Source organism: Lampris incognitus, chromosome 10 (assembly GCF_029633865.1).
Source record: "Lampris incognitus isolate fLamInc1 chromosome 10, fLamInc1.hap2, whole genome shotgun sequence".
Taxonomy (NCBI): Eukaryota; Metazoa; Chordata; class Actinopteri; order Lampriformes; family Lampridae; genus Lampris; species Lampris incognitus.
The window spans coordinates 3,405,690-3,543,189 of record NC_079220.1 but is presented as its reverse complement, the minus strand read 5'-3'; the positions used below and the strand labels follow the sequence as shown (position 1 = coordinate 3,543,189).

General features: G+C 47.4%; 6 protein-coding genes across 6 annotated transcripts in view; all 6 read right to left on the bottom strand.

Annotated features, from left to right (window-relative positions):
- Positions 1 to 13,778, bottom strand: part of pde4a (phosphodiesterase 4A, cAMP-specific) — a 90,323-nt gene extending 76,545 nt beyond the window's left edge. Inside the window, exon 1 of the mRNA XM_056287376.1 lies at positions 13,282 to 13,778. Within this exon, the coding sequence (XP_056143351.1) occupies positions 13,282 to 13,580 (299 nt within the window). The 5' untranslated portion in view covers positions 13,581 to 13,778. The remainder of the gene's footprint in view (positions 1 to 13,281) is intronic.
- Positions 13,779 to 48,058: 34,280 nt separating this feature from the next.
- On the bottom strand, positions 48,059 to 72,897 carry raver1 (ribonucleoprotein, PTB-binding 1). The gene is made up of 15 exons (XM_056288142.1): positions 72,556 to 72,897; positions 70,894 to 70,960; positions 63,924 to 64,393; positions 61,637 to 61,828; positions 57,760 to 57,880; positions 55,330 to 55,430; positions 54,252 to 54,323; positions 53,824 to 53,902; positions 53,428 to 53,630; positions 52,310 to 52,391; positions 52,061 to 52,203; positions 51,786 to 51,857; positions 50,800 to 50,934; positions 48,677 to 48,736; positions 48,059 to 48,547 (listed from the first exon to the last, which is right to left on the bottom strand). Exons 1-15 carry the CDS (start codon positions 72,895 to 72,897, stop codon positions 48,401 to 48,403), a joined length of 2,286 nt encoding a protein of 761 aa, XP_056144117.1. The 3' UTR covers positions 48,059 to 48,400.
- Positions 72,898 to 73,637: 740 nt separating this feature from the next.
- tyk2 (tyrosine kinase 2) lies at positions 73,638 to 98,238 on the bottom strand. The gene is made up of 24 exons (XM_056288716.1): positions 98,020 to 98,238; positions 95,388 to 95,590; positions 95,159 to 95,282; positions 94,937 to 95,069; positions 94,676 to 94,839; positions 94,078 to 94,456; positions 93,799 to 93,984; positions 93,396 to 93,553; positions 92,517 to 92,634; positions 91,772 to 91,955; positions 90,291 to 90,409; positions 90,013 to 90,174; positions 89,724 to 89,811; positions 89,027 to 89,154; positions 86,856 to 86,991; positions 84,885 to 85,036; positions 84,629 to 84,779; positions 84,443 to 84,534; positions 84,150 to 84,345; positions 78,141 to 78,259; positions 76,770 to 76,942; positions 76,559 to 76,676; positions 76,342 to 76,452; positions 73,638 to 76,240 (listed from the first exon to the last, which is right to left on the bottom strand). Exons 2-24 carry the CDS (start codon positions 95,569 to 95,571, stop codon positions 76,094 to 76,096), a joined length of 3,522 nt encoding a protein of 1,173 aa, XP_056144691.1. The 5' UTR covers positions 95,572 to 95,590; positions 98,020 to 98,238; the 3' UTR covers positions 73,638 to 76,093.
- Positions 98,239 to 107,589: 9,351 nt separating this feature from the next.
- LOC130119512 (hsp90 co-chaperone Cdc37) lies at positions 107,590 to 115,129 on the bottom strand. Its single transcript, XM_056288029.1, has 8 exons — positions 114,818 to 115,129; positions 113,308 to 113,589; positions 112,413 to 112,518; positions 112,163 to 112,278; positions 111,824 to 111,946; positions 111,384 to 111,566; positions 108,192 to 108,263; positions 107,590 to 107,986 (listed from the first exon to the last, which is right to left on the bottom strand). Exons 1-8 carry the CDS (start codon positions 114,923 to 114,925, stop codon positions 107,840 to 107,842), a joined length of 1,137 nt encoding a protein of 378 aa, XP_056144004.1. The 5' UTR covers positions 114,926 to 115,129; the 3' UTR covers positions 107,590 to 107,839.
- A 4,357-nt stretch (positions 115,130 to 119,486) lies between these two features.
- cmc4 (C-x(9)-C motif containing 4 homolog (S. cerevisiae)) lies at positions 119,487 to 122,474 on the bottom strand. The gene is made up of 3 exons (XM_056288519.1): positions 122,418 to 122,474; positions 122,183 to 122,268; positions 119,487 to 122,077 (listed from the first exon to the last, which is right to left on the bottom strand). Exons 2-3 carry the CDS (start codon positions 122,238 to 122,240, stop codon positions 121,935 to 121,937), a joined length of 201 nt encoding a protein of 66 aa, XP_056144494.1. The 5' UTR covers positions 122,241 to 122,268; positions 122,418 to 122,474; the 3' UTR covers positions 119,487 to 121,934.
- A 1,844-nt stretch (positions 122,475 to 124,318) lies between these two features.
- Positions 124,319 to 137,500, bottom strand: part of si:ch211-66e2.5 (hemicentin-1) — a 48,308-nt gene continuing 35,126 nt past the window's right edge. The window contains exons 12-19 of the mRNA XM_056287587.1: positions 136,088 to 136,339; positions 134,823 to 134,917; positions 133,554 to 133,690; positions 129,704 to 129,975; positions 129,144 to 129,410; positions 127,427 to 127,759; positions 125,735 to 125,989; positions 124,319 to 125,029 (exon numbers count right to left, since the gene is read on the bottom strand). Coding sequence (XP_056143562.1) covers positions 125,022 to 125,029; positions 125,735 to 125,989; positions 127,427 to 127,759; positions 129,144 to 129,410; positions 129,704 to 129,975; positions 133,554 to 133,690; positions 134,823 to 134,917; positions 136,088 to 136,339 — 1,619 coding nt within the window. The 3' untranslated portion in view covers positions 124,319 to 125,021. The remainder of the gene's footprint in view (positions 125,030 to 125,734; positions 125,990 to 127,426; positions 127,760 to 129,143; positions 129,411 to 129,703; positions 129,976 to 133,553; positions 133,691 to 134,822; positions 134,918 to 136,087; positions 136,340 to 137,500) is intronic.

The window sequence follows — 137,500 nt, the reverse complement described above, 5'->3', positions numbered from 1 at the left end:
TTTGACTACATTGTCTTTGTTACATCCGGTATGATGAAATGTTTTGGCTGTGGGTCAGAGGGGCCTTTAATAAGGTCTTGCCCTGAAAGGAGTGAGGGTAGGTCTGAGCCTCAAGGGCCGCCATCGTCCCCCGATGCCGCCACCAGCGGCGCATCTCTGGCTGGAGACGGCGCTGCCGAGTCAGCACAGGACAGACAGGAGACCGGGGAGCGAGGAGCAGGAGAAATAGACCAGGTTGTGGAACAGAAAGAGACTGAGGCTGGAGAACACAAGGAAAACGGACAGACTGAGGGGGCAGGAGAGGGAGGTGTGCAGGTTGAGCAGGTTAAAAAAGGTGATCACGATGAGAAGGTGACAGAACTTGAACAGGTGGAAGCTGATGGCCAGGATGAGCAGGAAGGGGAGGTTGAATAAAATAAAACAGAAAATGAAAACAATGAGAACAGGGATCATAGCAAATTGGCTGGGCAACACATGAATTGTGGTCGGAAGAAGCAAATACAGCAGACTGCTATTAGAGTGGCAGAGCCTGTAATTGAGGAAGAGGAAGGGATGCTGTTGGATGATGAAATAATTGTTTTTAAAGCCTTTTAAAAAGAAGCCCACAGAGGGTAGACAGGAGAATTTAAAAGCAAAGAGGGTTTCAAAAGGTAAAAAGCGATCCTCCTCTTCCTCTGAGGAGAACACAGAAGAACGTGACTGTGAGTTAGGTTCCACTCCTCGCACACAGGTGGACACAGAAGGGAGCAATGCTTTGCTGAAAATCAGGAAGTTTTTGCAGGTTACCAAAGGTTTGAGGGCAGTCAAGGTGCAAAATTACTTTCCAGACTTGCATCTTTTTTTTTGACTCAGTTAAATGCTTTATGAAAAACACGGGAGATTTGGAGGTAAACACATTCACTTAAGAGGAAATCTTTAGACTGAGAAAACTTGTACGGAAAGTAAAATTGCAACTCCTTGATGATGTTTAAGATAAGTTTGGTTATTTTTATCTTTTTGGTCAGTGTAATCCTGTTTCTGGTACAGTTCAGCTCTATTCTCCTCATGTGTAATATAAAATTTGGCACTTTAAATCTGAACGGAGCGAGAGATGACGTTAAAAGAGCTGCTACGTTTAAATTGGTTGAGCTGAAGAATATAGATGTTTTGCTCATGCAAGAAACACATAGCACAAAAGATAATGAAATTGAATGGAAAAGGGATTGGACTAGAAAACTGATTCTCAGTCATAAATCAAATATTGGTGGTGGGGACGGGATTCTTTTCTCAAAAGATTTGTTTGCCATACTCCCTTGAGGTGGAGGAAGTAGTCAAAGGCCGGCTACTGAAAGTAAGAGCACATTATGAAAACATAAAAATAGTTTTTAGAAATGTTTATGGTCCAACCCTTGGCCCCGAAAGATTAGGTTTTTTTTTTGGATGTGTTATTTGATGTTATTAGTAAATGTGACAGTCAGCAGTATTTATTTCTGTTTCTTTGACCACTCTCTTGTACAGTGTTCGGTTTTTATAAGGAGCGATAGAACAAATAGTGCTTTCTGGCATTTTAACACAGGCCTTCTAAATGATAACAACTTTAGAGATGCTTTTAAGTTTTTCTGGGGCCAATACAGAAACTGAAGGTCTGAATTTATTCTCTACAGCAATGGTGGGACATTGGCAAGTGCCAGATAAAGCAGTTTTTGCCAACACTTGCAATGTCACTAGAGACATAGCCATATCTCTGAGAGATCTACAGAATGAAATGGTGGAATTTGGCAGATTCCAAAGGAGATAGAGGCCATATAGAGGCTCTCAAATCCAAAAAGTCTACTTTGGCTAGCCTGCTGGGTATTACAGCACAGGGGGCACTGGTCCACTCACGCTTTCTGAACGTCACACATATAAATGCTCCTTCTCACTTTTTTTTTTAGCCTAGAGCACAAGAATGGACAGAGAAAAACCATTCACTCTCTGCATACTAACACTGGTGTGCAGCTATCAGATTTTTCTGAGATTCTGAAATATCCAGCAGGGTTTTACAGTGATCGACCCCGTCACGGCTCTTTTCTGTCCTGACCCCACAGTGGTGGCATGAACTCCCCACTGATGTCAGGGCAGCGGAGTCGCTTCCCATCTTTCGGCGCAGGTTGAAAACTCACCTCTTCAAGAACTACTACCCTGTTACTTGCTCTTAGCACTTATTGTATTCACTCATTTTAAAAAAAATCTCTTTCTTGCGCTTTTACTTTAGCACTGGTTTTGCTCTTACATGCTTGTTTAGAGAGAAGATGCACTTATGACCTCTGATGACTAGTAGTTCTCCTGATTTCCTATGTTAATTGCACTTATTGTAAGTCGCTTTGGCTAAAAGTGTCGGCTAAATGACCGTAATGTAATGTAATGTCTATAAGAGTGAATTCAAACAGGATGTGCTGGGGAATGACTCATTCTATGATGGGCTAAAAAAGGTTGAGGATGCACTCTATACAGATCTTGAGGCACAACTGTCCCCTGAAGAACTTCATGATGCCCTGCAAAGTCTGGAAAGTGGCAAGGCACCTGATATAGATGGTTTACCTGTTGACTTCTATAAGTCTTTTTGGCCTGTGCTCAGAAGGGATTTGTTGACTGTCCTGAGGAACAGTGCAACTGAGGGGTGATTGCTTCAGAGTTGCAGAAGGGCCGTCATTACTGTCTTGCCAAAGAAAGGGGATTTGCAAGACATTAAGAACTGGCTGCCAGTGTCCCTGCTCTGCACTGATTACAAAATCTTTTCCAAAGTGTTAGCAAACAGACTGAGAAAAGTGATGAAGGAGGTTATCCATGTTGACCAGACTTACTGTGTGCCCGGTAGGCTGATCACCGACAACATTACATTAATTAGGGATGTTTTGGACATCTCTAGTTCATTGGGTGTTGAAACTGGTCTTATTTCCATAGATCAGGAAAAGGCTTTTGACTGGGTTGAACACCAGCACCTGTGGCAAACCATGAAAGCTTTTGGTTTCAGCCCAGGTTTTATAGCTAAGATCAACGTTTTGTACAATGACATTGACAGTTTACTTAAAATTAACAGTGGTTTGAGTGCTCCTTCTAAGGTTCAAAGGGGAATTAAGAAAAGATGTTCTTTGTCTGGAATGTTGTACTCTCTGGCCATTGAGCCCCTGTTGCATAAATTGAGGTGCGAGTTGTCTGGAGTTGCTTTTGCTGGTTGCAGTGCAACTTTTAAGCTCTCTGCCTATGCGAATGATGTAGCTGTGTTTATAAAGGACCAAACAGACGTTGATGTCTTAGAGAAAAATGTTAACAAGTTTGGTCAGATATCATCAGCTAGGGTAAACTGGGGGAAAAGTGAGACACTGATGGTAGGAGAGGGATTGAATGGTAAGCTCATGTTATCTGGGGGGTTGACATGGAAAAGGGGAGGGATGAAATATCTGAGTGTGTTTGTGGGGAATGAAACGTTTTCAAATAAGAATTGGGAGAATGTTTTGGAAAAAGCAGAAGGGTGCCTTAGGAAGTGGAAATGGATTCTACCAAAATTGTCATATAGGGGTTGCATGTTAGTAATCAACAACCTGGTGTCATCAACTCTATGGTATCAATTAACATGCGTTGATCCTCCAACCAACCTCCTGGCCAAGATCCAGGCTGTGCTGGTGAACTTTTTCTGGGACAACATGCGCTGGATTCCTCTGAGTGAGCTGTATCTTCCTAAAGATGAAGGGGGTCAAGGGCTGATCCATCTGGCCAGCAGGGGTACAGCCTTCTGCCTCCAGTTCATTCAGAGATTGATCACTGAGCCTAGAGACTTAGTATGGAGACCAGCAGCCTGTGTAATACTTCAAAATTGTTGTGGACTCGGAATAAACTTGCCTTTGTTATTAATGGATCTTAACAACTCAAACCTCAATGGATTACCTGGTTTTTATCGTGGGCTCATAAGAGTGTGGAATATGTTTAAGAAGGAGGGAATGGGCTGTTCTAAAAGAGCCAGTGGTGTATGGTGGGCGTATGGACATGTTTTGCGACATCAGACCCACGGTATCAAAACTGTTCTGCCAGACAAAGGTCGTCACGTTGGGTCAGGTGGTGGAGCTGGCTGGGCCCAATCCTGACAATGCTGCTGCACTAGAATCTCACCTGGGAGTGAAATCTACACGCCTCATTAGTCGGGTGCTATGGAAGTGGAATGGTCAGTTCACAGAAAAAGAACGGGAACTTCTGACATCATACTGTAGTGGTTTCATTCATCCCAATTTTGAAGATCCATTTCCTGGTTTAAAAATTATTCCTGATCTGAAAAACTGCAAGGGGCCGTTTTTAGATTTGGGATGTGTTCTTAATGTGAGTCTGAATGTACTTAAAGGTACGACCATGTATAGTATGATGGTAAAAATCCTGAATAAGGAAAAACTGAGTGGTGGGACTGATACACCCTGGACAGCCCAGCTGGGCTTGCGAGAGAACGTGAAGCCAGTCTGGAGGGGTTTATACAAACCACCGTTAATTAAAAAAGCTGGTGGTCTGCAGCGGAGGGTCTTGCATGGCATATGCTTTTGACCATGAATATGTCTTGCATGGTCAATGCTTTTGTTTTTGTGTTAAACCCTAATGTGAATGACAACTGCCCACATTGTGCCCTGAGAGAAACAGTTTTTCATTGTTTTGTAGAATGTGTGAGGCTCCCACCACTGTTTCTGCTGCTAGAACATTTATTCAGATCATCTGGGGAAAGTTTTTGCAAACGGTATTTTTGGTTTCAAATCCAGCCAACGTGTAAAATTTAAATGCCAACTCTTGGAAATTCATGGCAAGGCAGGCAAAAATGGCCATTTATGTGAGCCAGAAAAAAAGAAGTGAAGAGTGAAGAGAGATTGTGATGTTGAACTGTTGTTTAGCAGGATGGTCCAGGCCAGGATAAGGTAGATTTTAATTATTACAGCGCAATGAAGGATCTGGACACATTCACACCATGTGGTGTTATAAAGATCTGGGCACATTCACAACTTTGAGGTGTTATATGGGGGTGCTGTGTTCCACCACAGCGGATGAGCTGGTTTCTGCTGCAGAGCTCGCATAAAAGGGGTCTTACGTGTTTTTTTATGTTTTGAGTTGTTGTTGAATAATTGTTTTTGGGATTGTTAAAAGATGCATGTTGAGTGTTGGTAAATATTGTTTATATGTTTAAAAAGATTTCAAGTCTGTTTGTTGATCCTTTATTTGTTAAATAAAGAGTTGTTTTAAAAATTCTAATTCTCTGTCTCTCTCTCTCTCCTCTGTGTCTCACTCCTATGCATCTCTCTCCTCTGTCTCTCGCTCCTGTCTGTCTCTCGCTCTTTGTCTCCCTCTCTCTCTCTCTCTCCCCTCTGTCTCTCTCTCTGTGTATGCGTGCCGCCCACAGCAGCAGAGGAGCAGGCCTAGTCAGGCCCGGTGCAGTAAAGCCTGTAAGCAAATCTGCAGAATGAAAGGCAGATCAGCCTCCTTCCTCTCTGGTCAGCCGGAGCTGGCCCGGCTCCCCGGAGCCTGCTGCGAAGACCGTCTGTGGCATGGCAGGAAAAAATAAAAAAGAGCCAGCAATGCCCCGCCCCCCCCCCACATCCCTCCTCCATACCCCCCAATCACCACCTCAGGGGCCACAGATCTTCCAGGGCTGTGATGTTGGTGTAGTGATGATAGTGTAGTGATGTTGGTGTAGTGATGTTAGTGTAGTGATGTTGGTGTAGTGATGTTGGTGTAGTGATGTTGGTGTAGTGATGTTAGTGTAGTGATGTTGGTGTAGTGATGTTGGTGTAGTGATGTTGGTGTAGTGATGTTAGTGTAGTGATGTTGGCGTAGTGATCTTAGCGTAGTGATGTTGGTGTAGTGATGTTGGTGTAGTGATCTTAGTGTAGTGATGTTGGTGTAGTGATGTTGGTGTAGTGATGATAATGTAGTAATGTTAGTGTAGTGATGTTGGTGTAGTGATGATAATGTAGTAATGTTAGTGTAGTGATGTTGGTGTAGTGATGTTGGTGTAGTGATGTTAGTGTAGTGATGTTGGTGTAGTGATGTTGGTGTAGTGATGTTGGTGTAGTGATGTTAGTGTAGTGATGTTAGTGTAGTGATGTTGGTGTAGTGATGTTGGTGTAGTGATGATAATGTAGTAATGTTGGTGTAGTGATGTTGGTGTAGTGATGTTGGTGTAGTGGTGTTGGTGTATTGATGTTGGTGTAGTGATGTTGATGTAGTGATGTTAGTGTAGTGATGTTAATGTAGTGATGTTGGTGTATTGATGTTGGTGTAGTGATGTTGATGTAGTGATGTTAGTGTAGTGATGTTAGTGTAGTGATGTTAATGTAGTGATGTTGGTGTATTGATGTTAGTGTAGTGATGTTAGTGTAGTGATGATGGTGTAGTGATGATGGTGTAGTGATGTTGGTGTAGTGATGTTAGTGTACTGATGATGGTGTAGTGATGTTGATGTAGTGATGTTAGTGTAGTGATGTTAGTGTAGTGATGTTGGTGTAGTGATGTTGGTGTATTGATGTTAGTGTAGTGATGTTAGTGTAGTGATGTTAGTGTAGTGATGTTGGTGTAGTGATGATGGTGTAGTGATGATGGTGTAGTGATGTTGGTGTAGTGATGTTAGTGTAGTGATGTTGGTGTAGTGATGATGGTGTAGTGATGTTAATGTAGTGATGTTGGTGTAGTGATGATAATGTAGTAATGTTAGTGTAGTGATGTTGGTGTAGTGATGTTAGTGTAGTGATGTTGGTGTAGTGATGTTGGTGTAGTGATGTTGGTGTAGTGATCTTAGTGTAGTGATGTTGGTGTAGTGATGTTGGTGTAGTGATGTTGGTGTAGTGATGATAATGTAGTAATGTTAGTGTAGTGATGTTGGTGTAGTGATGATAATGTAGTAATGTTAGTGTAGTGATGTTGGTGTAGTGATGTTAGTGTAGTGATGTTGGTGTAGTGATGTTGGTGTAGTGATGTTGGTGTAGTGATGATAATGTAGTAATGTTAGGGTAGTGATGTTGGTGTAGTGATGTTGGTGTAGTGGTGTTGGTGTATTGATGTTGGTGTAGTGATGTTGATGTAGTGATGTTAGTGTAGTGATGTTAATGTAGTGATGTTGGTGTATTGATGTTGGTGTAGTGATGTTGATGTAGTGATGTTAGTGTAGTGATGTTAATGTAGTGATGTTGGTGTATTGATGTTAGTGTAGTGATGTTAGTGTAGTGATGTTGGTGTAGTGATGTTGGTGTAGTGATGATGGTGTAGTGATGATGGTGTAGTGATGATGGTGTAGTGATGTTAATGTAGTGATGTTGGTGTAGTGATGATAATGTAGTAATGTTAGTGTAGTGATGTTGGTGTAGTGATGTTGGTGTAGTGATGTTGGTGTAGTGATGTTAGTGTAGTGATGTTGGTGTAGTGATGTTAGTGTAGTGATGTTGGTGTAGTGATGTTAATGTAGTAATGTTAATGTAGTGATGTTAGTGTAGTGATGTTGGTGTAGTGATGTTGGTGTAGTGATGTTGGTGTAGTGATGTTGGTGTAGTGATGTTAATGTAGTGATGTTAGTGTAGTGATGTTAGTGTAGTGATGTTGGTGTAGTGATGATGGTGTAGTGATGATGGTGTAGTGATGTTGGTGTAGTGATGATGGTGTAGTGATGTTGGTGTAGTGATGTTGGTGTAGTGATGTTGGTGTAGTGATGTTGGTGTAGTGATGTTAATGTAGTGATGTTAGTGTAGTGATGTTAGTGTAGTGATGTTGGTGTAGTGATGATGGTGTAGTGATGATGGTGTAGTGATGTTAGTGTAGTGATGTTGGTGTAGTGATGATGGTGTAGTGATGTTAATGTAGTGATGTTGGTGTAGTGATGTTGGTGTAGCAATGTTAGTGTAGTGATGTTGGTGTATTGATGTTAGTGTAGTGATGTTAGTGTAGTGATGTTGGTGTAGTGATGTTGGTGTAGTGATGTTAGTGTAGTGATGTTAGTGTAGTGATGTTGGTGTAGTGATGATGGCGTAGTGATGATGGTGTAGTGATGTTGGTGTAGTGATGTTAGTGTAGTGATGTTGGTGTAGTGATGATGGTGTAGTGATGTTAATGTAGTGATGTTGGTGTATTGATGTTAGTGTAGTGATGTTAATGTAGTGATGTTGGTGTAGTGATGTTAGTGTAGTGATGTTGGTGTAGTGATGTTGGTGTAGTGATGTTGGTGTAGTGATGTTGGTGTAGTGATGTTGATGTAGTGATGTTGGTGTAGTGATGTTGGTGTAGTGATGTTAGTGTAGTGATGTTGGTGTAGTGATGTTGGTGTAGTGATGTTGGTGTAGTGATGTTGGTGTAGTGATGTTAGTTTAGTGATGTTAGTGTAGTGATGTTGGTGTAGTGATGTTGGTGTAGTGATGTTGGTGTAGTGATGATGGTGTAGTGATCTTAGTGTAGTGATGTTGGTGTAGTGATGTTGGTGTAGTGATGTTGGTGTAGTGATCTTAGCGTAGTGATGTTGGTGTAGTGATGTTGGTGTAGTGATGATGGTGTAGTGATCTTAGTGTAGTGATGTTGGTGTAGTGATGTTGGTGTAGTGATCTTAGTGTAGTGATGTTGGTGTAGTGATGTTGGTGTAGTGATGTCACTTGCCCTTCCTCATTGACGGAGGGAGGGCAAGTGGTAGAACGGAGAGACAGAGACAGAGAGAGAGAGGGAGAGAGAGAGAGACATATAGACCCAAATAATGCAGACATTAATCTTCTTTACCGTGAAATATTAAAACAATAAAAACATGCTCAGAACCAAAAAAGACAGTACCTCCACCTCCAAGCAAATGGCACTAATAGAGGAGTCAACTGACACTAATAGAGGAGTAAACTGACACTAATAGAGGAGTCAACTGACACTAATAGAAGAGTCAACTGACACTAATAGAGGAGTCAATCAATACAAATCAGTTCTGGAATAATTGAAACAAACTGAAAAAAAAATCAAACAAGAAGAATTGGCAGTACAAGATGGAGATTATATGGACCATTTCCAAATGCTCTTTAAACAAGTTGAACCAGGTACAAACCCTGACCAGGACCACGTAAACACAAGACTTGAAGAATTAGAACTGGCTATTAAAGGTAACCAGAACCCACTGGACTTCCCTAGTACTGAGCAGGAACTTAAGGAGAAAACCGAAAAAGTAAAAACTAAGAAAGCAGCTGGACCTGACAGCATCCTAAATGAGATGCTGAAATTTCCATTGGCCATCTCAAAATTGTTTAATTTGGTTCTGAGCGTAGGTTATTTCCATGACATCTGGACTCTAGCATTAATAACTCCAATCTTTGAAAATGGAGACAAATTTGACCCTCATAACTTCCGAGGTATTTGTGTGAACAGTAATCTGGGGAAGATTTTTTGTAATATTATAAATCCTAGACTGCCAGACTTCCTTACGAAGCACGATGTCTTGAGTAGAAGCCAAAGTATCGTACATCTGATCATATGTACACCCTGCACACCCTAACCGAGAAACACGTAGTGCAAAATAACGTGTTTGCAGGGGGGGGGGGGAGAGAGAGAGAGAGAGATGCTGGCTCTACTTCACAGGGACGAGTAGAGAGAAGATGCTGCATGAGCGACTGCTGCTGTTTCCACATGAAGAGACATATGTATTGTTCCATGACTCATATTCCCTCACATGGCAGTTTTTTCTCACTAGGATCACTCCTGCAGGGATGATCTGCCTTATTATCCCACAACGTGCTGTATTGACTTAATAGCTACTGCAATTATTGCCGGCTAAAATCCAAAACGCTAAAGTCCAGCAAAATTGCAACCCCTAATACAAAAAAAGGCTATTATGCTAGATTTCATGTATTTATGATGGGATAGACGCCGTAGAGCAGTTGCACTCAACATATCTGACATGGACGACCATGCGTATGCAGGATTTCCTTCCAACCCAGCACAGAAACCCAGCTGGTTCCACTGGTTAACATACATTCGACCACACAGAGGACAGATCGTGTCGGGTTGGAATTGAAACCCACGCGGTGTCCTGCAGCACCATGTCCGGTACCATGAGGCAGGCTGCGTCCTGACTAGCATGCTGTCAAAACCAGCTATACTCAACCACGTGCCATGAAGAACCATGTGCGTGCAAGTTATCGGTGGCACGGTGGCGCAGTGGTCAGCGCCGTCGCCTCACAGCAAGAAGTAGGGGCGTAAGAAAATATCGATACACTCGAGTATCGTGATATTATCTTTTGTGATACTGTATCAATTCTCAAAACCACTGTATCGATTTTTAATTGTTTACATGTAAAGGTTTGTGCTGTGTGTAACCCCACGACCGCTAGATGGCAGTGTTGCAATCTATCTTCAGCCATTTGACTCTTCCACTCTAACGCAACAACGTAAACTGAGACAGGAAGTAGCATAAGCACAAAGAACACAGGCCTATGAAACCGCGATATATCACCTTTCTTACAGTATCGCGATATATCGCCATATATTGAATCGTAACCGCTGTATCTTTTCACCAGATTCTCACCAATACACAGCCCTAGCAAGAAGGTCCTGGGTTCGAACCCCAGGGTTGTCCAACCTTGGGGGGGGGGGGTCATCCCAGGTCATCCTCTGAGTGGAGTTTGCATGTTCTCCCCATGTCTGCGGTGGGTTTTCTCTGGGTGCTCCAGTTTCCCCCACCATCAAAAGGACATGCACCTTAGGGTTAATAGTCCTGTCTGTGCCCCTGAGCAAGACAACGGCAAGACAAACTGGAGTTGGTCCCCGGGTGCTGCACGGCGGCAGCCCACCCCAGATAGCAAAGGATCTTTGCCAAAATATGGCCCACATCTGCAGTTATCTTACGGCCCACCTTTGGCCTTGAATGACGGCATTGACTCAGAGTGAGAGTGGCTGCCTCAACTCAGCCACACTTGGGCCACATTTAGGCCACCTCTGGCCCACATAGTATGTGCTGCAACCCAAGTCAGGCCCGGCTTATGACATTTGGGCCACGTCTGGCCCACACAACAGTTGCCAGTGCCGTAACTGAGCCACAAGTACCAAAAGTGCCCCAGATTAGGCCCAAATCTGCTACCTAGGCTGTGTGGAGTTTGCATGTTCTCCCCGTGTCTGTGGTGGGTTTCCTCCGGGTGCTTCGGTTTTCCCCGCCATCAAAAAGACATGAATGTTAGGGTTAGTACTCCTGTCTGTGCCCCTGAGCAAGGTAACGGAAAGAAGAACTGGAGTTGGTCCCCGGGCGCTGCACGGCGGCAGCCCACTGCTCCTAGTTATACACCTAGGATGGGTTAAGTGCAGAAGGTATCCCCTACGGGGATAAATAAAGTATCTCAACCCCCCCCCCCCCAAAAAAAATCATTACCACCCAACGCTACACCATTGGTTTCCCATGAGTTTTTCAGGTATAAACCAACAAGTCCTCCAACCCATACAACCGCATGGGTCGTTTGTCCTCTAATACGACCCACAAGAGTGTTTCCTAAATTAGCGCCCCCTACCGGCGGCAGGGGATATGTCACATATACTTTTCGCCTCTGTGCATTGTGGGTTTTTAAAACAACATGAGGACAATAGAATATGTAGTCAGTGCGTTTTTGTGTTGTTTCTCCGTCTAGTATAGTAACTAAGATTGCTATTGGCAGTATGTTTACTATGAATGACGTCATAAGAGCTAACTTAACATTAGCCAAAAGTGAGAAAGTCAGCTAGCGTGGACATTATAACCGCTACGTGACATTAAACTTCGCTTTTATTAATATTCCTTCTCGGAAGGAGATGCTTATTGTTACAGGGAAAGTAACATATTATAATTACGGAGGACAGCGAGGGAGCAGCTTAAAACGTCACTATAGGTCGTAATAAGCTGCTTGTGCAAACCACTTATGGGGTCGGGGTTATAAAAACCTGCATGCTGTCGTACCCCCGTGGCACATACTAGTTCAGCATCACTGGTCTAAAGTAGTGGAGGTCAACCATGTGCCACAGTTGTCATCATAAGTCACATTTCACTGACTGGGTGCTCTGCCGTTCAGATGAAGGCGTGTTAATGAGTGGACTCAATGGTTCGTGGGAAGGAACACCTGCACACGCACCACTCCCCACACTCTCGAGTGACTGGACACCACTGCCAGATGCAAACCTGCCGACCAGTGGTGGCTGGCCAGTAGAGGGCGCTGGGGCGCCGCCCCCTTCAAATATCAAGAGATGAAAATCTACTTAAACATGTTAAATATAATTTAGTTTTGTGATGCAAATAATGATGAAATAAAAGTGTTGTCAGTCTGTGAGCGCCTGGCAGCAGCATTACATATTGGTTCAAATGGTGTTTGGTTGGTTCCTGTCTGAATACATATACTTCCTGTCTGAATACATATACTTCCTGGGTGAGTAGCGCCCGGCCAAACCATACCTTATGTAAGCCCTCAAACTTGTGGCGAGCACGTGACCTGAGGCTGCTGTCTGATTGGTTTCTTCGGATTTTCCAGGGGGCGCAGTTCTGTGCTGCCCCAGACACGCCCACTTTTATGGGCAGCAAATTGGTATTGTTTCAATGGTTATTGATCTAATGTGATTAGATCATTCTCGTGGCTGTCAATCATGTTCACACCCACCACGACGCCTCGTCTCGACTGTCAATCATCAACCGTCTTCGAGCCCTGATAACATCTATAGGCTACATTGTCCTTCTGAAGAACTTTGTGACTGTGTGGACATTAAAGCAGCTGTCAGGTGTGGTGCGCCAGGGTAAATTGCGCCCCCCCCCCCAATTTTTTTTTATCACCAGCCGCCACTGTGACCATCATACTGTGGTGAGTTCGTGGCTTGCATCGGTTTCGCTTATCTGCTAAAGTGTGTCTCTGAACAACCAAGCAGCCACCCGGCTGATAAGGACCTCCGAGAACGCGCGCACGCCTGAACGCACCCACTAGACCTTTGGCGCCATTAAAACCAGCCTGACGTCTCTCGCCGTGTACTGATTTATCTGCTGCTCGGGTTTTTATTGGGTTTTTTTTTTTTTTTTGAGTGGGCGGACTGGTTTTGCACATCCAGCCCCATCCAAACGCAGAGCGCATCCGCACCGGGAGCCCACGCGTCCCGCCTCCCGATACAAAACCACTTCAGATCGGTTAACCCTTCAGGCGCACTGCCTCATTACGCAGCCATCAATAGGATCCCGGTTTGCGCATCTGCCTCGTGGGCTCGCGGGTTTTTATAATTATTATCTTGATTGTTATTGCTGCTATATGTCATGTTAATACTGGAATGGTAAACCAGCCATCCACCTACCGTCTACTTCCCACACAGTTGCCGATGGACGAGGTGTTGGTGGTGCCGTGGAAGGAGGACGGCCACGACATCCGAGACTTCCTGAGCCCGGGTCTGTCGCTCGTGTCCACGGCGTCGGAGCGCTCCATGTGCCGGTGGTGGTGCCGGTCGGTGTCGGAGTAGCCCCGGTGCTTGATCCGGATCGGGGTCCGGGGCTGCCTCCACAGATGCTGCGGGGGCTTCAGGGTCGCCTGCCCCTCCCGTGGGACCGGGAGAGAGAGGGACAGACTCTTCTTGGAGCATGGCGGCGCTTCCATCATAGTGCAAAAAGAAATAAAAAAATAATAAAACTAAGAATCCCCTTTTTGTATGTCAGATAATATGGCTATCTTCGCTTATGACAAATCACAAACATAACAATAAGAAAGGTTTCACTGGATCTCTGCTGGTTGTGCAAAGTGACCAAGTCCGGAACAGTCCAGATCCAAATCCTCTTTACTCAAGAACATCAAAACCAACACCGGCCAGTTTACTGTCACAGTGGTTCGAGAGAAACTAAGTGGCGGTAATCCCCAAGTCACCCATCTCACACCAGTTTGGACTCGGACCGATCTGGTTTTCCTTCTTCTTCTGCCGTTGCGGGTTAGCGAGCAGTCATGGGTTTCCCCGGGCGCTGTGAGGAGGTGTCTCTATGGGCGGTCATGGGTTTCCCCTGGCGGCGTGGTGACGATGAGGCGTCCTGCTGAAGTTTGAGACCTCGTCCGTCATGTCGCCCGGGGACAATGTATTGCTTCTTATCGGCCACTCGTTGCGGGTCCGGACCCGGAGCTCCGGCGCTGCTGTGCGACTGCGGAGGACTCCCACCGGAGCCATGGACTCCTCTGTCACGGCGCGGCGGCGCGCGCGCCCCGCTCGCAAGTCCGCCGCGGCTCCTGCGCGAGAGAAAGACGGGAAAAGTAGATTGACGCGCGGATGAAAACGGGAGTCCGGCAGGTTTCAGCAGCGCGACGGGGAGGCGGATCCGGCGCAAACGGCATGTCCTCCTCCGGCCGAGCCGCGGCGGCACATCACCGGCACGCGCACGCGCCTCTGCTCGTGGCTGTCCGTCTTCTGCTCCGCGGCTCGTGCGAGATGGCGCATCGCAACTAACCTACAACACCATCGCCCTGTTCTGCAAGCTGGTCCCTACCACACTGCCGAGTCTGAACAGAACGCTCCATCCCCCCTCCCTCCCCCTCCTCCTCCTCCTCCCCCGCTCTCTCTTTCTCCCTCCTCTCTCTTAATCACTCTCCTCCTGCCTCTCTAGCTCGCTGAACTCCATCCTCTCTCCCTCCTTTCTGTCACTCCCTCCTCTCTCTTCTTCTTTCCGTCTCTTCCCCCTCTCTCTTAATCACTCTTTCTGCCTCTCTAGCTCGCTGAACTCCCTCCTCTCCCCCCCCTCCCCTTTCTCTCTCTTCTTCTTTCTCTCTTTCCCTCTCGCTCTTTATTTCTCTCTCTCCCTCCTTTCTGTCACTCCCTCCTCTCTCTTCTTCTTTCCGTCTCTTCCCCCTCTCTCTTAATCACTCTCCTCCTGCCTCTCTAGCTCGCTTAACTCCCTCCTCTCCCCTTTCTCTCTCTTCTTCTTTCTCTCTTTCCCTCTCGCTCTTTATTTCTCTCTCCCTCCTTTCTGTCACTCCCTCCTCTCTCTTAATCACTCTCCCCCTGCCTCTCTAGCTCGCTGAACTCCATCCTCTCTCCCTCCTTTCTGTCACCCCCCTCTCTCTTCTTCTTTCCGTCTCTTCCCCCTCTCTCTTAATCACCCTTCCTGCCTCTCTAGCTCGCTTAACTCCCTTCTCTCTCCCTCCTTTCTGTCACTCCCCTCTCTCTCTCTTCTTCTTTCCATCTCTTCCCCCTCTCTTAATCACTCTTTCTGCCTCTCTAGCTCGCTTAACTCCCTCCTCTCTCCCTCTCCTTTCTCTCTCTTCTTCTTTCTCTCTTTCCCTCTCGCTCTTTATTTCTCTCTCTCCCTCCTTTCTGTCACTCACCTCTCTCTCTTCTTCTCTCCGTCTCTTCCCCCTCCTCTTAATCACTCTGTCTGCCTCTCTAGCTCACTTAACTCCATCCTCTCTCCCTCCTTTCTGTCACTCCCCTCTCTCTCTTCTTCTTTCCGTGTCTTCCCCCTCTCTCTTAATCACTCTTTCTGCCTCTAGCTCGCTTAACTCCCTCCTCTCCCCCTCTCTCCTTTCCCTCTCGCTCTTTATTTCTCTCTCTCCCTCCTTTCTGTCACCCCCCTCTCTCTCTTCTTCTTTCCGTCTCTTCCCCCTCTCTCTTAATCACTCTTCCTGCCTCTCTAGCTCGCTTAACTCCCTCCTCTCTCTCTCCTTTCTGTCACTCCCCTCTCTCTCTTCTTCTTTCCGTCTCTTCCCCCTCTCTCTTAATCACTCTCTTCCTGCCTCTCTAGCTCGCTTAACTCCCTCCTCTCCCCCTCTCTCCTTTCCCTCTCGCTCTTTATTTCTCTCTCTCCCTCCTTTCTGTCACCCCCCTCTCTCTCTTCTTCTTTCCGTCTCTTCCCCCTCTCTCTTAATCACTCTTCCTGCCTCTCTAGCTCGCTTAACTCCCTCCTCTCTCTCTCCTTTCTGTCACTCCCCTCTCTCTCTTCTTCTTTCCGTCTCTTCCCCCTCTCTCTTAATCACTCTCTTCCTGCCTCTCTAGCTCGCTGAACTCCATCCTCTCTCCCTCCTTTCTGTCACTCCCCTCTCTCTCTTCTTCTTTCCGTCTCTTCCCCCTCTCTCTTAATCACTCCTACTGCCTCTCTAGCTCGCTTAACTCCCTCCTCTCTCCTTTCTGTCTCTCTCTTCTGCTTTCTCTCCCTCCTCTCTTTCTCACCTTCTTTGTCTCTACCTCGCCCTCTCTTCTTCTGCATTTCCCCTCTACTTTGTCTCCCCCTCTCTTCTTCTTTCTGTTCCTCCCCTTTCTCTCTATTCTTCTTTCTGTCTCTCCTCCTCTCTCTTCTTCTTTCTGTCTCTCTCCTTCCCCTTTTCTTTCGCTTCCTCCTCTCTCAATCACTCTCTCCTGCCTCTCTAGTTCGCTTAACTCCGTCCTCTCTCACTATGTCTCTCTCTTTCTTTGTTCCTCCCCCTCTCCTTTCTGTTCCTCTCCCTCTTCTTCTTTCTGCCTCTCCGTCTTCTTCTTTCTGTCTCTCCTCCTCTCTCTTCTTCTTTCTGTCTCTCTCCTTCCCCTTTTCTTTCGCTTCCTCCTCTCTCAATCACTCTCTCCTGCCTCTCTAGTTCGCTTAACTCCGTCCTCTCTCACTATGTCTCTCTCTTTCTTTGTTCCTCCCCCTCTCCTTGCTGTTCCTCCCCCTCTCCTTTCTGTTCCTCTCCGTCTTCTTCTTTCTGTCTCTCGCCCTCTCACTACTTTCTGTCTCTCTCTTCTTCTTTGTCTCTCCCTCTTTCCCTCACTCCTTTGTCTCTCCCTCTCGCTCTCTCTCCTTTGTCGCTTTCCCTGCCTCTCCCTCTCGCTCTTTTGTCTCCCTTCCTCCTCTCTCAGTCCTTTCTATCTCCTTCTTTCTGTCTCGCCCTCCCGCTCTTTTCTGTCTCCCTCCCTCCCTCCCTCTCTCTTTTCTGTCTCTTTCCCTCCTCTCTTCTTCGTCTTCTTTCTGTCTCTCCCTCCCTTTCTCTCTCCTTTCTGTCTTCCCTCCTCTCTCTTCTTCTTTCTGTTTCTCCCTCCCCCTATCTTTTATGTCTCTCTCTCTCACTCCTCTCTGTCCTTTCTGTCTCTCTCTTCTACTTTGTCTCTCCCTCTCACTCTTTCTCCCATTTGTCTCTCCCTTCTCTCTCTCTTCTTCTTCTTTCTTTCTCTCTCTCTCTCTCCCTCCCTCCCTCTATCTTATATGTCTCTCTCTCTTCCTCCTCTCTCTCACTCCTCTCTGTCCTTTCTGTCTCTCTCTTCTGCTTTGTCTCTCCCTCTCCCTCTTTCTCTCCCTTCTCTCTCTCTTCTTCTTCTTCTTCTTCTTTCTGTCTCTCTCTCCCTCCCTCCCTCTATCTTTTATGTCTCTCACTCTCCCTCCTCTCTCTCTCCCTCCTCTCTGTCCTTTCTGTCTCTCTCTTCTACTTTGTCTCTCCCTCTCCCTCTTTCTCTCCTTTGTCTCTCCCTTCTCTCTCTCTTCTTCTTCTTTCTGTCTCTCCCTCCCTCCCTCTCTCTTTTCTGTCTCTTTCCCTCCTCTCTCTCCCTCTTTTCTTCCTCCATCTTTCTCTGGTCCCTGGTGGTTTTGCCGTCAGAGATGGAGGGATTCGGGTCCTTCCACCGCGGCTCACCGTGTCCATTCACGGCGCACCACAGAGGAAGAAGGCCTGACACAAAGTAAACACAACGACCTGTTCAAATGACGTCATGTGGACTCGGGTTGTTTGCCAGCATGCCAGTACGTTTGTCGTTTCACCTTTCTGTCACCCAATAGTTCCCGGTCGTGGTGGGACCGCAAAACGTCACCTTTCAATCTCTGAAATCCTTCCTCGAGCATTAAAATATCCAGCCGTGTCAGAAATTCACATCTTCATATCAGACATTTTATTTTTTATTTCTCCCCCTTTTTCTCCCCAACTGTACTTGGCCAACTACCCCACTCTTCCGAGCCGTCCCGGTCGCTGCTCCACCCCCTCTGCCGATCCGGGGAGGGCTGCAGACTACCACATGACTCCTCCCATACATGTGGAGTCGCCAGCCGCTTCTTTTCACCTGACAGCGAGGAGTTTCACCAGGGGGACGTAGCGCGTGGGAGGATCACGCTATTCCCCCCAGTTCCCCCTCCCCCCTGAACAGACACCCCGACCGACCAGAGGAGGCGCTAGTGCAGCGACCAGGACACATACCCACATCCGGCTTCCCACCCGCAGACACGGCCAATTGTGTCTGTAGGGACGCCCGACCAAGCAGGAGGTAACACGGGGATTCGAACCGGCGATCCCCGTGTTGGTAGCAATGGAATAGCCTGCTACGCCACCCGGACGCCCAGAAATTAATGTTTAACCAGGGAGCGTCACAACTTTTTTTTTCCTGCATTCAATCATTCAACAGGAGTTGGAACTTCAGCCAGTTAAAATGCCAAATTCATTTGTCGATATCAGAAATTCGGTTTCTGAAATCGACAAATGAATTGTCCCCTGACTGAGATTAAAAACTACTAAACAAATGTCTAATACCAAAATGGATATTGCAATGAATGAAAATTAAGTTAATAATATGAGAAAACCAGGAAAATGGCTCGTGATAAGGCTGAATTCCCTGTCCGGGCGGGAACTGCTTTGTGAAGCATTTCAACCTTTTAAAGGACTTAATGACAGCAGCAAGGCACTTCTTGCAGGAAAACTCAAACCAAATTCATTTGTCCGGCCCCAAATCACCCCCAGTTCCATTTAGCTCCAGAGGGCTTTACAATCACATTTCCTTCTGTTCAGCACTCCCTATCCCTACCTTTGATTCGGATGAGGAGAAACTCATCCGGAAAGGAAAAAAAAAAACAGGAGAACCTTCAAGAACATCATCCGAGGAGGGACCCGTCTTCCGGGGTAGATACACGTGAATTAAACAGACAAGCAGTAACAGATTTACAGTAAACACAACGAGGGAACACCAGAATCGTCTTTACTGGCCAAGGACGTTTGCACATCCGGGGAATTTGACTCCGGTTTAGAGGCTCCCAGAAGAACAAGACGGTATTCCTCGGGAATACACACAAGGAATGCCAGTATGCTTCCCAGTGACTGCTGGGGTAGGCTCCAGCATCCCCGCGACCCGGAGAGCAGGATAAGCGGCTTGGATAATGGATGGATGGAATGACTGTACACAGGTGAAAGCGGTTCTGCGAGCTGGAAACTGGACGCAACAGTGCAAAGAAGAGAAGAGTGCAAAGAGTGCTGAGATAAATACTAACCAGCTAAGAAAATAGCTTATGTACAGTACACAGCCTCTTCAGATATACAGTAGTGAGTGAAATATATTGCACATATTCTAGACTAAAATAAATATATTTATTTTAAATGTATTTTTTTTAAAAAGAAAGAAGCACCATAAAGAGTCCGAGGTCAAGTCGAGGAGAAGGCGAAGCAAAAGCCTCGGTGTAGCAACTGTCGATGGAGACGGTAGCTCGTCTGAGAGGAACAGGAAGCGCCACAAGAAAAAGAAGAAACATAAGAAGAAAAGCAAGCGACAAAAGAGTAAGGACCCCACTGGGCGATGCTGCCCTGCTGTCATTACCACTGAGGGTGACAGCGACCACTCCCCTGTCAACAGTGCCATCCGGGCCCGAGCCACTGACAAGAGCAATCCCATCAGCAGTGCACCAGATAGCCCTCCAGACTCAACACATCTGGATACGATGCCACAAGAAAATCCGGTTCCTACTGTGGGCTGCGACACAGGTCTCCAAGACAGTCCTGGTTGCTGATGCCTCAAGAAGTATTAGAGAACAAAATTATATTGCAAGTGTTACTGGCTAATGTTCCTTGAACGTTTTGGGGGCTGGGGCCTTTTATCACTTTCTGAATGCCAACTCAACTACTTAGTATTTACCACAGCTAATATAGCATTAGCCCATTTATTATATTTAAGGTGATTATTTTATCATTGTCCCCTTTCATCCCCCTTTTGTTTATCACTCCCTGTGATGGACTGGCAGCCTGTCCAGGGTGTCTCCCCGCCTGCCGCACAATGACTGCTGGGAATGGCTTCAGCATCCCTCGACCCCAACTGGGATAAGTGGCTTGGATAATAGATGGATGGATGTCCCTTTTTACACTGTCGTGGCCTTGTCGCTTGACCGTGATAAAACCATGCTAGGACTCTTACTCCTTGGGTAAAACGGTGCTATTTTAAGTGCCATCCTGCTGGGTGAAGCCAATTATAATGTTGGGAGTCAGTCACGTTTAGGGGTTAGAAATAACTGGACAGGCAACAAATATATATATGGATGTGTGATGGCCTGGCGGCCTGTCCAGGGTGTCTTCCCGCCTGCTGCCCAATGACTGCTGGGATAGGCTCCAGCATCCCTAAGACCCTGAGAGGATAAGCGGCCTGGATAATGGATGGATGAATAAATATATATGATTTGTAGGTACAGGGGGTATTTTAGTGCTCCAGGGTTATTGCACAGTGCTACAGCGTCATGGCTAGTGGCTCCATGCCACCCAGTCTCCCCCATGTCTCCCTGTACTCCTGCTCGGCATCCCCCCCCCGCCCCCATTCATCCACACCTGTCTTCCATCGAGCTTGTCGACCCCTGCAGTGCATCACAGCTCTTCACCCACTCGTCGCCAGATCATTGCCTCGGCTACAGTAGGTAGCGAAACGCTTCAGGCCTCTCTAAGTATTTCGAGATTATTCCTCGTGCTTTGAGTAAGTGTTTTTCTCGTGCTAATCGCCGTCTCCTCTCCTGTGCCCAGGATCATCTCTCACCTGCTTTCCTTCCTGGCTGCCTGCCTTCGCCAGCCGTCTCTTTTTTTACTTTGTCACCCTTCCCTGCTTCCCTGTGTTAGTAAATCCATCTCATTCATTTACCTTCAAGTCTGTGTCTGCGCTTGAGTCCACTCTGCACATCACGACACAGTGAGTTAGTTACATGTTCATAAGTGAGGGGCGTCCGGGTGGTGTAACGGTCTATTCCGTTGAGTACAAACATGAGGATCGCCGGTTCGAATCCCCGTGTTACCTCCGGCTTGGTCGGGCGTCCCTACAGACACAATTGGTCGTGTCTGCGGGTGGGAAGCCGGATGTGGGTATGTGTCCTGGTCGCTGCACTAGCGCCTCCTCTGATCGTTCGGGGCGTCTGTTCCGTGGGAAGGGGGAACTGGGGGGAATAGCATGATCCTCCCATGTGCTACGTACACCTGGCGAAACTCCTCAGTGTCAGGTGAAAAGAAGAGGCTGGTGACTCCACATGTATGGGAGGAGGCATGTGGTGGTCTGCAGCCCTCCCCGGATCAGCAGAGGGGGTGGAGCAGCGACCGGGACGGCTTGGAAGAGGGGGGCAATTGACTGGATAGAATTGGGGCGAGGCCAAACAGAGGCCATAAGTGTGACAGCGAGGGGGAAGAACATTTTCCCGTGTCTGGTTGTTTTGGTGTATAGTGTTCTGTAGCGCCTACCAGAGGGGAGAAGTCGGAACAGGTTGTGTCCAGGGGTGCGAAGGATCTGCAGTGATTTTTCCCTGCCTGTTTCCTGACTCTGGAGGTTTACAGGTCCTGGGTGGTTGGCAGGTCAGCACATAAATGTTTCTGCATTCCTGACTGTCCATCATAGTCTCTCCCTGTCCTGTTTGGTGGCCGATCCGAACCAGACAGTGATGGATGTGCAGAGAACAGACTCGATGACTGCAGCGTAAAACTGGATCAGCAGCTGCTGAGGCAGGTTGGATTTCCTGAGCTGGTGCAGGAAATAAATCCTCTGTTGGGCCTTTTATATAATAATAATAATAATAATGATAATAATAATAATAATAATACATTTTATTTACTGACGCCATTCATGACACTCAAGGTCACCTCACATCATATACAATGAACAACAAAGCAGTAAGAAACATCAGTACAATCAACAATAAAACAAGCAATAAGCAACAGAGCATAGGTCAAGGCCTTGAATCCAGATGAAGATGTGCTGTCAGAGCACAGATGTGCTGTCAGAGTGCCGTCGATGCGGTTTAAGCGAGTATGCTAGCTTAAAAAGGTGGATTTTCAGAGCAGTTTTGAATTCTGTAATGGAGTCCAGTATGCAGATGTGACAGGAATAGAGTTCCAGAGTTCGGGTGCAGCATAGCACAAAGCCCTGGCACCCATTGTACTGGGGCTGGTCTTGCCAATAGACCCGCTGGTGAAGACTGCAGGGAGCGAGATGGGGTGTAAGTCTGAAGGAGCTCCTGTGAGATAAGCAGGGGATAGATTATGAACGTTGATAAAATTGTAAAGTTAATCCGCTGTGACACAGGAAGGCGGTGTAATTGAATCAGCAGGGGAGAGGCATGGCTGGTGGACTTTGAACGCGTGATAATCCATGCTGCAGAATTCTGGATGAGCTGAAGTCGATGAATAAGTTCGTTGGGGACGCCTGCCAGGATCCCATTGTAGTAGTCAATGAGTGATGTGACCAAACGGTGACTAACATTTTTTTTAATGACTGTGTTGATGTTAGACTCCCACTTAAGGGCCTGGGAGACTGTAAAACCTAGAAACTGCAAGGAATCCACAGCTGACAGGGTGCTGTTGAGCATAAGGGGGGGGGGGCTCCTCGTGAAGCCCACTGTCATCTCTACAGTCTTGAACATGTACAGCTCCAGGTTGCTGTGACCGCACCACAGGGCCAGCTGTAAAACCTCCCGTCTGGATAGTCTCATCTCCGTCTCAGATGAGTCCGATGACTGTAGCGTCGTCTGTAAATTTCAGCAGTTGAACAGATGGGTCTCCTGAGGTGCAGTCACAGGTGTAGAGGGATGCTGGTGTAGATATAATGACGATAAAAGCATGCCGCATGCTGTGGGCTCCTTCTGAGAGGAAACTATCCACTAGTTCAAAAAAGGTGAATCAGTTCATCTGGACACAACGTTCATTGACAGAAACGTTGCATCACTCAACTAAGTGGCCTCTTCAGTCTAAGGGCCCAGACACACCAAACTGACTAGCGGCGACGAAGGCCGACTGTTGTGTCGCCTCATGTCGCCTGCCGCCTGGGCCAAAAAGTAACATTTGAACACACCGCAAAGACTACAGCCGACGGCCAACTAGCATGTACGTTCTGCAATGATGCACTAAGCTGAACAGCCAATCAGAGTGATCTCTCTTTCCGACGGGCTCCGCCCATTCAACATGCTGAATCAGCCGAAAAGCTGCCGACAGGGGTCCAACTAGTGCCCACAGTGCGGGACACACCGCAAAAACTAGATCCACAGACGCTCACCGATGGCCCGACATCGGCCGATGGCCAACCGTCGGCCTGATGTGTCAGGGCCCTAAACTGACTGCAGGTGTCCCCACCCTTATAAACAATACATTGACTGCAGGTGTCTCCACCCTTATAAACAATACAGTGACTGCAGGTACCCCACCCTTATAAACAATACAGCTACATAACGACCAATATAAGGGTGGAGACACCTGCAGTCACTGTATTGTTTATAAGGGTGGGGACACCTGCAGTCAGGTGAGACTGAAGAGGTCACTTAGATGATGATGAAATGTTTCTCTCAGTAAACGTTGTGTCCAGATAAACCGATTCAACTTTCTCTTTGGTTTTCTACCCTGGATTATTGAGCATGCATCAAGACATGTCCACTAGTTGTCCAACAGTCTGTGGTATAGTTGAACCATTATGTACATGGTATTTCTTATGTGATGTACAAGTATTTATTGGGCTCTGATGGTTTTGAGATGATGCAAAAATTGCTTGAACAATTTTGGGTCTCGAAATCTTTTCGCAAAAAGCAAAAAATCTCACTCCACAGCTCTTTTTTAAAACTGTAGATATAGTTAAAAAACAAATAAAGTCCACACAATGTTATTCACTCCCATTAATGATTCATAATCTTACCAAAATGGAGATTATAATCAAAATGTATAATTCATTAACTAAAATTAATGATTTCTAATCTCACCAAAAATGAGATTTTAAATCATTAATGGGAGAAAATAACAGTGTGCAAACTCGTTTCAATGCCGCACCTGTGACTGTTTTCTATTTATTTATTTATTTTATGTGCATCAGCTCAGATGCGCTTACAGCTCTGGATATACCCACACTCCAGCACAGGCTCACTACACACAGCAGAGGCTGCATGCAGGACAATAACCTTGTACAATTTCTTTAAATGTATAAATCCTCCATTGAAAGCTGAGTCCCATGAGAACAACTCGTATTTCAAATTACATAAATACAAGGGCAGTGATGGAGGTGTCCATGTATGAAGGATATAAAGGGGTGTAGATGTAGAGAACAGTGATGGAGGTGTCCATGTACAAAGGATATAAAAGGGTGTAGATGTAGAGGGCAGTGATGGAGGTGTCCATGTATAAAGGATATAAAAGGGTGTAGATGTAGAGGGCAGTGATGGAGGTGTCCATGTATAAAGGATATAAAGGGGTGTAGATGTAGAGGGCAGTGATGGAGGTGTCCATGTACAAAGGATATAAAAGGGTGTAGATGTAGAGGGCAGTGATGGAGGTGTCCATGTATAAAGGATACAAAGGGGTGTAGATGTAGAGGGCAGTGATGGAGGTGTCCATGTATAAAGGATATAAAAGGGTGTAGATGTAGAGGGCAGTGATGGAGGTGTCCATGTATAAAGGATATAAAGGGGTGTAGATGTAGAGGGCAGTGATGGAGGTGTCCATGTATAAAGGACACAAAGGGGTGTAGATGTAGAGGACAGTGATGGAGGTGTCCATGTACAAAGGATATAAAGGGGTATAAATGTAGAGGGCAGTGATGGAGGTGTCCATGTATAAAGGATATAAAGGGGTGTATAGATGTAGAGGGCAGTGATGGAGGTGTCCATGTATAAAGGACACAAAGGGGTGTAGATGTAGAGGACAGTGATGGAGGTGTCCATGTATAAAGGATATAAAGGGGTGTAGATGTAGAGGACAGTGATGGAGGTGTCCATGTATAAAGGACACAAAGGGGTGTAGATGTAGAGGACAGTGATGGAGGTGTCCATGTATAAACGATATAAAGGGGTGTAGATGTAGAGGACAGTGATGGAGGTGTCCATGTATAAAGGATATAAAAGGGTGTAGATGTAGAGGGCAGTGATTGAGGTGTCCATGTATAAAGGATACAAAGGGGTGTAGATGTAGAGGGCAGTGATGGAGGTGTCCATGTATAAAGGATATAAAAGGGTGTAGATGTAGAGGGCAGTGATGGAGGTGTCCATGTATAAAGAATATAAAGGGGTGTAGATGTAGAGGGCAGTGATGGAGGTGTCCATGTATAAAGGATATAAAGGGGTGTAGATGTAGAGGGCAGTGATGGAGGTGTCCATGTATAAAGAATATAAAGGGGTGTAGACATAAAGGGCAGTACTGCCAGTGTCTGCATCTTCCTCTGTCACACCAGCCACCTGCATGTCCTCCCTCACCACATCCATAAACCTCCTCTTTGGCCTTCCTCTTCTCCTCTTCCCTGGCAGCTCCATATTCAGCATCCTTCTCCCAGTATACCCAGCATCTCTCCTCCACACATGTCCACACCATCTCCATCTTGTCTCTCTTGCTTTGTCTCCAAACCGTCCAACCTGAGCGGTCCCTCTAATATACTCGTTCCTAATCCTGTCCTTCTTCTTCACTCCCAATGAAAATCTTATCATCTTCACCTCTGCCACCTCCAGCTCCACCTCCTGTCTTCTCGTCGGAGTCACCGTCTCCAAGCCATACAACATCGCCGGTCTCACTTCATCTTTCGGCTTGTTCCCTGTTTTTCAGGGGTTGCCACAGCAGATTTTATAGTTTCCGTCAATACCCTGTGAGGACACAGAGCCAATGGCCTTGACCATTCCAGTATAGTCTTGTAAATCCGAATACTGGTTTGACAAAATTTTACATCGGCTGCCCTTCCCGACACAACCACTATGGATGGGGGCACAGGTAAAGTGCTGGATGCCATCCCGGTATTCAGGAACTTGCGCCCATGCCTGTTGTCATTGCTGGCCTCACTGCCATCTCGTAAACCTTCCCTTTAACTCTTGCTGGTACCCTTCTGTCGCAAATCACTCCTGACACTCGTCTCCACCCACTCCACCCTGCCTGCAATCTCTTCTCCACCTCTCTCCTGCACTCCCTGTTAGTTTGGACAGTTGACCCCAAGTATTTATACTCATACACCTTCATCACCTCTACTCCTTGCATCCTCACCACTCCACTGTCCTCCCTCTCATTCAGGCATAGTTATTCCGTCTTGCTCCTACTGACTTTCATTCCTCCTCTCTCCAGTGCATACCTCCACCTCTCCAGGCTCTCCTCCACCTGCACCCTACTCTCACTACAGATCACAGTGTCATCCGCAAACATCATCGTCCACCGAGACTCCTGCCTGATCTTGTCCGTCAACCTGTCCATCACCATTACAAACAAGAAAGGGCTCAGAGCCGATCCTTGATGTAATCCCACCTCCACCTTGACCCCATCTGTCACTCCAACCACACACCTCACCACTGCTACACCTCCCTCATACATATCCTGCACCACTCCTACATACTTCCCTGCAACCTCCGACTTCCTCATACAATACCACACCTCCTCTCTCGCCACCCTGTCGTATGCTTTCTCTAAATCCACAAAGACACAATGTACCTCCTTCTGGTCTCCTCTATACTCCTCCATCAACATTCTCAAAGCAAACATCACATCTGTGGTGCTCTTTCCTGGCATGAAACCATACTGCTGCTGCTGCTGATCATCACCTCTCCTCTTAACCTAGCTTCTATTACTCTTTCCCATATCTTCATGCTGTCTAACATCATTTCTAAGTTCTGCCTCCTTAAACACTGCTGATAACCCAATAAAAGACAGCAAGAGAGAGTGGGGCGTAGACCAAATGGAACAACAACAACAAAAAAACCAGTCATAAACTACAGTACTGACTGTTGTGTTCCACTGCGGGATGGAAAGCCATGTCCCTCTCGCTTGACTCAGCTGCACAGTTCATTTAATAAATGGCTGATTTATTATGTCCAACCTGACAAGCGGCTTCCCTCTCTGTACATTTATATTGTAAGGAGTAATTGAAACGCCAACCAACTCCCAGTTTGTCGATATGTTCCGGAGTTCGTGGCATGGAAAAATATATGCCACCATCTCATCTATGGCCTCCTCAATGGGGATGTGTGTGTGCACAGAGGACGGAGGAGACGCACACGTGGAGGCGGCGGGGGGTTCGTTGGGGTCCTCACCTGGTTAAATTTGTCTTTGGAAAAACACAATTCACCACGCACTCCCACTCCCACTTCATGTTGTTCTTCTTTGTGTGTGTGTGTGTGTGTGTGTGTGTGGACCCCCCTCCCCTTTCTTCCCAATTGTACTTTGCCAACTACCCCACTCTTTCAAGCCGTCCCGGTCTCTGCTCCACCCCCTCTGCCGATCCGGGGAGGGCTGCAGACTACCACACGCCTCCTCCCGTACATGTGGAGTCCCCAGCCGATCCCGTTCACCTGACAGTGAGGAGTTTACACGATGTTGGAAAAAAACTGGCAAACTAAAACTGGACTTTTAAAATACATGTAAACGTGTTAGTCCGACTGAAATCGTACTAAAATGAGTTTCTGGAAGTGGGACCAACACACCTGGAGGATGTGGCTGGGGATGGATTTACTCTGGCATGGACACGCTTCAATCGGCCCCCAACTGGCGTAGGCGTTCTGCGCATGATCCACGGTTCCCGCGGCGGTCTTTCATCCAATAGCAACCAGCCGAAAGGGGGCATATCGCCCCCTACCGTACCGGGGTCGAACATACTTCCGTCAGTAAATCGATTCTCCCCCGGTTCTTGTGTACTGGCACAACGACAGTAGTCCAGTTACACGGCCTGATGGAGCTGAAACCGTAGCTCCACTTACCTGTGCATGTAAACACACTGAATGAGGAGTTTCACCAGGGGGAGGTAGCGTGTAGCAGGATCACGCTATCCCCCCCCCCCCGAACAGGAGCCTCAACCGACCAGAGGAGGCGCTACTGAAGCGACCAGGATACATACCCGCACCCGGCTTTCCACCTGCAGACACGGCCAGTTGTGACTGTAGGGACGCCCGACCAAGCCGGAGGCAACACGGGGATTCGAACCGGCGATCCCCGTGTTGGTAGGCAACAGAATAGACTGACACACCACCGAGACGCCCCATGTTGCTCTTCTAATACTTAAATCAACGGCGTGGCAGAGAACATCTCTACAAAAGCATTATTTCCCTGATTTTTGCTAGAAGTGAAGGACGTCTCATGGTGGACTTCTTTATCTCTGGGTTCCCAGCTTTCAACCCACTAACAAGCAAAAACAAAGAAAGAAAAAGAAAAAATATGAAGGACACTTCCTTGGTTTGTTGCTGTGCTGACAGTTAATAGATTTGCTGTTGCTCTGGCTGTTATCCAGTTGTATTTCCATTCCCAGCAAGAAAGCATGACAGGGTCAGGGGAAAGATAAAGGCCTTGAACCTGCTGAATGAGCGCCACGGACCTTTTAAGAAAAGTTGATTTTTACAGAAAACAGGCAGATTTCCTTCCCATGTTGGCGAGACTCTGAAATCTGAAGTGCAGCTGAATGCATTCAAATCATACCTGCACTTTAGTTAAAGGGTGTTCAACTGGAGACTGAATAAAGTCAACGACATTACTGAGAACAAGCTGTTTATATATATATATGAAAATATTAACATTTTTATATTTCAAGGAAAATTTCACGTGAGCCCACATAGTATCATGACAGCGTACAGACAGCCAATCAAACATTAGTGACAGACACTTGAGAACAACAGACAGCGAACAGCGATCTTGGCATTTTGGGAACCGACTACCGCAAACAAGCAATATTGTTAATAAATAAAATTATGAGACTGGCACAGCCACGAAGTAACGGGGAGTGCAGGAGAGAGGTGAAGAAGAGAGTGCCGGCAGGGTGGAGTGGGTGGAGAAGAGTGTCAGGAGTGATGTGTGACAGAAGGGTACCAGCAAGAGTTAAAGGGAAGGTTTACAAGATGGTAGTGAGACCAGCTATGTTGTATGGTTTGGAGACAGTGGCGCTGATGAAAAGACAGGAGGTGGAGCTGGAGGTGGCAGAGATGAAGATGATAAGATTTTCATTGGGAGTGATGAAGAAGGACAGGATTAGGAAGGAGTATATTAGAGGGACCGCTCAGGTTGGACGGTTTGGAGACAAAGCAAGAGAGGCAAGATTGAGATGGTGTGGACATGTGTGGAGGAGAGATGCTGGGTATACTGGGAGAAGGATGCTGAATGTGGAGCTGCCAGGGACGAGGAGAAGAGGAAGGCCAAAGAGGAGGTTTATGGATGTGGGGAGGGAGGACATGCAGGTGGCTGGTGTGACAGAGGAAGAGGACAGGAAGAGATGGAAACGGATGATCCGCTGTGGCGCCCCCTAACGGGGGCAGCCAAAAGTAGTAGTAGTAGTAGTAGATTAGATTGGCACAGTGGCCTGTTAAATATATAGGTTACAGTAAATGTGCATAATGACTGCTGAGTTGGTAATTTTACAGACTGTAGTGTTCACCACTATAAAAAAAAACACACTTCGAAATGTACAACTGAGCGTTGCTTCATTTACGGCTGTTGTCGGCCACGGCCCCGCCGTACACACCGCCATTAAGCCTGACTCACAGGTTGTCACTCTCTCCCTAGTCCTGACGCACTAAACCTTTACCCAGCAACAGTGTACCACCCCCGGTGCAAAACATGCAAACTGCAAAACGTCCCCCCCCCCCCAACTCCCATCTCCCTGGTGAACCTGAACACGCTACACCACTCCCCTTAAAAAGTCCTCGACCCCAGGATAAAAGTCTCTAAACTTTGGAGGAATTCTTGGCCACCTCCTCAGTCGCCCCATAGGCGTTCTGTCCCCTGGTCGGTCCTCCCCTGGCTCTGGTCGGGGTTGCCCCCCCCCCAAGGAGGTGAACTGGGCACTGGGACAGCAGATTGTGTCACAATTATTGCCTCATCACTGCTGGTTGTTACAACCCCCCTTTGCCCAGATGTCACGGCAGGCAACACAGGTGTTTTCCCCTCCCCTCCAGTCATCTGAGGCATTGCAGAGCCCCTGTATGGCGCCAGCCGGTCACGGTGAAGCACCACTTTGTGGCCCCGTAGAGGTAATTGTACTCGATAGACAACCTCTCTTAGCTGCTCCAAGACTAAGCAAGGCCCCACCCAGTGGCCGTCCAGTTTAAGGCACCTGCCCTTCTTCCGAGTCAGGGTATAGACCCAAACTAGCTCCCCGGCTGCCAAGTGTTGCCCCCTGGCACGGAGGTCATAATTCCTTTTCTGCTGCACCCCCACACTCTGCAGTTGCCTCTGGGCATATGCATGTGCGGTGGTCCAGAAGCTGCCTGGCATAGCTCGGACCTGCAGGGGCAGATGGTACATCTGGAGGCTGTCCAAAGGCCAGCGCTGCAGGAGTCTCCATTTCCCTGCACACCATCAGGGGGGCCGGTGTGCATGAACTGGAGTCCTGGACCGCAGAGCGGCATGCTATGAGGACCAGGGGTAAATGCATATCCCAGGCGAGCTAATGGATGTTAAGATACATAACTGTTCAGCTAGGGTGCAGTTAAACCGCTCCACTAACCCATCACTCCGGGGGTTGAGGGGTGTTGCGCAAGTCTTGGTGATTCCCAGCCGCTCACACATGGAGAAAAGCCTGGATTCAAAACTTCAACCCTGGTCATTATGAATTAACTCCAGGACCCTCAGCCTGCTAAACAGTCCTTCAACCAGGGCATTAAGAACGGTCTCAGGCTCCTGGTGCACAGGCCTCCGGCCATTTAGTGAAGTAGTCCACAGCAGTGAGTATGAAGAGGTTCCCCCGTGCTGTGCATAGGAATGGCCCAACAATGTCAACACCCACCCACTGCATGGGCTCTCCCACTGGAAGCTGCTGTAGCTCAGCCTTTGACTGGCCCTGTGGCCCTTTGCGAGCAGTGCAGAGGTCGCAAAGATTTGAGTCATGGAAACCAAACAACACATAGTCCCATTGAAGGGAAACATTACTACAGACGTTGGAAATAATAAAGACATTTAGTTCCCGTCAAAGTTTTCTGGAAAAAGTGTAGTCCCAAAATAAAGGTGTGATTGTCTCAATTTGAGTTTCGCACAAAGAACAACGCTCCCTCCCCAGTCCCAACCCACTCACCCTTGACCCGGCAACAGTGCACCACCCCCCGGAAATGCAAAACACCCCCCCCCCCCAATTATACCCCCCTGGTGAACCCGAACACGCTACCACATCTATGGCACAGTAAATGTGCATAATGGCCGCTGGGTTGGTAAACGTGTAGCCCGGCTGGTGATCCTGCATGAAGACCGTTACCCCAAATAAACCTTCACCCGGGTTCACAAAACAGCGGCGGCGGGCAGAATAAAGTCAGTTGGCGCGGCAGCCTATTAGATGTTAAATAACTTACCAAATTAAGCTCTGGAGCAGGTCTCCCTTCGCCGATTAACACTGACTTTTCATTAAAAGTCAATCTTGAGAGTCCGCGGTGGTGTAGCGGTCTAAGCATCGGCTATGTGTCGACGCAGTTGCCCACTGGGGACCGGGGGTTCGCGCCCCGGTCTCGTCAGATCCGCCTATGGCCGGACTCGATGAAGCAGCAATATTGGCAACGCTGACGTCAGGAGGGGGCGGAGTCGGCTTGTGTTCGTCACACGAATGGGGGGGAGCAGTGGTTCGGCCTGGAGTCGCCTTGTCCCGGAAGTGGCGAGGCGTCTCCTTGGAGACTGCCGGCCGGAGAGACGCAGTTGGCGAACGCACGCAGTACGAGGGTGGGTGTTTGAATTAAAATAGGGATCGATTGGCCACTAAATTGGGAGAAAAACGGAAAATCAGAAATAAATGTAAAAAAAAGAAGTCAATCTTGAAAAAGGCATGGATGATAAATTTGCAACGATGTCCTCACTAGCGGCAAAGTTGTGTAAACTACTAATAAGACCCGTTAGCCCCTAGCTAGCTAACGGGTCTGACCCTTTAGCCGAGCGGTTAGCGACGTCGCCTTGTGGTGCGGTACACCCCATATCGAATCCCGCACCGGGCAAGAAAATAACCGGTTACAGTTGCTTAGGAGTTCCGTCGTGAAGCAACGGCCACTTTCTTCGCTAGCTCGTCTCCCCCCGCGGCGGGAGTCTCGTCCCACGCTTAGCGACAGCGAAGCTACGGAGCCATATTAGGGATGGTGGGGGTGGGGGGAGGGGATGGTTGAGGCTAGAGCCAACGGAGACGTGATTGGTTGTTGCGTCGGCCAAGACAGCGCGGAACCTCGAAGCGCACTGGTTCCAGACCGACAGACGGAGCAATAGTTGGGGCGAATTAAGTTAACGTTAGTTAGCTAGCTGTTCTATTCTATGGTAGAATCACCACACGAAGTATAGCTTAATGAACTTTACCAGAAGAACTGAAAGGCAGACCGTTAGCTTCCAACATGCTCCGACAGGTTCTCACCAGCAACTCTCAACAACATTCAAAGAGTCAACCTAACCTACTGCTACTAGTGGCCTAAGAAAACAGCGCCCTCTATCGGTTGGCAGTACAGAACTCAATGTAATATAGGGTAACTAGATTACTGAACACAACATCCCCCCTTTACTTAAAATAATTGCTCGTCTTTGCATAACACTGTATCAATAACAATAATATCTACTTGTATTATTTCTTTACGCTATCACAATGTATAAGCTTTAACAACAAAAATTATTGTTAGTTTTTTTCACAGTAACCAGGGGTTTCCAGATGACAATCACAATTATCTAATAGTGCTCACATTTAACCAACTAATCTCAGTATTTTTCATTACAACACACAACACTGGCGATAGCAATAGCGGTAGGGTTAGGGTTAGGGTTACAGTACGATCTGGCAATGTTAAGGTCAGTTGTAAGCTAGCTAGCTAAATGTTTCAGTGCGCATCGTTTGTTTCAAGTCAGTGCGCTTCGAGGTTCCGCGCTGTCTATTGGCCGACGCAACAGCCAATCACGGCTGCAACAGCCAATCACGGCTACTTCCGTGCCTACACCCCCCCCCCCCATTGGATCTAGCATCAACCAAAAAAAAAATAGGGGGCAGTTTTGGGTTCCCTCGCAATGGACTAATCCGGCGAAGTACCGGAAGTTAACAAGTCGCCATTACTGCGATGGCGCTTCCCTACAATACGCGCGCGTTTGAATGCAAGCTGTGCTAAGAAGTGTACAATTTTCTACTTTTATCTTTTTAACATTATTCAACGTTACATTTGACAACAACGTCTAGGAAGTCGGGAGGAAGCTGTGCAGTTTTTGGCTGTTCCAACAGTAGTGGCAAACTTCAAGTTTGGAAAAAGACTGAATGCGAAATACACAAGCCTTTACTTCATGAAGACTGCCCCTGTCTGAGACCACACAGTTTACATAGATTCCCTGGCCATGCAGAGGACCAAGATATTCGCCAGAAGTGGATTAAGAATACCAACAGAAAGGACTTTGTTCCCAATAAAAACAGCACAGTAGGTTTTGGTTAACAGTCGACAATCTATATTCATCTCACAGTGACTAACGTTAGCATGCAGTTGCCTAGCCTAACATGGTGAAACCCGTCTTTAAGCCAACACTGCTTAGTTTATGATGGCTGTTAATGGACTGTGAGTATCGGACAGGTCCTTTTAGAATGACGTGTTCATTATCTTGCAGAGTGAGCAATATTTGGCCAACCCATCTGGAGCTCAGGTAATTTTGACCCTCTATTAGAGACCTGTAGTTGGCATTTTGTTGCTCACCACAAGCCAGGTGATTAATGAAATAATCTTGAATACCTACAAAAAACAAAACAAAAACACATTCGTATTTTTAAAATGTTTTACTAATATAACTGGTCTGTGATTAAATGCAACCCTTGCTATCTAGTACAGTCACGTTAGCATATTAGCTGGCTACACAAACGTTAGTTACTTCATCACTTGAAACGCGGCGGATGGTTAAGTGGTCATTTTTTCTCTCTCTATCTGGCTATTGACATAACCGATGTCTAACTAATATGTACAATTTGAATAACGTTAAGCTCGCCATCCATAAGGTACCTTCATCAGTAACTGGGGGCCACTGTCTAACGTCATAAATCCAACTACCCATGCTGCTGTGACTGCCGTCACTTAGCAGGCAGTAGCAAACACTGCTACTTGCCACCGCAGTAATGGCGGCGTCGATAGATGGCGGAACACACAAGTTGGTCGGCGGATTAGTCAATACTTTTTTTTCACCAGCAAAGAAGAAGAAGAAGACGCTCTAACTTCCGGCTGGTTTCTGCGTTCCTCCTCATCACCATCAGCATCAGATCATTCGGCATTAGTGTAGGCGGTGTTCATTTTAACGATGTATTTATTTAACTATTTGTGTGAAGTCGCTTTGGATAAAAGTGTCTGCTAAATGTTATTGTAACTGTACAGTAAAAGTTTTGCGAGGGAACGCAAAACTGCCCCCTATTTTTTTCCCCTCACCATGTCCCGAATACGGCTCCGTACAAAGCCCACCCATTTAGAGGGAAGATATGATTGGTCAGTTTTATTGTCATTTGAAAATTACTCTCTTGAGTTACTATTGTTCAGACCGCTGTAAAATTATAGCTGGACCACCAATCACAGAGCTGAAAGCATAAAATTTTCTGCCTAGCAACTGCAGGGGCAGCAAAATTCTGATAGTGAGACAAAGGGCCTTCTTTCATTTAACCCTTCACATTTCAACACAAACTGAACAGGCAGGTTTGAAGCAGCGGCGTCTGGGGGGGGGGCCTACCAAGGTCCAGGAGGGGTAGGGGGGCTGGAATTAAAAGTTTGTTTTGCTTTGCAAATTTTTATTTCCAACTAATTAGTGTCATAACTTCAGTTAAAATTGGCTCAATACATCGGTTGAGGGACTTAAAGAAAAATAGTGGAGGCTTTCTGAGGCCCCCCTCACCCCTTACAAAAGGTGCAAAATGGTTTAGTCCGCCCCTCACGAGCATCTCTCAGTGCAGCTCATCTAGTCCTGTCGCGAGTGACTGCTGGTACAAGCACAGAGTCACGTCTTTCCCAAAGAAAGCAAAACCTGGGTTCCAGAAAAGAAAAGAAAAAAAGGAAAGGGAGAGAAGACAAAGGGGCCCACAGAGACTGCTTATGTATAGGGCCCCAGAATTTTGTGCTACACCCCTGGTTTGAAGGGTTTATTTCCTCAGAAACATCTTCTTTAGATGTTGATTGTCAAATTATGAATTCACAAAATAAACTAGAACTGAATAACTTTTTAGACATTGTTTTTTAGAATATATATTTCTGCAAATTCTACCTTACATTCAACACCTGACCACGAAACACAAGTCAACTTCCGTCAGATACAGAAATCCTCTCCTGTCCATCTGACGGCCTCTGGCCCAGACCGAGAGTCCACGTCAGCCCACAGGGAGACCTGCAGCCACTCTTTCCTCCACCCGAGAGCCATAAAATATTCATCCAAACCTCCCTGCTGACACTGAGGAACAATCTAGTAATGTGTGTGTGTGTGTGTGTGTGTGTGTGTGTGTGTGTGTGTGTGTGTGTGTGTGTGTGTGTGTGTGTGTGTGTGTGTGTGTGTGTGTCCAAATTCACATGGATTTGCACCCATGTAGAACAATGGAGTAAACGGGAAGTGCCAGAATATGTAGAACATGGTGTGTGTGTGTGTGTGTGTGTGTGTGTGTGTGTGTGTGTGTGTGTGTGTGTGTGTGTGTGTGTGTGTGTGTGTGTATGAGCGAGAGAGAGAGAGAGAATGAGAGGGAATGAGAGAGAGGGAATGAGAGAGAGGGAATGAGAGAGAGGGAATGAGAGAGAGAGAATGAGAGCGAGCGAGCGAGAGAGAGGGGGGGAGCGAGAATAAGAGAATGAGAGAGAATAAGAGAATGAGAATAAGAGAGAACGAGAGAGGGGGGGGAGAATAAGAGAATGAGAGAGAGAACAAGAGAATGAGAATAAGAGAGAATGAGAGAGAGGGGGGGAGAGAATAAGAGAATGAGAGAGAGAACAAGAGAATGAGAGAGAGAGAATAAGAGAATGAGAGAGAGAGATAAAGAGAGGGAGAGAATAAGAGAATGAGAGAGAGGGGGGAGAGAATAAGAGAATGAGAGAGAGAATAAGAGAATGAGAGCGAGAGGGAGAGAGAGAGAGGGGGAGAGAGAATAAGAGAAAGAGAGAGAATAAGAGAATGAGAGAGAGAGAATAAGAGAATGAGAGAGAGATAAAGAGAGGGAGAGAAGAAGAGAATGAGAGAGAGAGAAGAAGAGAATGAGAGGGAGAATAAGAGAATGAGAGAGGGAGAATAAGAGAATGAGAGAGGGAGAATAAGAGAATGAGAGAGGGAGAATAAGAGAATGAGAGAGAGAATGAGAGAGAGAATAAGAGAATGAGAGAGAGAATAAGAGAATGAGAGAGAGAATGAGAGAGAGATAAAGAGAGGGAGAGAATAAGAGAATGAGAGAGAGGGGGGAGAGAGAGAGGGGGGAGAGAGAATAAGCGAAAGAGAGAGAATAAGAGAATGAGAGAGAGATAAAGAGAGAGAGAGAATAAGAGAATGAGAGCGAGAGGGAGAGAGAGAGAGGGGGAGAGAGAATAAGAGAAAGAGAGAGAATAAGAGAATGAGAGAGAGAGAATAAGAGAGAGAATAAGAGAATGAGAGAGAGATAAAGAGAGGGAGAGAATAAGAGAATGAGAGAGAGAGAATAAGAGAATGAGAGAGGGAGAATAAGAGAATGAGAGAGAGATAAAGAGAGGGAGAGAATAAGAGAATAAGAGAGAGAGAATAAGAGAATGAGAGAGAGATAAAGAGAGGGAGAGAATAAGAGAATAAGAGAGAGAGAATAAGAGAATGAGAGAGAGATAAAGAGAGGGAGAGAATAAGAGAATGAGAGAGAGAGGGAGAGAGGTGGTGTAGGAGTGCTCAGGAGTGGCAGAGGTGCAGTAATAATAAGTAATAGACTCCCAGCAGGCCGTCTGGTCATTTGTGGTGCATGATGAAAGCAGTCCTGAAATGATCTGTTTCTGCTCTGTCTTCTTGTTGTTTCTGCTCTGTCTTCTTGTTGTTTCTGCTTTGTCTTCTTGTTGTTTCTGCTCTGTCTTCTTGTTGTTTCTGATTTGTCTTCTTGTTGTTTCTGATTTGTCTTCTTGTTGTTTCTGCTCTGTCTTCTTGTTGTTTCTGCTTTGTCTTCTTGTTGTTTCTGCTCTGTCTTCTTGTTGTTTCTGATTTGTCTTCTTGTTGTTTCTGCTTTGTCTTCTTGTTGTTTCTGCTCTGTCTTCTTGTTGTTTCTGCTCTGTCTTCTTGTTGTTTCTGATTTGTCTTCTTGTTGTTTCTGCTCTGTCTTCTTGTTGTTTCTGCTTTGTCTTCTTGTTGTTTCTGCTCTGTCTTCTTGTTGTTTCTGATTTGTCTTCTTGTTGTTTCTGATTTGTCTTCTTGTTGTTTCTGCTCTGTCTTCTTGTTGTTTCTGCTCTGTCTTCTTGTTGTTTCTGCTCTGTCTTCTTGTTGTTTCTGATTTGTCTTCTTGTTGTTTCTGCTCTGTCTTCTTGTTGTTTCTGCTTTGTCTTCTTGTTGTTTCTGCTCTGTCTTCTTGTTGTTTCTGATTTGTCTTCTTGTTGTTTCTGCTCTGTCTTCTTGTTGTTTCTGCTCTGTCTTCTTGTTGTTTCTGCTCTGTCTTCTTGTTGTTTCTGATTTGTCTTCTTGTTGTTTCTGCTCTGTCTTCTTGTTGTTTCTGCTTTGTCTTCTTGTTGTTTCTGCTCTGTCTTCTTGTTGTTTCTGATTTGTCTTCTTGTTGTTTCTGATTTGTCTTCTTGTTGTTTCTGCTCTGTCTTCTTGTTGTTTCTGCTTTGTCTTCTTGTTGTTTCTGCTCTGTCTTCTTGTTGTTTCTGATTTGTCTTCTTGTTGTTTCTGATTTGTCTTCTTGTTGTTTCTGCTCTGTCTTCTTGTTGTTTCTGCTCTGTCTTCTTGTTGTTTCTGCTCTGTCTTCTTGTTGTTTCTGCTCTGTCTTCTTGTTGTTTCTGCTCTGTCTTCTTGTTGTTTCTGCTCTGTCTTCTTGTTGTTTCTGCTCTGTCTTCTTCTTGTTTCTGCTCTGTCTTCTTGTTTTTTCTGCTCTGTCTTCTTCTTGTTTCTGCTCTGTCTTCTTGTTGTTTCTGATTTGTCTTCTTGTTGTTTCTGCTTTGTCTTCTTGTTGTTTCTGATTTGTCTTCTTGTTGTTTCTGCTCTGTCTTCTTGTTGTTTCTGATTTGTCTTCTTGTTGTTTCTGCTCTGTCTTCTTGTTGTTTCTGCTTTGTCTTCTTGTTGTTTCTGCTCTGTCTTCTTGTTGTTTCTGATTTGTCTTCTTGTTGTTTCTGATTTGTCTTCTTGTTGTTTCTGCTCTGTCTTCTTGTTGTTTCTGCTTTGTCTTCTTGTTGTTTCTGCTCTGTCTTCTTGTTGTTTCTGATTTGTCTTCTTGTTGTTTCTGATTTGTCTTCTTGTTGTTTCTGCTCTGTCTTCTTGTTGTTTCTGCTCTGTCTTCTTGTTGTTTCTGCTCTGTCTTCTTGTTGTTTCTGCTCTGTCTTCTTGTTGTTTCTGCTCTGTCTTCTTGTTGTTTCTGCTCTGTCTTCTTGTTGTTTCTGCTCTGTCTTCTTCTTGTTTCTGCTCTGTCTTCTTGTTTTTTCTGCTCTGTCTTCTTCTTGTTTCTGCTCTGTCTTCTTGTTGTTTCTGATTTGTCTTCTTCTTGTTTCTGCTCTGTCTTCTTGTTGTTTCTGATTTGTCTTCTTGTTGTTTCTGCTTTGTCTTCTTGTTGTTTCTGCTTAGTCTTCTTGTTGTTTCTGATTTGTCTTCTTGTTGTTTCTACTTTGTCTTCTTGTTGTTTCTGCTCTGTCTTCTTGTTGTTTCTACTTTGTCTTCTTGTTGTTTCTGCTCTGTCTTCTTGTTGTTTCTGCTCTGTCTTCTTGTTGTTTCTGCTCTGTCTTCTTGTTGTTTCTGCTCTGTCTTCTTGTTGTTTCTGCTCTGTCTTCTTGTTGTTTCTGATTTGTCTTCTTGTTGTTTCTGCTCTGTCTTCTTGTTGTTTCTGCTCTGTCTTCTTGTTGTTTCTGCTTTGTCTTCTTGTTGTTTCTGCTCTGTCTTCTTGTTGTTTCTGCTCTGTCTTCTTGTTGTTTCTGCTCTGTCTTCTTGTTGTTTCTGCTTTGTCTTCTTGTTGTTTCTGCTCTGTCTTCTTGTTGTTTCTGCTCTGTCTTCTTGTTGTTTCTGCTTTGTCTTCTTGTTGTTTCTGCTCTGTCTCCTTGTTGTTTCTGCTCTGTCTTCTTGTTGTTTCTGCTCTGTCTTCTTGTTGTTTCTACTTTGTCTTCTTGTTGTTTCTACTTTGTCTTCTTGTTGTTTCTACTTTGTCTTCTTGTTGTTTCTGCTTTGTCTTCTTGTTGTTTCTGCTCTGTCTTCTTGTTGTTTCTGATTTGTCTTCTTGTTGTTTCTGCTCTGTCTTCTTGTTGTTTCTGCTCTGTCTTCTTGTTGTTTCTGCTCTGTCTTCTTGTTGTTTCTGCTCTGTCTTCTTGTTGTTTCTGCTCTGTCTTCTTGTTGTTTCTGCTTTGTCTTCTTGTTGTTTCTGCTTTGTCTTCTTGTTGTTTCTGCAGTTCACTGCTGCGGTGGTGTGGGTTCGAACCACTTCATCCTCTTCACCACCTTCTTCTTCTGACTCGGAGAAATATGTCATGTTTGATCCGACAGATTTAAGTTAAAAGTGAACGACACACATTAAAATAACTGCTAGTTCAATAACTAGATAAATACATACTAAAATATTTAATAAATAAATATGATATACAATAATAATAATGAATAATAAATAATAAAAATAACAATATAATAATAAATAAAAATACTAAAATACTAGATAAATATAAAAAACTAGATAAATAAATTAAAATAAGTGCTAGCCTACCAACACGGGGATCGCCGGTTCGATTCCCCGTGTTACCTCCGACTTGGTCAGGCATCCCTACAGACACAATTGGCCGTGTCTGTGGGTGGGAAGCCAGATGTGGGTATGTGTCCTGGTCACTGCACTAGCGCCTCCTGTGGTTAGTCAAGGCGCTTGTTCCGGGGGGGGGAGGGGGAACTGGAGGGAATAGCGTGATCCTCCCACGCACTACATTCACCTGGTGAAACTCCTCACTGTCAGGTGAAAAGAAGCGGCTGGTGACTCCACATGTATCGGAGGAGGCATGTGGTGGTCTGCAGCCCTCCCCAGATCAGCAGAGGGGGTGGAGCAGCGACCGGGACGGCTCGGAAGAGTGGGGTAATTGGCCGGATACAACTGGGGAGAAAAAGGGGGGGAAACCCCAAAATAAATAAATAAATGCTAGTCACACCATATCAGGTTGTCAATCAAAGAACAGAAACACTAAAAGAGCCTCTGAGATGGGACTACAACTCTTCCCATCTGATCTGCACTGGGGCATTTTGTCATTGCCTCATTATTATTGGTGGTCCATAACATGAGTGTTTGGCTGGAGACAGTGGGAGGGTTGATGGGAAGTGACATCATGGTGAGAGCGGGGGCGGTGAGCCTACGGTTCACTCTGGGGGCAGCGGTTCACTTTAGGGACATGCAGACCGCAGCCGAGGCCTCGCATGTCTCACTAACTGGATTTGAAGGTCTCTGTTAAAGTGGTATTGATGAGGCAGTGGAGTGATGGAGGTCGATGGAGGCCAGGATCGGGTGTCAGTCTTGACCACACGACTGTGCAGCCTCCTCCCAGTTTCCCATCCACTGCCCTTCCAGTTTTTCTGTTGTTAGACCTCACACCGGGTAATGGTTCAAATTGGAGCCGCTCATATTTTTCTGATGTTGAGACTCTACAGCCTCCAAACTGCAAAACAGTGGAAAATCCCCCCCAAAAGACATCTGTCCAAGACCATTTCTGGCTCTGAAACGAGGGAATGTCAAAACGGAACAGGACTTTGTCCTGCCGTTGTCTTGGATCCATTTTACATTCATCTGGCGAGCGTTGAAGCGGGACACACTGCAGCAAGCGTGACGGCACAGCGAGCTTCAATTTCCAAATCACCAGCGGTTTAAGTGGCCGGCCGACAGGAGGGCAAAGGTAAGAGCCATCGTGCTTCCATAATCTTCCTGTGGCCTGGCAGCTGGCGGTGGCGTCAGAGAGCGAGGGAGAGAAATAAGATAGATAGTGCTGCATCGGGAGGTTAGGCGACATTAGAGAGATGGGAACTGGAAGACATGTGATTCAGACCACAGATGAGGCTCTCCCTCATGCCTGGAGGATACAAGTTTTCGCCAGTGGATGGAAATGCACACAACTGTCTGGCACAACTGTATACTGTCACTCCAGTGGTAAACAATGGCAATACATGTACCCATGTAAAAATTTCCCCTTTTACAGTTCACTCTTGCCTCATTCAGGAATCAGGAACACTTCATTTGTCGTTTCATTGAAATGACACATGGTTTCCTCCAGCCCACAGCAGTGCAACACAAAGAAGACAAAAACACACATCCAAAAACTACAGCAACTTCAAGAACACACATACTGGCTAACACATATATTTAAACTAACGCATATATCCCAACTAAAATAAATACATAAATAAATAACTGTCCCAAGGGAACGAACACCAGCCAGGATGACTGTCGGAACTGCTGGTAAGCTCGGGCTAGCATTTAGCTTAGCCTGCCCCGCTTCCGCATCCTGTCACACCGCCCTCGGTGTTTCCTTCTCGGGCACAGCTCCAGGCAGGGCCGTGGTCCTCGGGCCCACAGGATGCAGCGGACCAGGCTCTCCCAGCCGATCCAGCAGCAGCTGTCCCAGCCGTCAAATGAAGACAAAACTTATTTGCAGACGTGGACAAAGACACTGTGTGGACGGTACTGGAGGAGGCCTCTGCAAACGTGAATTCGCGCCGCCATCTTCCCCCACTGGTAGTGGGTGAGTACCATTCTGAGGTTTATCTTGAATCCACAGGTGATAACCAGGTTTAATGAAAGCACATTCCCAGTGAGACATGTTTAACCAGCGCACAAGCTATGACGCTACAGTCCCGTTTGCCATGAGATGGGAAATCTGGTAGAGCATGTAAGACACTCAACCAAAGCAATGAATATGAATTTTTCCTGACATTTGAGACTTTGTGAAGGCTGCTGTTTTAGCATTCATCGTAAATGGACTGCATTTATATAGTGCTTTTCTCCAAGGCACTCCACTTACCAGACCACCTGCTCTACCTCCGAGCTACTGCCTCCCCATTCATCTATGACCAAACACCGTTGAACTGTATGTACCTCCTCTGCTCCCATCAGCAGAGACGGTGGTTGTGATGTGGGACTCCACGGGGACGCAGCGCTGCAGATAAATGAGGAGATGGAAATGGTGACTGAAGCGTTAACCCCAATGATTTACAAGGAAAGCTCACATTCGAGGCACAGCTGCAAAACAAACTCATTTCCAGTGAAATAATGTGAATAACATGAAAACATCATGCCCCCCCCCCCACACACACACACACTTTGAACCACAAATAGAGACAAAATAGTACAGCTTTCTCACGGGTGACTCAAGATTTTCCACTGTTTTGCAAAGACGGTGGTTGTCGTTCAGGGGAGTGGGTTGTTTTCTATGACTAATCCTGCTAAAAACAGCTACGGTGACATTCCCTGTTTGGTCACACTTTATGCTGGTTGCTGTTATACCAGCGCATTAAGGCTGCAGTCAACACTGCAGATTGAAATGTAGCATCTCCTGCGCCCTCAGACAGCATCTGGATGTGGACCACTTTAGGCAATGATGCGACACTGATGGTCTTCTTCTGGCCCTGACAAAATGGATGTGAGCCTGAAGTGGCCCACACGTATAATACCAAATATGGCCCAAATATGCCAAATCAAATGTGGGCCTTTTTTGTGAAAGATGCGTTGCTCTGGGCAACATGTGATCTGGATGTGACCCTGAAGTGGCCCGTGTGGTAAATGGTGAGTATGGCCCAAATATCACAAAACAAATATGGGCCACCTTTGGCAAATATGTGGCACATGCGGCATTGCTATGGCTTGGTTCTGGCCCAGATCTGGCAAACAGGAGCGGACCGCCCAAGTGCTATCATTCCACGCCGTATGTGGGCCGGGTGAAAGTGTCGGGTGTGAGACGCGTCCGGGCCACAGCAACTTTGCTATCTGGGTCAGGAAATGATCAAGTCTAGTGAATACTTTGGGCTAAGCTAACTGCTAGCCTGTGCAGACCGGCAGTTCCAATAACACCAAGGGTGGTCTGGCGGCGGCCTCGCCTGGCGCTGACTGTGGTGTTTTTGATGTGGTTGTGAGGAGTGCGGGGAGGTGTGTCGAGGGTGTTTGGCTGGGAGAGCTTGGTCTGCTTCGTCCGCTGGGCCCGGGGACCACGGCCCCTGCCTGGAGCTGCGCCCGAGGAGGAAATGCCGAGGGCAGTCTGACAGGACGTGGAAGCGGGGTAGGCTAAGCTAACTGCTAGCCCATGCAGACCGGCGGTTCTGACAGTCATCCTGGCTGGCGTTCGTTCCCTTGGACAGTGATTTTTTTTTGTTTAGTTTGGGTATGTGTGTTAGTTTGGGTATGTTTGTTAGTTTGGGTATATGTGTTAGTTTGGGTATGTGTGTTCTTGTAGTTTCTGGCTGTTTTTGTCTTTGTGTTGTACTGCTGGGGGTGAGACGCCATTTCGTGTCATTCCATGTAAGCAAGTGCATGAAGTGTAATGACAAATAAAGTGTCCCGGGTTCCTGGTTTTCATTTACCACGCAAATCTAGAACCTTTTCGAAGAAGAAGCTGGAGTTGTGTTAAAACCACAAGCTCGAGCTGCCTGGTAAATCTGGGAATCCACGCACGAGGCCCAACAAGCGCAGGCGCTTCTCCTCCGGACGCGGCCGCTCCCGGAAGTGCCGCTGCTGCAGCGCTCCTCCTCCGCCTCTGCAGCTCGCCCCCCTCGCTCGGTTCATTTGGTAGAAATCGCAGGTTTCAGCATCCATCCGCCGGGCGACTGTGTGGGCGGGAATATGAAAGGCAGGAGTCTAAATGTGTCTGACACACCGGCCGCCGGGCCCCGCGGCTCTCCTCCGAGAACTCCGGGTAGACGGAGGCACAGCAGGTACGAGAGGACGGGAGCCACGGCTCCAAATGTTGCATACGGAGAACAGCGTGAAACAGCTCCCTGTACCACGTCCCTCCCCCAGTTTATGCTCACATTCTGTTACGTCATCGGTTTATGATCACATTCTGTTACGTCATCGGTTTATGCTCACAATCTATTACAGGGATCGGACTGAAACAGAGAAACTGCAGCAGATGATGAGGGATGCGGTGAAGGCTCAGCTGTTTGCTGTTTGCAGCTTGAATTGCAGAAGGTGGACATGACCGAAACTCTCTCGTCTCTGCAGCGTCCAGCGCTGCTCACCGGACAACACAGTCAATGGATCTGCTGCAAGTAACGGCTGATTAACAATTACCTTTGATTCTGATCACTACCGAGAGAGAGAGACGGAGAGAGCGAGAGCAAGAGACAGACAGAGAGAGAGACAGACAGAGAGAGGGAGAGAGAGAGCAAGAGACAGAGAGAGGGAGAGAGAGAGAGCAAGAGATAGAGAGAGACAGAGAGAGAGCAAGAGACAGAGAGAGAGAGAGCAAGAGATAGAGAGAGAGAGACAGAGAGAGAGCAAGAGACAGAGAGAGAGAGAGACAGACAGAGAGAGGGAGAGAGAGAGCAAGAGACAGAGAGAGGGAGAGAGAGAGAGCAAGAGATAGAGAGAGACAGAGAGAGAGCAAGAGACAGAGAGAGAGAGAGCAAGAGATAGAGAGAGAGAGACAGAGAGAGAGCAAGAGACAGAGAGAGAGAGCAAGAGACAGACAGAGAGAGAGAGACGGAGAGGGAGAGAGAGAGAGCAAGAGACAGACAGAGAGAGAGAGAGACAGACAGAGAGAGAGAGAGCAAGAGACAGATAGAGAGAGAGAGACAGAGGGAGCAAGAGACAGACAGATAGAGAGAGAGAGACAGAGGGAGCAAGAGACAGACAGAGAGAGAGAGAGCAAGAGACAGAGAGAGGGAGCAGAGAGGGAGAGAGAGACCAAGAGACAGAGAGAGGGAGAGAGCAAGAGACAGACGGAGAGAAAGCAAGAGGGAGAGAGAGGGAGAGAGACCAAGAGACAGACAGAGAGACAGAGAGAGGGAGAGGAGAGCAAGAGACAGAGAGAGAGAGAGAGGCAGACAGACAGAGAGAGAGGGGGCGCTTCAGTTTTTGCCCCCTTGTCTCTCCATCTGATGAGTGAAGGTATTAGCGCGGGAAGTGGGGGTCTGTAGCTCCCCCTAGTGGTGGGTGCAGCCCCTCTCCCCTAGTAGCAGGTGTCTGGGTAACGTCTTCGACCCAACAGCAGGCCAAACGTTTCCTGACGTACAAATGCGAGAAAACAAAACAAAAAAGAGCCCAGGCCTTTATTCTAAACAGCGGGCTCGCGCTGCGTGGTATGTACGTGTCTTAATAGTAAAGTTAGTAAACACCCCATTTCACATCTGCCTCACAGTCTAAACAATGACGCCATACTGTGGCCCTCGTCCACCATTATGACGGTCCGGACGGACCTAACTTGATATGTACAACTTGAACCCCCCCCCCCGTGTGCTGGGAGGTGCAGGGGGAAGGGTGTGGTCAGTTGCGTGCATGTGGGAGACATTTAGCCACGTTAAATCCTGCAGGCACCGCCAAAAATATGCCATTGTCAAGAGCACGCGCCAACAGGAAACTGGTATGACCGCTGCAGTAGAAAACCGGAAGTCGGGGCACTACAGTTACGCACAGAGGCGATCTAAAAACCGTGGCGCGTTCGTTCTAGTTGTTTTTAAGTTTCGGTCGTCGTTTTAATATTTGTTCATTTTATTTATTTTACTTCTTATAAGCCTTCCGACGTTTGTTAGATTAGAAATGTGTTTCCCATTTTGTTTCTCAGGTAATATTTTCCCTTTTTCAGTTTTGCTATTCCGAGTTCGACCATGTCCCTCTGACGTTTAAATGGTTTAAAAATAGTATTAAAGTTGTTAAAATGTTAATTTTGGTGTCAGTTAGTTTCCTAACAGACACACCAACATATGTAATGCATTGATATCTCAGCTGGGTCTTCATCTTAACACAACATAGAGTTTAAAACCCGGCGGTCATTTTGACCGCCCACGGTCGTTTTAGCTAGGAGTGAAATCCCGGTCGTTTTGCTGTAATGTGTTGGCCGTTTGGGGGGGGGGTTATCTTCACGTTAGGAATCCTTTTAAAAAGAAGCCAAAGCCACAATGAACCTCGTTGTTTGTATTCCCAAATAACGACGACACAGTAAAATGAGTTTTAAATAACATTTACTTACTCACATCACACAAACACACGCACACACACACACACACACACAACCAACCATGGTGGTACAGAGAAGAGGGCTAGCAGGTAGAAATAATGCAAATGGATGCGGGAAGACCCCCCCAACACAACAGCCACTCGCTGCAACCCTCCAGCAACGCACAAGCAAACACAGAAAACACTGAGCAGCAAATTCAGAAAAAAAAAAAAAAAAAAACACCAACCAGACCAGAGGCAGATTATAATCAGAAATAAACAAGAGCATCGGGACTCCGTGGAAAGGGGGAAAAAAATAATAATCAAGCTTTTAAGTATTTACACAGCAAATAACGGAAATGGTAAATGCAGCTAAAGCCCACACGGGGCAGATGAGGTCACGGATAGAGAGGAGAAAATAAAGGACACTGGTGAGGCTCAAGTGTAATTGCAGTTCCCATCAGAAGTCAGAGGTATAATGGGTTATTCACAATCAAATTGTCAACCAGGAAAATCGTGTTGAAAAGGGATCGGACCCGTCGGTTGGCTGTCACTCACATCCATCACTTGTCTCCTCGGACAAAGTCGACGCTCGCCCAACATCAATGTGGCGTCTCAAACCTCAACGTATTGCGGGCTTTCCATCCCAACTTGTTGTCTACTTTGATTTCGGAGAGCAACTCAACCCCCCCCCCCCCAACACACACACATATACACACACAACTGGATACCGCCCCCTGCTGGTCTGCAGCATAGGTACAGCCAGCTTACAGGGGGCGGACCAAGGCCGTTAAGGCCCTCGGCTGGTAGAGGATGAAGATGCACTGACGGATGTGGGGGGGGGGGAGGTAAAAAGGTCCTTGACCCTTGTCAGCGCCCCCACCGAAAAATCCAAGCCATACGTCCAAGAAAAAAAAAAAAAAAAACAAGAAGAAGAAGAAGAAGAAAAGGCCAGTTTCAGTGTCATGCTGAAAACCCCCACGACATCAGAGAGGAAGCCTTGGCAGAAAGGAACTCGCAGCAACACAGAAAAGTATTCCGTTTCGGGACACAAAGTGTGAGAGAGGTAAACCCGGGAAAAGGAACATCGGCCGATCGTACGGGTGAGAAACAAGAGCGGCGCCGTGACCCTCCACCTGCAAAACCGTAGAACCACTGTAGAGAACAAAACCCCGAACCAGAGCGACTGGGCGCGGTTCAGAGACAAACCACGTGGAAAGGGAGGAGGGGGAGGGGGGGAGGGGGGAGTCTCCGGGTGAAGTCTGGGCAACGGTTTTCTGTTCGGAGACGAGGGGAGGACAAGCGGGTAGCGTCGTCGCTGGATGGATGGCGGCTGAATTCCATCCGGAGACGCGAGCACGCAGCGAAACCACGAAAACCTGTGAGGGGGGGGGGGGGGGGAGCAGTTGGGAGAGTGAAAAAAAAAAAAAAACCCTTAAGACGCCATCTTTTCCAACACACAACTGAGCTTTCCACAGACGAACGGGGAGACTTCACACTGTGGGGGCCATCTTGTTCCTTCGGCTGCAGGCATTTCACTGCCGTCCGTCACTTCTTGGTGAGCTGGCGCAGACTTTCAAGTTATCTGAAGAGCAATAAAGACGGGGTTTTTGCCAGCACGACTGCAGTGTCTTAATTTTTAGATTTAAATCCACCGACACGCCACACTCAACAGAGGAAGAAGAAGAAAAAAAAAAAAAAAACTCAAGGAAAAATAAAGACTCATCTAGTTACAAATTATTTTCTCATTATACAAGATACTCCAAGTATTAAACACAACGGCCTTGTGGAATTAAAAATCTAATTAAAAAATGTAAAAACTTAAATTACTAACACACACTGAAATCATATATACAGGGAATGGGAAGCTGGAGGTGGTGGTGGTGGTGGGGGGGGGGGTGTTAGGAATTCCCATAGACTGGCACGCAACTGTCCGGATAGCAACACGCTGCGCTCCCCTGCACCCTCCAGGGGTCGCTAGCAGGAGCACACAGGAGCGGATCAATGGACCACCGAACTGAGAGGCTGAGCAGGGACTGCCCATCGTGTCCAGGCTGCTGAATGGCTACTCGTACAGCAAAGAGGCATCTGGTTGTGGCTAAAATATGCGCTTGCGTTTCAGGTAGGAGTCTGCGTAGTGACCGCCCAGGCCCTGGGAGTGCTGGCCCACGTAGCCTCCCTCCGGACTCGGCTCTGGAGACGGGATCAGCCGAGAGAAGACGCGCTTGTGGCCGCCGATGGGAGTCTAGAAAGCACAGTGGAGGACAGGCAGGTTAACAAGCAGCCTGAAGTAGAAATACTACACAAAGGAGAGGATAAACTACACAAAAGGAGAGGATAAACTACACAAAGTAAAGGGAAAAGGAGAAATGACCTTCATGTCTCCGAGGCCGGACTGGAAGCTTGTGTGGCTCACTGGAGGCATTCCTACAGCCTGAGGACAGACAACCAGCTCCGGTAACACACAAACCACGCCATCATCCACAACCCACCAGCATTTACCCCAAAATACCCCAGCTCCACTTTTCAAAGCTGCACCAAGTGATAATTTTGGTATTAAAGTTCAAAACATATCTCACCTCCATTACGAGGTCATAAATACTTCCAAGTTATTGGAAATAACTTGGAAATATTAATATAGTAATAATTTATCAATTCATCAATAAATGATAAATATAATAAATAAATATCAAGCAATCAAGTAACATTTATATAGCGCTTTTCTAGCGCTATAAAAATGCAACTTGACTGATTTACTAATCTATTAATTATTTATTGATCTATTAATTTAATTTACTAATTATTTATAACATATTTATTTATTAATAAATTTGATTTACTAATATTAATAATATCCCAGGATATTAGGGCAGGACAAAACATAGGGAAGGATGTGATTTGATTGGACAGTGCAAAACATGTGATATTATTGGTTGGAATGACACTTGCCCACCCGCTTGGACTTAGAGATGCAATCACAAAAACTTGGCTGTTTTACAAGTTAAGCTCATTACAAAACTGATTTTTTTTCATTACTTGTCAATTAGGTGCCCAATATGACCGGAGAAACGAGCCAATGATTATGAATATGACCGGAGAAACGAGCTAACGCTTGTGAATATGACCGGAGAAACGAGCTAACGATAATGAATATGACCGGAGAAACGAGCTAACGATTATGAATATGACCGGGGAAACGAGCTAACGCTTGTGAATATGACGGGAGAAACGAGCTAACGCTTGTGAATATGACCGGAGAAACGAGCTAACGCTTGTGAATATGACCGGAGAAACGAGCTAACGATTGTGAATATGACCGGAGAAACGAGCTAACGATTGTGAATATGACCGGAGAAACGAGCTAACGATAGTGAATATGACCGGAGAAACGAGCTAACGATAATGAATATGACCGGAGAAACGAGCTAACGATTATGAATATGACCGGAGAAACGAGCTAACGATTATGAATATGACCGGAGAAACGAGCTAACGATTGTGTGAATATGACCGGAGAAACGAGCTAACGATTGTGAATATGACCGGGGAAACGAGCTAACGATTATGAATATGACCGGGAGAAACGAGCTAACGATTATGAATATGACCGGGAGAAACGAGCTAACGATTATGAATATGACCGGGAGAAACGAGCTAACGATTATGAATATGATGGGAGAAACGAGCTAACGATTATGAATATGACTGGAGAAACGAGCTAACGATTATAAATATGATGGGAGAAACGAGCTAACAATTATGAATGTGATGGGAGAAACGAGCTAACGATTATGAATATGATGGGAGAAACGAGCTAACGATTATGAATATGACCGGAGAAACGAGCTAATGATTGTGAATATGACCGGGGAAAAGAGCTAACGATTATGAATATGATGGGAGAAACGAGCTAACGATTGTGAATATGACCGGAGAAACGAGCTAACGATTGTGAATATGACCGGAGAAACGAGCTAACGATTGTGAATATGACCTGAGTAACGAGCTAACGATTGTGAATATGACCGGAGAAATGAGCTAACGGTTGTGAATATGACCGGGGAAACGAGCTAATGGTTGTGAATATGACCGGAGAAACGAGCTAACGATTGTGAATATGACCGGAGAAACGAGCTAACGATTGTGAATATGACCGGGGAAACGAGCTAATGGTTGTGAATATGACCGGAGAAACGAGCTAACGGTTGTGAATATGACCGGGGAAACGAGCTAACGATTGTGAATATGATGGGAGAAACGAGCTAACGATTATGAATATGATGGGAGAAACGAGCTAACGATTATGAATATGATGGAGAAACGAGCTAACGATTGTGAATATGACCGGAGAAACGAGCTAACGATTGTGAATGCAAGGTCAGAGTTAAGGGTCAAGTCCTGTCTAGCGTTTGTACCAATAAACTACGACTTTTAGAAAAAACGATGGCTTGTAAAAAGGAACAGAGAGTTAAGAAGCGGAAGCTGCTCCAGCCTCACCTTGTTGAGCTGGCTGGAGGGGAGGTTGCCACCGCAGGAGACCCCTGACGCAGAGCTGAAGTAGGAGGTGAGCGGGGGGCTGGCAGGGAAGCTGTAGTGGGAGGACTGCTCGCTGTAGTCAGGCTGATGACACAGCTGCACAGAAACACACCGTTTACACACATTAACACTCCCAACCAGGCAACACCCGTCAAACAACCAATGGGGGGGGGTTTAGTTCTGATGAGATTTTAGCTTATGTTGAATATTTCAACTTTAAATCTGCGTGGTCTGGACTACAGAACTTGTAGGCCAGTTTGTCAGAAGAGTGTCTCCTCTTAATGGCCCTTAAAGATACAAAAAAAGGTGAATAACATTTTTATTTTGGATTTTCCCCCCTTTGTTCTCTCAAATTGTATCCGGCCAATTACCTCACTCTTCCGAGCCGTCCCGGTCACTGCTCCACCCCCTCTGCTGATCCGGGGAGGGCTGCAGACTACCGTATGCCTCCTTCCATACATGTGGAGACGCAAACTGCTTCTTTCCACCTGACAGTGAGGAGTTTCACCAGGGGGACATAGCACATGGGAGGATCATGCTATTCCCCCCGTCCCCCCCAGACAGGCACGCCTACTGACCAGAGGAGGCACTAGTGCAGCGACCAGGACACATACCCACATCTGGCTTCCCACCCGCAGATACGGCCAATTGTGTCTGTAGGGACGCCCGACTAAGCCGGAGGTAATACGGGGATTTGAACCGGTGATCCCCGTGTTGGTAGGCAATGGAATAGACCGCCACGCTACCCGGACACCATTATTGCACAGTATTGCTCAAACACAATTTTAACTCAACTAATCCAGGTATCACAGAATATCAGAATAAAAGATTGGATCTGAAACTGCAAAGCCTCTGAACAGAATCTCCAATAGGCCCGGGAACAAACCCGGGCCTATTGGAGATTCACACACAAAATCATACTGAGCCCAGTTGAACTTTGATCTTACCTGTGGTCCAAATCCTGGCAGGTCTCCAGCGTCCAGGCTCTCCTGCTGTTCATATAGATGGGCCAGTGGATCCTGAAAACACACACACACACACACACACACACACACACACACACACCATGAAGTCCATAAACAACAAGCAGCGTTGGACACGGGCAGCATTCGTACCCAGGATCAGTTTAAGGTCACACTAACCTGCAGAACATCGGGGCTTATTAATGTTTAACCAGTCACAAGCTCACTAGCTCTGAAGCAGAGCAGGACTCAGGGTCTACCTGGTGCAGGGGAGGGTACTCCGGGCTGTAAGACTCCTGGTAGCGCAGGCTGTAGCTGGAGTGCAGGCCCTGGTTTGCGCGCTGGTTGGACATGTTGCTTAGCGTTGGCCTCTTCCTGTACGGGTGGGGTCTGCAGGTTCCTCCTGTGCGAGGGAGGACACGGAAATAAACCCGGAGCCTCGGAGCAGATGAGAGATTAGCCAGCGGAGGAGAGCCCAAAGACAAATGGAGCGTGAAAAGGCATCTCACCTGAGGGGAATACGCTGTGGACGTTGAGGAAGGCACTCTGTGGGAGATTCACCTCTTTGGGAGGGTCTCCCAGTATAGACACCTGGGGGAGACGCAGGAAACACTTTTATTTCCACGTCATTATTAATGTATGTGGAACTTACAAGTCGCTATGGGAAAGTTGTTTTTTTTGGGGGGTGGGGGGAGATTTTCTCCCCAATTGTACTCGCCCAGCTACCCTATTTCCAAGGCTTAGCGTTTTTTACCGATTTTCACCGAAAAATATCCAGATTTTTAAACTACCCGGATTTTGTTTCCATGGATCCAAAAGTTGTTCCTGTTCGTGTGAGGTTATGTAACAGTGTCCTCTTGTGATGAAATTCAGCATGCTGGATGGCTTTGAAAAATAAAAACCCAAAACGCTGAGCCTCGCCTATTTCCGAGCCGTCGTGGCCGCTGCTCCACCCCCTCTGCTGAGCCGAGTGAGGGCTGCAGACTACCACATGCCTCCTCCCATACATGTGGAGTTGCCAACCGCTTCTTTTCACCTGACAGTGAGGAGTTTCACCAGGGGGACGTAGTGCGTGGGAGGATCACGCTATTCCCCCCAGTTCCCCCTCCCTCCCAAACAGGTGCCCCGACCGACCAGAGGAGGCGCTAGTGCAGCGACCAGGACACATACCCACACCTGCCTTCCCACCCGCAAACACGGCCAGTTGTGTCCGTAGGGTCGTCCGACCGAGCCGGAGGCAACACGGGGGATTCAAACTGGTGATCCCCGTGTTGGTAGGCAACGGAATAGACCGCCACGCTACCTGGACGCCCCGGGTAAGCATATATTTGATGATATTTTGGCAGAGTATACAACTTTACTTGGCAGGAGCTGGAGTAAACTGAAGAGGATTTAAGTGAAATGAAGTGACAGGACAAGTGGCGTTCACAATGAATTCTGGGTATTGTAGGAGCAGCCGAGTCTGGTCAGAACTTTACCAAGCAGAAACATTTCTTGGCCAACACTGGCCATATTTGAAATTCTTTTGCGTGCACAATAACGACAGCAAAATTCCCCTCTAAAACAAAGACAGGCAAGTCAGCGTTAGTGGCAGATGACACAAAAGGCTATTTTTTTGCCACCTCACCCCTTGTGATGTGAGCCCCTCTGCCCCCATCATGCCCCCCATCAGAGGCAGAGAGATGCCCTGCAGGTTGGGAGGGGGAGTCTGGGGGAAGGTGCAGCCGGTGGTGGGGGACTCCTGCTCCCGCCCCATGGCTCGGCCCACAGACATGGACTTGAGGGGGGCGAAGGGATCTGACTGCAGGCCAAGACCCGGAACCACGCCACCTAATGGACAAAAGGAGGAAGACGCTGCCATGAGCTCACAATGTCAGGATGAAGATGCAAGTAAAACACCAAGACCAGAGAGGGAGGGAGTGTGAGCAACAGGCAAACAGAGTGACAGATGTTCGGCATCAAATGAAAAACTTTTTTTTTTTTAAAAATAATCCACTGCGTCTGGAGTGGGTGGATGCCAAACCTTGGGGTAAGTCTCCGCTGAGCAGATGGACGCCCTGTTGGAGCGGCAAAGCCAAAGGATTGTCCCCGATGAGTCCTGCCTGCTGGCCAGAGGGGGAGAGCAAGAGAGAGAGAGAGAGACGGGTGATCGGGGGTCGGTGTCAGGGCAGGGTCAGAGCGCTGCACGGGCACACTTCACCAGCGGCGAGGCTTACTCACCGCCACGTACGTGATGTAGCGTTCGGCGCAGCTATTTACACTTTCCAAGCACAGTGAGAGGAGCACACCCACACCACTGCTCACAACCCCCAAACCACAGACGGAAAAACTGCAAGAAAACCTCTCCAGCGGGAGCACTTAACCAATCCATCACACACACACACACAAAACTAAGGCTGCCATCACTGCACACTCTACAAATCTACACACACACACAGCATTATCACTCACACAAGGCACGAGGCGGTTCTCTTTATTGTGTAGCACCTGAGCCCACAGTAGATGGTTTCCCAGAAAGGCTTGCTGATGGGGACATGGCAGAGAGAGAGAGAGAGAGAGAGCATATAGTAGGAGAAAGGAAGGAATGAGTGGATAAACACATGCAAGAGAGAGAGAGAGAGAGAGAGAGAGAGAGAGAGAGAGCATATAGTAGGAGAAAGGAAGGAATGAGTGGATAAACACATGCGAGAGAGAGAGAGAGAGAGAGAGAGAGCATATAGTAGGAGAAAGGAAGGAATGAATGGATAAACACATGCGAGAGAGAGAGAGAGAGAGAGCATATAGTAGGAGAAAGGAAGGAATGAGTGGATAAACACATGCAAGAGAGAGAGAGAGAGAGAGAGAGAGAGAGCATATAGTAGGAGAAAGGAAGGAATGAGTGGATAAACACATGCAAGAGAGAGAGAGAGAGAGAGAGAGCATATAGTAGGAGAAAGGAAGGAATGAGTGGATAAACACACGCGAGAGAGAGAGAGAGAGAGAGAGAGAGAGAGAGAGCATATAGTAGGAGAAAGGAAGGAATGAGTGGATAAACACATGCGAGAGAGAGAGAGAGAGAGAGAGAGAGAGAGAGAGAGCATATAGTAGGAGAAAGGAAGGAATGAATGGATAAACACATGCGAGAGAGAGAGAGAGCATATAGTAGGAGAAAGGAAGGAATGAGTGGATAAACACATGCGAGAGAGAGAGAGAGAGAGAGAGAGCATATAGTAGGAGAAAGGAAGGAATGAGTGGATAAACACATGCGAGAGAGAGAGAGAGAGAGAGAGAGAGAGAGAGAGAGAGAGAGAGCATATAGTAGGAGAAAGGAAGGAATGAATGGATAAACACATGCGAGAGAGAGAGAGAGCATATAGTAGGAGAAAGGAAGGAATGAGTGGATAAACACATGCGAGAGAGAGAGAGAGAGAGAGAGAGAGAGAGAGAGCATATAGTAGGAGGAAGGAAGGAGTGAGTGGATAAACACACACACACGACAGAAAGAGAGAGAGAGAGTATGAGAGAGAGAGAGAGAGTATGAGAGAGGTACCTGTTGGGCCTGGGCCTGGTTCTGCAGCAGCAGCTGCAGCAGGGCGGCAGAGAGGGCCGGGTTGGCGAGCAGTGGCATGGCAGGTGCTGCCCCGAGGAGACCTGGACATGGAGAACACAACCAGTCAGAAACTGCAGCGTCGCCCAAATCCTCCACAACACGACCACACCAGTCTCTGCTACAATACAGCAACCCACGTCTGCGCTTTGAGGCACAGGATGGCGCTCTGCATGTTCGTGGCTCAGAGATGCAGACCGCCGTTCCCGCTCTTTTTCGGAAACCATTCTCCAGGACTTTTCAATGACATTTTCCACGACTTTATATAGGATATCCACCCATTACCCACACAGCTTATCCTGTCTCAAGGTCACGGGCAGAGCAAACTAAGCGGCTGCTTATGCCCCCCCCCCCCCAAGAGTGCTTGAAATGTCTAACACGACAGGTTAATAAATATATGTATTTTTGTGTGTGATATATCATATCAGTAGTAATCACCAAAAACAAAATATTTTGATATCATGTTGTTAACAGACTGACAAATGAATGCTACTGGTTTAATCATTTCCGCTGCCTATGTCAGAGCTGGGGTCAGGTTCATGCGCATTATAACTGTAAGCAAGTACATTGCGACAGTATGTCACCTAAAAGGGTTTATCCGTCTGGCGCAGAGAAGCGAAAGAGGAGGGAAGCAGAGGAGGCCAAAGAAACAGCAGGATAAAGGTATGTTTTCACGACCAATTAGGGCATGTTATCATGAACATTCACTAACAATAACGTTAGTTAAATAGATGCCTCAAACGAGCCAAGGTATGGTGAGCTAACGTCAGCTAGCATAGTTAGCTAGCTAGAGCTTTAATCTAACATTTAGCTAACAAAATATACCAGTAGCGACAGTTAGCCATTTAAGATAGAAATGTCTGTTGCTACCATTGATAGAGCTATGATGATTTAAGATGTCAGTGCTGTTTTAGGATGTTTAAACAACACGCAAATTGGACATAATATTGTCAGTGGTGGGAGGTGGGTTTAGCGTGGGGGGGTAGTGAGGCGGGGGGCAAATCAAATTCTGCTTAGGGCCCCATAAAGCCTTGAGCCGGCTCTGGTCACGGGGATGCTGTAGCCTATCCCAGCAGTCATCGGGTGGCAGGCAGGGAGACACCCTGGACAGGCCGCCAGGCCGTCACACAGGGTCGCGCCCCCCCCCCCCCCCACCACCATTTTTCGAGCCCTGTGATGTCTGCGGTGCAGAAAATGGATGGACTCATGGAACATAGACATAAAAATGATTACAGATGTAAAAAACACTAAGGACGTGGACTGCTGGTGTCCTTCTACAGATCCACTATCGAGATCATCCTCACATACCGCATGCCGGTGTGGTTTGCTGGTTGCTCCGCTGCAGACAAAAAGGCTCTCCAGAGAATCACCAGGACAGCAGAAAAAAAAAATCATCGGTGGCCCCCTCCCCTTTCAGACATCGCCCACAGCCGGACCCTCTCAAGAGCCAAAAGCATCATCGAGGACAATTCACACCCCGGCAACCACCTGTTTGAACTATTACCCTCTGGCAGGCGCTTCAGGCCCGTCAGATCCAAAACCACCAGATTCGCCAATAGCTTTTTCCCAAACGCAATAATCGCACTAAACAAACATAGTTAACCCTCTCACAGCCACCGCTCGCACTTTAATACCTGCACTTTATCCCATTGCTGCTCCTTTATTAATCTTGTCTTGCTATTGTGTAATTTATTCCATTGCCGGTTTATCCCGTTGCTTTTTTTAAATCATTCTTGTCTATTTAATGTGTGCTTTTTATTTATTTTATTGTTGCACCACAGCGGAGTTGCACTCCCAGTTTCGTTGTATTGAAAAGTACGATGACAATAAAGGCATTCAAATTAAAATTCTTTAGTGGAGAGAACGATCGGGAATTTACAGTAATCTGTTCTTGGACCAGCCGTCGCCCTTCTTTTTTCAGACACTGTCACGATTCTGTCTTTGTGCACATCGCAGCGAACACACCAGCCCAAATGGATTTGTTGTATGGGGCAGAAGAAAAATGTCAAAGCGACCAACATCAAAGAAGTCATTATGCCCCCCAAAAAAAACCCAACCAAAGCTAAAACACCAATTTTGCTTTTGTCTTCATTTACTGTAGTTCAATACGCACTTTATTACTCGGTGTAAAAATAGGTAAAAAGAGAAAATGAAAACGGGAAAAACAAACAAAATTAGGGAATTCTTTCGTTTTTCCATTTCTTTAACATTTCCTGATTGGTTAAGAACATGAGAGGCAGCCCTCTAAGAAAAACACCCAAGTGTATTGTGCAAGTATGTGGTTGAACACATCTGTGCACATCTGCGTCAGCGTGACCCACGCGCAGCCGTGCGACGGAGGCTTTGGTCCAGGGGCGGAGGGGGAAATCTCACCTTGTTTGCGTCCGTGCGTGAGAGGGTTGAGCAGCATCTTGAGGGTGGCTGGGTTACTGAGGCCTGTGAGGATCTGCAGGGCCGTGGGTTCGGGGAGAAGACCCTTCCCTCTGTTCACAGCCTGACGGAAAAGGAGAACACACAGGCAATCCATCACAATGCTGAAGACAAAATAGCACCAGCACTCCAGGAAACGGTGTGATCACAGCCACAGAGGGCAGTTTTCTGGGTGGCATACGACAAAATCACCAGTGACCGCCTCCACGCCATCCATACCGTTTATGTCAATGACAAGAATTTAAGCACATACTATTGTTACAAGGTTAAAAAAAAAATAGATGCACAAAACACACTTTGAAATAGATCCTGTAGTGGACTGGGAGCCAGTGGAGTCAGGCGAGTATGGGGGGGGGGGGGTATGTGGGCTCACTCTTTTGAGTTGGTGAAGACTCTGGCAGTACTGTTCTGAATGAGTTGTAGACGGTTGATAGAACTGACTGGAGTATCGGAGAGAAGGGCATTGCCATGATCAATTCAGGATAAGATTCGTGCTTGGGCCGGTTTTTTCATGTCATTTTTTGAAAGTGAGGGCTTCAGTGGCTATATTTTTAAGGTGAAAATAGGATATTTTGCAGATATGTTTGATATGGGCTTGGTGGTCCCTATCAGGATTGCCTCGGTCTTGCTGCTGTTGAGCTTGAGGAAGTTGTTATTCATCCAGGAGCAGATATCCTCCAGGCAGGAGTTGAGGGTGGAGATTATACTGGTGGAATCGGGGTGCATTTTAATGTAGACCTGGGTGTCATCAGCACAGCATTGGAAGTTGATACTGTGTTGTCTGATAATACGTCCAAGTGGGAGTAAGTAGATTAAAAACAGGATGGGCCCAAGCACCGACCCCTGTGGAACACCGCATATCACTGCAGTGTCATCAGACATAGAAACCCCCAGTGACATGTGAGATCTCCGGTTGGTGAGGTTTGAGGTGAACACTTCAACGCTGTGTCAAGTGACCATGATGTAGGTCTTCAGGCGGTGGAGAAGGATGTTGTGGTCCACGGTGTCGAATGCCATGCTCTGATCGAGTATGACCAGGATGCTGGGTGACCTGGAGTCTACTGTCGTCAACAGATCATTGGCAACCTTTATCAGGCCCATTTCCGTGCAGGCCGGAAACCGGATTGGAGGGCTTCATAAAGTTGATTTTCTGAAAGACGTAACTGGAGCTGTGAGGCCACGACTTTATCTAGAACTTTGGCGAGGAAAGGGAGGTTGGAGATTGGGCTCTAGTTGGACAGGAGTTCTTGATCCAGATTTGGTTTCTTTAAGAGTGGGGTGACAGCCGCTGTTTTAAGATGGATGGGAATCTCTCCACTCCGAAGTGATTTGTTGATGAGTTTGGTGAGGAACTGAACCAGGGTTGGTGAGTTGGCTTTCAAGAGGGGAGTGGGTATGGGGTCACGGGAACAGCTAGTGGGCTTGGATTTGGTTATGATGGCCAAAAGTGCAGATGGTGTAACCTCTTCAACACTAGAATGGCCAAGGCGGTCATTTTGACCGTTTTGGATTTTCAAAGTTTAATAACTGTGGAAAAAAAAAAGATACAGACCTGCTGCTCCCTGAATGCTACTAAAATTGTCTATATTTGCTTTAAAATGAGTTTTAGATCAATTGCACAAAATAGAACATTATCATAAGATCAATCAAAGAAGGTTGAAACAGTGCATCTGGATACAACATTTATTGACAGATACGTTTCATCACTCAACTAAGCGACATCTTCAGTCTAAACTGACTGCAGGTATTCCCACCCTTATAGACAGTACAGTTGCCTAACGACCTAAACCAACAACCAGTACATATGCAAATATGGGTGTGGTCACAAACTAGCGTTTCGATGGCCATGTGTAATATTCACAGAGCATTGGGGAATAGTTGCAATCACAGCATTGTAAGATGGTGACAGATGTACTCTTAGCCCCCCCCCCTCTCGGTTCAGGGATGGTCATTGCCTCTTAACATAGATGGTCTCTATGACTCCCTGTTCAAACCATCGTTCCTCCGTATCAAGGATGTGCACATCCTCATCTCTGAAAGAGTGGCCACTGGCCTGTAGATGGGTGTAGACTGTGGAGTCCTAGTCTGACGGGTTAGCTCTCCTGTGTTGTGCCGTCCTCTTGGCCAGCATCTGTTTAGTTTCCCCAATGTACAAGTCACCAATCCTCCTGGCACTTAACAGCTGCACTATATTGCTCTGTTTGTGCCAGGGGACCAGATCCTTGGGGTGGACCAACTTCTGGTGCAGCGTGTTTTGGGGTTTGAAAGCAACTAAGACGCAGTGTTTGGAAAATACGCGTCTCAGCTTTTCTGACACTCCCACCACCACGGAATCACCACTGGTTTACGATTAGACAGCTGTTGTCCTTCTCTCTTCGATTGGCTGGTACACTGTTTGGGCATCTTCCTGGCTTTGACAAATGCCCAGTTAGGATAACCACACGTTTACGTTCTAAGCTAGGCTACTTCTTCAGTTTTGGTGAGGATGGCTGAGCGCGAGCAACCGAAGTTGGATACAATCCGACCAGCACCCTCTGGCTTAAAAGCCAGGGTATGGAAGCATTTTGGCTTCAATGAAGTTGAAGGGAAAAGGGACCTGGACAAGAGCCACACTATGCAAGTTGTGTCTAAAATAAAATATTTTGGGAACACAACAAACATGAGAAACCATATTTCACGTTTCCACCTGGAGGTGGAGGAAAAACAGCCGGTTGTAGTTGTTGCCAACCAGAGAACAATTGAACAAGTGATATCAAAGCTTCCACCAAACTCGAAAAGGGCGAAGTGAATCACAAAGTCGATCGCAACTTTTATTGCGAATGATTTGTGCCCCAACGCAGTCATTGAGAACCAGGCCTTTCGGGCTATGCTGCACACCGAGCCGCCCCGGTTGCTGCTACACCCCATCTTCCGATCCGAGGAGGGCTGCAGACTACCACATGCCTTCTTCGATACATGTGGAGTCGCCAGCCACTTCTTTTCACCTGAGGAAGATCACGCTATTCCTCCCAGTTCCCCATCCACCTGGACAGGCACCCCGACCGACCAGAGGAGGCACTAGTGCAGCGACCAGGACATATACCCACATCCGGCTTTCCACTACAAGTACTATGATTTTATTTATACTCAAAAAAGTATTATTACAGGGACATAGGTACTCAAGTACTGTAAAGCAATTAGTTACTAAAAAGTAATTTGTTACTTTCACTTTCCACCTCTGCACACTGTGTTTCGTCAGTGTTTCTTTTTTTTTTCTCGACCCCCCCCTTTCTCCCCAATTGTACCTGGCCAATCACCCCGCTCACCAAGCCATCCCGGTCGCTGCTCCACCCCCTCTGCTGATCCGGGGAGGGCTGCAGACTACCACATCTCCTCCGATACATGTGGAGTCGCCAGCCATTTCTTTTCACCTGACAGTGAGGAGTTTCACTCGGGGGACGTAGCGCACGGGAGGATCACGCTATTCCCCCCAGTTCCCCCTCCCCCTCAAACAGGCGCCCTGACCGACCAGAGGAGGCGCTAGTGCAGTGACCAGGACAGATGCCCACATCCGGCTTCCCACCCGCAGACACGGCTAATTGTGTCTGTAGGGACGCCCGACCAAGCCGGAGGTAACTGGAGATCACCGTGTTGGTAGGCAACGAAATAGGCCGCTACGCTACCCGGACCCCTGGATTTGCTTTCCTTGCCCGTTTAGATTTTCCAGTCATTATTCATGTCTCTGAACAATAAAGGTCAGCACAGTTGAAATTACACGTTGCCATTTTATAAGGGAATCAACACTGGGGTGAAAGTGGCATCCTCAGCCGTAGTTATTTACCATGGTTTGGGCGGCAATCAGAGCAGCCAGCATACTTCTTCCAGGAGGACCAGGGGCACAGAAGGACACCCGTATCTGAGTCCCACCAAGCATCCTGCCATCAGCCAACCTCTGCACCTCCTCCGCCATTTCCGCCGTAGCATACTCCAACACCACAAAACGGCGGAAACTTCCATCCTGCCCCTGAGCCAGCTGTGGAGCAAAAGAAAGACAATTAAAAAACAAACAAGTCAACCTCACTACGTGTGCGCAACATTTCAATGTGGTAAACCAATACCACAAACATGTACACAGCCCGCTTTCGACACAGATTCTGGGGTATCCAGACTACACATGTCAGTTTTTTATTCATTTCCAACTCAACTCTTGACAGCTCAGATTCTAGTCACTAGTTTTACATATCTATTTCAGATGTTAATATTGCACTGTCTCGTGAGGTGAAAATGCACACCACTATCATCTGGGGAATAACTTTGGATACAGCAAAAGCAATATGGCTGATCGTTATGAAAAAGACAAACAAGTTCAAAGTACCAAAAACCTCCCCAGGACAAAGCAGAGTACCACCACGCTATCTTTTACAATATTATATTGCTGTTCAACAACAGTATTCAGTTCTCAAGATGGCAGCCAGTTGGGTCAGTATCTCCAACTTCATTTTGTAGTTCCCATCTCCGACCACCAGGTGGCAGGTGCAGTATTGCAAAAGGGCTGAGGCACAAAAACAGCAGCATCACACTAGCTGACTTCATGCATATTGAGGCCTTACGACATTTGTCTAAAATGGACAAGATATTGTACTATATTAGTGTTGGTAGTATAATACATCACAAAATACTGACTCTGGTTTTGTGCTGCGGTAGTGCAGTAGAGATAGGGGGTTATCTGCACCATGCTTGTTTATATATATTGTTCTTATTTTATCTTTTATTTCTATTCGTTTCTGTTTTTCTTGTTTCTATTCGTTTCTATTTTCTTGTTAGTTTTTTTTGTACTAGAGCGCAAGTGTCTGTATAGAACCCAACTTTCCCTCGGGGATGAAGAAGGTGTTCCGATTCTGATCACGAAACTGTATTGCTAAGTTCTTGCCAGTACACAACCCTGGCAGTTAGCAGCAAGTGTCCATGTTACACTGATTCTGATAAATTCCTAGAATTTGGGACATTTTCCCCCCTTTTGTCCTCCACTTGTGTCTTTTCATTTGGCTCGCCGAACTGTTCCTCTGACGAACATCATAACTCATCTCACCGGATCCTTTAGTGTTTCATAACATCAGGTTTCAGCCCCGCAACCCGTACAAACCAGCGTGGCGCAGCATTTTAACCTATGCTGAATCATCACAGCCTCCGACGCAAATCTTGAATAAATGCGCAAATCAGGAAGCGGCAGGAAAGAGGGGGGAAATGCTGGGCCGGCGCTCTCTCCCGTTCCAGAAAGGACCTGCTGAATGACAGCACCTGCTCACCGCCACACAAAACTGCTGCACCCAGCGCTATAGAAACTACGCTGGACTAAAAAGAAAGCAGGGCAAAGGTGAGACCTGGTGAGAGGAAATAGGAATGACTTTTTTTTAAATCTGCCGTCAACTGTATCACGCGTGAAACTTACCATCCTCCTCGTACTACTGACATTGTCCTACACTCTGTCCACATTTTTCAAATTCAACATCGTATGGTACTTCAGTCAACATTGGTTGCTTTTGAATATGCCCCCCTCCCTTTTCAACCCCGACTGCACCTGGCCAGTTACCCCACTCTTCCGAGCCGTCCCAGTCGCTGCTCCACCCCCTCTGCCGATCCGGGGAGGGCTGCAGACTACCACATGCCTCCTCTGATACATGTGGAGTCACCAGCCGCTTCTTTTCACCTGACAGTGAGGAGTTTCACCAGGAGGACGTAGCGCAGGGGAGGATCACGCTATTCCCCCCAGTTCCCCCTCCCCGCTGAACAGGCACCCCGGCCGACCAGAGGAGGCGCTAGTGCAGTGATCAGGACACGTACCCACATCCCGCTGACCCTGCCAATTGTGTCCGTAGGGACCCCCGACCAAGCCAGAGGTCACATGGGGATTCGAAATGGCGATCCCCGTGTTGGTAGGCAACGGAATAGATTGCTGGGCTACCCGGACACCCCCTCGAAGACTTTTCTTACTGCTGTTTTATTGCTTTTGAACGAATGAAAGTCAAAGGGACTGTATCATACATGAGGATATGACTCCCTAGATATTAGAAAACCATTAGCGGTGGACAAGTGTTACTGTGTGTGTGTGTCTGTGTGTTCCATTTCACCTGGCAGAAGATGGGTGCATGTATGTCGGCCAGGGCATTGCGGAGGTCCTGGGCGGTCAGCAGGCTGGGCGGGAGGCGGTCCACACACAGGCACCTGGAGTGCAGCAGCAGGTAGGTGAGGGAGCCTACCTCAGTCCAGTGAACATACAGCATGCGGGACCCCAGCTGCTTCCCGAGGAGCTCCGACTTGGCACGTGCCGCCGAGTCCTTTTTCATGTACTCCACGAAGCCGTAGCCCTTGGAGTGGCCGGTGGTGGCGCTGTACACCAGGAAACAGCGTTCCAGGTTCCCGAAGGGGCGTACCAGCTCCTCGAACTGCTGCTGAGTGAAGGCATGGGGCAGGTTGGCGATGCAGAGCAGGGCGTCGGTGGGCTGCAGCTGCACAGAGATCTCCCTCTCCCGCAGCACGTGCTGGTGGAACTCCTTGATGGCGCACTGAGCCTGCTCCCCGTTGAGCAGGGTGACGAAGGCTGGGGAGGAAGAGCGTGCACGGTGAGAAAAATGTGTTGTGGGAGGGTGATCGCATTTGTGCATCTACGAGCAGCTGACAAGCCTACGGCAGGAGAGCAGAGGTGCTGCGACTCCCGCTCCCTCGGCTGCAGCAGCACAGCTGAAAGGCCAAACTGGTGAAACGACGTTATTAAGAATGAAAGAAACTTTATTCAACATTGTGTGCTTTTTTTATTTTTTTCCCCTTTTGCTCCCCATATGTACCCGGCCAATTACCCCAGTCTTCCAAGCCAATTACCCCGATCTTCTCTGCTCCACCCCCCTCCGCCGATCCGGGGAGGTCTGCAGACTACCGTGGAGTCACCAGCCGCCTCCCCTCACCCGACAGTGAGGAGCTTCACCAGGGGAACGCAGTGCGTGGGGAGGATCACACTATTCCCCCCAGTCCCCCCCCCCCCGAACATGAGCCCCGACCGACCAGAGGAGGCACCACTGCAGTGACCAGGACACATACCCACATCCGGCTTCCCACCTGCAGACACGGCCAATTGTGTCTGTAGGGACGCCCGAACAAGCCGGAAGCAACACGGGGACTTGAACCGGCGATCGCCGCGTTGCTAGGCAACGGAACAGACCACTACTCCACCTGGAAGCACCTCAACATTGTATTCTTACACTCGGCCATACTAGATTGTTGTTAGATGTGACTGTGTCAGCCCTGTGATGGATCTGCTGCCTGTCCAGGGTGTCTCCTCGCCTGCCACCCAACGACTGCTGGGATAGGCGCCAGCATTCCCGCGACCCAACTTCTGATAAGTGGCTTGGATAATGTATGGACCCCCCCCCCCTTTTCTCTTCCCAATTGTACTTGGCCAATTACCCCACTCTTCCGACCTGTACTAAACCATGCTGGGGTAAACACACCGTCCCGGTCTCTGCTCCACCCCCTCTGCTGATCCGGGGAGGGCTACAGACTACCACATGTCTCCTCCCATACATGTAGAGACGCCAGCCACTCCTTTTCACCTGACAGTGAGGAGTTTCACCAGGGGGACGCAGCGCGTGGGGAGGATCACGCTATTCCACCCAGTTCCCCCTCCCCCCTGAACAGGCACCCCAACCGACTACAGGAGGCGCTAGTGCAGGGACCAGGACACATACCCACATCCGGCTTCCCGACCGCAGACACAGCCAATTGTGTGTAGGGATACCCGACCAAGCCGGAGGTAACACGGGGATTCAAACCGGCGATCCCCATGTTCGTAGGCAACGGAACAGACCACACGCCACTCGGATGTCCAACAAATTGAGTTCTTACAATGAACGTGTTCTCTGCACGTAACCCATCCTATTGTAATGGAGCAGTGGGCAGCTGTAGCGCCTGGGGACCAACTCCAGTTCTTCTTTCCACTGCCTTGCTCAGGGGCAGAGAAGGAAGTATTAACCCTAACATGCATGTCTTTATGATGGTGGGAGGAAACCCACGCAGGCACAGGGAGAAGAACAAGCATGGGGAGAACACGCAAACTCCACACATAAAGGACCTGGGACAGCCTGGGGTTCAAACCCAGGACCTTCTTGCTGTGAGGCAACAGTGCTGACCACTGGGCCACCGTGCCGTCCAAAGACACCCATTTTCAAACCACAGTACATACGCTGGTGGCACAGTGGTGCAGTGGTTAGCGCCGTCACCTCACAGCAAGAAGGTCCTGGGTTCGAGCCCCGGGGTAGTCCAACCTTGGGGGTCGTCCCGGGCCGTCCTCTGTGTGGAGTTTGCATGTTCTCCCCGTGTCTGTGTGGGTTTCCTCAGGGGGCTCTGGTTTCCTCCCACAGTCCAAAGACATGTAGGTCAGGTGAAGCGGCCGTACTAAATAGCCCCCCCAGATGTGAATGTGTGTGGGCCCTGTGATGGCCTGGCGGCCTGTCCAGGGTGTCTCCCTGCCTGCCACCCAATGACTGCTGGGATAGGCTCCAGCATCCCTGGGACCCTGAGAGCAGGATAAGCAGTTGGGATAATGGATGGATGGGTGGGTGGAGTATGTATGCTAGTGTCCCCAGGGGGAAGGAAAACACTCATGGTAGCAGAATCTCATAATTCAAATGGGAGCTGTGGCTCTTTAAAAATAAAGCTAATTTCATCATATAATCTGATGTCATACTGGTGTTTTTTTCCTTTTTTATTTCTTTACGTTCCCCTAAAATAAACCGTGTGGTCACAAATCTGATCCGTAGCAGACAGGTTATCAGCCCTAACGAGCGGACACACGAGGCAGAGAACCTCATTTCCCTCCAATTCTGTCCATGTTCATTTTGGACGGTTCCAAATATGTAAATATGTTGGAAATCACAACTGAAACCATCCATTTCGGTCCGACTTCTGCCTTTAACACCATCTGACCGTTTTCAACACACCAAGGCAAACTGTGATATTTTAATGCACATAAATAGTAAAGCCCAACTCGGGAGGCCTGACATTATCATTAACACTTACCCCCGACTAAAAACTACTGCCAGGTTCACCTGAACGGAATCCAAGACCACTTGTCCCTACTGAGGCCGGGATGGTTTCCAACTGCAGGAACGCTACTGCAAACTTCTGACCAGCCATATAAGCCAAGAGAAGCAAATGCCCAGATTTGGTTGACCCAGACTAAACCATACTGGGGTAAACACACCGTCCTGGTCTCTGCTCCACCCCCTCTGCTGATCCGGGGAGGGCTGCAGACTACCACATGCCTCCTCCCATACATGTGGAGTCACCAGCCGCTTTGTTTCACCTGACAGTGAGGAGTTTCACCAGGGGGACGTAGCGCGAGGGAGGATCACGCTATTCCCCCCCCCCTCTCCCCCCCGAACAGGCACCCCAACCGACTACAGGAGGCGCTAGTGCAGCGACCAGGACACATACCCACATCCAGCTTCCCACCCGCAGACACGGCCAATTGTGTCTGTAGGGACGCCCAACCGAGCTGGAGGTAACACGGGGATTCGAACCGGCGATCCCCGTGTTGGTAGGCAACGGAATAGGCTGACACACACACACATATATATATATATATACACACACACATACATACACTTGAGATTTCAAAATGGTAGGGAATGAACCACAGCACTGTAGCACAATAATAGTACTGTGCTACACAACTAGCTGTTGCAGTTCCACACAGGTCCAATACTTTTACTTAAGTAATAACACTGAAGTGTGTTGATGCCTGTTCAATAACCCAGGTACGACAATCACCCAAAGCTGAATCAGTTCACCTGGACACAACGGTTACTGACGCACACGTTTCATCATCATCTAAGTGACCCCTCAGTCTCACATGACTGCAGGTACCCCCACCCTTATAAACAATACAGTGACTGCAGGTACCCCCACCCTTATAAACAATACAGTGACTGCAGGTACCCCCACCCTTATAAACAATACAGTGACTGCAGGTACCCCCCAACCCTTATAAACAATACAGTGACTGCAGGTACCCCCACCCTTATAAAGAATACAGTGACTGCAGGTACCCCCACCCTTATAAACAATACAGTGACTGCAGGTACCCCCCAACTCTTATAAAGAATAAAGTGACTGCAGGTACCCCCACCCTTATAAACAATACAGTGACTGCAGGTACCCCCACCCTTATAAACAATACAGTGACTGCAGGTACCCCCACCCTTATAAACAATACAGTGACTGCAGGTACCCCCCACCCTTATAAACAATACAGTGACTGCAGGTACCCCCACCCTTATAGACAGTACACTGGAATAACGACCCAAACCAACCACCAGTTTCCTATGCAAATACGGGTGTGACCATTAAGCCATCTATGTGATGAGGGAACGACCACCCCTGAAACCGAGGGGGGCCTAAGTGCCCTGACGCACCAATCGGACCCCTACTGGCAGCTTTTTGGTTGATTCAGCATGTTGAATGGGCGGAGCCCGTCGGTGAGAGAGATCACTCTGATTGGCTGTTCAGCTCAGCGGATCAGTGCAGAGCGTACATGCTAGTTGGCCGCCGGCTGTAGTCGGCGGTGTGTTCAAGTGCTACGTTTTGGCCCAGACGGCAGGCGACGTGAGGCGACACAACAGTCGGCCTTCGTCGCCGCTAGTCGGTTTAGTGTGTCTGGGTCCTAAAAGTACATCTGTCACCATCTTCCAATGCTGCGATGCAACCATTCCCCATTCCTCTGTGAGTAGTACACGTGACCATACCAACTCTAGTGAATGGCAGGGCTGTAAGAAAATATCGATACGCTCGAGTATGGCGATATTATCTTTTGTGACACTCCATCGATTCTCAAAACCACTGTATCGATTTTAATTGTTTACATGCAAAGGTTCGTCACAAACATTTTGTGTCGTGTGCAACCCCACGGCCGCTAGATGGCAGTGTTGTAATCTATCTTCAGCCATTTGACTCTTCCACTCCAACCCAACCAGGTAAACTGAGACAGGAAGTAGCATAAGCACAAAGGCCGATGAAACCGCCATATACCACCTTTCTTACAGTATCACAATATGTCACCATATATTCTTACAGTATCGTGATATATTGACTCGTCGCCCCGCATCGTGACACGGTGTGTCAGCTGGTGTGTCCGGCGCGTGCGTAAGTTTTGGGGGCGTGGCTTTGGAGGCATCCTGGTGCTTTCTGATCGGGAAGGGCGGTGTCGACTTCGGTTTGAAAACATTTCCAAGTTCTGCCCAAAATCAATGGCCGCCTATTGCGCCTTTAAATTAAGCCAATAAACGTGAAGTGTGGTGGTTACTTCGCAATGGTTTGAGCCAGTGTTTCTCAACCGGGGGTCCGCGGACCCCTAGTGGTCCGTGGTGTAATTGCAAGGGGTCCGTGAAAATAAAATATCTTTAAATATTTTTGCCCCAAAGAGTGAATAAATGCTATAATGCAATTTAAAATGCATTTTCTACTGTTTCTACCAAATTGCAACCCCCCTCCCCCAAGATCAGGTGGAGGGGTCCTCAGGGTAGATCAAAAATACCAAAAATACCAGTGGTTCTCAACCTTTTTGGGGTCCTTTTAAGCTACAAAACTAACTAAAAAAAACAGTAAGAATCAATTTCGTCTCATTCTTGTGTCACATCTTGACGTCATGACCAATAACATTACAAACCGCCGTACATCTTAATCCCACCCTCACCTGATCAAGGAGCTGGGCGGGTTGGAGGCAGAGAACCGGGTACCGGTACAGCGGAGTACCAGGGGCTGGTTGGCAAGACCAGAGCGAGACTTTTCACTTCTCCGGTGCCGTCAATACCACCGAGGATTCCCAATTTCACAGCAACCACAGTTAAAGTGGTTAATAAAAGGTATAATCTGTAGCTATGGGGGGTACTGCGGTAACACCAGCGCTGTCGAGGAACCTGTCGACTCTTAACCATCGGGTCAAACTGGGGAATTTGTTAGAGAATAGAGACAAAGAGCACCACTCAGAACCCCGATCCTATCAGAGCTAGAGGCAATGACAGGAAGTCTCAGAATGGATTAAAAGCAACGCAAGGGCGTCTGGGTAGCGTAGCGGTCTATTCCGTGACCTACCAACACAGGGATCGCCGGTTCAAATCCCCATGTTACCTCCGACTTGGTCAGGCATCCCTACAGACACAATTGGCCGTGTCTGTGGGTGGGAAGCCTGATGTGGGTATGTGTCCTGGTCACTGCACTAGCGCCTCCTCTGGTCGATCGGGGTGCCTGTTCGGGGGGGAATAGCGTGATCCTCCCACCCGCTACACCCCCCCAGTGAAACTCCTCACTATCAGGTGAAAAGAAGCGGCTGGTGACTCCACATGTATGGGAGGAGGCATGTGGTAGTCTGCAGCCCTCCCCGGATCGGCAGAGGGGGTGGAGCAGAGACCGGGACGGCTCGGAAGAGTGGAGTAATTGACAATTGGGGAGAAAAGGAGGGGGGGGGGCGGAAACTGGCTAGTGTTATCATTCACAAGTAATAAACCAAGCAACTTTTGGTGATGTCTGACCAGAACAACGATGGAAGTGGGGTGGACAGCTGCTCTGCGTGTGTCGCAATTGTGGACTGTACCTTTAAGTTGAGGGTTAAGGTTAGGTAGTATTCAGTACATAACGGTTGTGCGCCGTGTGCGCGTCATGCCTCGTGAAGTTGTGTTTAAACAGATGCAGGCAGATTGGGGGGGAGGGGGGGGGTACGAGAACTGATGGTACTCAAAGCCAATCAGAGTTTTCCGTCATTAAATTAACACGAACGTGCCCACAACAACAGACAGGTGAGCATTTCACCGAGACGCCGAGGCTGGTTGGAAATAACGTTTAAACATATCTACCGAAGCTTTTTGTGGGAAAATAAAATAAAATGAAAAAACAAAACATTGACATGTCTGGTGCCAGAGGTGCTTACAAAATACATTTTAGACAACTGTGGGAGCTCTGTAGATCTGCTGTTTTCAAATACCCTGACATGTAAAAACAAATGGTATTTTCAAATGGGGCAGAGGGAAGTATTTCTCGTCCCGTGGTACCAACCTGTGCCCTTGTACTTGTCCACAAAGCAGTATTTCAAGTCATAACTGGCCAACAGCTCGTGCACCTCCTGCAAAGAGAAAAAAAGAAGAGAGCGGTGTAATCACAGTGTGCCATCACAAACCCCTCTGGTCTCCGAATTCATGAATCCTCATCAAATGCAACGGACCCCCCCCCCCCCCGGGGGGCAGGCCGACCCAAAAACAGAAACGATTTCGACCGGTTAAAGGTTTGGGGTTTGAGCTAAACCGGTGTTTATTAGGAAGCCGGGGGAGAGCAAGGACACCTGCGGGGGGCGTTAAACAACTGACTCATTGTTGTTGGAGAAATTGTTCTGCAATGCTTTGCCCCGCTCACAAACGACTGGCGGTGCTGTCCAGCATTTTCTGAAACGTTTTGTCCCCACGCCTTCCACCTTTTGTTGTGGCAACTCCCGTTCCCATCTCGAACTCCCAGTACTCCCCGTGCAAACAATGGCACGCACGCAGGCCCACCGTTCCCCACCAGTCAGGCACGTTCCAAAAAAAAAAAAAAAAAGTGTGGCATCATGTGAAAAAAATCTGAGGCTACTTAAATAGCCGGCGATGTGAACTAGTAGACCGGTAGGAACTACTAACAAGTGGACTGGACCCGGGATATCAGATGGTATAGACCCCCTGCCCCCCCCCACCCACAGTAAAAACCGTGGATGTGACAACGCGTGGAACATCCTGGCTACATTCAATACAACTCTATTGTCACCGCTCAAAGAACAAGTGCAACAAGTGCAACAAAGTGTACATTCCGCACTCGCACATAGCGCAGATTTGGGTCTTGCCAGGGAGGCGAATATGCGCACAAGTGCCATTTACACGGCACAAGCCGAGCAGCAGGAGTACACACACACACACACACACACACACACACACGTTAAGGGGTGCAGGGGAGTCTGTCAAGTGGGGTCGTGCAGTTGAAACAGAGCTCCAGAAGCCAGTGACCCCTGACCCCTTACGCCACGGGTCACATCATTATGGCGCAGATGAGCCACGACCTGCTAACGAGGAGTAAGTGAAAGGCCGGGCTGGGCGCATCCAGAGGCCGTAGCTGCACCGTTATCGATCACCTGACATTGTGTGGGGCTCTCCATCCCACCGCGAGTTTAGAAACTCGTCCGCTTCGGCGGCTCAGTCGCCTGACGCCAACAAGTGGCGCAAAACCCGTCAAACCAACTTTTAACACTTCTATAAAAGAAACCCTCCCTCCTCCTCCCCTCCCTCCCCCATTAAAGCCGAGCACCGAGCCCGGCAGCCGGGCTGGACTGGGAGCCAGCTAGCGCGCTGGGAGGCTACCTGGCGCTAGCATGGCGAGCGTGTTTCAGCTGACTTAGCCGCTGAGCTAGCGTTAGCCCCCGACGACCCCCCCCCGCCCCGCCGCCGCCGCCGCTGTCAATCAATGATATCAATCGTCCCAACTTTTATCGATTAAAGCACGTTTCGCACACGCGAAAGACGACGACGGGAAGAGCGAAGGGGACGTGGGAAGTACCGGGACGTGTTGGGGGACACGATAGGACGTGAATCACGCCGGTGAACGGGAGAACGTCGCGGATCGATAACAGAAAGAGCGATAAATCTGATCAAGCCCCCCCCCCTTCCTCCTCCCCCCCCGGCGTCCCGCCGCCTTCACCTGGTTGCTGACGTCGTGCGGCAGGTTCTTGATGATGATCTTCCGCCGGTTGTAGAACTCCCGGCGGGTCCTGTCCAGCCGGCTCTCGATCTCCTCGGCGCTCAGCGGCGTCAGCTCCTCGTCGGCCCGGGGGTGACGCTCCTGCCCCGGCGCCGCCGCCACCGCCGACGCCGCCGACTCCTCGTCGTCCGGGCGCCCGTACTCCCCGGACGTCCAGCGCGCAAGGCGGTCGGCGGCGAGGTCGTAACTGTCGTTTTCGTTCAGCGGACGGGGGGCGAAGCCGAGACCGGGCTCCGAGCTCTCGTCTGCCGCAGCGGCGCTAACGGACACGGCGGCCGCCATCGCTCCGTTCGGCAAGTTGCTCTGAAAACACGTTCGACTCGGAGCGGTTTAAACAATACACACGTGGGCGCGTCGCCGCCTCCGATTGGACGAGAGCGGGACGCAGTCGCCATGACGCCCGACGTCACGGCTGGAGGAGGGGCTTGGCTTTTCCGTTTTACTTTTTTTTTTCAATTTTGAAAACGTGTGGCTTAACATATGGTAACGTTGTAGCACTTGCGTGGCCCTCTTTTATTCTATTCTATTTTTTTTGTGGTTTATTTTCTCTGTCGTTTACTATTTGTGTGTCCTTGTTTTGTTGTCGTGGTCTTTGGGCACGTTTGTGTGTACTGTGCTGAGCCTACTCTGCTGTTACAGAGCACACTGGCATTGCCCACGTGTTGGTATACTGGAAGACTTTAACAGAACAGAAAATGATGATCGTCCAATACCAAATGTGATATAGCACTTTTCCAGCTGCAACAGCCACTCAAAGGCTCCATAAGAACATTTTCCAATGAAACGTTACAGAAATAAGCTAATTAATTAAAATGGAATGAAATAAAGATTTGTGTCCCCTTTCCTTCCTATGGCTGTTATGGTTGGGTTGATTTATCAATGGATTTGCTTGCTTCAGAAATGTGTTCTTGTTTGTTTTTTTTTTTGTTGATACTACAAATAAAATTCTTACTAAAAATATATATTTCAAAAATGAAATGAAATAAAATAACAAAATGAATGCCATAACATATTCATACGGATTGTATATGGGGTTTATATAAGTTCATACTGTGAAAAGAGACGGAACAATTTCAGGCTCGTTTCCTTTTTACAGATTTTAACAAATTTTAACAAAATGAATGCAATAACATCGTATTCATATGGATTATATATATATATATATATATATATATATAGGGTTTATATAAGTTCATACTGTGAAAAGAGACGGAACAATTTTAGGCTTGTTTACCTTTTACAAATTTTAACAAATTTTTAACAAATTTTAACAAAATGAATGCAATAACATGATATTCATATTGATTATATATATATAGGGTTTATATAAGTTCATACTGTGAAAAGAGACGGAACAATTTTAGGCTCTTTTACTTTTTACAAATTTTAAGGATTTGAAAACAAGACACCTAAAAAAATAAATACAGGAGATTTCTGATGTATGTATTTAGCTGGAATAATGATGTTATTTTTCGAAACTCAGGTGTTACTCAGATCAATGAAAACAAAGTTTAGAGAACTTATTTATGAAGTTGCCTTTGGAAAAATATAGTGATGCTAAGCTAGCTAATACTATTTGATATTTCATGGAGCCTAACATAACAGCCTTCCAGCCAAATCAATCAAGTCCTGTTTGAGATCTACTAACATGGCCTGAGGCCTATAAGGTCTCACAATATGGCAATGATTTACAAAAACACTACTTTCTTTCCATATCACAATCTATACAAGGGTGGTAATTCACTACCATTGAGCCCATAATGGACTACTGAGCATTTTCTTAAGTCAAATGAAGCTGTTGGGTATTTCTTAAAATGGAAATCATGCATTTTCCATGTCTAAATCTACATATATCAGTTCACTTTATCCATCCATCCATTATCCAAACCGCTTATCCTGCTCTCAGGGTCACGGGATGCTGGAGCCTATCACAGCAGTTATTGGGCGGCAGGTGGGGAGACACCCTGGACAGGCCATCACAGGGCCCACACACACACAACACACACACACATCTAGGGACAATTTAGTATGGCTGATTCACCTGACCTACATGTCTTTGGACTGTGGGAGGAAACCCACACAGACACGGGGACAACATGCAAACTCCACACAGAGGACTACCCGGGACAACCCCCAAGGTTGGTCTACCCCAGGGCTCGAACCCAGGACCTTCTTGCTGTGAGGCAGCCGCACTAACCACTGTGCCACCGTGCCTCCCCCCACCATATTCTAGTCTTTCAAATTTTGTGTGAACACAGTAGATTGTGGGCAGGAAGCCATGGCCATTTGTGAACCACCTCAAATCAAGCACAGGACCAGATAGATTCAAGTTTAAATCCATACATAGTTTAAGATGCCAGCTTGTATGGCTCTTACCACTGGCTAAAGGCAAACTGAATCCATGTCATTCACCAGGACCCCTCCTGATTTCCTTTTTACTTCCAACACCTTACAGGTGCTACAGAATCACTACACGACCATCTGGTACATTCTGTCACTAAAGAGTCTGATTTTTGGAACTTTAAAAAGTGGTCACAGCTAAAAGACTAACCATACAGATCTGTTTTTTTCTCCAGCACTTGAAACATCAATAGGATAAATAATTGTACAGCCTCAAAACAAATTAAAACAAAAACACGTGACCTTCCTTATTCATAGTCTGCATCTTTACTGTTAGTCACATGATGCAGTAACCTGACAGAAAAACAAAGTGTTGTGGAAGTACACATTAACGTAAGTAAGACTCTGCGGGTCCTGTACTACACTGCTTCAGGTTTACAGATGTAAGACCTTAACCAATAAAAATGTGGATAGTTCCCCAAAGGAGTTGAATCAAGTGGAACTGGACTTGGTATATATCCAGGTCCAGTTGCACTTGACTCAACTCCTTTGGATAACCATGACCTGGATGAAAGAGAACATTCACAGACATATGCATAGTTCCCATTTTGTAGTGAGATAATCAACAATGTGCTAATTTCAGTAATACATGAATCGTAGCATTGTGCAATAAGTGGTTTACTGATAATGACTTCCCTCCATTAGATGAAAGGAAAGTCCAAGTATCATATAAAAATAAAAAGGGAGAGAGAGAGAGAGCTGTCATCGGCAAACCTACAGAGCTTCTTAATACTTACTGTGATGAACCCCAACAGTGAACAGGTAAACGTTTATTATCTATAGCTGCTGACGGCCATAGTCAGTTTATGTCGACAAGTTACAAGAATTCATATCGTCAACCAGGGATCAGATAACTGCAGGGCTGCAATAACGGATGTGAGACGTGGGCTACAAGGAACAACTGTGTGCTTTTATCCACGAGGCATCTGTGCTGTGCAGCCGAGAGCCGGCAGGGGGCAGTGCAGAGCAGAAAATTGCAAGCCTGCGAGCCTTGGCACACAGCGATGATGTGATACTGTACAGTCCAGGGGCAATGTGACGAGTGAATAGAGAGAGGGGGGGGGGGTGTGACCGGTCCTTACGAGCGAATCTGAGCCAGTGAAACAGTCTGACTGGGCTCCAATTCAAACGTCTGGCGAACTGCAGCGATGCTCTCGATGAGGGATTCGAAAGATGGCCGCTGAGAGGGCTCTGCGTCCCAGCACTGCCTCATCAACAGGTGCACCTGCGGAGGGTGAAGAAAAGCAAGTCAGGCTTTTCCAAACAGCCAAAGGTCACATAAATGAATAAAACGTCACATATTTGAGTATGCAGAAGGCGGTTTACCTGGTGGGGGCATTCTCTGGGACACGGCAACCTCCTCTGTCTCTCCAGCAGTTTTATCAGAGCCATCACCGTCATCTGACCCTGCACCAAACCCATCATCTCAAAGAACTTCTGCATTGAAATGAAAGCAGGAGAACTTCCACGTTAACACAGCGTATTCACATCTACTTTGGTACCAAATGTTTAAAGACGTGTCAGCTCTCTGGCGGCGGCGTACCGTCGGAGGACTCTGCTGGGGGCTGCAGCGCGTCAGGATCTCATACAGCGTCACGCCGAAAGACCAAATGTCCGAAGAGAAGGAAAACTTGCTCTCCTTCAGACACTCGATGGCGTACCTGCCGAGCACACGGAGAACATGGCTGAGTGGCGGAATTTAAGGCGTGGACGTCGGGATAGGGAGGACGCCGCTCAATATTAAACTGGTTTACCAAAAGACAGGACTGTCCCCGTCCTCGCGGACTCGATAGTAGATCTCTCCTTCGGGGATGTACTTTGTTAGGCCGAAGTCTCCGATCTTGACCAGGCCGTTGTTCTCCACCAGGACGTTACGGGCCGCCAGGTCTCGATGGATGTACCTCATGGAGTGCAGGTAGTCCATCCCCTTTTACAGACAGCATGAGATGGAAACGGACTTTTCACCTCACTGGTTTATTCTGCCAGTTACATGACGCATCTGCTCAATAACCTGAACCAAAAACTCACTCATTTTACATCAAAACCTCATCTTTTTTGGTTTTGTTGGATTTTCTCCCCAACTGTACTTACCCCACTCTTCCGAGCCGTCCCGGTCGCTGCTCCACCCCCTCTGCCGATCCGGGGAGGGCTGCAGACTACCACATGCCTCCTCCCATACACGTGGAGTCACCAGCCGCTTCTTTTCACCTGACAGTGAGGAGTTTCACTAGGGGGGGGGACGTAGCATGTGGATCACGCTGTTCCCCCCACTTACCCCTCCCCCCTGAACAGGCTCCCCCGACCGACCAGAGGAGGCGCTAGTGCAGTGACCAGGACACATACCCACATCCGGCTTCCCAACCCGCAGACACGGCCATGTCGAGGAGCTGAAACTCAAGAATTTTACCCTCTTCTACTTTTATAATGAGACGCAACAATCTTGAATTGTGTCTGTAGGGACGCCCGACCAAGCTGGACGTAACACCGGGATTCGAACATGAATGACGTTTCTTGTTGTCTTTATGAAGACAGAAACACAAGGGGGCGCCCGGGTGGCGTGGCGGTCTATTCCGTTGCCTGTCAACACGGGGATCGCCTGTTCGAATCCCCGTGTTGCCTCCAGCTTGATCTGCGGGTGGGAAGCCAGATGTGGGTGTGTCCTGGTCGCTGCACTGGCGCCTCCTCTGGTTGCTCAGGACGCCTATTCGGGGGGGAGGGGGAACTGGGGGGAATAGTGTGATCCCCCCATGTGCTACATTCCCCTGGTGAAACTCCTCACTGTCAGGTGAAAAGAAGCAGCTGGTGACTCCACATGTATGGGAGGAGGCATGTGGTAGTCTGCAGCCCTCCCCGGATCAGCAGAGGGGGCGGAGCAGAGACCGGGACAGCTCGGAAGGGTGGGGTAATTGGCCATGTACAATTGGGGAGAAAAAGGGGAGAAAATCCCCCCCCAAAAAAAAATAAATGAAGAAAGAAACACCAGAATGTTAAAACAGAAGCCTAAGAGTGTAGTGTGTGTGTGTGTGTGTGTGTGTGTGTGTGTGTGTGTGTGTGTGTGTGTGTGTGTGTGTTCTTTAAGCACAACAAGCTCAACAATGTCTTCCTGAAGGCCTCCTTTTGCTCACCTGGCAGATCTGCTGGGCGAAGAGAAGACACTGCGATATGCCGAGTTTCCGCTTGGGCAGGTACTCTCTGAGGCTGCCCAGCGGCAGGTACTCCATTATGAGCTGCACCACCTGTCCCCCTGACAACACAAGACAAACGCATTCACATCTGAACGGACCACAAGTGCCTGGACATCCGCTCCTCACACGAAGGCTGCACATCTGCCAGTGAGCGGACTGGACAGCTCACTTGTTATTTTGAAATGACAGCCATGTGCCCCCCCCCCCCCAATTCACGTTTGCAGCGGCCTCACCCAGTGCCGGTGTGGGAAGATGGTGGCACGAATTCACGTTTGTGGCGGCCTCACCCAGTACCATCCAGCAGTGTCTTCGTCCACGTCTAAGTTTTGTCTTCGTTTGATGGCTGGGAGAGCTGGCGTTGGATCAGCTGAGGGAGCCTGGTCTGCTGTGTCCTGTGGGCCCAGGGACCACGGCCCTGCCTGGAGCTGCGCCCGAAGAGCAAACACCGAGGGCGGTCTGACAGGACGCGGAAGTGGGGCAGGCTAAGCTAACTGCTAGCCCATGCAGACCGGCAGTTCTGAGAACACCGAGGGTGGTCTGGCGGCGGCCTTGCCTAGCGTTGACTGTGTCTTAGTGTCGTCGTGTGGAGTGCAGGGAGGCATGTCGAAGGTGTCTGGCTGGGAGAGCTGGCGTTGGATCGGCTGAGGGAGCCTGGTCTGCTGCATCCTGTGGGTCCAGGGACCACGGCCCTGACCGGAGCTGCACATGAAGAGCAAACACCGAGGGCGGTCTGACAGGACGCGGAAGCGGGGCAGGCTAAGCTAACTGCTAGCCCATGCAGACTGGCAGTTCCGACAGACATCCTGGCTGGCGTTCGTTCTCCTGGACAGTGATTTTTTATGGTTTAGTTTAGATATACGTGTTCTTGTAGTTGTAGTTTTTTAGATAGTTTCTGATTCTGATTTACGTGCCGTTGCCTGGTCAAGACAACACCACAGGCAGATTTCTGTCCAGCCTTCAGCACGCCGTCAAACACAACAAAATTCACAACATTTCAACTCTTAAAAGTAGAAACGGGTGTGTGATAATGGTGTCCACTTCCCTCGAGCTGCTCCTGTGCACCACAAACAAAAACGGAGATGCCAGTCGGCCACGTGGCCTAGTCAGACCAAAATCAGTCATCCCACTGAAGTAAATCAAAACATCCAGCATCACATTTTTATTGATAAATGACCAACGTGGTTTTCATTCCTTCATCGGCAACTCACAGAAAGTTCACGTGGACACAACGTTTACTGAGAGAACGGTCTCATCACTCATCGACGTGACCTCTTCAGCCTAAGGGCCCTGACACACCAGGCCGACGGTCGGCCAATGTCAATGCCATCGGTGAGCATCTGTGACCCCAGTTTTTGCGGTGTGTCTCGCACCGTCGGCACCAGTCGGACCCCTGTCGGCAGCTTTTCGGCCGATTCGGCATGTTGAATCAGCCGAGCCCGTCAGTGAGCGAGATCACTCGGATTCAGCGTAGTGAATCAGTGCAGAAGGTACATGCTAGCTGGCCATTGGCTGTAGTCTCTGTGGTGTGTTCAAGTGCTACTTTTTGGTCCAGACAGCAGGCGACGTGAGGCAACGCAACAGTCGGCCTTCGTCGCTGCTAGTCGGTTTGGTGAGTCTGGACCCTAAACTGACTGCAGGTGTCCCCACCCTTATAAACCGTACAGTGGCATAACGACCGAGTTGGGGTTCAGGGGTTAAGTACAGGAGTAGTACCTATCCTAGATAGCCTTTCGTGGCATCCTAGACTGGTCTCCATACACCCCAGCATCATGTGAAGTGCAACATACAGCCTCTCCCATGATGAATGACCGCCCGTGCGTGGTGAGGAGCCACACCCTCCTCGCGGTAATCCTGTTAACGTCGTCAGCAGACAAGAGAGCAGAAGACGGCGGATCTAGAGGAGCAAACCTGGATAATCAATCCCGCTACCCCTACAGGCAGCAGTAGTCCTAGGTGTATTCATCCATAGACTGGTGTTATGGACCGGGGGACATCGTGGTTTTGCACATGATCAGTGCATCTTGACAATGGAAAGGCACAAAATCTCCAGTTAGCGGACAACCATAGAGCTGCATGTGAAATAGCGCCCCATGCTTTAAACAAATATACACAACCGAAACCCTATAGGGGGCGTCCTGACGGACGACCTAGGTGAGGAGAGGGGATAACGACCGAAACCAACGGCCAGTTTCATATGAAAATATGGGTGTGACCATTAACTAGAGTTACAGTGGGGTGGGGAATAGTTGCAATCGTTCCCTCTTCACACAGATGGCCTCTTCGACTCCCCGTTCAAACCCGGGTGTACTATGGGTCCCCCAGGTTCACCTATAGTGGCCAATTTGTATACGGTTACTTCCAAAACGATTACACAAGTGACACAAAGAAAACAAAGCAGCGGGCCAAACAACCAGACGCCGAACATGCCAACAAATGGACATCTTTCTGTGATTTTCCCAGAAAACTCTCACGTCGCCATGGCCAGAACTAATGTGTGCATTAGCCTGCAGGACAACCACTCCATGGTAAGAGCTCTTTCCTCTTCCTTCCCGTCCAAGTTGTGTAATGCACAAATGCCATTAATGTGTTGTGTGGTTTTGATGCATTAGTGTAATTTGTAAATGAGGGTCACGACACTTTTCCTAATGCCGGGGCTTTACGAGGCTTGTAAAAGCTTTTTTTAGTATCTCTGTGTGTCCCGATATATATATATATATATATATATATATATATATATATATATATATATATATGGCTTGGGTCTTTGTCACGTTCCATGAATCCCAGTGTGAAGAGGTCTCTTAGATGAGTGATGAAACGTGTATGTCAGTAAACGTTGTGTCCTCGTGCACGGATTCAACCTTCTTTGACTTTCTTACCTGGGTTATTCAGCCTGCATCAAGACACTTCCCTTTAACTCTTGCTGGCACCCTTCTGTCGCAAATCACTCCTGACACTCTTCTCCACCCACTCCACCCTGCCTGCACTCTCTTCTTCACCTCTCTCCTGCACTCCCCGTTACTTTGGACAGTTGACCCCAAGTATTTAAACTCATCCACCTTTGTCACCTCTACTCCTTGCATCCTCACCATTCCACTGTCCTCCCTCTCATTCACACATATGTATTCCATCTTGCTCCTACTGGCTTTCATTCCTCTTCTCTCCAGTGCATACCTCCACCTCTCCAGCCTCTCCTCCACCTGCACCCTACTCTCACTACAGATCACAATGTCATCCGCAAACATCATAGTCCACCGAGACTCCTGCCTGATCTCGTCCATCAACCTGTCCATCACCAGTGCAAACAAGAAAGGGCTCAGAGCCGATCCTTGATGTAATCCCACCTCCACCTTGAGCCCATCTGTCATTCCAACCACACACCTCACCACTGTCACACTGCCCTCAAACATATCCTGCACCACTCCTACCTACTTCTCTGCCACTCCTGACAGCTCTGCATATCACCCTTGTTCTTGAAAATCGGTACCAGTATGCTTCTTCTCCACTCCTCAGGCATCCTCTCACTTTCCAAGATTGTGCTAAATAATCTAGTTAAAAACCCCACTTCCATCTCTCCTAAACACCTCCATGCCTCCACAGGTATGTCATCAGGACCAACTGCCTTTCCACTCTTCATCCTCTTCATAGCTGCCCTCACTTCCTCCTTGCCAATCCACCGCACTTCCTGATTCACTATCCCTACATCATCCAACCTTCTCTCTCTCTCATTTTCTTCATTCATCAGCCCCTCAAAGTACTCCTTCCACCTTCTCAGCACACTCTCCTCGCTTGTCAGCACATTTCCATCTCTATCATTGATCGTCCTAACTTGCTGCACATCCTTCCCAGCTTGGTCCCTCTGTCTAGCCAATCGGTACAAGTCCTTCTCTCCTTCCTTAGTGTCTAACCTGTCATACAACTCACCATGCGCCTTTTCCTTTGCCACCTCTCTCTTTGCTTTACGCTGCATCTCCTTGTACTCCTGTCTACTTTCTTCATCTCTCTGACTATCCCAGTTCTTCTTTGCCAACCTCTTCCTCTGTATACTTTGCTGTACTTCCTCATCCCACCACCTTGTCTTCCTTCCTCTGTCCTGAGGATACACCAAGTACCTTCCTAGCTGTCTCCCTCACTGTTTCTGCAGTGGTTGCCCAGCCATCCAGCAACTCTCCACTACCACCCAGTGCCTGTCTTACCTCCTGCCTGAACTCCACACAACAGCCTTCCTTCTTCAACTTCCACCATTTGATCCTTGGCTCTGTCTTCACTCTCTTCCTCTTCTTGGTCTCCAAAGTCATCCTACAGACCACCATCTGATGCTGCCTAGCTACCTTCTCCCCTGTCACCACCTTGCAGTCTCCAATCCCTTTTAGATGGCCCCTTCTACATAAGATATAGTCCACCTGTGTGCACTTTCCTCCACTCTTGTACGTCACCCTGTGTTCCTCCCTCTTCTTGAAACATGTATTCACCACAGCCATTTCCATCCTTTTCACAAAATCCACCACCACCTGTCCTTCCACATTTCTCTCCTTGACACCATACCCGCCCATCACCTCCTCATCACCCCTGTTCCCTTCACCAACATGCCCATTAAAGTCCGCTTCAATCAGCACTCTCTCCTCCTTGGGTACCCTCTCCACCACCTCATCCAACTCACTCCAGAATTCTTCTTTCTCTTCCATCTCACACATGCTCAATAATCCAGGTAAGAAAATCAGGGAAAGTTGAGTCAGTTCATCTGGACACAACACTTATTGACAGATACGTTTCATCATCATCTAAGTGATCTCCTCAGTCTCAGCTGACTGCAGGTGTCCCCACCCTTATAAACAATACAGTGGCATAACGACCAAAAATGATTGGTTTCATTTGGAAATTGCCGTGAGCATTAAGGGCCCTGACACACCAGGCTGACGGTCGGCCGTCGGTGAGCGTCTGTGACTCTAGTTTTTGCGGTGTGTCGCGCACCGTCAGCACTAGTCGCACTCCTGTCGACGGCTTTTCAGCCAATTCAGCATGTTGAATGGGTGGAGCCCGTCAGTGAGAGAGTTCACTCTGATTGGCTGTTCAGCTAGCTCCACGAATCAGTGCAGAACGTACATGCTAGTCGGCCATCGGCTGTAGTCTTTGCAGTGCGTTCAGGTGCTACTTTTTGGCCCAGACGGCAGGCGACGTCAGGGTACGCAACAGTCGGCCTTCGTCTCTGCTCGTCGGTTTGGTGTGTCTGGGCCCTATCTAGGGAGGAATGCTGGTTTGAACTGGGAGTCAAAGAGGCTATCTAATGTGAAGAGGGAATGACTATCGCTGAATCGGGGGGGGGGGGGGGGGGGGGCTAAGAGTACATGTGTCGCCATCTTACAATGCTGTGATTCCAAATATTCCCCAATCCTCTATGAATAGTACACATGGCCACTGAAACTCTAGTTAATGGTCACCTCTATTTGCACATGAAACTGGTCGTTGGTTTGGGTGGTTATGACACTGTATTGTTTATAAGGGTGGGGGTACCTGCAGTCACTGTATTGTTTATTAGGGTGGGGGTACCTGCAGTCACTGTATTGTTTATAAGGGTGGGGTACCTGCAGTCACTGTATTGTTTATAAGGGTGGGGGTATCTGCAGTCACTGTATTGTTTATAAGGGTGGGGGTACCTGCAGTCACTGTATTGTTCATAAGGGTGGGGTACCTGCAGTCAGGTGAGACTGAGGTCACTTAGATGACGATGAAACGTATCTGTCAATAAATGCTGTGTCCAGATGAACGGATTCACCTTTTTGCGATTTTGTTACCTGGCTTATTGAGCATGCATCAAGACAGGTACAGGTAGTGTTTCAATTTCGGGCCAAGTTTAAAATATAGTCAAGTTGAAGCTTGACACAGCTGAAGGTGGTGGCATGAAGGAGCTAAATTAAATAAAAATAAACTATTTAAATGGCCCGTACTCACCCAGCTCATAACAGCAGCCTTTGTACTTTACAATGTTGGTGTGGTAGAGAGACTTCAGTATCTCAATCTCCTTCATCCAGCCCTCGTGAAGATGACTGCCTCCGTCTTCTTGTTTCAATGACTTGACCGCCACGCGTTCTCCTGTCCCATCATTGGCTGGGTCATACAGGTAGAGCGTCACTTTTCCAAAGTGGCCCTGAAAGTAAAAAGAAGGACAAAGTGGATCAGTCTATAACTCAGAGCGCTGTATTGACTACACAGGGGGAAGCAAAGCTGTCCGACGCCGCGCTCACCTCTCCCAAGTCACGCATCTTTTTCAGGTAGCGTTTGAGGAAGACGCTGGGGTCGGAGTTCGGGAGAGACTCGCTGGGGGATATGTCTGGATCTGAGCACAAAATGTCAACCAGACGTCACACGTTACACTGAGATGGAGCGGAGGAAAGGTAACGGGAGGCGATGGGGAGGAGGCGAGTACATACTTTTGATCATGATTTCAGAGAGCTCTCGGAGCACGGTCCGGAAAGACGGCCTCTCCACGGGTTCATAGCTCAGACACATGCTGATGAAACCGGCCAGCTCCTGGGACGAGGGCTCCACCAGGCGGCCCCTCTGCTGATAGAAACGCTCTTTCTGTCGACAAATCGAGAGCGTCAAACAGTTTGCCGTTAGAAAAATGAGAGAGAATGAAGTCTGATGATGTACGAGGGGCACCGTGGTGATGGTGGTGGGGGGTACCTCAGACAAGGTGCTGCTGCTCATTGGTATATCACCGTTGTTGCAGATCTCCAGCAGTGTGACGCCGAAGCTCCATTGGTCAGCAGCATTTCCCACAGGAGCGCTGCTCTGAATGCATTCAGGGGCGATCCACGGGATCCGCTCAAGACGCTCTGCAACACACAAACGCATCCACTAAAAGGCACAAATTTTGATTTTGAGGGGAAATTCTGCTCTGCATTCAGCCCAGCCTAGCTGTGTAGCCAGGAGCGGTGGGCCGCCGCTGTGCAGCACCCGGGGACCGACTCCAGTTGGTCTCGCCATGCCTTGCTTAGGGGCACAGACAGGAGTATTAACCCTAACATGCGCGTCTTTCTGGTGGTGGGGGAAACCGGAGCAATCGGAGAAAACCCACACAGACACAGGGAGAACATGTAAACTCCACACAGAGGACGACCCCCAAGGTTGGACAACCCTGGGGTTCGAACCCAGGACCTTCTTGCTGTGAGGCGACAGCGCTAACCACTGCACCACCCAGTGAAATGATGAAACACAGACAATGTGCAGAGGTGGAAAGTAACAGTAACTACTTGCATTACAGTACTTGAGTACCTATTTCTCTGTAATGATACTTTTTTTGAGTATAAATAAAATCATAGTACTTTTACTTGTAGTCTCTTTTTAATGAAGTATTCTGCTGTGCAATTTTTGTTCTAACAACTGTTACAGATTTTCTCAAAAAGAGAACGTGAGCGTAACCCTGCTGCTGCCTTAATAAATAGTGTGATCAGGTGCTGGGGATGCTGGGTGATTTTACAGATTTCCACTGCCAAAGTAAACGTGATCTGTTCATCGGTGTGTTTGCCCCGCTGTTTCTAATGACAGAGGCCGTCAGCTAAAGAATGTTTCATATTCTCAGTTTGTAGACGTGAAAATAAAAATATTTCTGTTTTTGGATTTTTCCCCTTTTTCTCCCCAATTGTACCCGTCCAATCACCCCACTCTTCCGAGCCGTCCCGGTCTCTGCTCCACCCCCCTCTGCCGATCCGGGGAGGGCTGCAGACTACCACATGCCTCCTCCCATACATGTGGAGTCACCAGCCGCTTCTTTTCACCCGACAGTGAAGAGTTTCACCAGGGGGACGTAGCGCGTGGGCGGATCACGCTATTGCCCCCAGTTCCTCCCCGAACAGGCGCCCGACCGACCAGAGGAGGCGCTAGTGCAACGACCAGGACACATACCCACATCCGGCTTCCCACCTGCAGACACGGCCAACTGTGTCTGTAGGGGCGCCCGACCAAGCCGGAGGTAAAACGGGGATTCGAACCGGCGATCCCCGTGTTGGTAGGCAACGAAATAGACCGCCACGCCACCCGGACGCCAAAAAAGAAAAAATGTACTCAAGTAGTTTTTCACTAAGAAACCCATGTACACGTTTACCTGTAATTAAATAAGTTCTAAGTAAAGTAGCAGTACTTGTACTCGGGTAGTTATTTTCAGTACTTGTTCCACCTCTGTTGGTGTGTTGTGGGCTCTCTAGCAACAACGTTCTCTCTCAAAAAACCCAGGAGTTATTCCCCTTTACTCAACGCTGCACATTTGCTACTGGCAGGGTCTCCACCGTAGTGTGTTTATTCAATGTCGGTTTCAAGAACGGCTTCAAAAAGCCACCCTCACGAGTCATGACTTCACAACCTCGCCTCATCCTCATCTGATTCTTCCTTTTATCAGTCCTTCATGGTCGGACTGAAGAAAACACAACCCAATATAAGTGGAACAACACCAGTGACAGTTTCTAGGGTGAATTTCAGTGGTACTCGCACATATGATGAAACTGCAACTTAGTCGGAAAAGGACTCCAGGAAGTGGTTTGTGTAGCATTTCCGGTACTTTAATCTGATTGAAAAAGAGGCTGCTGAGGAAGCGGTGCAGCCAGCAAATCTGAGAGTCCCTCAGTCTGAACTGGTCTGTCTCGGGTCGGCGGTACCGACCTTCCTGTGACAGGACGCTGATGGCGATCCCGGGGTCACTCAGCTTGATGAAGGGAGAGGAGCTGGGCTCCAGACCGCGGCGGGCCACCAGGATGTTTTTGGCACAGACGTTCCCGTGCACCAGCCGTTTAGTCTCCTGAAATGATCAACAGACATGGCTTATACGCTTTCCTCGCATGCACACAACAACTTACAGTAAACCTAATAATAATAATAATAATAATAATAATAATAATAATAATGCATTTTATTTATACAGCGCTTTCCATCGTACTCAAAGACGCTTTACATAAATTAGAATAAAGTTAAAAGCAACACACCAACAACATGCAACACAACATGAATCACACATGAGAGCAGGTCTGAAGAGGTGAGTCCTGACGGGAATGTGGGCAGATCGCAGCAGCGTGTGATGTGCGTGGGGAAGGAGTTCCAAGAGGAGGGGGCAGCAGGTCCAGTGCTCGGTCCTTAGTCTGCCTCAGAATAGGGGTGGCTAAGAGGACGGGGGGGGGGGCACGAGAAGGCAGTAGAGAAGAGGTGTGTCTTGAGACGGGATTGGAACATTGGGAGGGATTCTGAGTCTCTACTGATTTGGGGGAGTGAGTTCCAGAGCTTGGGAGCTGCCCTGGAGAAGGCTCGGTCACCAAAGCGGCGGAAGTTGGACCTGGGGGTAGAGAGAAGGAAGGCTGAGGTGGATCGGAGGGACCGAGAGGGTTGGTAGGGGGAGAGGAGGTCGGTGAGGCATGGGGGAGCCAGTTGGTGAAGGGCTTTATAAGTAAGAACCAGGATTTTGTAATTGATCTGGTGGGAGATGGGTAGCCAATGGAGATCTTTTAGGACTGGGGTGATGTGGTGCCAGGATTTGGCGAAAGTTACAAGTCGGGCAAATGCGTTCTGGGCCAGTTGGAGTCTCTTGATGGAGCTAGCACTGATGCCATAGAAGAAGGAGTGAGTTGCAGTAGTCCAGGCGGGAGGAGAGGAAGGCATGGGTCAGTGTCTCAGCAGCAGGGCATGTGAGAGAGGGTCTGATTTTCACAGTGTTACGAGGGTGGTAGAAGGAGGATTTGACCATTTGGCGGATATGGGGCTCAAGGGAGAGGGTGGGATCAAGGTTCAAGGTTGCGTGCCTGAGAGGAAGGGGAGACAATAGTGCCATCGATGTTGTTGTGCTGTTGTGCGAGGTTGTTGATTTGGCTGCGAGTGGACTTGGAGCCAGTGAAGAGGAGTTCAGTTTGGTGCCGGGTGAGCTTGAGGAGGTTTTGCTTTTTACATGAACAAACGCCAGGGGAAATGTGGTCCTCAGTATGCAGACATGACGGTGAATCGGTCGGTAAAATAAATTAAAATAATAAACAATGTCATTAAAATAAAATAAATTAAACAAATTAAAATAATAATAAAATAATAAACCATGTCATGAAAATAAAAAAGAAAAGAAATTAAAATAATAATAAAATAATAAAGCATGTCATTAAAATAAAATAAATTAATAATAAAATGATAAACCATGTCATTAAAATAAAGTAAAGTAAATAAATTTAAATAATAAACCATGTCATTAAACTAAATTAAATAAATAAATAAATAAAATGAAAAAAATAATAAAAATTAAAATACAAATACAAACGCAACTAATGCCCCTTTTCCACTACATGGTACCGGCTCAACTCGCCTCGACTCGCTTCTGTGTCGTTTTCCATTACCGTAACAGTACCACCTCAGTGTAGCTGGTCATCATTGCGACCCATTTTTTTCAGTTTCAAAATGTACTTTTAAGATAACTCCGCTTCCACCGCTTCGGTATTTCAAAGTGCAGGGTGGTATCCCATGCACACACTGATGACGTTTTGAGGCGTTTCTCCGACCAATCACAGGGCTGCAGTGATTCTGGCACCCACTCCAATTTTTTTGGAGCCTCGACAAAGGTGGTAGCAGAAAAGTGGCAACCTTTACCAAAATGTCGGTACTTTCCAGTAATGGAAAACGAAAAAAGGGCAAGTGGAGTCGAGCCAGTACCATGTAGTGGAAAAGGGGCATAAAAGGAGCTGCAAGGACGGAGATGAATGAATTTGAATTTCGTGGTGTAAATAGCAAACCCTACCAGATGTTGTATTGGACCAGATGTTGCGTAGTTTGAGACACAGCACAAATACACAACATGGAGAACTCACCAGGTAACTGAGCGCGCTGGCAAGCTGTTTGGCAATAATGAACTTCCACTGCGGCGTCACGTGTTGCTTCTCCCTGCGAAGGAAAACGTCCAAGGGCCCAAACTCCACAAACTCCTCCACCATGATGTCTGTGGAGAGGCCGGAGATGGGAGCAGGGTCACATGACGGACACGGAGTCCTTGTTTAGAGGCGAGATGAGTAGAGGACACTTTGACAAGAAGCTGAGTGCTTTAGGGACGCAATCATGATTTTCGACATTATTTCTGTGTGTGTGTGTGTGTGTATATATATATATATATATATATATATATATATATATATATATATATATATATATATGTATATATGTATTGGCCTGGTGGCCTGTCCAGGGTGTCTCCCCGCCTGCCGCCCAATGACTGCTGGAATAGGCTCCAGCATCCCTGCGACCCTGAGAGCAGGATAAGCGGCACAGATAATGGATGGATATATATAAATATATATATACATAGTTGAAAATCATGATTGTTTACCTTTAAGCGTGGTTTTAAAGTTAGTCTGCTGTTGGTTTGGGGAGACAGATCAGAGAACAGCATCTGGTTGCAGGACAGGGAAGTGGCGGAGGGGGAAGTGGCGGAGGGGGAAGTCATGCAGCAACAGCGGTTTTAACTGGAAGCGAGCGCGGTGAATGTGAAGCGAGCAGTGTTTGTGCTCTTACTCTCAGATCCTTTAACGGAAACGCCGTGAACAAACACCAGGTGGCTGTGGGACACCTGGCTCATCAGGCTCGCCGTCTCAAAGAAGGCCTTGGAGAAAAGAGCAAGTGGAGGAGGAGGGATATCTCAGAGATGAATCGGCAAATACACAGCAGCTTAAGGTGACGCTGGTCTTGCCCACGTAAATCCCCTAACAGAGCACATGGCTGTCCTCCTGTTTGGAGGGAGTCGGCCAAGGTTGGCATGCGATGGTGTGTGGAGGATGAGACGGCTTTAGCCGTGGTTGCTTACTAATGCGATATCTTTGTGGCTCTGGTCGAGGATCTTGAGGACGACCCGGATTCCTTTACGGTTGTTGTTAAACTCGTCCTCCTCCTCGTTCTCCCCTCCGCCCCACACCAGCAGACGGCCGGAGTAGATGTTAGTCCTGGTGCCGCGGCCTAGGTGATGCTCCTGTTGGCATTACAGGGGAACAGCAAAGAGAGACGGGTTAGAGAACGGAGCGGGCGCTGGGGTGAAAGGTCATACCGAAGGGGGAATGTCGGGGGGGGGGACGTCGAACTCATCACCTGGACAATCTCTCTGTCTTTGATTTGATGGAAGCGCAGCTGGGTCAGATTCAGGGCCAGAGAGCCGGGACTGACACAGCGGTCTGCGCCTTGCCGCACCACAATTAGGTTGGACAGCTCTGTATCACACACACACACACACACACACACACACACACACACACACACACACACACACACACACACACACACACACACACACACACACACACACACACACACACACACACACACATTTAGAGACACAGTAGCTGAAAGACAGAAAAGGATGGATGTACTTTTTTCTCTTTCTGTGATATGAACGTGGCGGTCTATTTCGCTTTCCTACCAACACGGGGATCGCCGGTTCGAATCCCCGTGTTACCTCTGGCTTGGTCGGGCGTCCCTACAGACACAATTGGCCGTTTCTGTGGGTGGGAAGCCGGATGTGGGTGTGTGTCCTGGTCGCTGCACTAGCGCCTCCTCTGGTCAGTCGGGGTACCTGTTCAGGGGGGGAGGGGGAACTGGGGGGAATAGTGTGATCCTCCCACATGCTACACCCCCCTGGTGAAACTCCTCACTGTCAGGTGAAAAGAAGCGGCTGGTGACTCCACATGTATGGGAGGAGGCATGTGGTAGTCTGCAGCCCTCCCCGGGTCGGCAGAGGGGGTGGTGCAGAGACCGGGACAGCTCGGAAGAGTGGGGTGATTGGCAAAGTACAACCGGGGAGTAAAAGGGGGGGAAAAAAAACCTCCAAAGTAAATAAATAAACAAACAAACAATCCCCACCCTAAAAACAATACAGAGGCATAACGACCGACACCAACGATCGGCTTCATATGCAAATTACCTTGACCATTAACTAGAGTTATTGTAGTCGTGTGTACTTTTTATTGGGGGGGAGGGGGTTCCTCCCCCTTTTTCTCTCCCCAGTTGTACTTGGCCGTCCCGGTCTCTGCTCCACCCCCTCTGCTGATCCAGGAGGGCTGCAGACTACCACATGCCTCCTCCCATACATGTGGAGTCACCAGCCGCTTCTTTTCACCTGACAGTGAGGAGTTTCACCAGGGGGATGTAGCGCGTGGGAGGATCACGCTATTCCCCCCAGTTTCCCCTCCCCCCTGAACAAGCGCCCTGACCTACCAGAGGAGGCGCTAGTGCAGCGACCAGGACACACACCCACATCTGGCTTCCCACCCGCAGACACGGCCAGTTGTGCCTGTAGGGATGCCCGACCAAGTCATAGGTAACACGGGGATTCGAACCGCCGATCCCCGTGTTGGTAGGCAATGGAATAGACCGCCACGCCACCTGGATGCCCTTGTTTTTTTAATTCGTTGTTACTCTGACTGCAAACCCAATTTCCCCTGTTGTAATTCATAAAATTGAACCTTTGACCTCACCGTCGGAATTAGAAACGACTGCGGATGTGCAGTGAGGCACGAAAACATCTGGAGATAGCAGAAAACAGAAGGTTAAGGGACACGAGAGCGGGCACTGACCGGCGGGTCTGGGCAGACAGCACTTCTTCACAGTGAAGCTGTCGTGTCCGGACTTTAGCACGAACGTCTTCAGTCGGTCTGTGAGCTCCTTCACGCTGGAGAACCGCTGGTCCCAGCCCTCCAGGTGGAACATGGAGTCCTTATGCGAGATGCGGAACTGCTTGTGGACCGGAGCTGATCCGTTCTGCAGGTTGTGCATGTGCCCCCACACACACACACACACACAGACACACACAGAGTATATAAGTAAAGTCTGATTGACTGAATAACCAGTTGAATAATTGATGGATTGACTAAATGATGGATGGAAGGAGCGAGAGATGAGATACTTTATTGATCCCCACGGGGAAATTACTCTCTGCATGTAACCCATGCTAGCTGTGTAGCTAGGAGCAGTGGGCAGCCGCCGTGCAGCGGCCGGGGACCGACTCCAGTTCTTCTTTCCATTGCTTTGCTCAGGGGCACAGCCAGGAGTATTAACCCTAACATGCATGTCTTTTTGATGGTGGGGGAAACCCGAGCACCCGGAGAAAACCCACCACAGACAAGGGGAGAACATGCAAACGCCACACAGAGGACGACCTGGGATGACCCCCAAGGTTGGACCACCGTGGGGTTCGAACCCAGGACCTTCACCTGCTGTGAGGTGACAGTGCTAACCACTGGGCCACCGTGCCGCAATCGACGGATGATGGATGGATGGATGGATGGATGGACCGATTGATCGATCAGAGTACCGTCTCACCTTTTCTCTGTTCATAACTGCTAATATGATGCGGTGGTAGTCAAGAGCGCTCCAACGGACCAGAAACGCTCCATCCTCCGTCGCCTCCTTCTTCAGCCTCAGCTGGACGAAGTCGTCGCTGAAAAACAACACAGTGCATGTGGGTGTAAGTGTGTGTGGGCTCTTTAAACCTCATTTGTGTTAACACATCCAGACATGCAGGGACGCAGACCGACGCGGCTATTCCACATCACACAAAACACAGCTGACACGACTTGTACCCCAACACACTCGTTTCATTTTTTTGGATATTTTTTTTCTACCATTTTCTCCCCAATTGTCTTCAGCCAATTACCCCACTCCTCCGAGCCGCCCCGGTCTCTGCTCCACCCCCTCTGCTGATCCGGGGGGGGGGCTGCAGACTACCACATGCCTCCTCCCATACATGTGGAGTCACCAGCCGCTTCTTTTCACCTGACAGTGAGGAGTTTCACCGGGGGGGACGTAGCGCGTGGGAGGACCATGTTATTCCTCCCAGTTACCCCCCCCCCCAAACAGGCATCTCAACTGACCAGAGGAGGCGCTAGTGCAGCAACCAGAACACATACCCACATCCGGCTTCCCACCCACAAATCCGGCCAATTTGGTCTGTAGGGACGTCGACCAAGCCGTAGGACACACGGGGATTCAATATGGCGATCCCCATGTTGGTAGGCAACAGAATAGACCGCTACGCTCCGTGGGCACCCCTCCCCCCGCCCCCAACACACTTTAACACCACTCAGTGGTCCAAAAACACAAAACAGAAACAAGAAAATACAGATAGGCCCTCATTACGAACCCCACAGCACCACGGGTGTTAACAGCATTATGGGATGCAGGTCGGGTGGAGGAACTCACTGCATGGGTCCGTGCAGGCCGTTGGTGGCGCTCAGTACCACCCGGGGCGAGGCCACCTCGTGACAGAGGTAATGGTGGGCATCAACGGTCAGCCTGAAGTATCCGTCCAGGAGGGAGACGAAGGAGCGAGCCTCCAGGAAGGACGTCATCTGAACCTCCTGCACAAACACATCTCCGTACTGAGCTTCATGGAACACGACCAAGACCCAAGCCCTCATGCACAAGAACCCCGTTACATCCTTCATACAAGTTTTTACAAACCTCGTGAAGACCCGGCATTACTAGGAAGAGTGTCGTGACCCTTATTTACAAATTACACTAATGCATCGAAACCGCACAACACATTAATGGCATTTGTGCATTACTCAACTTGGACGGGGAAGGAAGAGGAAAGAGCTCTTACCATGGAGTGGTTGTCCTGCAGGCTAATGCACACATTAGTTCCGGCGATGGCGATGTGAGAGATTTCTGGGAAATCGCAGAAAGAGGTCCATTTGCTGTCAGGTCCGGCCTGTGGTTGTTTGGCCTGCTGCTTTGTTTTCTTTGCGTTACTTGTGTAATCGTTTCGGCAGTAGCTGTTTGCCTGGGCCTAAGAGAGAGAGAGAGACAGGCAACACACTGAATCCACAAAGCAGGAACCAACACACACGAGGAGGTCGCTGAATGATGACACGTCACACACCTTCTGCTCAGACACTTCCTTCCACAGAATGCCTTTGGTGCCGGACACCTTGACTTCATGGGTGACGGGGGCTATATAATTGTCTAGCATGACACCGTGGGCGTGGGTGGTGTCGGGGTACGTGCCACTGCCCTCCCCGTCCTCCCTCAGCTCCAGGTGGCTCACAGGGAAGATCTCCCAGCCGTACTTGGGCACCAGGTGCTCCAGCGTGGAGATGTATTTGTACATGACCTCCTGCGGGCCCAGACGCCCCACGTCCACCGTGTGCCGCTGAAAGGTCCTGACAAAATTTCTGAACACCCGGTGGATCCTAATCTTAGTTAGGAAGTTGTCCCTGGCGATGTGGTTGGAGAAGGACCTCGGGATGCAGCACAGGAAGCTGTGAACAGAGAGGATGTGCTTGTTATCTGAGGGCAGAGGTCAGGCTGGGCAATATGGATAACATCAAATCCCACCCTCAAAATCCCAGACGATCTCTAGTCTTACACCACGATATCATTATAATATCGATGTATCGCCCAGCCCTAGGCAGAGGTGACGGGGTGAACATCGCAGAGGTGGAAGGCAGTCACAAACGGGCCATCCCTCTTCCCATTACCTGGTTTTACTGGCGGCTTCCTGTAAGGTGCAGCCAGTGTGTATCGCCTGGTGGGAAAGATGAAGCACCGCCATGCCCAAGCTCTCATTCTTGAAGCGACTAAGCTCCTCGTCTGACTCCACCTCCTCCATCGGCACCACGTCGTTCACAAAATCATATTTAGCCTGTTGGAGGAACGACATACGTTTAACTCCTTTGCTTTAAGGCGTCACACCAAAATACGTGCAACGTGTGGGCTGTGAGACACGGGTTTGAAGGCACCTGAGAGAACAAGTATTCCAAAGAGGTCATTTCCAGCAGGGGTGAACCAGCCGGCTCGGTGCCAGATCGAAGGGCATAACGGAAAACGTTGGGCTCCCTCTCAGTCAGCCCATGCCAGTTCCTAAAGTAAAACCTGGTTTAAAAAGAGGACATGATGTGGTTATCAACAGAGTGTTACCCATCCATCTCCCCTGCAACACAGCCGGATTAACACCCGCTAACCTTAACCGGTAGTGGAGTACCAGGTAGGGATTCTCCTCTGGACTGAAAACGTGGTTTGGGCTGTACCAGCAGCAGGAGGATGGGTCGTACAGCGCAAACAACACATGGCACAGTGGGGTGATGCCTGCAAGTGGACACATTCAGGTTTTAGGTTGACACACACAGAATCTCTACAGCAGACTAAAATCGAGCGGTAGTGTTTGTCGGGGGTCTTGTTTGTTGGTTTGACCTGCAGCTTCCGCGGCAGAGAAGCAGAGCTGCTCCGCCGTCATCTTTTCCGCCGGCTGGGACAGATAGCGCTCACCCTCCCTGGTCCAAAATAGATATACATGGATGCCGGGACCCTTCGGCGGCTCACACGCACCCGAACACAAGCCGGCCCTCCAGCCTTTGGCGAACCCACGCAAGGCCATTGTAGGGGCTGCCGAATCACTGACAAGGATAGAGACAGACAGACAGAGAGACAGACAGACAGACAGACAGACAGAGAGAAAAGGTCATTAATGATACTTTATAAGCAAGGTAGAAGACGGATAGATAGATACTAGATAGGAAGACCAATGCTATGGAGCCATAGAGAGGACCCCTTGCGTTGTCCATACACTGCAACTTGTGGTGAACATGATCCAGAAAGAAGTAAGTGTCAAACGACTCCTTGACAAAGTTCGAGTACTTGTCGGGTTCTTCTGCAAGTCGCCTGTGGCAATTGAGAGACTGCTGCAGCTGTGTGGACCCACTCCGGTCAAAGACTGCCCCACTAGATGGTCCAGCAAATACCTGATGATATCACGCCTTCTCCAAGTGAAGGACTCACTTGTTCAAGTAGCTGATGTGATGGGCTGGGACTGTCTACTTCCAGGTGAGCGGCAGAAGCTGACTGCTCTCAGGGATCTGCTCCTCCCCTTCGCTGAGCACACCCAGATGTTCCAGAGTGACACAGTGTCTCTATCCCTGGTGTTGCCTGCCCTGCTGGACCTGAGTGCTCACCCGTCCGGGTTCCCCCAGGCCCAGGGTTCTCGCTACAGGGACCTAGCTTCCCTGGCACAGAGGATGAAGGCAAACATGGACCAACGCTTCGGCTGTTCCCTTGACCCCGGTGATTTGAAGTTCTCACCCCTCACTACTGCTAAATGCTTCCTCGACCCGACAGTCTCACCAGAAGCACTCATTGAAAATGATGACGAACAACTTCTGCAGCATCTGAGAAAAGCAGAAGACTGTGTGTGTGTGTGTGTGTGTGTGTGTGTGTGTGCTAATTAATTGTAAAGCGCTTTGAGTGGCTGTTGCAACTAGAAAAGTGCTATATAAAATGCAACTTGATTGACAGACAGACAGACAGATAGATAGATTGATAGATAGCAGACAGACAGACAGACAGACAGATTGATAGATGGCAGACAGACAGACAGACTGATAGATAGCAGACAGGCAGACAGACAGACAGACAGATAGATTAATAGATAGCAGACAGACAGACAGATAGATTGATAGATAGCAGACAGACAGACAGATTGATAGATAGCAGACAGACAGACAGATTGATAGATAGCAGACAGACAGACAGATTGATAGATAGCAGACAGACAGATAGATTGATAGATAGCAGACAGACAGACAGATTGATAGATAGCAGACAGACAGACAGACAGATTGATAGATAGCAGACAGACAGACAGACAGACAGACAAACAGACAGACAGATTGATAGATAGCAGACAGACAGACAGACAGACAAACAGACAGATTGATAGATAGCAGACAGACAGATTGATAGATAGCAGACAGACAGACAGATTGATAGATAGATAGCAGACAGACAGACAGACACACAGACAGATTGATAGATAGCAGACAGACAGACAGATTGATAGATAGCAGACAGACAGACAGATAGATAATTAGATTGATAGATAGCAGACAGACAGACAGACAGACAGACAGATAGATAGATAGCAGACAGACAGACAGACAGATTGATAGATAGCAGACAGACAGACAGACAGACAGACAGATAGATAGATAGCAGACAGACAGACAGATTGATAGACAGACAGACAGATAGATAGATTGATAGCTAGCAGACAGATAGACAGACAGACAGACAGATTGATAGATAGCAGACAGATAGCAGACAGACAGACAGACAGACAGATAGATAGATAGATAGATTGATAGATAGCAGACAGACAGACAGATTGATTGATAGATAGCAGACAGAAAGACAGACAGACTGATTGATAGACAGACAGATTGACAGATAGCAGACAGTCAGACAGACAGACAGACAGATTGATAGACAGACAGACAGACAGAATAGAATATCAGAAAATGTCTGACAGTAAGTAATGATCAGGGATATAATGATCAGGGATAGATAACAGCTTATGAAAAAAGATTATTGATGATCAAGATACAGTATGTAGTTATGTGCTTAAGCGCACGTAAAGCCGCGCGCGCGCGCACACACAGACACACACACACACACACACGCGCGCGCGCGACGCTTAAGGAACACGCGCGCCTCCGTGGGTTTTGTTCTGGCCAAGTCAGAAGACAGTGAGGGCACGTCGCCAAGAGCCGTATGAACGTATTTTTGAAACTTGTAATAACGGGAAAAAAGCGGACGGCGGAGGGAGTCGGACTATTTCGTCACCGGCACTTCCGGGTTGCTGTTGTTTACTATCGGACTTGACGAGACGGCACAACGGCAGAAAGACCAGCGACGTCCCGACGTGTGGATCCCGGACGCGTCGCCGCGCGGCTCCTTCCTTTACAGTTACTGACACGAGGCCGCGAGACCGAATGGACCACACGCTTTAATCGCCACGCGTCCGCACGCGAGTCGGCGGGGCTGTGCTTACCTCGTAGCGGGGAAAGAAGTGCCTAAGGTCGCCTACAGCAGCGCGGACGGCGGCGAGCTCATCTCCCCGGTGCACCCCCAGCGACTGAGGACGGCCCGCCGCGCTTCCTGACAGCGGCGGTGAGACCACGCCCCTATCCTGGATACCGGGCGGGGCCTGGGTGCTGGGCGGGGCCTGGGTGCTGGGCGGGGCGTGGTTTCATTTCTGCTGGATACAGCTGCGCCGACACTACGGCCTTTTTTTTGGGGGGGGGGGGATTTCCACTTTTTGGGGGGCGGGGGATTCCCCCCCCCCAATTGTATTGGCCAATTACTCCACTCTTCCGAGCCGCCCCGGTCGCTGCTCCACCCCCTCCGCCTATCCGGGGAGGGTCGCAAACGACCACATGCCTCCTCCGATACATGTGGAGTCGCCAGCCGCTTCTTTTCACCTGACAGTGAGGAGTTTCTCCAGGGGGGGGGGGGCGTAGCGCGTGGGAGGATCGCGCTATTCCACCCCCGCCCCCCCGCCCCGAACAGGACGCGTGTCCCACATCCGGCTTCCCACCCGTAGACACGGCCAATGGTGTATGTAGGGACGCCCGAGCAAGCCGGTAACACCGGGATTCGAACCGGCGATCTCCGTGTTGGTAGGCAACGGAATAGGCCGCCACGCTACTGCGCACCGCTACCGCTCCGTGCGTCAGAAGACGGGCGCCAGGGTGGGCGCGGTTAAGACTGGCCTCTTCGGTATTCTGCATTTCCCTCATAATAAAGGGTCGATGCCTTCCCTCCAAAGTCGTGACGTGAGAGAAGAGCTGAGGTGAAGAGTTGACGTGAAGAGAAGGACACCTGCTGGTCGGGCTTTTACCAGAAATAAAATCCCAAGGTCCTTTGGCAGAACGATTCAAGATTCAAAAAAATGTATTGCCACGTCCACTTTGCACGAGAGTGACGTCTTTCTGAGCATGGCTGGGGGTCCTTCTCCTTCAGCAGTGTGAAACACAATTTCTCACCTTGCGGCCATCCGGACCCTCTTGGGTCTCTCTGTGGACTTGATCTCAGTGTTTTCTGCAAACAGCTTTTGGTGAAGGAATTTGTTTTGGTGTGCTCAGGGATAACAACAGTAAACATAACCACACCATACACACAAGGAGTGTCCACAAAAACAAACCGTCTCAATTATAATCCGGTTAATGCAGCCATATGCCCCGTGCCCTTAAAGGGACAAATTAAAGTGCACGTGCTTAAACAGGCTGTGCTGGTACAATGGGTGAAGCATTTAAGATGCGGACTGCTGCAGGGTGAGCGCTGCTGTGGAAGCCAGATGTTCTGGGCTTGGTGCTGCAGTCTCTTACCCAAAAGGAGATGACTGAATAGGGACTTGGCCGGATACGAAAAATGTAACGAGCTCCCTTCTAGATATGTGGACAGCACATTGGTCTATGTGATAGTCATTTTAATGTATGCTTCACTGTCTCTCACGCGCCGTAACTCAGATTTAGTCTTCACAGCCCACCAAAAGCGGAAGTCGGACATTTTCAAAACAGTAATTTTCTTGATCTGACTGGACCACACACAGGAAACAAGGTCTATCTCCAAGCAGCCTGACGCACAAATATGAGGCGGAAGCACAAGCCACAACATAAGAATACTGCTTTATTGATGTCCAGACAGAGGGTTAAAGATGCAGATGACTTTTATACACTGTTTGTAAATGGAAATAAAAACCTCATGAGGCCATTACTGAATATGTTTGCATGTTTGGGACACGGTTCCATCCCAATGCTTTCCTTGACATGAATGAAAAAAATCAGTTTAGGGTGTTGAAGCTTGGGTACCATAGGATGTGGGCACACTGGTTGCAGTGCCATTGCTTCCCAGCGAGGGAATACTTCCAGCAGGTCCTCCTGGTGGGCCTCCCGCAGGCTGCCCTACCCTCTGCACACTCGCCTCCTCTTCCTCCCTGACTCCAGGTTCTGCTGCAACTCCCGCTTGATGTTTGTGCAGAACGGTACGCAGCAGTTGTTCTCTTGGCAGTGGTTGACGTGGTAGCAGCACAAAGCGATTAGCTGCTTACAGATGGGGCAGTTGCCTCTGGTCTTGCAGGTTGTGATGTGCTTAACCACTCGCTTCATCCTGCTGCAGGTGCGCAGTGAGCAGGTGGCACTGTGACACTGACAGCAATGAACTGTCTAGAACTAGTGGATGGCGCGCAGAATTTTGCAGCAGCGGCGGTCTTTTGGGCTCTGGGCATCTGCAGCAGCCTGGTTGTTGCTCTCGTCATCTACACCTAGCCCCAGCTTTTCCATCTTGTGTTGGTGGTCTTCAGCGTTGGAGCAGGCGATGAACAAGTTACAACCCTGGGAAAGGAGAAACGAGGGAGAACAAAGAGATAATGACCAAGCAGCCCTGAGTTATCTAGAATTACCTCCTCCACCGATGAAGTAACAGGAACAGTGCGGCCGCCCAACAGCTTTGAAGAAGTACCTGGGAGGACAGAGCACTACTCATTCAATTTACACTTTACACCAACCGCTCTGCGAGTTTGAGCTAGCGATAACAACCTTACAGTCAGAAGTCTTTATGTCTAACCTGCGGGTGACAGCAGCCTCCCAAGACAGTTGATAAATACTCATTTTTCGCTTACAATTAAATTCTAAAAACCTGCAGCCACTACATCCTTAGGTTGAAACTAAAAGACAATAATTTCCAGTTTCCAAAACCATACGGCGATGGTAAAGAGTTATTTTCCAGTCACAAGCTTGGGTCCCGAACCAGAAGGTAACCGTTCCCCTTTCTCTCGTACATCTTCACCTAACACTCCTCTGTTGACCCAACGGCCACTCTTCAAGGCCAGTGCTCTGAACACAGCCAAGGAGAAGTCATTCAGTATTAGCGAATGCATCAAAAGACAATGTTGTGCCAGAGAGCAAGAAAGAAAAGAGGAAAGTATTTAACATAACCAGTATGTTTTCAGCATCATACTTATTGTACAGCTGTATGTAGAGAATTCAGGAGGCGACCGGGAACCGCCGCAGCCGGGATGCGAACCCTGATCTCCCGCACCACGGGCGACTTCGTTAACCGGTCCACTATCATCGGTCATTCCAGCTTCCAGTTATGAGGAGGAGTCCAGACGGACGGAACTGTGGACGTAACTTGATGTGCACAACTTGAAACTTTTCCCCACCCGTGTGTTGGGAGGTGCGTGTGCACGTGGTTGACATTTATCCATGGTAAATCCTGCAGGCATCGCCAAAAATATGTCAGACAATAGCGCGCGCCTACAAACAGGAAACTGGTCCGACCGCTGCAGTAGAAACCGGAAGTCAGGGCACTACAGTTCCGCACAGAGGGGTTTATCCATTGGTAGGGCCGTTCTTAGCGTTTCGTTCCAAAAGGTCTTAGCGAGACGCTGTACAGAGTCCACAAAGACTGGATTAGAGACTGCTGCTATTTGTTCATTGTCCTCAGGCACTTCTGGTTTACCCTTTAATATCCCATTTTGAAGTGAATGAAAGAATGGTGATTTATTCCGGACATGTAAGTAAGCAGGGCATAACATACAGATAAGCCATTTGCCGATAATCTGAAGTGATCAACAAATGCACACATCAAACTCGACGAACAAATCTGCGTGTGCATCAGATACACACTCGAAGAGGAGCGTGAGGAAGTGCGCACTTGTTGTTTCCTGCCCTTCTCAGCAGTGAGGGCAGGGGCAGCAGCAGCAGCAGCCTGTTGAACCTGTTTGGATGTGTTATGTATCCCACTAATACATTCTACTAGTGCATGTAAAACAAAAGATAGCTGCGTTCTCCTTTTCAAATGAATTCTCAACGCGTCACCACGTCACGTGTCCTTCCTGCATAATTAGTGCCACGAGGCTGTGACACTGAAATCTTTATTTCCAGACTTTAAAACACGAGTCGGTATCAGTACTCTCACCCTGTAGCTCTGGAACAAGAAGGGCTACATTGCCTGAGTCAGCGTGGACGGGGGTGACGTCATTCCCCAACAGCCAACAGCGCTTCCTGAAAGCAGCAATGAAACTACGCCCCTCCTGGTTCAATGTTGCTTTGTTTTTTTTTTTCTGGAACATTTTATTTATTTATTTATTTTTATCATGTACAATTGTTTTGGGTTTTTTTTACATTGGAACAAAACGGTGTCAGAGTTTCAGTGCAGGGGGGAGTCAAAACATAAAAAGTAAGAAGGCAAAAAGAGAGAAAATAAAAGAAATAAATTAAAATAAATAAACAAGGAGACACAACAATAAACGTATGAGGTCGGTGATCAGACGGTGATAATAAGAGCCACTGTTAGGAGTCTTTCAGAAGAAGAAAACAAACAGCCATGTAAAACTAAGCAGTTCATTTCTCTCACGTGTTCAATAGTTTTTCCAGGATGAGATGTTTTCATTGTCTTTTTGTTAGAGGTTATTTTGATAAGGGACTTGAAAAGGAACATCAGATCAGTGTAAAAGAAGCGAGTATTGGGCTCGCAGCCCATCCATCACCTTGGACTTGTGAATGTGAAATTTACCAAACAAACACCGAATTCTGGGAGCGTTAGATGAGCCAGTATTGCAATCAAGGAACAAGACCATACCTTCTTTTATAATAAGTACTTTGTTCAAAGTACCAAAAATGAGTAATGCAATATCCGTCCACAGCTTAGAGGAATAAGGACAATTAAAGAATAAATGTAAAACAGTTTCTTCTTCTGTGTTACAGAATGACAATTTCTCTGAGATTTCTGCTTTAAATTTGCATACAAGTGTGTTACATGGGTAATATTTATGTAGTATCTTCAAGTGAATTTCTTTGACCTTATTGAGTATGAAGAACTTGTTAGACTCAGACCATATGTTTTATATTTATATTTTCCTTGACAGACATTGGGAAAGAGACCTTCCAAATGTAGAATGCTTTAGGACCACAGCTCTCGTGTGATGCAAGTGTTCTCCTGATGTGCATATTATTATATTTACGATCAGGCAGGTTTATGACCCCTATTTTAATTTTGGGGTGTTCGCCAGAAAAAGGGCCACAAAGTAAAGGAGCCTTTACAAGACGACTCAGTCTTGCAGATATACTCTTGACAATTTTGTCATATTCCTTCTTAGAAAGGTCTGCACCCGTTTTTTTTGGAAGACATCTTCATAAGTGTAAAGTCCGCCCTGGGAATTTATCAGATCCAATACAAATATTATATCATTGTCCATCCAGTTCTTAAAAACGTAGTCTTGTTTCTAAATAACACATACTGGTTGTTCCAAATAGTACAAGTATGGGGGGAGAAATTACGTTTGAATGATAATTTCCAGACTTCAAGAGCTTGTTTGTGGAAGTTTGCTAGTTTAAGGGGCAATTTATTACATTTACAATTACAGAAATGTAAAAAATTTAATCCACCACATTTCTCAAAACTCAGGTTGGGGATATAATACCGTGGGGAATCATTATCAGCAAGGCAGTGCTTAATGTTAAAGATATTATTAATAGTGTTGATGCCCAAAGCATTGAAGCCACCTTCAGAGTATCTTCTAATGATTGTTTTCCTTTTTACATATTCAGTCTTATTTTTCCAAATCAATTCAAATAAGAGCGAATAAATGGCTGCACATGTTTTGTTGTCAACATAGAGAGACAATGCTGGGTACACAAGCCTGGAAATGCCTTCCGCTTTAGATAGCAACACTCGGCCTTGAATAGTAAGATCTCTCTGTAACCAGCAGCGAAAGATATTTTTTGCTTTTTCTAATTTGGGCCTGAAGTTCCCTAAAATTTTTATCAGAGGACACTTTGTCTATTTTAATACCAAGGTATTGAACTAATTGTTTTACTTGTAACCCGCTTAAGGATGTTTTGTCAGTGTCATGTACATACATGACAAATAAAGTGTTCCTGGTTCCTGATTCCTGATACATTACTTCACTCTTGTTTTGACTGATAATTAGACCAGAAGCATTTGAAAATTCTTTTAAAGACTCCAGGAGGATTTGAACCTGATTTTAATTTTTTAGAAAAAGAAATGTATCATCAGCCAGTTGGCTTATCTTTAGACAATCATCCCCAATTTGTATACCTTGATATCTGAACAATGAACAACATATAAATTAAGAAGTTTGCAACTATCAAAAAAAATAAGCGGGTATTGGGCATCCCTGTCTAATTCCTCTTTGAACCTCAAAACGTGGAGAGGTGCCTTTAAGCAGTGACACATTACTACTGATGTTTTTATACAGAGTTTGGGTTATATTTCTAAAATTTTCACCAAAATCAAAATGAACCAAAGCTTCAAAAATAAAGGGGTGCTCAACAGTATCAAAGGCCTTGTAAAAATCCAGGGATAGTATAATTGCACCATCATGGATTAGATCTGGATAGTCGATAATATCCAAGACCAGGCAGATATTGTTTGAGATGTGTCTACCTTTCATGAAGCCTGACTGTAACAGAAATTATTTCTTCCAAACAGGGCTTTAATCTATGGGCATACAATGCAGCTAACAATTTATAATCTGAGATGAGCATTGTTAATGGACACCAATTATCTAAAAATAGAATGTCTTTGTTGGGTTTTGGTATTAATGTAATAAGTCCTCGCTTCATTGACTCCAACAGCTCACCCTTTTTTGAACATTCCTCAAACAGATCTACAACTAGCTCTCTAATATCGCCCCAGAAAGTTTTATAAAACTCAAAGGGTAGACCTCCAGGGCCAGGGCTTTCATTGGGTTTTTTTTGTTGACTACTTCATCTAATTCTTCTAAATTAAGTGGGCACTCACAAAAGTCAACACTATATTGATTAACTTCGGGGATAAATGATTTAACTTTATCAAAGAAATACCTGCAATAAGCTGGGCTAAAGGATGTAGTGTAAATCTTTTGATAGAAACTAGAAACTGAAGAGTCTTCACTAGTTAAGACTCCATTGATATAGAGGGGTGCTATTTTCTTGTTTTCGCTTCTTTTTTTTCTGTAATTAAAAAAAATGCAGGATTCTTTCCTCCAAATTCTAGCCACTTTGCCCTGGACCTTATGAAGGCACCTTTTGTTTTCTCAACTTAAAGATTCAGATTCTCCTGTAGTGAATATAGTTTCTCTTTATCATCTTCAGTGGGTTGATCTAAATATGGAACTTATTTTCTTTAAAATGTTAGAATTTCTAGAAGCATTCGTTTTTGAGAGTTCTTTGCTACATTTTATAGGAAATTTACGGCATTCAAATTTGAATAGTTCCCATTTCAAAACAGGAGCTATATCAACCCTATTCTTAAATCCTATTACTATTTTCCTAATATCTCCACAGTAAGCAGGCTACTGTAGGAGTGAGCAGTTCAATTTCCAATACCCCGGATGTCTATGCCGTCTATTAGCTGAATTAGAAATAACAAGATCAATGTAGACATGATCTGTTAAGGGAGCATGAGAGATGTCACTGGGAAGTAGCAAGGAGACAACCAGAGATGAGCCAAAAACCTATCCGTGATTTTCTCTGACAAATCTTTTTTTTTAAAATGAATCGATATTGGTTGGATGAGTACATCTATAAGCATCTAACAAGGAAAGATTTCCAACAAAACGACTAATTACTGGATTAAGGTTGTTCACACTATCTCGTGGGGGGAATCTGTCGGGTGCCTCATTAAAGTCCCCACCCTCAATTACTGAGGCAGAGACATATTTTTGTTTTAAGGAATACATTTTGGGGGATACATCCTCAAGAAGGGAAATGTTCAAAGGCCCTCTATTAAACCCATAAATATTTGCTAAAATCAAGAAAGGATCCATAATTTGTAATACGAAAATTATCCGTCTTCCTTCCCCAGAAAAATGTGTTTCAACTGAACTTCCACTAAAGTTGCCATCAAACAATATTGCTCCCCCACCAGAGGGGCTTGACCCATGACAAAACAGTATTTCACCTCCCCACTGACCTCGCCATAATTCTTCATCACTTTGGCATGAGTGAGTTTCCTGTAAAAAAAAAAAAATCTCTTTTCTGTTTCTGAGATTTGCATAGTAAAAACAAAGCTTTGCTTTTAGTGACTTGGAGAATCCCCCCGTACATTAAGAGGAAAACAAGAAAAACGAATATTACACATGGAACAATATGAAGGTGAATGACAAGAAAAAACCCTACGTTTTTGGTAGATGTGGAATATGTTTAAGGTTGAGAGTTAAAACCCCAGCTTAATCTTATACCCATTCGAAAACAATACATTTGTCAGCAGTGGGCTGTCTCACCGTGGACCCCAAAATAAATGTCTCTTTTCATCACCCTAAAACTTACACTGTAAATTCTAAAAGCCAAGCCCACTCCAGACAGCGTTGCCAGTTACTGCTGCTTTACCCAGTCCAGCCATAGTCGGATCTGACGTCAAGTTCATTTTATTTGTATAGCCCAACATCACAAATTACAAATTTGCCTCAGTGGGCTTAACAGCAACACAACATCCTCTGTTCTGTCTGAGGGTCGTCCTCTGTGGGGAGTCTGCGTGGGTTTCCTCCCACAGTCCAAAGACATGTAGGCCAGGTGGATCCCTAGGTATGATTGTGTGTGTCTGTGTCAACCCTGTGATGGCCTGGCGGCCTGTTCAGGTTGTCTCAACGCCTGCCACCCAATGACTGCTGGGAGAGGCTCCAGCATCCCCGCGACCCTGAGAGCAGGATAAGCGGTTTGGATAATGGGCTGACGGATGGATGGTGCTTAAACAGACTATGCCGGTCCAATTAGTGAAGCATTTAGGATGCAGATTGCTGCAGGGTAAGTGGTGCTGTGGAAGCGAGATGTTCTGGTCTTGATACTGCAGTCTCTTACCCAAAGGGAGAAGACTGAATAGGGGGGTGGACTGGGTACGAAACTATTAGTGGTGAAAGTGTAACTAACTCACTTCTAGATGTATGTGGACAGCACATTTGTCTCTGTGAAAGCTCATTTAAATGGAGATTTAGCCCACCGTGGACTTCCTTATTTGACTTGCTGGCATACAGCTACTGTATCCCAAAGGCCCGGACTCTTTTTGGAAGGTCTCGCTCTTTGGAGGCGTCAGGCGGCTGTGGTGGTTGTCGCTCTCTGACAGTCCTCCTGTCTGTCATCTCCAACCCTCCGAGGGAGAACCACCAACAGCCACCGGCCCAAATACCGCCCGGTCTCTGGGGAGGGCTGCAGACTACCACGTCTCCTCCCATACACGTGGAGTCACCAGCCTGACAGTGAGGAGTTTCACCAGGGGGGCGTAGCGGGTGGGAGGATCGCGCTATCCCCCCCCAGTTCCCCCTCGAACAGGCGCCCCGACCGACCAGAGGAGGCGCTAGTGCAACGACCAGGACACATACCCACATCCAGCTTCCCACCCGCAGACACAGCCAGTTGTGTCTGTAGGGACGCCCGACCAAGTCGGAGGTAACAGGGGGATTCGAACCAGCGATCTGCGTGTTGGTAGGCAACGGAACAGACCGCTACGCTACCCGGACGCCCAGAACAGTACATTTCTTGATCTGACTTGACCACACACAGGAAGTAAGGTCTATCCACAAGCAGCCTAACACACAAATACGAGACAGAGGTCGAAGCCACAACATATGAATACTGCTTTATTGATGTCCAGACTGAAGGTTGAAGAAACACGGAAGGCCAAGGGATTCCCAAGCAGGCGACTCTCATACATTATTGTGCAATTGGGTAAATGCTATGACAAATACATAAACTCATAGCTAATTATCTTTGTATCTTCGAGAGGTTACATGGTTCTAATAGTATGGCAATAAACTAGTCGCAAACGCGGGGAGGGGAGTGAGGACATTTGCGAAAAACAAGATTATAAAATCAATGCTTGTCATCCTTATTTTCTTCTGTCTCTGGCTTCACCTCCTCGTAGGTGAGATCCTCACCCTTCTCGTCCCCATCATCTGTCCTGGAATTTGGGACCCAGAGCCCCGAGTCTATACATTTCTTCATGTGAGCCTTTGCCTCCTGTGGATTGGAGATTAATTAAGATTTTCTCAGCTGAACAAATATGATCCTATTTTCCTTACAGAAGTTGTATTTGGACAGCTCTGATGGGGGGGGGGGGTCCAACAGCCAGCTTCTTTCCCCCCACTCCGAAAAAATAAAGTAAACTGTGATTAGAAAAATAAAAAAAAGATTCAATGCTTTCACAGCAGCCGGTGCTACCTACCGTTGGGTCCATTTTGCTGATAACATCTTGGAGCATCTGGATATTCTTTGTATCGAAGCATTTCTGCATCTCCTGCAGTGGAAAACACAGTTAAGGTGTCTGTATGCATGCTCGATAACACTGGTCTACAAAAGTACAGTTTTTTTTTCCTTGCATGGACTTTGGAAACTGTTTTTGGCTAATTTTGGGCTGCTGAATCCAAATCTGAGCTCAGATTTGCTCCATCACATCAAGTTCTTGTGCTATCTGTATGCTCCTTATTCAGGATTTTACAAAAGTTGACCATCTAGTTTGGCAATCTTGGTGGGGATAAAAATGACCCCTATTCATTTCCTAAGTAATTTCATGCTAGGCTGAGTGTTTATTTATTCATTGTAATCATTTTTGCACCTATCGATCTTCTAACGCAACGGTGTTTTTTTTAACTTCGAGTGTAAAATTGCTGTTTTCTCAAAAATAATGATTTTTCATAGTTCAAAAACCTGATGTGATAGGCAAAAACTAATGCCAGATTTAGATTCAGCACCCAAAAGTGAGCTAGAATCCGTTGAAAAACCCCATGCAAGAAAAACTGTATTGACCAGTGTAATCCAGGTAAGAAGATCACAGGAAGTTGAATCAGTTCATCTGGACACAACGTTTACTGAAACGTTGTGTCACTCATCTAAAGCCCCTTTCCCACTGGCCAAGGAACCCGCTAACATCCGCTAACACCCGCCTTTGGTTGTCAATGTAAAAGGGTACAATCGTCGTTCACTCCCGGGTCACACGACTCTGCGGCAGACACGGGTATTTACCGGCTCCACCTCCGATTGGCATTGATGTAAACGCGACACCCGGGTGGACACGCTAATTTGTGCTGTGCGATGACGTAGCGCCATTGTCTGTGCGTCATAAAATCACGCCGCAACTGAAGAAAAACATTTATTGTTTGTGGGTACAGCGTCTTCGTTCAAGCAGCGCTCGAACATCGTTCAGTCTGCGTTGAGTTTGTATGGTTTGAAAGAGACTGAAGTACAAGATATAAAAAAGTAACGTTAACCACCGTCTCTCTGGCTTCCATGCTGCTTTCTACTGTTTACTTCCCTGATTTCCAGCGCGTTCGTGACATCACGAACGTCATGACGTCAAAGATGACGCTACAGAAGAAGGAAAAAAAGAAAGGCAAACTCGTCTGCTGTGAAGAGGAAACGACCATCCCTGAACCGGAGGGCCTAATGCCCCTTTTCCACTACATGGTAGTGTCGTTTTCCATCACCGTAACAGTGCCCCCTCAGTGGAGGTGGTCTGCATTGATTTTGGTACATGCTCCAGTTTTTTGGGACCTCCACAAAGGTGGTACCAGAAAAGTGGTAACAGTTACCAAAATTCCAGTACTATCCAGTAATGGAAAACGAAAAAGTCGAGTCGAGTCAAGCTGGTACCATGTAGTGGAAAAGGGTCCTAAGAGTACATCTGTCACCATCTTACAATGCTGTGACTGCAACCATTCCCCAATCCTCTGTGAATAGTACACATGGCCATTGAAACTCTAGTTAATGGTCGCAGCAGTTGCATATGAAACTGGTCATTGGTTTGGGTCGTTATGCCACTGTATTCTTTATAAGGGTGGGATACCTGCAGTCATCTGAGACTGACGAGGTCACGTAGATGTGTGATGAAACGCTTCTCTCAATAAATTTTGTGTCCACATGAACTGATTCAACTTTCTGTGACTCAGTTAAGGTTTTTCCAACAGAAAACAGAGGAAACATGGAAGATGTTGAAGGTATTTAAAAGGCATGGTGTGTTATATCAGCTTTCCTGAAGCAAAACATGACGAGTAAATATCAGCAGGAATTACTGAGCAGTACCGATTAAAACAAAGCAAATGAATCACTGCTTTTCCAACTCCACAGATTTATCTATTATAAACGTGGGAGCGGGGCCGGCTGAGTGGTTTTTGTAGTTGTTTAAAACGCCAACGACATAAAAAAAACGTGAAACAGGTTGAATCAATTCATCTGGATACGTTTATTGACAGATACGTTTTATCACTCAACTAAGTGACATCTTTAGTCTAAGCTGACTGCAGGTATCCCCACCCTTATAAACAACACAGCTGCATAACGACCGAAACCAAAAACCAGTTTCATATGCCTAAGCAGAAAGGAGTGGTGATTCCGTATGTGGCGGGAGTGTCGGAAAAGCTGAGACGCGCGTTTTCAAAACACCGCACCTCAGTTGCGTTCAAGCCCCAAAACACGCTGCGCCAGAAGTTGGTCCACCCCAAGGATCGAGTCCCCCGGCACAAACAGCAATATAGTGTATGCTGTGAAGTGCCAGGGGGATTGCTGTGACTTGTACATCGGGGAAACTAAACAGAGGCTGGCCAAAAGAATAGCACAACACAGAAGAGCTAAGGGCCCTGACACGCCAATATCGGGCCGTCGCTGAGTGTCTTTGACCCTAGTTTTTGCGGTGTGTCCCGCATCATTGGCACCCGTCGACAGCTTTTCAGCCGATTCAGCATGTTGAATCGGCGGAACCTGTCGGTGAGAGAGATCACTCTGATTGGCCGTTCAGCTTAGTGAATCAGTGCAGAAGGTACATGCTAGTTGGCCATCGGCTGTAGTCTTTGCGGTGTGTTCAAGTGCTACTTTTTGGTCCAGACGGCAGGCGACGTGAGGCGACGCAACAGTCGGCCTTCGTCGCCACTAGGCCATCTATTTTAAGAGGGAATGACCATGCCTGAACGGGGGGGGGGGGGGGGGGGGGGGCTACATCTGTCACCATCTTCCAATGCTGCGACTGCAACTATTCCTCAACCCTCTATGAATAGTACACATGGCCATCGAAATTCTAGTTAATGGTCACACCCATATTTGCATATGTAACTGGTCTTTGGTTTCAGTTGTTAGGCACTGTATTGGTTACATTGTTTATAAGGGTCGGGACACCTGCAGTCAGTTTAGACTGAAGAGGTCTCTTAGTTGAATGATGAAACAAAGCTGTCAATAAACACTGTGTCAAGATGAACTGACTCAATCTTCTTTGAATTTCTGAGGGCTTTTCAAAAATGACACATCATCAAACCAGCTGTGTGTCCAGTTCCTTTCTATTTCAGTTAGTTTGCCTTGTTTACGGTCACACTGCATGTTACAATTCCAGTGGAATAACACACAGCACCCTCAAAATCTATAAAAACTGTACCTCTGGCAGGGACTCGTATACTTCCACAGGATCTAGGCCTCCAGGTCCCAGCCGCTTCTGACGCTCCTCTTCCTCGTACTCCTTCATGGCTTTTTCTATGCGGATCTTAGCCCGGCCGAGCACCCGCTCCTTGAACGCCTCCAACTCATCGTTGAAAGCATCCTGGTACTGCTGGTCTGCAGTCTGCCAGAGAGACACCTCGAAAGGTTAGTTAAGCTAGGGAAATGTGTGAGATTCCCAACCAACCAGACAGATCTCACGCCAGCGTTCAATAAAACCTGGAGTGAGATCGCCTTATTCCTGGGTGTTTGTGTGCCTTTGTGTTATTCCTGAGTTTGTTCCGTCATTAAAAAGTGATTGCGCAAGACAACATGTTTTTCATTAATAAAGGTTTTCCTCACAGGCTGTAGGATGATAAGTACATAGCAATGTGTAATCACCTTAATTTTGGCAAAGAATTGACGGAAGCAACCGCGGGGGTCCACTTTGAGGCTTTTAGCCAGCTCCAGAATGAACTGCATGACTATGGTCTGATGAGCCACCTGCTCCATCAAAGCATGTTTCTATGAAAGAAGGAAAAGGAGAGTGTTAAAATATTGTTTACAAATAAAGACCTCATTGAGCGTATGCAAAGGCTGTGCAAGGGTAATGTTGGGGCAGGTTAAGGCAAACAAAAGGGAATTTCTAATCTACAGTTTGTGAGCTAGTGCCCTACGTAGAAAACAAGTGAGGGAGATTTTTTTATTTGTGTGTTTTTTTTTTAATGAAGCAACTTTTACCTCCTCAACTTCAAGATCAATGCACATGATGACCAGGTAGTTGGCAGTCTCCTCACAAACTAGATGGGAGTTGTCAGAAAGGTACTTCTGGCTGTCGTCCCAACGTCGCAGCATGCCTGCAGCAAAGATAGCACTGAAGGACCCTTACTACTCTCAGCTATTGATCCCCTGTAACATGCAGTAAAGAATGGGACTCCCTCTTGTTGTGCAGGGGAGAATGTGACGTGGGTGACTTGGTAATGAATCTTACCAAAGTGTTTGATCTGCTTTTCATACTTCTCCACAAAGGTTTTGTGCTTCTGCTCTTTCTCCTCCTCCGTTTCTTCGTTGGAATCTGCTTTGACGTTCACAATGCTCTGTGGAAGAATCACAGGCCACACAACAAAAGTATGTAATCATAAACTATAGCTCCAGGACATCTGATTCAGCTGCAACACACACTGAATGTTAGGGGTGTAAGAAAATATCGATACACTCAAGTATCGTGATACTGTATGATACTTTTGTGATACTGTATTGTGATACGTTTGTGACATTGTATCAATTCATAAAACCACTATATCGATTTTTAATTGTTTACATGTAAAGGTTTGTGACAAACATTTTGTGTTGTATGCAACCCCACGACCATTAGATGGCAGTATTGTAATCGATCTTCAGCCATTTGACTCTTCCACTCCAACCCAACAACGTAAACTGAGACAGGAAGTAGCATAAGCACAAAGAACACAGGCAAAATACATCACCTTTCTTATAGTATCACGATATATTGCATCGTAATCAATGTACCGTGATACATATCGTACTGCCAGATTCACAGACCTATTGAATGTCACATCAGCCTCCTCTTTAGATATACACATATCTGCCTCTTCATTTATTCATACACTGCCCTAGTGTAAAAAGGTGCGGTAAGCAGTGAGAGGTGCAAATCCCATGCAACAACTGTTATATAATTTAAATAAGAGTTGCTCGGACAATCATATGAACGCCAGATTCAGTTGGAAAAGCCAGAAAATGTGTCAGTCAGGCTCTGCATGCAATGTATGTATGTATCATGAGTAAAACAACATTAAGCTGCAGTCCAAGGAGATGTTTCCTTCCAAAGAAGAGAGAAGGTGAGCATTCCCTTGAACTTGTCCCACCTTGCTGAAACCGTCCTTGCTCAGCGTGTCCACGTTCCATGGCATCTTCTTCTCTTCTCGCCGGTGCTCATCTAGTTTCTTCTCCCAGTCCCGTTCTTCTTTTTTCAACTTCTTCTCCTCAGCCTGAGTCTTGCTCAGCTCTGCTTTGGCATCATCTGTCGGCGAGATGGCCAAGTCGCGCGTCTTCTTCTGAACTTCAGTCAACTTACGCTTGCAGTCTGCGAGCGTCTTCTCTAAATCATCTCCCTTTCTTTGAAAATCTTCCATTCGCTCCACACGTGCCTGATGGACAAAGTCAGAGAAAATAACATCACAATATTCACAGGTTCAGACAATAACGCACATTACATGATCCTCTAGTTAATACATTAATACCATTTCCTTTCATCTGTGTCTGGGGGAATTACTGTATAACTTACACCAGCTAAATTTATGAGAAGGATTGGACTATCATTTATTCTATTACCTTTTCTTTTTCTGGATTTCCCCCCTTTTCTCCCCAATTGTATCCAGCTAATTACCCCACTCTTCTGAGCCGTCCTGGTTGCTGCTCCACCCCCTCTGCCGATCCGAGGAGGGCTGCAGACTACCATATGCTTCCTCTGATACATGTGGAGTCAGCAGCTGCTTCTTTTCACCTGGCAGTGAGGAGTTTCACCTGACAGTGAGGAGTTTCACCAGGGGGACGTAGCATGTGGGAGGATCACGTTATTCCCCTCAGTCCCCCCCGCCCGAAAAGGCGCCCCGACCGACCAGAGGAGGCGCTAGTGCAGCAACCAAGACACATACCCACATCCGGCTTCCCACCTGCAGACACGGCCAATTGTGTCTGTAGGGGCACCCGACCAAGCCGGAGGTAACACGGGGATTCGAACCGGCGATCCCCGTGTTGGTAGGCGACGGAATAGACCGCCACGCCACCCAGACACCCCCTACTATCATGTATTCTAGTATGTACTATTCTAATACTTAACTTTTATTTTATTACGTTGTTATTATCATTGCCAAGCAACAGTGTTGGCGGTACTTGTTTTGGTAGCCTAGTCGCAGAGCAAAAAGACAGAAAAACAAGCACGCATGCACTATAAACAATACAACACACACAAAAAAGGAGAAAAAAACCGAATGTGGGAATATGTAGTTAATATATGATATGCCCAGTTCAGTTCCCCAGCACATCAAGTAGGCCAGCAGACAGGAAGTACAATGATTTATATATAGACCAGTGCAGACAAGTCCAGTGCGTTCAGGATTTGGAGGCAAGGGGGGCTAGCTAGCTAGCTAGCAAGGCATGTCAGGTGTGCCGACTGCTGCAGGAAAGAAGCCGCTTTTGAACCGAGCGGTTTTGGCTGATCTGTGTATGCCTTGGCTTTACTTTCACTCCGCGAGAGAACACCTTTGGGAGAATTCGTCGGGTCAGAAGACAAAGGTGTAATCTAAATATACCAACAACAACAACAAAAAAAAGGACCCCAGAAGACTATCCACACATCTCTACGTTGTACTGTACCTGGTGTCTCCACCTGAACAGGCTGGGTGTGTCGATGTTGGGGTGCGTGTCGTCCTCATCGTCCGACACCTCGATGTGGTCCCACACGCTGTAGTCTATTCTGGACATGATGCTAAGGAGGCTAACGCTAACAACAAAACTAGGCGCCTCGGTTAACGGCTACGCGCGAGCGAAACACAAGAACATGTACGGCGTTAAATGTCAACGAGGTTCCGAAACGCGTGTTTTTTGGGGGGTCCGGCGTGACGTCTAGCCGCGTTTCCCCGCCTAGTAAACGGTACCTGCCGGGGCGACCAGTCCGCTCAGACGAGCTGCTGCAGCTTCTAGAAAGAATCACTGCGAACTTCCGCCTCGACGTCTGACGTCACCTTTGCCGCACTGACGTATGACCGTCGCCATTGTTGATTGTCGTCCGCTTTTCCGGGTCGCGGTGACGAGCTTTTTTTTCTTGACATATTTAAATTCCACATACAACAAATGGAACATTGCCATAAAGACTGAATGAAAGTACAAAGGGCACTGGACTCTTCGCCGCGGCCGTTTGAGTAATTTTAAAGGAAAATTGCGATTGTTTTTAGTTGTCATGGTGACGAAACAAGCCAGTGGGTACCGTAAATGTTCGCGCGACATTACGGCAAAATCATGCCTCACTGAGTCCGCGACTTGCCGCAAATCGGGTTATACGGACGTCCGCCCCGTAATGACGACACGCTGGTTTTTTTTAAAATAAATTTATTTTGTTGAACACATTTATTGAACATAGTGTAACGTGCGTGGATAAGAGGACACGCTGGCCGCTGGTTGGCGGGTCTGACCCTTTAGTCGAGCGGTTAGCGATGCCTCCTGCGGTGCGGGAGATACAGGTTCGCTTCCCGGCCGCGGCACTTCCTGTGGTTGCGTTGTCCCTCGAATTCGCTACAATATTACAACACATTATATACAGAGAACCATGGATGTGATATAGTAGAATACGTCCATGCAACGGACACCACCGACGACAGCGACTATTTGTCACGGTTCTTTGCAGTGACAGTAGTTCAGATAGAAATGTTCGCCGCGCTAATCACGTGGATCTGAATGGTAACGTCCGTTCCACTCATCCAACGTAATGTTTTGTTACCCTCCCAGCAGTTTTTTAAACACCAAAATATAATCACATAACAGCCTGTAATGACAGATTAGAGACCTAATAACATGATATTCAGTAAAATATGGATGATGGGGTTTAATTAAAATAATGAAAAAAATTAATGTAAACTACTAATAAGACACGTTACCCCTAGCTAACGGGTCTGACCCTTTAGCCGAGCGGTTAGTGATGTCGCCTTGTGGTGCAGTACACTCCGTATCGAATCCCGCACAGGGCAAGAAAATAACCGGTTACATTGGTGGCAGCGGTGGTAGGTATGGTGTCAAGGAGAGAAATGTGGAAGGACATATGGTGGTGGATTTTGCGAAAAGTATGGAAATGGCTGTGGTGAATACATATTTCAAGAAGAGGGAGGAACACAGGGTGACGTACAAGAGTGGAGGACAGTGCACACAGGTGGACTATATCTTATGTAGAGGGGGCCATCTAAAAGGGATTGGAGGCTGCAAGGTGGTGACAGGGGAGAACGTAGCTAGGCAGCATCGGATGGTGGTCTGTAGGATGACTTTGGAGACCAAGAAGAGGAAGAGAGTGAAGGCAGAGCCAAAGAGCAAATGGTGGAAGTTGAAGAAGGAAGACTGTTGTGTGGAGTTCAGGCAGGAGTTAAGACAAGCACTGGGTGGTAGTGAAGAGTTGCAGGATGGCTGGGCAACCACTGCAGAAACAGTGAGGGAGACAGCTAGGAAGGTACTGGGTGGGTCATCAGGACAGAGGAAGGAAGACAAGGAGACTTGGTGGTGGAATGAGGAAGTACAGCAAAGTATACAGAGGAAGAGGTTGGCAAAGAAGAAGTGGGATAGTCAGAGAGATGAAGAAAGTAGACAGGAGTACAAGGAGATGCAGCATAAAGCAAAGAGAGAGGTGGCAAAGGAAAAGGCGTATGGTGAGTTGTATGACAGGTTAGACGCTAAGGAAGGAGAAAAGGACTTGTACCGATTGGCTAGACAGAGGGACCGAGCTGGGAAGGATGTGCAGCAGGTTACGGTGGTCAAGGATAGAGATGGAAATGTGCTGACAAGCGAGGAGAGTGTGCTGAGAAGGTGGAAGGAGTAGTTTGAGGGGCTGATGAATGAAGACAATGAGAGAGAGAAGGTTGGATGATGTAGGGATAGTGAATCAGGAAGTTCAGTGGATTAACAAGGAGGAAGTGAGGGCAGCTATGAAGAGGGTGAAGAGTGGAAAGGCAGTTGGTCCTGATGACATACCTGTGGAGGCATGGAGGTGTTTAGGAGAGGTGGCAGTGGGGTTTTTAACACAATCTTGGAAAGCGAGATGATACCTGAGGAGTGGAGAAGAAGCATACTGGTACTGATTTTCAAGAACAAGGGTGATGTGCAGAACTGTGGCAACTACAGAGGTATAAAGTTGATCAGCCACAGCATGAAGATATGGGAAAGAGTAATAGAAGCTAGGTTAAGAGGGGAGGTGATGATCAGCAGCAGCAGTATGGTTTCATGCCATGAAAGAGGAGCACAGATGTGATGTTTGCTTTGAGAATGTTGATGGAGGAGTATAGAGAAGGCCAGAAGGAGGTACACTGTGTCTTTGTGGATTTAGAGAAAGCATACGACAGGGTGCCGAGAGAGGAGGTGTGGTGTTGTATGAGGAAGTCGGGAGTGGCAGAGAAGTATGTAGGAGTGGTGCAGGATATGTATGAGGGCAGTGTGACAGTGGTGAGGTGTGTGGTTGGAATGACAGATGGGTTCAAGGTGGAGGTGGGATTACATTAAGGATCGGCTCTGAGCCCTTTCTTGTTTGCAATGGTGATGGACAGGTTGACGGACGAGATCCGGCAGGAGTGTCTGTGGACTATGATGTTTGCGGATGACATTGTGATCTGTAGTGAGAGTAGGGTGCAGGTGGAGGAGAGCCTGGAGAGGTGGAGGTATGCACTGGAGAGAAGAGGAATTAAAGTCAGTAGGAGCAAGACGGAATACCTATGTGTGAATGAGAGGGAGGACAGTGGAATGATGAGGATGCAAGGAGTAGAGGTGACGAAGGTGTATGAGTTTAAATACTTGGGGTCAACTGTCCAAAGTAACGGGGAGTGCAGAAGAGAGGTGAAGAAGAGAGCGCAGGCAGGGTGGAGTGGGTGGAGAAGAGTGTCAGGAGTGATGTGTGACAGAAGGGTACCAGCAAGAGTTAAAGGGAAGGTTTACAAGATGGTAGTGAGACCAGCTATGTTATATGGTCTGGAGACAGTGGCACTGATGATAAGACAGGAGGAGGAGCTGGAGGTGGCAGAGATGAAGATGATAAGATTTTCATTGGGAGTGATGAAGAAGGACAGGATTAGGAACGAGTATATTAGAGGGACAGCTCAGGTTGGACGGTTTGGAGACAAAGCAAGAGAGACAAGACTGAGATGGTTTGGACATGTGTGGAGGAGAGATGCTGGGTATACTGGGAGAAGGATGCTGAATATGGAGCTGCCAGGGAAGAGGAGAAGAGGAAGGCCAAAGAGGAGGTTTATAGATGTGGTGAGGGAGGACATGCAGGTGGCAGAAGAAGATGCACAACACAGGGAGAAATGGAAACGGATGATCCGCTGTGGCGCCCCCTAACGGGAGCAGCCGAAAGTAGTAGTGGTAGATTGTTATCACATCCCAGTCCAGACTGCTTTATGCTTCTTTTTGTTAATATCAAAATAATAGTTCTGCGTAACTGCACTGTTTTCTGTCTTTGTGAAAATCTTTTTGGCACCCGCTTCCCCTCCCAAATGCAGATCAGTGCCAGACCAGTTTTGGCCCAGGCTGTTTTTCAAAACCATGGCCACTTTTACTGGTTGTGTCACACGGTGTAAAGCGTCTATGAAACTAGATTACTCGTCTGGTTCACCAACAGCGGTTTATGAACGCCTGGGATACACAGGCTATGGGGATGCCAGGTCAGTCCACACGTCCTGCCTTTTCTTGTACATCATAGATTACCTGACACAGCCTAAGCAAATCACTAGTTCAGTCAAGTCCAGTTCGTTTCTATAGCCGCAAATCACAAAGTAGTCTTTACAATCAGTGCGATATACAACACCCCCTTATCCTTAGATCCTCGACTCTGATGAGGAAAAACTCCACAAGAAAAACCTTATCAGGAAAAAGTCGAGAGAAACCTCAGGAAGCGCAACACAGGAGGCATCCCTCTTCCAGATCTTCTTCCAGATCTTCTTCCAGTTGCATGTTTATGGTTTTAAACTATATTCTAAAATGAACTGATATTTCATTGTTGGCTAATTTGGGGTTGAATTTATTGGTCGAAATTTAAATTCGTCGCCTCAAGGCTTGCCCCATTACCCAACATCTGGTACTGACAACTTCCATCTTTGAAATATGCCAACCATGTCGTGGGAAACTCTATTATTATCATGTGAGGAAAACTACTCAACAGCAATCGCTGAAATCGGCACTTCTTCGTGGGAGACTGCTGTGTAGTGGAAGATATCGCGAGAACAAGGTGACAGGCAGTGACGGGGACGAGAAGTACCGGAGAGAGGATGGACAATAAAGAGAGTTAAAAAGTTTGTTTTTAGATTTTTTTTTCCAAACGATAAATTTACAACAATAAGGCAAAGATAACAAGTGAAAACTTTTCCTCCTCTAGAAAACAACGAGCAGACACCAGAAGAGACACAAACCATACAAAAAAAGGCATAAATCAATTAAGCAGAATAAAACAAAAAATAACCACACACAAACCAATTAAACAGAATAAAATGTAAAATAACAATAAAATAGAAAATAAATCGTAAGTACGGATGACTAAACGATTGTTAGTTTTTAAGATATTACGTTGGACAGATCTTTTCCCAGTAATCCATAGAGACCTTCGGCACATTTTGATTTCATTAATTTCAGGGCCTTCATATGAGTTCCGTTATAGTAACACATGAAGATGGGTGCAGTCTTAATAAATTTAGCGTTATGAATAAAAAAATTAGGCTAAAATAAGTAAAACCTTGATCAGCAGGTCCAATTTCTTATCTTCTGATAACGCACCGAAAACAGCGCTATTATGATCTTTGCAGCAACTGTAGTACGGTGGAAATATCGCGAGAACAGTGAGACAGGGGCGCGAGGGGGACGAGAATGTACCGGAGTGAGAGGCTGGACAATAAAGTCTTATTATGGGAGGACGTAATATTTGGTTCCTTTAAACACCCCAAAAAAGGGGACAAATATTTTTTTCATAATAAATCTGTTAACAACATTTTTTATTCACAAAAGCAAATTCACACGCAAAAAAACAAAAACAACATTTTTTGTTGTTTTTTTTTTTAAAGAAATCGGACAATATGTAAAACAATTCTTTTTCTACGAACAACAAGGCTGTCCAAACTGTTAATTTATGTACGTGTTTTATCTTTATATGATGGAATGGCACGTACCCCTCCCTGGCTCCTTTGTTCTTTAAGTTGGCTCTGGGTACTAAAGCTGTTGCGTTAATAAAGAATCGTTTGATGGTGAAACATATCGCGAGAACAGAGAGACGGGAAGTGAAGGGGACAAGATGTAGTGGAGTGAGAGGATGGACAATAAAGGGAGTTATTGCTTCTTTACTGGACGACACAACAGAGACCAGCGGTGATGGAGAGTTGATCGGCGGCCTGGGGGACTCACCCTTTGGGCTTCGGCAACGTTTAACACACAATGGTCAGATTACACTAAGTGAGTCTGGGCTATAGCAACACTGATGTTTCCTTTTAGCAAAATCACCAAGGTTCACCTCATAACTCACTGAACTACGCGGGTAGCCACTCCTCAGCTGGTATGGGCCAAACGGTCCAAATCACAAACAACGCTGTGTCCGCCGGAGGATCCCAACCCTCCACAGCGACTCTGGCTGCACCCTCATTGGACCCTACTGTACCGGCATGGAGACAACTAAAGCAAACATCGAGTCCCTTTCTTTGGTTATTTTGTGAATTTTGACCATTTTCAGACTTGTAGCCACAGGGTTCATAAAGGAGCACATCTGTTGCCTTGTCTAGGCGAGTGCTTACCTCTATGTAGGGGTTTCCTGACAGTTCAGCTGTGAAACAACCCTGTGCAGAAGTTTGACTTGTACTTGGGAGGACTTTGTACAGCCCTGATTACCTCGTAACAAGTTCTCGTGCGTTATTACGCCTCACCGCCTCCTGCAGATGTGAAAGTCAGAGATGTGGATTTTCAGTAGCTCAGTGTGGACATGGGTGGAGGAGAGGTGCTGGGTATACTGGGAGAAGGATGCTGAATATGGAGCTGCCAGGGAAGAGGAGAAGAGGAAGGCCAAAGAGGAGGTTTATGGATGTGGTGAGGGAGGACATGCAGGTGGCTGGTGTGACAGAGGAGGTGTGCAGACAAATGCTCACAAGACAAATGCTCACAATACTAAGAGAGAAATGCTCACAAATTGTTTTACAATCTTTATTTTTCAAAAAGTCAACCGAACATTCTGTTGCATGTCCCATAAGACATATCACATAGGCCTGAGCATGTGAGAGGGATCACATCTCCCTGACGAATGAAATGGTGACCTTAAAGATAATCATGATAATGAGACTATCAATTACTGTTTGGTAATACATAATCTTAATTAACCTTTATTCATGGAAACATATTCCATTGAACAGTCTGTTGCGTGTCACAAGAAATATCACATAGGTCTAAGCATGTAATAGGGATCACAGTGACCTAATTAAATCGATATGTAAACATATTTCATATTTGTATATCTGTATACTATCATTTTTCGCTGTAAATATATTTTATAAAACAATTTGTGAGCATTTGTCTCTTTTTCTTTTAGTCTTGTGAGCATTTGTCATGGAATCGACAGAGGAAGACGCAGAGGACAGGAAGAGATGGAAACGGATGATCCGCTGTGGCGCCCCCTAGCGGGAACAATCGGAAGTGGTAGTAGTAGTAGTAGTAGTAGTGTGAACATTTCAGTCCTTTTGGAGTTAAATGATGTTGCGTTCTAAAACAAAACAAACTACGCGGGTGCTGCGTCCTCTTTGGGCTTCCGGTCCCTGGAGAAACCGGAGCAGCAGACGGAGTTCTCTCCGGCATGGACCTCGCAGCACCGCCGCATCGCTCTGATCACGTCCTCACACATGCTCTCCACGTACTTGTTAGCTGTTGAAAACAATTGTTGAAGAAGAAGAAGAAGAAGAAGAACAAAAAAACTAATGCATGTTTGGTTTTTAGCTACAGTACACGTGTAAATGATCGGCCACCTACCTTGCAAACACGTTTGGATCGCGCATGCGTGTTTCTGACACGGATCCTTCCGAGGCATCACGTGACCGCACTTCCGTATCTCTTAGCTGCAATAAACAGTGGCGTTTAAATCGTTTGGTTTGTTTCAGTTTGTCGTACACGAGTCTCCCTGTTTGAAATCGCCCATTTTATGTGTGTCGTGTAAAATAAGAGGACGAGCGTCGGAGGACTGAAGGACATGGATTAAAAACCTCACCTTGAAGACTCCGTGTTTACCGCTAGGCTAAGCGCTAATAACGATGCCTCCCCCCCCCCCACGACGTCGTGTTGTGATGACGTCTAGACGTACCTGGAGAGACGCATGTTCGCGCATGCGTACAACAAATGGGTTTCCGTAACTGACCTGACGGCACGTGCCTCGCGTTGGCGTACCGGTGTCACGCAAAACATTTTTTTTTCTTACTTTATTGATTCAAACAGAGCAAAATAGACACACGAGACACCACAAAAACAATAGATTGAAGATAAAAAAAACAATAAAGACACAAAAGAGAAAGTAAATTATAAAAAATATATAACAGAAAAAAATAAGTAAATAAAGGCGAGATCATATTTTATGTAAACAGATTCAGATTTTTGCAAATGTTGATAGTTTTTAAAGCCTTTGTGTTTTTTGAAGTAGAGATCGTCCTTATATATTGTTCAACTTCTTTTTTAAGTGCAAAGAGTTGAGGCTTTCTGTTGGAGAATTTACATTCATGGATATGTGTCACGCAAAACATGGCTCGGCATGAACCTTCCACATCGACGTGCACTTCCTGTGGCACCGGAAACCGTCTTTAGTTTCTTCTTCGTGGCTTTTGCATGGGCCAGCTATGCCGCCAGCGTCTGATGAAACCTCTTCACCGGCTCTTCACTCGTCTTTCCAACGTCGCCTGGCAACAGAGCAGCTCTTCTTTGCCAATAACCGCCTCACCAGCGCCTCGTTTACTCCAAGAACAGCAGTACCTGTTCAGTATAAGCGGACAGACCAAGCCCCCGATGGGGCAACACGGAACAGCCTATTTACTCCCCCCCCCCCTACACATGTGTGTTGCCTAACAAAATCAGAGAAGTCTTGTCAGACGTAGATTTTACCCCGTCAATTCCATTATTTGTAAAGTCATTCCTGATATAGAAGACACATCCCCTTTTAGTAATTATATGGTAGAAACTCTAGAACATTTTATTCAGTGTGTACACTGAATAAAAACACGGGCTGATTTCCAGTCGGATCTTAAAACTTATTATAGCGAATTCGGGGGACAACGCAACCACAGTAACTGCCGCGGCCGGGACGCGAACCCGTATCGCCCGCACCGCAAGAGGCATCGCTAGCCGCTAGACTAAAGGGTCAGCTGTGATGGCTATATATATATATATATATATATATATATAGTGCTTGGATAAGAAGACACGCTGGCCGCTGGCTGGCGGGTCTGACCCTTTAGTCGAGCGGTTAGCGATGTCTCCTGCGGTGCGGGCGATACGGGTTCGCTTCCCGGCCGCGGCAGTTCCTGTGGTTGCGTTGTCCCCCGAATTCGCTACAATATATATAAGTTGTATTTCTTCGAAAAATAATGGACTAAAAATAGTTCTCTTCAATAAATAAGAGAAAAGGAACAAAAATACAGTACCATAAAGGTTTTACGCGTGCTTTAGATATTAAATATAATAATATAAGGATATTTCTTGCTACAATGCTCACACACAAAGTATCGCTCACCACGTTCGACACTGAACCACCTTAAGACATTTGGAGACATGTAAGCACGTTGATTGTAGATAAATGTTAAGTTTGGGTTTTACTTTTGTTTGGAGGATGTACTTTTGGGAATCTTGAGAAAAAGCAAAACAACAAAATGGAGAACAGCGCCATCTTGTGTTGGGCAAAGTACCAACTGCCAACTAAACCTCCCTTATTTTCACTTTGCAAAAAGTACTTTCAGCACAAGTGTTAAGGGAAGAAAATCCCTCTCCGCATATAACTGTTCAAAGCAAAAGCGTGGAGCTGATGAGAGAGCCTTTTAAGATCTGTAAAATCTAAATTTATAGAATTTATCAGCTCACTCGGTGTGACATGATAGAAGTGGACAAACCTGGGTCACACACAAATCACCACCTTATAATGAGAATTTAATCATGATTGAAAATAATCATAGTGAACATCATCATCATCATCATCATCATCATCATCATCACAGTTGTGAGGCTTCTTTGTAATTAAATTTTATTCATTTACGTAAGAAAACACGGTTCTTATTTACAGTAACGATCCATTGACAGTTAACGAGCGTTGTGAACCGTATGCCCCTCTACACCTGGAGCTGACTAACATGAATCACACGTCTCAGTTATTCCACACCTTTCTTCCTCCATCAATTCTCCACCCGCAGTTGTTAATGACGCAAAGCTGCTGTGTTAGACGGTTAAACGTGTACTCCGAGAAGGCAGCCGCTTCTAGTTTCCCTGCTATGTTAAGGGAGGACAATATAAATGACTCTACCTGTAGAAACAACACGACGTCATAAAAGTGTCAAGTGGACTGCATCCTACAGCACGCGCTACTTTACAATTTGTTAAAATACCCACGAGACAGGTCAAAGAACAGTCGGTAATCAATCACTGAAGAGCCGTTTCGCCTCTTCGTATGTATGAAGCTGATTCTATCGGTGAGCGCCACGGTGCTCCGAAGCACGTGCGGCTTCTGCGTCCGGATTCTTCCCTTCTGCCGGAAGGCGGCGCCAAAATCCTGCCACATCTCCTACACACCGGCTGCTCCGGAGCGGCCCCCCTGGTCTTGTCAGAGGGGGTTCTTGTTTTACGCACCTGAGGGGAAACCACAGATCAGATCCGGCTGGCGTACTAGAACGGCCGGGATTTCACTCCAACCCGAAACGACCGTGGGCGGTCAAAATGACGGCCAGTTTTTAAAATCTATATTGTGTCAAGATAAATACCCAAGTGGGATGTTGATGCATGACATATGTTAGTATGGCTGTTGTGAAACTAACTGACACCAAAATTAACATGTTAACAACTTTTAATGCTATTTATCAAACAATTTAAAATGGCCGCCGTCCCGCGCCTGTAAATCCTGCAGCGCCTCGGTGGTAGTCATGGTGCGTCTGTAACCAGACATGTTGGCAGTAATCAAACATCAAGTTTAGACTATTTCTCTCCACTGGAGGGCGCTAGTGTGTTTCTAGGACAGAGCAACGAACTTCACGAAGGACATGACGCCACTAACACGTCATAAATACTGACATGACGCGCACGATGACGCGCAAATTACGAGCGGTCATGATGTCGGCTCATGGTCGTTTTAGGTAGATCCTATCATAACTTGTTTTGTGCAACTCGTTTTAAATCCAAATATGTGCAATTTTAGGAGAATTCGGGGAGCGGCAGGTCTGTACCCCCCCCCCCCACAAAGTTATTAAACCTTGAAAATCCAAAACGGTCATAATGACCGTCTTGGTCGTTCTGGAATTAAACTGTATTTGCAAGACCAAAGCTCACGACTCCACCGACCTTTTGACTTTGCCTTGATGATGAACTGCTTTCTCTGCTTGCCCAGCTGGTTGGAGGCGGTGCAGGTGTAGGTCCCCGGCAGCAGAGAGGAGGAGGTGAGAACAGCCTGATGGTCCGTGTTCTCCGGCGTGGGATGTGGGAGCTGCCAGCTGTACGTGGGCGCCGGGTTCCCCCAGGCGGTGCAGTTTAAGGTGATCTCAGCACCCACAACCAGGTTCAGCATCTCCGGCTCAGAGCTGAGGAATGTTGGGGGGTCTACGGAGAGGATGAGAGAACAGTTAAGATGATAATGACCGGGGGGGAGGGGGGGTGCGGTTGCCTTGATATTAGGGAAACTGGTATGACCGCTGCAGTAGAAACAGGAAATCAATGGACTACAGTGATGCACAGAGTTGATTGGCCTGCGGGCTCAAATTTCTTGGAGAAAAACCAAAAACATCTTAAAGGGATAGTTTGGATTTATTGACACGAGGTGGTATGAATAACCCACCACTAGTGTTATTAATACATGGACATTACCTCGGCAGGTGAGTCGCATGGTCTGACCGCTAGTCTCGGCAAGCGAGCAAAAAGACGAACGGCAGTGAAGGGGAACAGTTAGCTAAAACAGTCTAAACCATAATAAACTACTGTAACGTGCATGGATAAGTAGACACGCTGGCCGCTGGCTCGCGGGTCTGACCCTTTAGTCTAGCGGTTAGCGATGCCTCCTGCGGTGCGGGCGATGCGGGTTCGCGTCCCGGCCGCGGCAGTTCCTGTGGTTGCCCCCGAATTCGCTACATTGGTGTCAGAAGTGGGATGGAGCGACCGTAAGGCCATCGGAAGCGCATGCGCCCTGAGGCGTGAAGGAGCTGATATGCTTAAACGCGGGGACGCGCTTCCCGAAGGAGGGGGGTAGTGTAACGTGCACGGATAAGAAGACACGTTGGCCTCTTGCTGGTGGGTCTGCGAGGTTTGTCTGCCCGGAACACGGCAGCCTGGCTCTCACCCCGCTAGCGTCGTGTTCTTACTCTGCTCGGCTGCCCCAGGAGGAGAAGCAGAGGCGTGTGGACGCCTTCGCCGTCTCAGCCGAAGACGTGTGGCCGCCTGGTGCAGGAGGACTTCGCGTTCGAGGAAGCCCCGGAGGTCTTGCATTTGCAGGGGTAAACACTCCGCACCTTCTATTCACGGTTCGCCGTGCAGCTCGCCTCTCCTCCGGGCGGAGGAGCCGGAGCCACGAGACGACCCGGTGGAGATACGCCGAAGGGACCTTGGGGTGTCGTTCTCGGCGTCTTCGTGAGTTGCCGGGGATCATTAAACGGACAGCAGCATACAAAAATCTCCTCGTGCCGCCGGAGCAGGAATGGATAACTAGACTCGCTAGCCGGTTGGCTAACTGCCCAGACTCTTCAGTTGACTGGTTAGCCCCGTGGTCCGGGCTACCCGGGTTCGATTCCCGGCTGCTCCCTGAATTCGCTACAATAGCTAACCGTTTGCTGCTGTTCATTTTTGTGCCTGTTCGCGGGGACTGGCTGTCAGGTCTCTGACCACATGACTCGCCGACCATGTCCATCTATTAATACAGCTAGGGAGTAACTTATACCACCTTCTGCCCATAAATCCAAAGTATCCCTTTAAAATCTAATACCTGATAGTTGAAAAGCCCATGATACTCCTTTATGGTTTGGGGAGAGCTGAATGACCGTGACTCACAATATACAGAGGCATTAAGAGGCTCCGAGGCGACGGTCGGAGGAGGCCGGGGCCCCTCTGGTCCCAGGTCGAGTTCTGCGACACACCTGTACTGAACACCATCGTCATCCCTGGTCGGGGTGACCATGAGGATGGAGGACACCTGGACGGGCGAGGGAGGAGTGAGGTCTGTGAACGAGTGTTTATACACCTCCGCCTGTCCTCTGTACCACCGGAGGGTCAGGTACTGGACCGGAGCAATGTTGTGGACCTCGCAGAGCAGCTGGTACTCCCTGCCCTCCAGCATCGGACCCGTGTGGTTGACCGGGCGGATGGACAGACTGTCTGGAGTCTCTAGTTGACAACAAAGACACACAAGGTTGATGTGACTTGGCTGACGACTGCAACGCATTGCTGTCATGGCCAAAGAAAACCATTTACACCTGGTCCAGATCTCTGTGGCAAGACAACGGACAGTACAACAGACCACATGTCACACCGCCCCTATTCCGAAATCTCGTTTTCTCTGTAGCCAATTAGGGCTGGTGTAGCTGAGTCAATATGTTGTTCCTGTTATCTTTATTTTACATTTTCTTTTCTCTTGGGGAACATTCTCAAAACCTGTGTGTAATAATTTCTGCTGGAGTCCGTATATCACCAACCCTCTGTTTAACAAATGAATATGTACTTCCGGTTTACCTGTTGTTGCAAAGGGGACTTCAGTTAGTGACACACAAGAGACGCAGGAGTGACGTGGCTGCGAATTCGCGGCAAAAGTTGAGCAGCTCTTGTAATGGGGAATGAGAGACTGTGCATAACTGTAGTCCACCGACTTCCGGTTTCCATTGTAGCGGTCATACCAGTTTCCTGTTTGTTGGCGCGCGCTGTTGGCAATGGCGTATTTTTGGCGATGCCTGCAGGATTTACCACGGATAAATGTCAACCACATGCACACAAGTGTCCACACACTTTCACCTGCACCTGCCAGCACACGGGTGATAAGTTTCAAGTTGTACACATCAAGTTACGTCCACACTTATGAGGATGAGTATCCTCACCCTCATAAGTGTAAGTGTGGTGTAGGTGCAGGTGAGAGTGTGTGCACAGTTGTGTGCATGTGGTTGACATTTATTCACGGTAAATCCTGCAGGCATCGCCAAAAATATGCCATTGTCAATAGAACGCGCCAACAAACAGGAAACTGGTATGACCGCTGCAGTAGAAACCGGAAGTCAGTGGACTGCAGTTATGCACAGAGTCCATTGACTGTGCCCCACGCACGCTACTTTCTTTATAATAAATGTGCAGATCCTGATTCCTGGTGTGACCAGTGTTCTCCAGTCTGCGAGCAACCATCTTACAGCTGCCACATAAAACTGGAGTAACACCAACACCAGAAGAGATTTTACTGTTCTTCTCCTTATAAGTCTTACGATGGACTTTCTCCTGTCTGCATTAACGACACGTTGTGTGAGTATGATCCTCAGATCTCCAAACTACTCCAAGAAGACAAACTCAGACTGATGGTGAAGCGGTTTTGTGTAGTATCTGGTCCTAAAATGTAAATAATCTCCCACCGGAACTCCGAACAGACACTTTATCTTTATGGTTTTCTTCTTTTGCTTTCACTCTGTGTCAATGCACTTCCACTTCAAGTGTCAGTGCATTGCGGTGCATGACATGTGTCCTACCAATAGTTTGATTGATCGGTTGATATCAAAACGAGAGGTGGACTCACTGTAGAGGACCAGGTTGAGTTTCTCCTCACACTGTCTCGGGGCGGTGAAGAAGACTCCGTAGCAGATGGGCTCCTCTATCCAGTCGATGAGACTGTCCACCTTCCACTGGACGGACTGGTCCCGCTGGGTGTGGGCCGAACCCACCGCGGACTCCCAGCCCAGTACGCGCACCGGGCGCACGGCCTCGCAGCTGACGGCCACGGGCTCCCCGAAGCCCACCACCACCCTGGAGGGCTTCAGCAGCAGAGAGCAGCCTTCAGCCGACACTGGGGGGCGGGAGTCATCATCAGACCTTCATCATTTTAACACCACCCACCGCGGACAGCGTCGCTACTTCGATCTATGACGCGCCGGGTGTAACGTATATAATAATTAAGTCTACGATTATGTGTAATAATGCAGCCCTGCAGGGAGCGCCCGCTGGACTGGCTTCCCGTCTATGCCCCGCATCAGCCACCCGGTTAAGCGACCCTCTGAACGTCCGTGAACGTTCCCCGTGGCTACAGCAAAAACACGGGTTCTAACTAGCGGAGAAAACGTGCAGACGGCTGAATCTTACCACAGGCGGCCATGCAGAGCGCCGCGATCCACTTCAGCCAGTTGTCTGCCATGGTCCTGGCCGGGAACCGTCCGCTCGCAGCGAGGGGGAGGGAAAGGAAATTCCGACCCGACCGAGCCTGGCAACCGAAAAGCGGACTATGTCGGAACAAAGGGGCTTCTTCCTTCATCCCGGTTGACTTTTGGGGGCCACGGGTGGGGGTTAAAACGCGGAGAGAGGGAAACGTGACAGGTGCCGGGCCCCCCAAAACAGGGTTTGGGTTATAAAGGGAGCTTGTCGGTTTTCAGGTAACAAATCTAAGAAAGAGGGCAGAAGTCAGAAGTGTACTTTCAGTCCTGCGTTACGGCCATACTGTACATCTGGAGCACGTTACGTAACGCCGTGCAGAAACTCCCGAATGTGCGAGTTAACGAACACGCAAACCAGTTACGTGCAACCCCCCCCCAAAAAAACCTCTCTCCAGTTCCACTTTGAGCTTTAATTAACGCCTGATTCTGACTTTAACAAGTTCCCTGATGTCCCCCCGATTTGGTTTTTACTTTATCTGCTGTTTTCGGAACAATGACCGCGCTGCACAGCTGCACAGCGTGCAGCTGCTGAACTCCTGCCGGGATGGGAATGCTGCGCAGCAGACCTCTGCTGGTTCTGCTCCCACGTGACCGGGGCTCCGTCTATGGGAAGCGGCGCTTCCCCGCGCCCTCCATGTCCAAGTTCAACTCGTTAACGGCTCAATCTGCGGTTGATTTGACCGTGACAAATTAAGGTATATGAATGAACAGGGTGGACGAGTTTGAGTTGCTGATTGAAAATGGGCGTTTGGGGTCTTTCTCGACCCATTAAAAGCGAAAATATGGGCCCGTTTTACCTCAACGTGATCACCGCGATAACCCTGGAGTAGAACAGGTTGTAAAGTTTACAGCATCGCGAAAACACTGTAAAGTTTACAGCATCAGAGAAGATCAGAGACTCGGGTTTAATCGTTTGGTGTTCGTCCTTGTGCCTGCCAATCAATTTGGGAGTGACAGTAGCATCCCGTGTCACGTGTTTTTATTTTAATAGTGGGGCTAAACTTTTGCTTCCATTTGACTGTAAAGCAGTGTTTCTCAACCGGGGGTCCGCGGACCCCTAGTGGTCCGTGGTGTAATTGCAAGGGGTCCGTGAAAATAAAATATATAGTATTTAAAAAAAAGATCCTATGGCATTTATAGAAATAGGATTATTTTACTCAAATGTGACTGAGACCTTTATCTACCTAAACTATAAAGGGTAACGACTTTTTTCTCTAATTACATCTGTTTCACAAGTGTAATTTATTGTATTTTAATAAGAGATCTCGCTCCCGTTTGCATTGTTAAACGTTACTGCATAAAAATTCTGTTGTTACATATATCTGAAAGTTACTGAATACATATTCTGTTTTGTTACATATATCTGAAAGTTACTGAATACATATTCTGTTGTGTTACATATATCTGAAAGTTACTGAATACATATTCTGTTTTGTTACATATATCTGAAAGTTACTGAATACATATTCTGTTTTGTTACATATATCTGAAAGTTACTGAATACATATTCTGTTTCGTTACATATATCTGAAAGTTACTGAATACATATTCTGTTTTGTTACATATATCTGAAAGTTACTCAATACATATTCTGTTTTGTTACATATATCTGAAAGTTACTGAATACATATTCTGTTTTGTTACATATATCTGAAAGTTACTGAATACATATTCTGTTTTGTTACATATATCTGAAAGTTACTGAATACATATTCTGTTTTGTTACATATATCTGAAAGTTACTCAATACATATTCTGTTTTGTTACATATATCTGAAAGTTACTGAATACATATTCTGTTTCGTTACATATATCTGAAAGTTACTGCATAAGAATTGTGTTTTGTTAACTATATCTAAGTTACAACTGAAAGCTCTTATTTTTGCCCCAAAGAGTGAATAAATGCTATGATGCAATTTAAAATGCAGTTTCTACTGTTTCTATCAAATTGCAACCCCCCTCCCCCAAGATCAGGTGGAGGGGTCCTCAGGGTAGATCAAAAATACACAGGTGGTCCAGGACCCCAAAAAGGTTGAGAACCACTGCTGTAAAGGCTTTAAAATTCAGGAAATGCCGAACAATGTCCGCTCTGCCCAGTTGCATGGGAACACAGGACGTGACGTCACTGCCAGGGAAAATGGACCACAAACACAAGAGACGCTTTTTAAAAAAAAAGGATTTTATATGAGTCAGTGTAGGCAAGACCAATGCTTTGCTTTACATTTACATCGCTTTTGCACGACGTACCATGGCACACTTGGCGCGAGACAGAGAGAGAGAGGACTGACAAAAGGTAGCAGGAAGAAACAGTGCAGTGAAAGACTGTCTAGAAGAGTCACTAATATAAAAACGCTTAAGTTTATCAACCAGTCCATGCTTGCATGCAACAGAAAATAAAAAAATAAATTGGTAGAACACTAGATAATCTCTTGAAAAATAGGAGCTCCTGTCACTATGAAATGAAGTCAATATATCAACCCTGACGATGACGACTGAGCAAAGTTAAACTGAACGCCTAACCAGAAGTAGAATCTCAAGCACGTGCACAGTAAGACACGTCAGTGCAAAATTCACTTAAATATTATCCATGTGTCCAACACTGAATGTAGAAGAAGGCTCAAGTATTTTCAAGGAGTGTGACAGCGAGTGTGACACCGTCAGCACCCACAATGAGAGGTGACCCCTGCGTCAGTTAGAACACCAGTTAGCAACAGAAACATTCTTAGGCTGTAACAGTGCATAAAAAAAATCATATAGAAAAATAACTGGTAGAATCTGACATGAAAATGACTTATGCTTAATACTGTCATTAGAATGGTCTGATGATGGCCTAATGTTCGGATATGGTGACTGTTACCATGCATCTCGTTAAGGGCTGGTCTGGTTTCCGGGGTTTGTCTGCAGTTTGGAGGTGAGAGAGAGATACTTTATTGATCCTTGTACGGAAATTACGCTCTGCATTTGACCCTAACATCCTAGCTGTGGCCCAGATAGCACCCGGATGTGGGCCACTTCAGGCAATGATGCGGCACTGATGGCCTTCTCCTGGCCCTGACAAAATGGATGTGAGCCTGAAGTGGCCCACATGTAGAACAGCAAATATGGCCCAAATATGCTAAATCAAATGTGGGCCTTTTTTGGCAAAGATGCGGTGCTCTGGGCAACATGTGATCTGGATGTGACCCTGAAGTGGCCCGTGTGGTAAATGGTGAATATGGCCCAAATATCACAACACAAATATGGCCCACCTTTGGCAAATATGTGGCACATGCGGCATTGCTATGGCTTGGTTCTGGCCCAGATCCGGTAAACAGGAGCGGACCGCCCAAGTGCCATCATTCCACACGGTATGTGAGCCGGATGAAAGTGTCGGGTGTGGGACGGGTCCGGGCAACACCTATTTTGCCATCTGGGGTAGCTAGGAGCAGTGGGCAGCCACCGTGGAGAGCACGGGGATCGACTCCAGTTCTTCTTGCCATACTTCGATCAGGGGCGCAGACAGGAGTATTAACCCTAACACGCATGTCTTTTTTATGGTGGGGGAAACCGGAGCACCCGGAGGAAACCCACCACGGACACGGGGAGAACATGCAAACTCCACACAGAGGACGACCTGGGATGACCCTCAAGGTTGGACAACCCCAGTGGTCATCCCAGGTATGTCAAACGGTGAGTTTAGCCTAGCTTAGCTCAGTTGCTGCATGTCCACCGGGATCATCAGCAGCTCCTCTCAAAAGAAGGGAAACACACCCTCTCTGAAGCTGATCGTCGATAACTTTTACTCGTTGGCATCAAGTTGACGATTTTTCTTAACCGACACTTTCACAAGTACACGCAAAATCAAATTAGGGGAAACGTGGCTGAGAGCCTTCGTTCCCTTGTCAGTGTGCACATTATGGAGGCACAGGAGGACAACGTCCTGGGAGGGCATTGCACCCAGAAACATAACTACACAAATAAGTCGGCAAAAGGCTACGAATTGCCTTATAGATTGAAAAGATCAAAAGATGAACCCTCGCTCATGCGGAAGCCTCGAAGAAGAAGAAGAAGAGTACTAGAGTAAAAGATACCAGTGGTGAAGCTTGGGCGTGTCTAGTGCAGGCCGGCCAACCCTGGAATAAAGCGTGCAGTGCAGTGACGAGTCAGAGTCCTAGAATTTGTGATGAAGCTCAGTGCACCGTGTAGACTGTGTCGACTGACCCGAGACCTTTGCAGATGCAGATGTGAACGCAAAAGGTCGCCACAGCCTGAGGCAGACACAAGGCCGAAGCAAGCCTTCTCCCAGCCTCGAAAGAAAAACAAGATTTCATCCTAAAATAAAAAACAAAACTTCAGTTTCAGTTTTGTGGTTAGTTGCTTAATGCGTTCCTTAAAGGACAAGGACTCGTCAGTTAAAATACTAAGGTATGTGAGAGTATCGGCTTTCTCAACCTCATGACCCTGGAGGGTGATCATTTTGGGTAAGGTAAAAGGCCTTTTCTTTGTGTTAGAGAAAACCAGCAACTTTGTCTCGCTTGCATTAAGGACAAGTCTCAATAAGCACAAGTTTCGCTGCACAGTATTAAAGGCAGGCTGTGAATTCACATAGGCAGAGGCGAGAACGGTATGGCTGCAGAAGCTTCGCTGCTTGGGGTGCAGGAGACAGCTACAGGGATCGTGCACAGTATTAAAACAGTTCCCCTGAGCATGCACGAGACGAGACAAACGTAATGAGAAGCTTCTGCCGGCCACAGGGGCCACAGAAGTCATCAAGTATGGTTAAAAGTCATGCAGGATTGCAGCAGGAAACATACATCCATATCTCTCGAGTAATACATCGTAGTCTTTGGAAAGCAGCTCCTCCCGTCACGGCAGCTGTGTTCTTGTGATCCAGTCTCTGCCTCGACTTGTTATGTAAACTGTGCAGCCACCCAGCAGGAGAGCCAGGGTCAAGAAAAATACGAGTATGGCCCAGAACACTCGACGATCCCCTGTGGGTGAAGAACGGCTTCATTACATTTCGTCCCTCTCAGATAACCCGTCCAGGTTCCTGTGGCTTCACATCAGGGAGCCCTTATCTTCTTGCGATAAACCACGTAGACACAAATGACAAACGTAGGAACAAGCAAAGCCACTAAAATCCCCGCCGTGGTCCCGGGGCGACCTCCTGCTAAGGGAGAACAGAGCTGTAAAATTATGGAGGGATAAAACCCGGCAGGGATTTACAGATGACAGTGAGCTGCGAAACTTGGAGTTGCACTCCGGAAGATTTAACTGTTAGCATACTTTCTTTTGATGATGTATCTCAGGAGAAAAAGAGCTTTATCATGCAAATCCATATCATGAAGAGTAGCCAGTCAATCCAATATCTCCCGTCTGGCAGGACTTGTACTATACGGTGTCATACCATCAGGGTGTCCACTGTAAGACGACTGGAGCTCCTCTGGGAAATTTGGGGAGGTCTCAACAGTATTAATCACCAAACTACTTTGCCACAGTTTTGCTTTGTGCATTTCTATAATCTTTTCTATAGCAACAATTATGTCGTCCATGCATTCTTGAATTAACAACGTTTGAGTGTAACAGGGGATTCCTGATTCATTCATTCATCATGAAGGAACAGCTGTGTTATTCCTACCACCACCATCCAAACATGGGGGCGCTATAACAAACTGACCAACATAGAACAATTTATTTATTTTTGGATTTCCCCCCTTTTTCTCCCCAATTGTACCCGGCCAATTACCCCACTCTCCCGAGCCGTCCCGGTCTCTGCTCCACCCCCTCTGCTGATCCGGGGAGGGCTGCAGACTACCACATGCCTCCTCCCATACATGTGGAGTCACCAGCCGCTTCTTTTCACCTGACAGGGAGGAGTTTCACCAGGAGGATGTAGCGCGTGGGAGGGTCACGCTATTCCCCCCCCCAGTCCCCCCCCCCAACAGACAACCCAACCGACCAGAGGAGGCGCTAGTGCAGCGACCAGGACACATACCCGCATCCGGCTTCCCACCCACAGACACGGCCAATTACTATGTCTGTAGGGACGCCTGACCAAGCCGGAGGTAACACGGGGATTCGAACCGGCGATCCCCGTGGTGTTAGGCAACGGAATAGACCGCCACAGTACCTGGACGCCCTTCAACGGGGTTTTTTGTTTGTTTCTGACACAACAGCCCTGCTGACTCTCATTCATTTGGAATGGAGCTCAGTGAATTGGACTACTCAAACAACACCGACGGTCATGGCGTCTGTATGCGTGTCAGTAAGCCGAGCAAAAAAGATGATCTTCAGGATCGTCACCTTAAGCACATGAGTGTCATAAACAAAGACTAACCAGGAGTTTTGATGACGATGAATTGTTTGGTGCTGTTGCCAGCAGCATTGGAAGTGGTACAGTTGTAGGTCCCTTGGGGCAGCGAGGAGGAACTGAGGACAGCCTGATCCTCCATCTTCCCCTGGGTGGCACTTGGGGGCGACCAGCTGTAGGCCGGTGTGGGGTTCCCTACAGCCGTGCAATTTAAAACTACAGTATTGCTGACTGCCAGATCCAGCGTCTCTGGTTCAGGATCGAGGAGAGTAGGTGGATCTGAGAGAGATGTGATAAAGAGAGAAGGGCAAATAAGGTCAACATCTCTGCGAAATCCCTCGTTTCCTAGCCTCCGGAGTCAGGCTAACCCCTCCCGTCAAACTCACTCTTGGACCTAGATCTTCCGTCCGTCTATCATCCTAACCGCTTATCCTGCTTTCAGGGTGGCGGGGATGCCGGAGCCTATCCCAGCAGTCATTGGGCAGGCGGGGAGACACCCTGGCCAGGCCGCCAGGCCATCACACAGGGCCGACACCCTCCTCTCTTTATCTAGGTCTGTGTCTTTTCACATAAGGACAGATGGAGCGCCCCTCTTCATTTCACTGCATGCTTTACTTTGTATTTCTGTGCATGTGACAAATAAAGTACTTGAACTAGATCTTGACGAAACTAGATCTTGTCTCTCTCTAATCACCAGCGATTTAAAAAAAAGCCAACCTGTCTACACCAAGCCAGGGCAGATGTGAGATGGTCGTCTCCTGATTAAAGGCAGAATCTGGGAAACATCATTCATCGTGGTTTCTTGCCCTTTCCACGTCTACTGTTATTAGCACGTCATATTCACGTTCATTTCACTTTTTGTTTTGTGCTCCTCTACAACCCCCAGTGCAAAATCTTATTTTCACAACAACCGGATTCAACAGGATCTGTACAATTTAATTTTTCAGTCCATCAGCAACATCTTGTACTTCTTTATTTCATGCTACATAGTATCTGGGCCCATCACGGTCCACTTATAGCACACCTCTATTATAATACACCTCATACTTGGATGGGCACACCTACTACTACTTCCCGTTAGGGGGCGCCACAGCGGATCATCCGTTTCCATCTCTTCCTGTCCTCTGCATCTTCCTCTGTCACACCAGCCACCTGCATGTCCTCCCTCACCACATCCATAAACCTCCTCTTTGGCCTTCTTCATCTCCTCTTCCCTGGCAGCTCCATATTCAGCATCCTTCTCCCAGTATACCCAGCATCTCTCCTCCACACATGTCCAAACCATCTCCATCTTGTCTCTCTTGCTTTGTCTCCAAACCGTCCAACCTGAGCTGTCCCTCTAATATACTCGTTCCTAATCCTGTCCTTCTTCATCACTCCCAGTGAAAATCTTATCATCTTCATCTCTGCCACCTCCAGCTCCACCTCCTGTCTTTTCAT

Coding starts and splice junctions, on each gene's coding strand:
- tyk2 (XM_056288716.1), bottom strand. CDS start 95,571: ATGGCCTTGCGTGGGTTCGCCAAAGGCTGGAGGGCCGGCTTGTGTTCG. Junction 84,346..84,442: donor AGATGCGTGACTTGGGAGAG/GTGAGCGCGGCG, acceptor TTTTACTTTCAG/GGCCACTTTGGAAAAGTGAC. Junction 76,677..76,769: donor GGGGACAGTCCTGTCTTTTG/GTAAACCAGTTT, acceptor TGTGCTCGGCAG/GTACGCCATCGAGTGTCTGA.
- cmc4 (XM_056288519.1), bottom strand. CDS start 122,240: ATGCCTCGGAAGGATCCGTGTCAGAAACACGCATGCGCGATCCAAACG. Junction 122,078..122,182: donor GATCCAAACGTGTTTGCAAG/GTAGGTGGCCGA, acceptor TGTTTTCAACAG/CTAACAAGTACGTGGAGAGC.
- raver1 (XM_056288142.1), bottom strand. CDS start 72,897: ATGGCGGCCGCCGTGTCCGTTAGCGCCGCTGCGGCAGACGAGAGCTCG. Junction 64,394..70,893: donor GGACAAGTACAAGGGCACAG/GTTGGTACCACG, acceptor CTTCCTCCCCAG/CCTTCGTCACCCTGCTCAAC. Junction 52,392..53,427: donor AGGGGCTCACATCACAAGGG/GTGAGGTGGCAA, acceptor CGTCTCCCCCAG/GTGTCTATACTGGGAGACCC.
- LOC130119512 (XM_056288029.1), bottom strand. CDS start 114,925: ATGTCCAGAATAGACTACAGCGTGTGGGACCACATCGAGGTGTCGGAC. Junction 113,590..114,817: donor TGTTCAGGTGGAGACACCAG/GTACAGTACAAC, acceptor TTTGTCCATCAG/GCACGTGTGGAGCGAATGGA. Junction 111,947..112,162: donor TTGATCTTGAAGTTGAGGAG/GTAAAAGTTGCT, acceptor CTTCTTTCATAG/AAACATGCTTTGATGGAGCA.